Source organism: Selaginella moellendorffii, unplaced genomic scaffold (assembly GCF_000143415.4).
Source record: "Selaginella moellendorffii unplaced genomic scaffold, v1.0 SELMOscaffold_21, whole genome shotgun sequence".
Taxonomy (NCBI): domain Eukaryota; kingdom Viridiplantae; phylum Streptophyta; class Lycopodiopsida; order Selaginellales; family Selaginellaceae; genus Selaginella; species Selaginella moellendorffii.
In genome coordinates this window covers 61,219-195,845 of record NW_003314282.1, presented here as the reverse complement: position 1 = coordinate 195,845, position 134,627 = coordinate 61,219, and the positions used below count along the sequence as shown (strand labels likewise).

Sequence of the window (134,627 nt, the reverse complement as noted above, 5' to 3'; positions counted from 1 at the left end):
TAAACAATGTTGCTCCTCATGACGACACACTAGCAAAGTGGAAAATCATTGCTGCCTAACCTCGTTCCTAGCTTCATCAGCTGCTAGAACCTTTGCCAACATTCTAACCCAGTGCTGCCCACAAGTCGGACAACTCACACAAATTGATTGATCTCAAGCAATTCTCACTATGATGTGACTATAGTCATTGTTGCATTGCCAACCTTTGCTCCATGCACTCCAAGGCTGTTGGATGAAGCATCCTTCCAAGAACCTTCTCTTTATTACACTCCCTTCACTTCTACACACATGTTATTCCTGGAAATTGGCTGTTTGCCCTGCCCCTTTCTAGCAGAATATTCTCTTATTCCCCCACTATAACCAAAAAAAAGAAAGAAAAATTTCTAACTTTGACCAAGTCTTATTCTTGAGATGGCTCTAGCCCTTTGACAAGGTCATTGGGAGCAAGAGAGAACCAAGAGAGCCTCTCTGATCGCCATGAGCAGCTGGAATTTCTCTCTGGCATTCTAAAGATGAGACTTGCTGCACCTTTGTTCCCCTTGGAGAACTTGTGGAGAGAATGCAAGGATAGCATGAGCAAGAGGTAAAGTTTCCCCGAGCTGAGATTCTCATCCAAGAGTATCACATCATTCTCGCTTGCTGCTGTGAATCTCTTGGGTATCTCTTTGAAGACTGGACCCCCACAAGCCAGATCCCATCAGGCTCCGACGAAATGTGAGGCGCCCTAGGCTGCAAGCTTCTCAAACACTTTCACCTCCACAGTTGGAATCGCGATGGAATCCGGGATGCTCCTCATCCAGCGCTGCATCAGAGAGAGCGTTGCCGCCGCTGACATGCTGTTGCGAAGGTAGCTTGGTCTGGCATGAGGTTGCTTCAAATAAGAGCTGGAAGCTGTACCCTAGGAAAATGGACGGAAAAGAATTTAAAATTTAGGGTTCTTGAGACTACCCGAGACGAAGAACGCTGCCCAGTCCCTTACATCGTAAATCTCGAAACCATCGTCGGCCTCGATCATCTCCACAGCAGCCTTTTGGAGAGCGCTCGCAATATCCATCCCTTCCACCAGATTCCCATACATCTTCTCCATGAGCTCAAGGGTGGGCTTGTCTCTCACGTCCAACAGTGATATCACCACGGACGGAACTCCAGAGATGTGGAACGACCTCGGCAGCGCCAAGGTTCCCTCAGCAAACACTCTCCTGGAAGCGCTGAGAACCGCAGCTGATGCTCGAAACAGGCTTTCTCCTGCAAGCTCTACGACCTCGTCCCCTGTGAGCGTGAGAGATCTCAAGAAGCACTCCTCAAACTCGGAAGATCGAGCTGACTTTGCAAGGTCGTCCTCTGGCACTGCCAAGATCAGAGCTCCATCTGGGAAGTAAGTGGGGTGGACTATCCCGTGACTTGCGATGTGCTATCTTTTTTTTCTTTTACTTGCAAACTCTGAAGAGCTGCGAAACTTGTAGGATATCTCCGTTGTTCCTTTCGGTGCCATGATCGATGAAGACAATTACTACTTGATCCAGAAATATGCGGTAGCCACAGTTTCCTCTTGTGACAAGAGAAGACTAGCCCAGCAATCACAGCCTTCATCATACCTGGTCGTAGGAAACCCCACCAAAGATCTAATCTACGCAACAAAGGAAGGAGAGATGGTGGAGTCCTTGTTGAAGAAAGCCAACACAGGTAGTGTCGTCAACTTCCTGCGTGAAGCTGATGCAACGAAAGATTTCGTGCTGCGCCAGCTTCCCGAGAGTAACTGGATTAGAGTACCTCGCTTGGAACAAAAACAAGTTTCTTGGGTTGGATACTTTCTAGCTGCGACTCAAAAGGCTCGATGATGATCTTGTAGTAATCCCTGAGAGTACTGTCTGCGTCGTTAGCATCCAGTAGTTTCAGTAAATCCGATGGCGAGCAAGCTTGAAAGCCGCGTTGGTGTCTGTAGTTGATAAGATTCCCATTGTGTAGAAGATAGATAACCACGTTGTCGAAAGTTGATGTCGAAATCTTAGATACAATCAAGATGGCTGTTTCCTTTCCTATGATCTTGGAGACTTCTTCAATTTCTGACCAGGCTCTGTCGTCGTCCATGTCGAACTCCATCGAGTTCTCCCGATTCCCTTCTTTGCTGACTAGAAACAGCATGTCTCTTGCATAGCTCCTATCAGACCAGATCAGTGCTCGTTTGATCTCGTTGGCATCCAGTAGGAGCATCTGGAGTCCTTTAAAGTAGAGCTTGAGTGACTCTATATTGTTGATCCTCCCTATGCTCAAACAGCCGAAGTTTCCATCCATTCGCAGCAATTACCTGAACAAATAAATCTTATCGTCAGAAACAGAGAGAGACCACGAACCTGAGGAGCTCCTCGAATTTCTGGATGGAGTCTGTAGTAAAGCCCATCTTAAACAGCAGACAAGTATGGTTAACAAGAACTGAAGGGACTGTAACACTTGGAGAGATTGAGCGCTCAGCAAGTTGGATAGCTTGTCTCATGAATTCATTGACGAGCAATAGGGGTGGAGAGATCCTCAGTTTAATCGAATATGCATACGCAAGCTCCGCCATCTTCATCCAAAGTCTAGATTCGTATATTTGCAGGCCATGTAGTTCGACATCCCTATCCTCCCGTGTCAGATTTTGGAGCAAGTGGCCAATCTGTGATTCCTGTTCCTCAAGGTCTCCTTCTTTGTCAATTAATAACTTCAAAGTCTCTTTCAGCTCCATCGTTGCCTCATCATACAAAGTAGTTTCAGTAGCTGCGCCCATTTGTATACACCTATAGAGAAGATACAAGCACTTAAACAAAATTGCTAAGAGAAATGAAAACACATAACTACGACATCCATTCCTTCCCTTGTTCACGATTTTGCCAACCTCACAGTGTGCATTGTAATCTCCAGCCCATTGCATGAGCATTGCTCTCAGCGTGAATGCTTTTCCAGCTTCGCCATCCACCACCTGAATTCCATGCTCGAACAGCTCTTCAAGCTCATCCACGATGATGGATACTACTGCTGGAACAACCTCACTTGCTGTCTTCCCATCGAACTTCCTCAGTGGCACAAAAACAATTGGAAAAGGCCTGTGATTTGAAAACTTTCCAGCATTGAGGATCCGAAACTCTGGAGAAAGTAGATTCAAATTAGATCATAAAGCATACAAACAAAACTTCAATTTTACCTGATTTTGTTGTTTGTCTTTGAAATGTTGAAACCATCCCAATGGCATTGGAGAAGGAGGTTCCTGGGATCACGTTGAATTGCAGCTCGTTCAGCAATATCATCTTCGCCACATGAAGAGCATCGGAACTTGTAAGTTTTGGTAAGGTTTGCATCGCTCGATAAAGCCAGGGAAATTCACAGGGAAGTTGAGAGATGCCAGGGCTTAGCTTCCAAACACGCTCATCAGTTTATATGCCAAGTGTGGGAGTGTGGGAACTTGGCTGACGCCTTCCAGGTTTTTCAGAGGATGCCGAGTCACAGTTTGGTCTCGTGGACGGTTTTGGTACCTTGTTATGAGGAGAATCTATCAGGGCGAGCTGGCGGCGAAAGAAGCGTTTAAGCTCCTGAGCCGTCAAGGCGGCGGCTCTGGAAAAAGCTGTTCCTCCGACACAGATATATTCGTGGCAAACGCAGCGCTCGATATGTTTCTCAAGTGTGGAAACCTCGAAGACGTGTTTGAGAGGATCAGATGGGACAACTTAGAACTGCGAGCCAAAAACGCATGCAACTCCAGCGATGCTCTCCAAATGGACAGGCTTTCGTCGCGGTGACAAAAGCTGGAAACCGGGCTGAAGATAGATGGAAAGGTTGTCAAGAAGCCTGGAGAAGCATAAAAAACATTAGAATATTCTAAAATCAGCAAATAAGCGTGTGTTAACATATCGAACCATGATTGCAACATAGAGAGATCTTTATTTCTGAGTTTAATCTCAGCTCAAGATCATATCACAACGGCTTCGAGTGCTTTGATAAAAACTCTGTCAACCTCTTGGGGATGTGCCACGGCAGAGAACACAGTGTATGTTTCATTATAGTTAACACTTCCAGCAGACGACCACCTTGAGGGAAACCAGTCTGGCTTACCACCCTCTGGACCAATCCAGTGAAAACCCCATCTGATATCTTCCACATCATAACCAGCTGTATAAAGACTCATGTTCTCAGGCTTGAAGAACTTGCTCGCACTCTGCCATTTTGTGATCCCTTTTTGTGGCCCAACAGAAACTCGAAACACGTCAATGAAGAGCAGATCACTTTTCACTCTCCGAGTCGCAAAGTCAACGCAGCAGTGTTGCCAGCTGCTGGGGATATAAATTGTTGGCGAGTACGTTAGGACTGGTCCCAAATCCAAGCCGAAATAATGAAAAGCTTCAATCTTCTTCCCCTTCATCGGCCCCATGCCCCACTGTTTTGCGATGTGGATTACGATCCTTTCCACCATAAGTCCAACCAGCAACGGTGCAGGGTGTGCGGCCATGCATTCTTCAATGAGCTGCTCCACCACTTTCATCATCAAGGCATCTCCATCTGCATTATTCAAATGCATTCCAACGGCAGCCACAACCATTGCCTTGGCAAGATCAGAAACCAGCGCAAACTTGTCTCCATTTTGTACAATCCACCGAGGATCGAAACTATCAGAGTCGATCCTGCCTCTGCCAGCCATCAGATCCGATAGTGCAGCCACCGCTCTTCTCCTCCTGACACGTTTCAAGGCTGCTATCTCCGTCACCCACTGTTCCACAGTCCTTCGTTGTTGTTCAACCTCCTTGGTGGACAGAAACTTCTCCCTCGCCTCGCCCTCACGATCTGCAGAAGTCGCCGCTGTGACGTAGCAATCCACGAAAACACGCACCATGAGTGGCAAACCTCCCGTCAATGCCTGCATTTCACCAGGCTCGGACAGCAAGCCCTTCCAGGTAATGTACTGCTTCGTCTCCTCGGGCGTGAAGGCTGTGTACTTGCAGTGGTAATTTCTGTTGTGAGTGGTCTTGAAAACCCTGGCATAGGCCTCGTTCCGCCTTGCCGAGCCACCATGCAAGCAGGTTGAGCTTTGCTCGAGTGCTTTCAAAGCAAGCCACACGTCCATAAGGGAGCTGTTCGAGGCCCTGCTGTCCAAAACATCGTACTCGTCGACAACGAAGAACAGATCGTTGGTGCGTTTCAACCATGACACCACCTCCATCATCTCCTTCCAGTCCTCAATGCAGCACAGCCAGTTGCACGTTGGAGCATCATCCGCAAAGGCCACCAAGAGAGCCTCCCTGATCGCCGTCAGCAAGTCGGGATTGTTGTCTGGCATGCTAAAGATGCAAACCAGCCGCGACTTCCTTGCTGCTGTTCCATTCTCCTTTGAGAACGTGTGGAGACAATGCAAAGCTAGCATGAGCAAGAGGTAAGTTTTCCCCGAGCCGACATTCCCGTCCAAGTCTATCACATCGTCCTTGCTCGCCGCGAATCTGTCCAGGATCTCTTTGAAGACTGGGCGCCCCACAAGCCAGATGCCATCAGCCTCTGACGGAACGCACGGCACCCTGGGCTGCAAGCTCGGCCATGGCAGCTTGTCAAACACTTTCAACTCGGCGAAGTCCACGCTTGGAAGCGCTGCGATGGAATCCGCAATGCTCCGCACGCGCCGCAGCACTGCATCGGAGCGAGCGTTGCCAAACATGCCCGCCACTGTCATCTCGTTGCGAAGGCGGCATCGCGGTAACCGAGCCCTGGCACGAGGTTGCTTCAAATCCTTGACAGAGAACAAGAGCTGCGACTCCACTGCCTCCACCAGCTTGCGCTTCGCAGGAGTGGAGTAGTCTGGAAGCCGATCGATCCAATCGCGCAGCAGGGACTCGTCGCCCACCATCGAAAGCCCTAGAAAAGAGGTACCTTATTTAGGGCTCATTATATTTTCTTCAGTCTTATTCTTAACTTAAATGGATTTATTGTTGGAAGAACGTAGGGATCAGGAGAGTTGCGTATGTGGAACTTGCCAGGGACAATGCCGTGATGTATGAGATCATGTCAAACATCTTCGTGATTTCTTATTTTCCCAAGGTATCGCACTTGGAATTTGGAAAGCCTCTGAACCTTGTTTGAGCTCCACAGGTGTGGGAAGCTTGGTGTCATGGTAGTAAATGTAGTAGTGTTGAACTCATATTTCGGCTAAAGTTGGATGTTTTTGAGTTGTTTTTTTTCCTAGTAACTTATATTGCCACGTGTTATTCCACGTGCTCTAAAGATGGCACACTGGCTCAATGTATGGAGTAATGGATCACAAGAGCTGGATCATATGAAATAAGCTTGGCTAGGGTTCTTGGCTGTCCTGATATGATGTGAACTAGTGCTGAGGTTTTGACCGATGACACATTTGAATCAAATCAGTCTTGATCATGTGAGATTCATTTGTTTTGGACGCTTACAGACAGTTGACCTCCCAAAGTAGGAGCTCAACAACAATATCAACTGAGTGCTGTGGGATTAATTGCTTCACATGAATCGATTGAATTGATCCCACCAGCACATTGCTCAAACACAAGAAACTAAACCTGTAATTCCCAATGGAATTCCAATGTGGGAAACTTTGAGAAATTTTTTGGGAATTCTTGAAAATTGGGAATTCCCTAGAAACTTCAGGTGTGAGTGCATGGAATATGGAAAGAGAATACAAGAAAAAACCCTAGTTTATATACATGAGCGAGTGATCCGGATTAAAACCAATATGATGGCTACCAAAATCCCATATTAATATATAGCATTGTAGTTGTACATTTGAATATCACATCATCCCCTCCTCTCAGAATGATAGAAGACCATTAGGGTTCTCTTGTGGATGGGCTAAGATCTGGAGGAACATCAAGAAGAGGCATCGGTGGATCTGTAAGTGGTGTCAATTGTTCTTGATCCCTTTGTATGAAGCATTTTAGCTGTCGTACATGCACAGTTTTTGGAGGATCAGCTTGCTGGATGTCATGTCGAACTTCATAAACTTGCGGTCCAACTTGTGATATAGTATTTTCCACTGAGCAAGGAGCCCCTTAAATAAACTATGTACCATAATGTAAACGACTAATTTTTCCATTCTACTTCAGTCACCTAACCACACCTCCGACCACTTGGAGGAGTCTCACTTACAACCTCCATAAGTCCCATTCTAGACTGGGGGCTGGCTAGCCTCGAGAATGGCATCCTTGCCACTCAATCTGTGCACTTGGTCCAAATGCTCCACGTGTCTGATCCCATGACCGACACTCAAAGGTACCACCGACATAGCAGCCTGTTACACTAAAGCCATGCCTAATCACTTTTGCCGCACTGGTGGTCCAATACCACTTGCATCATTGTCCTGTCTCTCCAGGATTGGGCCAATTATCCATGAGTGGTCATCCCAGATCCACTCCTTAGCATCCTTAAGATGCCCACCGACAAGGGGAACATCTTTCCCCAACATCCCTCTTTCAGTCCCCACCAAGTCCCGTCCAACCCATGGCCGTGTTCACCAACACTGCCACTGGGTCAAGGCCCATAGGCCCGACCACTAAGTCCCAATGTCCTCTGGGACTTCCTCACCCTGTGACTGTATCCTTAGTCACTATGCCAGAGGTTTACTCCTCTTCCTTTCCACAGTCTGGGACTTTAGGGCAACATTTCAGAACACCATGGCCTTATGCAAGCCATCTGGGTACTCTTCCCGCCTTCCGCTTTTGGGTGCTTTAGCCATGGGCTTAGAGCGAGGTTCTGTTGAGCCACGCCAGGTATCCAAGTAGGTAGTGCCACCCACACTTGGACTAGGAGCATCGATCATTCGATCTCCCGGGGAAACTAGAGCCGACTCTTGAACACTTCACCAAGCTACCCCACTTGTCTGTCCGTATTCACTCTAGTCTTGGACTTTCCAGTAGTCATCCCATCACCCAACAGCTGGGTATGGCCTTCTTGGGCCACTTTTCTTGGCCAAACTGGCTCCACTGGGCTCCAACCCCCACACTCTCCCTATTATACTTTTGGAACCCCCCCCCCAGGGGACGATTGCTTTGGGCTTTCACCCAACTGCTTGTATTAGTATTCGGACTCGGACTTGGACTTGGACTCAGTCTCGGTCCCGGATTCGGACTCAGATTCAATCTCGGTCTCAGTTCCATCTCGGACTCCATCTCGAGTCCATCTCGGACTCCATCTTGGACTCCATTTTGGGTCCATCTCGGACTCCATCTTGGGTCCATCTCGGACTCCATCTCGCGTCTGTCTTGGACTCCACCTCAGACTTCATCTCAGGTTCATCTCAGACACTTCCACATGTCATGTGTTGGTCCTCTTGTGTCCCTTTTCTAGAGACTCACTTATTGCTTGCTTCGTTTTTGTTCCTTGAGCCCTTCATTGGGAGTTCCACTCCCGCTCTCGACCTTTCAAGTTCGAGCTTTTAGTCCAAACGTGTTACGCTCGTTTAGCTTTTGCTTTGGCCACTACCATGTGGCACCCTTTCAGCTCCACTTTGGGGCCTAGGGATTTGGTGTCTCACAGAAATATGGAGGGATCACTAACTTATTCGCATAAGGTCCTTCCAATATTCGTGCAACTCCTCATTTCCCATATGCATCTCGGTGTCCATACCTTCCATTACAACAACACCAACAGGACATTGTTGATGCCAAGGTCTTCATCCAAGAAATGGAGGTTGCCAATCCAGAAAACACTGATAATGCCAATAATTGTAACTAACTTCATCACATGCTAAACAGTGGACATCATGGCCACAACCATGTGATTATTCTAGTCCTTGAACTCGAGCAGCAGTAGCATCAACCTCTATTTGAACAAAACCATTTCCCACAAGAAGTAAAGTTAAAGAATGTGTAACAAATAGTGGAAGAGGTGACATTTTATAACGTTGTGCCAAGCAAAGGGCATTGTCAAGGGTGGCTAGAGCAAGTGCTAGCCACAAAATTCCTAACTTGATCTGCTCTAACATATTTGACTCTCCACGAAGCAAGAGACTTCGAAAACAAATACTAAATTGCATCACTGACTCGAATAGCCATTGATAAAGATGATGCAATTGTTGAAAGACATCATTATAATCGTCGGCATGTCCAAATGTGCATTTGAAGACGTCTGGGAGAATACTCCAATCCTCACGAGTGGATGTGTTCAAACCATTGTACCATTGTAGTGCCGTCCGTTGGAAACACGTGGGAAACTCATGCAAATGTTGAGCATTATCTGTAGCACACTTGAATTTGGAGCCGAACTCCAAGCCCATTGCACTACGAAATGAGGGTCCGGTACAATCCCACGAGCACCAGCTCCCCGTATCCAGCACCTGCACGCAAAATGGTGTCAGACGGAGTCTGGCACAATTTTGACATACAAGTGGCCTAACGCGAGGAGGAGGGTACCCCACCGACTAGAGCAGCGTGGAGCTTGAGCTTAGACCCAAGCCAGACACAAAATAAGGAGCAACACAGTCTAGCAGGAGCCAAATTAATGTCTCAGGTGGTCGAACATGCATTCCAACCACTATCCCGTAGATATGCCAAATGAGCGAATCGTGACACTTTCCATAATTAACATTTGGAACCGAAATGAGACTAACACAAAGGGCATGATAGTGAGGGTGTTTGGCAGACACGGTAAGTTATCAACTAGCGATATTAAGGGACTAGTCTCAATATGCGAGGGTTCTTGCCAAGCCAGTGCAAGATATAGTAAAAAAGAACTAAAAAGCCGGGCCAAGTATGCTTGGCCAAATAAACACTTAGGAATTCCGTCCTTATGCTCATCCGGCCAAGTACAGATGTTAGGTCCAGTTTACTAACACTTGGACAAGAGGGGCCAATAAAGGGAACCAGCAGTACTGACCTCCTGCCGTCATGGCAGTAAGGAAAGAGTGTCCGTAAGGACTGGCCGACAAGCATCTTTCAATACCTGAAGTCACATTCACGACACTCTCCCCCCCTTGGGGAAGATCGACGTCCTCGTCGATGCATACTCGAGTCTAGCAAACCGTCAAGGAAACAACTCTGAAAGTTAACGGAAAGCACACTATGTGGGAAACGCACCAACTTAAATAAGTTATGGAACGACCTCTCCTCTACGTCCAAAGACGTTACGACTCAAACACCCTCCGGCCGTCGCCGACAAGGAAATGACTAACGGAGTTAGCCACCCTTGCTTCTCCAAGCACCACTTGGCTTACAAAGGAATGATACATCCTTGCCTGCAGGGACATAGGGAGAAGGCCAGAGGCCCAACTTCCCCTAAGCAAGAAATCAACCTTGTCGGGAACTATTATAAACTGGCAGATTAAGTTGTTTACATGACCATGCCCCTTTTCAAAAATGAACCATCGAGAGAGGCGGGGACTTGTGATTAGTCTATAATAGTTTTCCCCATGGTTATGGATTGGACCCATGCACTGAAGTGCTAAAGTCAGCCTGCCAAAACTAACCCAAGTACTAACGAACGAGAGAAACGACACTTTGATTTATAGAAATAGATTACTTTATTGATTTGCAAGATTTATTACAAAGTTCACAAAAGCTATTTATTTTTTATTATTATTCTTATACTGCGTGACAAGCTCACGAGCATGGGTAAGATTACTAAGAGGCTCCAAAGTTGACTCACAAGTTGGGTAACCTTTCCACTTAACTAGATACTCTCGACGTTTGGCATGTTTAAGCTAGTGTGTATCCAAAATAGCCTCTACTTCATACTCAAGTTCACCATCCACAATGTCTGGTGGTGGACAAATCTCCCTTTGATGTGCAATATCCATAGTATAAGGAGTCAATAAATTGGCATGAAATACATTATGAACATTGGACATCTCCGCAGACCGATCCAACTGATAGAATACCTCACTAAGACATTTAAACACCCGATAGGGTCCAACATATCTCGGCAAAAGCTTCCGAGACAAAGAACTCTTAATGTTCAAGTTCCGGGAAGATAGCCACACCTGATCTCCCACTTGATAGGATACATCTCGACGATGCTGATCTTTATCATGTCGATACCTATCCTGAGCTTTGCCCATCGTCTTAGTAGCCCGAGACCAACCTTGGCGTAGCTGCTTCGCATAAGTCTCAACGGCTGGGACCAACACTTCGGTCATTGGTTTCGGTACAACAATCTGTTGAGGAACCCCACGAGCATTCCCTTGCAGCATCTCCTATGGAAAACAGCCTATAGCGATGTGAAATGTGTTGTTATAATAGATTTCTGCTGTATCCAAATGCTCAACCTAGTCGTGTTGGTCCGCCGCGACATAGTACCACAGATAATCCTCAACTTGAGCATTCACATGTTTGGTCTGCCCATCAGTTTGAGGATGATAAGCCATACTAAATTTTAACTTGGTACTAAACAGTTGGAATAGTGTGCCCCAAAACTTCCCCGTAAACCTCGAATCTCTATCCGAGATCATTTCTTCAGGAAGACCACGAACCCACACTACTTCATGGAAAAAGAGCTTTGCTGCTTGTTTTGCATTTACCGTTCCCACAGTTGGAATGAAGTGTGCAATCTTTGACAACCAATCCACAACCACCATCAAAGTATCATAACTCTTTGACTTTGGCAAGCAAGTGACGAAACTGTGAGACACAAAATCCCTAGGCCCCAATGTGGAGCCGGAAAGGGTGCCATGTGGTAGTGGCAGAAGCGAAAGCCAAACGAGCATAACACGTTTGGACTAAAAGCTCCGACTTGGAAGGTCGAGAGTGGGAGTGGAACTCCCAACAAAGTGCTCGAGGAGCGAGCACGAGGCAACCAATAAGCAAGGCTCCATAAAGGGACCAAAAAAGGACCAACACATGACACGTGGAAGAGTCCGAGATGGACCCGAAGTGGAGTCTGAGATGGAGTCCGAGATGGACCCGAGATGGACCCGAAGTGGAGTCTGAGATGGAGTCCGAGATGGAGTCCGAGAGGGAACCGAGACCGAGACCGAGTCCGAGTCCAAAACTGGGACCGAGACCGAGTCCGAGTCTGAATACTAATGCAGGCAGTTGGGTGAAAGCCCAAAGCGATCATCCCCCGGGGGGGGCTGCAGGGGGTTCCAAAAGTAAAGTAGGGAGAGTGTGGGGGTTGGAGCCCAATGGAGCCAGTTTGGCCAGGAAAGGCCAGTTTGGCCTAGGAAAAGTCAGTTTGGCCCAGGAAGGCTGTACCCAGTGTTGGGTGATGAGCTGCCCATTGGGAAGTCCAAAACTAGAGTGAACACAGACTGACAAGCGAGGTAGCTTGGTGAAGTGTTCAAGAGCCGGCTCTAGTTCCCCCAGGAGATCGAGTAGCCGATGCTCCCAGTCCAAGTGTGGGTGGCACTACCTACTTGGATACCAAACGTGGCTCAACGAAACCTCGCTCTAAGCCCATGGCTAGAGCACCCAAAGGTGGAAGGCGGGGAGAGTACCCAGGAGGCCCGCGTAGGGCCACGGTGTTCCAAAATGCTGTCCCAAAGTCCCAGGCTATGGAAAGGAAGAGCAGTGATCCTTTGGTGTGGTGATCAATGACACAGTCATGTGGTGAGGAAGTCCCAGAGGACAGTGGGACTTGGTGGTCGGGCCTATGGGCCTTGATCTAGTGGCAGTTTTGGTGAACACGGCCATGGACAGAAAAGGATCTTGGTGGGGACTGTTAAAGGGATATTGGGGAAGGCTGTTCCCCATGTCTGTGGGCATCTTAAGGATGCCAAGGAGTGGACATAGGATGGTCACTCATGGATGGATGGCCCAATCTTTGAGAGACGGGACTGCGATGTAGGTGGTGTTAGACCACCGGTATGACCAAGGTGAATGGGCATTGCCTTAGCGTAACAGGCCAGTATGTCGGTGGTACCTTGGGGTGTCAGTCATGGGATCGGACACATGGAGCACTTGGACCAAGTGCAAAGGTTGAGTGGCGGGGATGCCATTCTTGGGGCTAGCAAGCCCAAGTCCGAAATAGGACTTATGGAGGTTGTGAGTGAGACTCCTCCAAGTGGTCGGAGGTGTGGTTAAATGACTAAAGTAGAATGGAAAAATTAGTTGCTTACAGAAATCAAGTGTCACACTCTGAAATGGCCATGCTGGTGCGGGAATGCACTGCAACTTTCCAGCTTGCTTCTCAATTTTGCGCTTACATTGCTAGCATATAGGGCAGGAACGGACATATTCCGCTACATCACCTTCCATACCAAACCAGAAAAATCCCTTTTTCAATGAAGCCAGAGTTTTTCGCTGTCCACCATGTCCCGCTACTGGAACATCATGATGTTCCCGCAGAAACAACAGCTGCAGATCCTTAGAGGGAAGATACAATCTTTCTTGCTTATAGAATATAAGCCCATCCCGAACTGAGAAGTGAAGCTTCGCATTAGTGCGACTAGCAACTTTCTCTGCTTCGCTACCAGGGCTTTGCTTCAACAACCCCGCACAGCATAAGATTGCCTTCGCCAATGGATCACTTCCACATGAAGCCCGAACGTCCTCCAACCAGTCCAAACTGATTGCTGATATGGCCCGGAATTGAGCCTGACGACTCAATGCATTCGGAACAATATTGTCTTTACCAGGTTTATATATGATTTCAATATCATATCTAACAAGCTTGAGCTTGCTTCGGTGTAAGCTTAGGCTGCATAGCAAAGTAGCTCAGTGTGTTACTATCTGTATAAACCTTGGTATGTCCACCCAAGTAGTGTCTCCAATGTTCCAGGGCTGATACTATAGCAAACATCTCTTTCTCATGCGTTGGCCATTTTCGTTGAGTTTCATCCTATTTCTTGGAATAGAATGCAACGGGACAACCATGTCGCCTTAGCGTAACACCAACCGCTTTGTCACAATCTTGCTGTAACATGGCACCAATAGCATAGCCAGACGCATCACAATGCACTTCGAAGGGTTTATCAAGATCTGGGATCCTGAGAACAGGAACCATAGTCAAGATCTCCTTCAATCGTACAAAAGCACACTGACAAGCTGGTGTCCAATGGAACGGAATACTACTCTTTGTCAACTTAGTCAACTGAAGAGCAATTCTTGCAAAATTGCGGACAAACTTACGATAGTATCCCGCCAAACCGAGAAAGGAACGAACATCTGATATAGTGGTCGGGACTTCCTAGGACTTCACCGCTTCCACCTTCTTTGGATCAACCTCAATTACGCTAGCACCAACTATATGTCCGAGAAAGTTTACGCGCAATTGACCAAAAGCACATTTACTTTCCTTAGCATACAGTTTGTGTTTGCGCAACTTCTGAAACACCAGCTCTAAGTGTTTCAAATGACCCTCCAACGTTTCGCTGAAGACTAGAATATCGTCTATATATAGGACAACAAATGTGTCCAAATAATCTCTGAATATTCTATCCATGATAGTGCTGAACATTGCTGGAGCATTACATAACCCGAACGGCATGACAAGGAATTCATAAGATCCGTACCGAGTCTTAAAGGCTGTTTTTTCCACATCCTGATCCACCATCCACCTGTATCTGATGATACCCGGACAGCAAATCAAGTCGTGTAAAATACTTAGCCTTTAAGAGTTGGTTAAACAAGTCATCAATGTGGGGCAAAGGATAACTATTCTTGACCGTGATCTTGTTGAGTGATCGATAGTCGATACACATCCTCATGGTTCCATCCTTTTTCATAACAAAAAGGACCAGCGCTCCATAACGTGACTTGCTTGGTCGGATATGACCTTTGTCAAGAAGCTCCATGAGTTGCTTCTTGAGTTCAGCCATCTCCTTGATATTCAACCGATATGGAGCTTTTGTAGGTGGTTTAGAACCCGGTATAACCTCAATCCGATGATCAACCTCATGGCTAGGAGGTGGCCCTGATGGCAAATCCGTCGGGAAGATATCCTGATTCCTCGCCAATAACTCCAATATTTTCTTTGGTACAGGATCAACCCCGTCGCCAATTTGAACCAAGTCACCCATACCCTCAGCTTCCATCACTTGAACCCAAAAGGTTTGACATCCCTTCTTAGCTGCTTTTTGAGCGGCTCTCGCAGTCAGGAACTTAGCATCCCAATCCTTTGAGGAGCGCTTTTGCAACTAAAAGGACATATCAGGACATCCTTCTGACTTCAATGTGATATGACTTTGTCCAGCACCATAAATCCCTTTTATGTATTTGTTGAAGAAATCCATACCAAACACCATCTGAAAATCTTGTATTTTCAACACTACCAAGTCCACTCTTTCTTTCCACTTGGATATCTTTATTGGAACATCACTCACAAACTTTTTGGCTACTTGCCCACCTTCCGCAAACCGGAAGTGCATAGGTGACATTTGCTTAGCATTTAATCCTAACAACTTAACTAAGTCTTCGGATATCACACTGTGTGTAACTCTTGTATCAATCATCACTCGGATTCGGTGTCTACGGACAAAGCCTACCAAATACATCAATGGATTAGTGTTTGCATTGACTGCGAGAAAAGCTTGAGGAAAGCAATGAAAGTAACTCAGCTCCTCTTCCTCATAGTCTGCATTGACCAGCTCGTCAACGTCTTCAGCTTCACCACCACCGTCTTCCCTCATGACATTAACACGAGACCTTGTCTTATGCTTGTTAGGACATTCTGAGGACCTATGTCCTGACTCTCCACAATGGAAGCAATGACCTACACTACTTGTTCTGCTAGGAGCAGGTTTTGCAAGTTGCTGCTGCTTGTACCCACTAGGAGGAGGAGCAGAGGGCCTAGGACCAGAAGAAGATGCTTGTGGTCTCCAACCACCACCACCTTTGTTAATTGTTGCTTGTGAGCCTCCAGAGCGGAACCTACCTTCCACCCTCTGTTTCCGGTCACCTTGTTTATTCCCAGAATTCTTATTCTTATCCGAGTTACCAGCATACGGTTGCTGATATTGTTCCATAAGCGAGTGACTAAAGGCAACTTGCTGTGCTGCCTCCTTACACTCTAGATACGTCTTTAGCTTAAACTTCAAAATCTCATTGCAAGAAAGTGAACCTTCCAGGAAATAACTCCGAGCATCTTTGTCATTCATATTTGCAATCATAATGCGCTTCTGAGCAAACGCATTAACGTAATGCATGAGGTCCCCTCACTGCTTTAACCGCCGCAGCTCCGCGCAAAGTCTCAGACCAAGATCGTCCGGCAAGTATTCCTTACAGATACGAGACCGCATCTTAGTCCAACTTCTAGTTTGCCCTTTTTCAGCACACATTTGGTGCCACCAAGTTTTGGCATGATCAGTGAGAAAGGACTGCATGCACGCAACTTTCGTACGATCATTTACATCTGCCACTATGAAATAGTTTTCCATATCGTAGACCCAGTCTTCCAAAACTTGATAGTCCCGCATGCCTCTAAAGTTGGGTGGTTTCGGAGGCTTGAACTTTGAAACTCATGCAATCGGGGGTGGTTGCAGAACTTCATCGTCCTCAGAACTTGAAGAGGAGTCCGGTTGCTTAGGCTTAGCTGGTTTAGCTGCCTCAGCTTCTTTCTTCCTCTTTTTGTTCTCCTTCAATTTGCGAATCTCCTTTCGCAAATTCTAAATCTCGACTTCCTGAGCCGTACACTACAATGCCACAGCATCTAGCTCTTCCTCTTCTAACTTGGCCTCAGCCTCTTCCGCAACATCTCTACTAGGAGTTTCCTCCTCTCAATTTGCTCGTCTAGATGTTTCAGCGTCATCAGCACGGTTCCTTTTCACCATCCCGCTAGCTGCATGCATGCCTCTATCAGTAAATGAACATGCATACAACGTTCTTACCGAATGGTGCAATCCAACTAATCCTACACAGGTCGCTTTGGATCTACTAGAAAAGTCTCTGCGTATGCAACTTGAGTCAGAAAATCTGACAAAAGTTGGATAGGAATCGCTGAGACAATTTCTCTAATACCAAATGTAGCGCACCTGAATTTGAAGCCGAACTCCAAGCCCGTTGCGCTACAAAACGAGGGTCCAGTACAATCCCATGAGCACCAGCTCCCCATATCCAGCACCTACACACAAAATGGTGTCGGCACAATTTTGACATACTAGTGGCCTAAAACAAGGAGGAGGGTACCCCACCAACTAGAGCAGTGTGGAGCTTGGGCTTAGACCCAAGCCAGATGCAGAACAACGAGCAACACAACCCAGTGGGAGCCAAATTAATGTCTTAGGTGGTCGGACATGCATTCCAACCACTATCCTTACTATACTTTTGAAACCCCCCATAGCCCCCCCCCCCCCCCCCCCCCCTTGAGGAACACATGCTTTGGGCTTTCACCCCAAACCTCCCTTAGTATTAGGAGTTAGTATTTGGGACAAGCTCGAAACTTATTAAATATGGAATGTTTTTAGATTGTGAATTTGGACATGAAACGAACACCATTGTGTTCAGGCCGATATCTACATTCTGTAGATATGCCAAATGAGCAAATCTTGACACTTTCCATAATTAGCATTTGGAACCGAAATAAGACTAATATAAAGGGCATGATAGCAAGGGTGTTTGGCAGACACAGTAAGCTATCATCTAGCGATATTGAGGGACTAGTCTCAATACGCAAGTGTCTATTTGGCCAAGCATACTTGGCCCAGCTTTTTAGTTCTCTTTTGCTATATCTTGCACTGGCTTGGCAAGAACCCTTAGGAATTCCGTCCTTATGCTCATCCGGCCAAGTACAAATGCTAAGTCTAATTTACTAACACTTGGACAAAAGGGGCCAATAAAGGGAACCAACAGTACTGACCTCTTGCCATCATGGCAGTAAGGAGAGAGTGTCCGTAAGGACTGGCAGACAAGCATCTTTTAATACCCGAAGTCACATTTACAACATTATCCCAAAAATGATATGTGGCAATAACTGTGAAATGATTGAATCAATGGTACACATCATTCCCAAGATTCCCACAAAAGAACTTTAGCCAAATGTGAGGATTGGTAGCAAACACAAAAAGAGTTGTACCATGCGCTATGAATACTGCTATTAATTGAGTCGGATTGTTCAACTACAACTACATAGCATCAAAAAATTGCACAAATTGCTACTCTAGAGTTAAAAGAGGAGGAAACAAATAAATAATAAATAAAAAAGAAAGAAAAAAGTTGAGAAAAACAATAAGAAAAGGGAGATTTAGACAATGAAAAAGTTAAATCTAAACTAAAATCCCAAATTCTACAAGCCAGAAACACATGCAACTCCAACGATGCTCTCCGAATGGACAAGCCTTCGTGGCGGTGACAAAAGCTTGAAACCGGGCTGAAGATAGATGGAAAGGCTGTCAAGAAGTCTAGAGAAGCATAAAAAACATTAGAATATTCTAAAATCAGCAAATAAGCGTGTGTTAACATATTGAACCATGACTTCAATGTAGAGATGGACAAATCTTTATTCCTGAGTTTAATCTCAGCTCAAGATCATATCACAACAGCTTCTAGTGCTTTGATAAAAAATCCATCAACCTCTTGGGGATGTGCCACGGCAGAGAGCACAATGTATGTTTCGTTATAGTTAACACCACCAGCAGACGACCACCTTGAGGGAAACCAGTCTGGCTTACCACCCTCTGGACCAATCCAGTGAAAACCCCATCTGATATCTTCCACATCATAACCAGCTGTATAAAGACCCATGTTCTCAGGCTTGAAGAACTTGTCCACACTTTGCCATTTTGTGATCCTTTTTTGTGGCCCAACAGAAACTCGAAACACGTCAATGAAGAGCAGATCATTTTCCACTCTTCGAGTCACAAAGTCAACACAGCAGCGTTGCCAGCTGCTGGGGATAGAAGTTGTTGGCGAGTGCATTAGGACTGGTCCCAAATTCAAGCCAAAATAATGAAAAGCTTCAATCTTCTTTCCCTTCAATGGCCCCATGCCCCACTGTTTCGCGATGTGGATTACAATCCTTTCCACCATGAGTTCAACTGGCAACGGTGCAAGGTGTGCGGCCATGCATTCTTCAATGAGCTGCTCTGCCACTTTCATCATCAAGGCATCTCCATCTGCCTTATCCAAATGCATTCCAACGGCAGTCACAACCATTGCCTTGGTAAGATCAGAAACCAGCGCAAACTTGTCCCCATTTTGTACAATCCACCGAGGATCAAAACTATCAGAGTCGATCCTGCCTCTGCCAGCTATCAGATCCGATAGCGCAGCCACCGCTATTCTCCTCCTGACATGTTTCAAGGCCGCTATCTCCGTCACCCACTGTTCAACAGTCCTTCATTGCTGTTCAACCTCCTCGCCCTCACAATCTGCAGAAGTCGCCGCTGCGACATAGCAATCCACGAAAACACGCACCATGAGTGGCAAACCTCCCGTCAATGCCTGCATTTCACCAGGCTCGGATGGCAAGCCCTTCCAGGTGACGCACTGCTTCGTCTCCTCGGGCGTGAAGGCTGTGTACTTGCAGTGGTAGTTTCTGTTGTGAGTGGTCTTGAAAACCCTGGCATAGGCCTCGTTCCGCCTTGTCGAGCCACCATGCAAGCAGGTTGAGCTTTCCTCGAGGGCTTTCAAAGCAAGCCACATGTCCATAAGGGAGCTGTTCGAGGCCCTGCTGTCCAAAACATCGTACTCGTCGACAACGAAGAACAGATCGTTGGTGTGTTTCAACCATGACACCACCTCCATCATCTCCTTCCAGTCCTCAATGTAGCACAGCCAGTTGCACGTCGGAGCATCATCCGCAAAGGCCACCAAGAGAGCCTCCCTGATCGCCGTCAGCAAGTCGGGATTGTTGTCTGGCATGCTAAAGATGCAAACCAGCCGCGACTTCCTTGCTGCTGGTGAGAACGTGTGGAGACAATGCAAAGCTAGCATGAGCAAGAGGTAAGTTTTCCCCGAGCCGACATTCCCGTCCAAGTCTATCACATCGTCCTTGCTCGCCGCGAATCTGTCCAGGATCTCTTTGAAGACTGGGCGCCCCACAAGCCAGATGCCATCAGCCTCTGACGGAACGCACGGCACCCTGGGCTGCAAGCTCGGCCATGGCAGCTTGTCAAACACTTTCACCTCCGCGAAGTCCACGCTTGGAAGCGCTGCGATGGAATCCGCTCCGCACGCGCCGCAGCACTGCATCGGAGCGAGCGTTGCCGAACATGCCCGCCGCTGACATCTCGGCATGGCGGTAATCGAGCCCTGGCACGAGGTTGCCTCAAATCCTTGACAGAGAACAAGAGCTGCGACTCCACTGCCTCCACCAGCTTGCGCTTCGCAGGAGTGGAGTAGTCTGGACGCCGATCGATCCAATCGCGCAGCAGGGACTCGTCGCCCGCCATCAAAAGCCCTAGAAAGAGCGCACGATTGGCAAGTTTTAGGGTTTGTCGGGGCAAGAGAGGCGCGTCTTGTGCCACGGACCAAATGTGGATCAAGATGTGTCGATGGTTTCAATCACTTGCATTTCCTCCCATTCCACCAACTGTAAGTTAAACTGTTCTAATCTTTTCTTCCACCCACTCACCATTTCTTGCTTTCTATTCTCCTCGTGAGGAGCGGAAGTCTACACACAAGTGATGCGTGCCAACACGTCAAGGTTCGATCCAAAAATCTCGCGGCTCCTTGCACGGCTCAAAGATTGCTCCGCTGCCAAAAACTTGGAGCATGGAAGAACTGCTCACGCTGATGCCATCCAAACGGGTATGGAAACAAACATCTTTGTCGCCACCACTCTGGTAAACATGTACGCAAAATGTGGCAGCCTCGCGGACGCTCGCAAGATCTTCGACAAACTCCCGCACGACGATGTGGTCCCTTGGAACGCACTCGTGCTGGGCTATGCCGACAACGATCAAGGAGAGCTCGCGCTCGATCTCTTCTCCAGGATGAGGCCAGAAGGATGTTCTCCCAATTGTCTCTCTTATGTCGCTGCTCTAAAGGCTTGCAGTTGCTTGGCTTCCAGGGAGGAAGCAAGAGAAGCTCATGGTCCCAGTGGCAAGGTTTTGGTAAGGTTTGCATCGCTCGAGAAAGCCAGGGAAATTCACAGGGAAGTCGACAGTTTTGGTGGATGCCAGGACTTGGATATCAAGCTTCCAAACACGCTCATCAGTGTATATGCCAAGTGTGGGAGCCTGGTTGACGCCTTCCAGGTCTTCCAGAGGATGCCGAGCCACAGTTTGGTCTCCTGGACGGTTTTGATACTTGGTTATGCGGAGAATGGTCAGGGCGAAGTGGCTTTGAGCTTGTTTGCCACCATGAAATCCAAAGGCTGCGATCCGGACTGTCGAACTTTCGTTGCGGCTATCAGGGCGTGCACAAGTCTAGCAGCGAAAGAAGAGTTTAAGCTCCTGAGCCAAGAAAAGCTCGTCAAGGTGGCGGCTCTGGAAAAAGGAAGAGAGGTTTACGTACAGGCTGTGGAGAGTGGCTCCTCCGACAAAGATATATTCGTGGCAAACGCAGCGCTCGATATGTTTCTCAAGTGTGGAAGCCTCGAAGACGCTCGCCAGGTGTTTGAGAGGATCCAGCGCCCGGATGTTGTGTCGTGGACAACTTTGATCGCGGGATACTCCGAGAACCGCGAGCCAGAGCTGGCCCTCGAGCTGTTCCAACGCATGCAACTCCAGCGATGCTCTCCGAACGGACAGGCTCTCGTGGCGGTGGTAAAAGCTTGCATTGCTCTGGCTGCGATGGAAACCGGGCAGAAGATAGATGGAAAGGTTGTGAAGACGCAAAGCTTGGAGAAGGGAATGGCCATTCACGCGATGGCTGTGTCGCAGTTTTACTACGACGCGGATGTTTTCCTGGCGAGCTCGCTGGTGGAGATGTATGCAAGATGTGGGAGCTTGCTCGATGCTCGCAAAGTTTTCGACAGGATCGTCTCGCACGACTCGGTGTTGTGGACGGCTTTGGTGCTGGGCTATGCTGACAATGGAGAGGAAGAGATTGCTCTCGAGTTATTCCGGTGCATGAATTCTCGAAGGTGCACACCAGATTGTCGGACTTACGTTGCGGCGTTGAAGGCCTGTGCCGGGAAAGCAGCGAGAGAGGAAGGCACCGAGATATATGGCAAGCTTGTCAAGCGAAAATCGTTGGAAGTAGCAGCAGTTCTCCACGCTGAAGTTGCCGAGCGTGGTTTGGAAACGGACGTGTTCGTGGCGAGCTCTCTGGTGGATTTGTATGCGAAGTGTTGGAGCATGGTGGAAGCTCGCAGGGTTTTTGACAGAATACCAAGGCACCGTCGAGATGTAGTTCTCTGGACTGCTCTGACTCTCGGCCACGCAGAGAATGGAGAGGAAGGAGTAGCTCTGGACTTGGTTGGAGAGATGCAATCACAAGGATCTGTGCCGAACTGGTTGACGTTCGTCGCGGCTTTGAAGGCATGCACGGGCTTGGCCGGGAAAGAACGAGAACTTGGGAACCATGGCAAGAAGAAGTTTGCAGCTCTCGAGCGAGGAAGAGATGTTCACTCTCAGGCTGTTAAGTGCTGCTGCGACTCGAACGTTTTCGTGGCAAGCTCTTTGATCGACATGTACGCGCACTGTGGTAGCATGGAGGAGGCTCGGAGAGTCTTCCTGGGAGGAGCTGCGCCACAACACTTGGTCTCTTGGACGTCACTCGTGCTTGGCTACGCTCGAAACGGTGAAGAAGCTCTGGCACTGGAGGCTTTTACTGGTTTGCGACCACAAGGCTGTGTCCCGGACACTCGAGCGATCGTAGCAGCACTGAAAGCCTGCATTGGTCTGGCCGAGAAAGAAGATGGCATTCAAGTCGATCGAAATTTTGTCAAGTTAGCAGCTCTCGAGAAAGGAATGGCGGTACACTCGGAGGCAGCAGCAAAGTGTCCCGGTGACTTGAAAAACACCTTCGTCGCTAGCAGCTTGATCGACTTTTACGTCAAGTGTGGAAGCATGGGCGATGCTCGGCGAGTTTTCGACACTATGCCAGATCTGGGCCTGGTTTTGTGGAGCACGCTCATGCTGGGATACGCCGACGATGGAGAAGGCGACATAGCACTGGAGCTCTACAAACTGGTCGACAAGAATTACACCCCCGACGCTCAAACTCTGGCCGCTGCTCTCACCGCTTGTGCCAGGGTTGTGTCTCTCCAAGCTGGGAAAGAGATCCACTCGGAGATTTACAGGCGTGGCTTGGAGGGCGATGGAGTTCTCGCGACGTGCCTGGTGGACTTTTATGGCAAGTGTGGGAGAACCGAGGAAGCCCAGCTAGTGTTTGATTCTCGCCAAGGAAGCTGGGACGTGGTAACTTGGACGTCGCTGATAGCAGGATACAGTCGCGTGGGCGATACCAAGGTGGTGTTTGAGAGATTTGGAGCTATGGTCGATGAAGGCCTTGGACCAAATCACGTGACTTTCGTGAGCGTGCTTACGGTTTGTAGCCGAGCGGGGCTTGTCGAGAAAGGAAGGAGTGTCTTCGCAGCGATGGAGTCCAGGTATGGAGTGAAGCCCAGCGAGGAGCACTATGTTTGCATGGTGGATCTGCTGGGACGAGCGAGGATGCTTGAGGAAGCACTGGAGGTGGTGGAGTCGAGACCAAGGAGTGGCATGGCTTGGATGGTGCTGCTTGGGGCTTGTCACAAGTGGAGGGACGTGAAGCATGGGAGGATTGCGTTTGAGGCACTGGTGGTGTTGGATCCAGAGAACTCAGCGGCTTACGATCTTATGTCTAACATTTACATGAGTTTTGGCAAAAATTTCAAATTTCGTAAAAATTAAGATGACATTTTTGTTGTACCCACAAGGCAATGTATATATACCTATATATGATTCTTTCCTCCCTGCTCTCCGCTTTCATGGTATTGAAGCCCTCTTGATCCTAGGTTGCTAGCCATGAGGCCAATAATGAAGAGGAAAATAAACCTCTTAATTGCAATCCCTTTTATAATGTTTAGGATGATTGAAGTGTTGGATGCATTAGATATTTAAGGCGCTAGATCAAAGCAATGCTTGCTTGTGCAAAGGCATTGAGTAGCAGCAAACAAATAATAAAGCTAAAAGGAGATTGAGAAATTTCAACAACCCAGATAATAAATTGGGTACTAAAGAATATTACAAAACATTAGCAAGAATTTTTATATGGAAATTCAATAGTTAGGATGCAGTCAGGTCAAGGCCAAGACCATATAAGATTGAAGCCATAGAAAAACAAGAGTGTGCACAAGCAAAGTCAAGATATAGTGATGAGTTTTTCATATATTTTTCTCCCTATGTTCTTATGTAAGATTCATGGTGAACATTCGAGCCCTAAATCCCTTTGGGCCATAAAATATTCCCAGAATATCCTCTTGGTATACAAGCTTGCAATACAGGAACACTGCAACTTGCAAAGTTTAAGTGTGATACAAACCACAAAAATACTCCAAGAATATTCTATAGTTTGTGGGATTTAAGGCCATAATGCCTTTGGCCTAGGGTATGTTCTTTTATTCGTTTCATTAATATTGGAGCAACTGGGGATGGTGGGAGAGCAAAATATTGATCCTAATAAGGAGTACGGTGTTAACGATGATGAGGAAGAGACTCTTGATAATGTTATTGTGCAACAAAGACGCTAGATTTTTGAGATTCATAGCAACAAAAAGGAGGTTAAGAATTCTATTAATCTCATTAGGGATTTCTTGCTTCGCATAGACCCTCAAGGGTTGAATCAATCTCATGTTTGTGATTACCATTGGTACGTCATGCATGCCAAGGATTATGGTATCATGGAATGGAAGTCATCACCAAATGTTTGTGATAATCAAAAGTTGATTATTAGTTAGAATTGTGGGAAAGTTGTTGATTTCACAATCCTTGTGAAGATAAGGTGAAGATTAATTTTTTTGTAACAAAGCTTATAAACCATGCTTCTTCGTGGTGAAAGAACTACATCAAAGTTAATCCAAAGCTAACTTCTTGGACTAATTTGACAAGGGTTTTCCGTGCTTTATTTGTCAAGAAGTTTGAAGAGGTTGATCTCGTGAATCAATTGTTAGAGATCCAACAAAGGACTTTGTTTTTGGATGCGTATGCCCGCAAGTTTCGTGATATTTGCTTTAGTCTCATAGGCACTTATAATAAACTACTAAAGGTGCAATGTTTTATCAAAGGTTTGAGCTTAGTAGATATGTAATAAAAGGTCAAGAAGGATTTTCCAACAACGTTCATATCACTAAGGCTCAGATCTTTTAACCCAAACTGTCAATCAATTTGGTCAACTATAGTCAATAGGATGGTCTATAGGGTAGTCAATGTGATAACCAACCCACCAATACTTCATCTTCGGGGAAGAAATAGCCATTGTTTCGTCGTGGCTTGAAGAGTGGAGATGGTAATGAGGCCAAAAGATATCATTTGGACCAACAAAAGAAGGACAAGGTAGAGGGTAATTGTTTTCATTATCATAAGACTAGATATTAAGGCAAAGATTATCTTGAAGGGGTTAATGAATTCTAAATATGAATGTGGTGGGATCCATCATAGATAAAACTCAAGTATTTGTTATAGTGGATTTTTCACTCCTAGCCTCTTATAGTTGAGACAGATGCAAATAATATTGTTATTAGAGCCATCTTGCTTCAAGTTGAGCATCCTCTTGTGTATATGAGCCATAAGTTTGATGCCACACAACGGAATTAGCCTATTCATGACAAAGAGTTGTATACTATGATTGCTACTGTGAAGGAATGGTGACATTATCTATATGAATTGGACTTCTATATGGATTCAAACTATCAGTTTCTTTAGTATTTCAGTCAACAAAAGGATCTTTGAGGCCACCTTACTTGTTGGCAAGAGTTTCTATAGGAAATGTCTGTTAAGATCCAATACAAGCATAGAAGTGACAATAAGATAGTTGATGCATTATCCACGATGATCAATTCTATCTTATTCGTAAAGCTATCCAATGATCTCTTGAATGAGCTTAAGGAGTTTGTTGACTTCGACTCCTTTATCAATGATATTTGTGCGAAGGTTTTATTGAGGGATGCTTCTACAAATTTGAAGGGTGACAAGTTTGCGTCATTCGAGATACAAGATAGAATCCTAGTGAAGAAGGGACATGTGGTGGTTTCCTTATATTGACAAATTCATCAAATGGATTTTAGTTAAGTGTTATGATGTGCCAAGTGTTGGGCATCCAAGAGTACTGAGAATGTATATGTTAGTGAAGAGGTATTTCTTTTGGCCTAGGATGAAATCAGATGTTGAGAAGTACATATATAGTTGTTTGACTTGCCAAGTGGTCAAAGTTGATCATTAGAAGCTTGTTGGCCTCTATCATCCTTTACATGTACCCAAGCATAAATAAGATAGCATCTCAATGGATTTTATTACTAGTTTGCCCAAAACTTTTTAAAGAAATGATGCTATTTGGGTTGTTGTGGATCGTTTGATGAAGATGGCTCACTTCTTCTTTGTGGAGACAATGATAAAAGCTTATGAACTTGCTTAGTTTTTTGTAGACTAGTTATTTAATCTCTATGGTTTGTTGGATGATATTGTGAATGATCGGGATCCTAAGTTTATATCCAAGTTTTGGTAAACAATCTTTGAGAAGCTAGAGACTAAGTTGAGCATAGTAGTGGTGAGCATCCACAATCAAATGGGCAAATAGAGCACATGAATTAGCTATTAAAAGATATATTGAGGTCTTTTATGGGAAACTTATCTCGATAGGGAGTATAAGAGAAATACTTGCCTTTGCTTCAATTTGCTCACAATAGCACTCATCGATTGGCTATTGGCATGTCTCCCTTTATGGCAATGTATGGCTATGAGCCTAAGTCTCCCGTGAGTTTGAGTTTAGCTTTGGTTCGGGTACCGCATGCTTATGATTTCCTGGAGTATATGCAAGATAAGTTTGAGTTGGCAAAGTTGAATATGAGACAAGCTCAAGATCAAGACAAAAGATTGGCTGATGAGCATCATCATCATCAAGAGTACAAAGTTGGTGAGAAAATTTTCCTTAAGTTGTCGGATGCATAATGGTCTCTGAAAGGAAGTTGTAGTGCTAAGTTGTCTCCATTGTTTTATGGGTCTTGAACAATTTTATAGTGTGTGAGGGATCTTACATACACTTTAGATTTGCCAACTAGTTTGAAGATTCATCCAATATTCCATGTGAGCAAGCTCAAAACATGTTTACACTCTGGTGATGTCGTGGATTAGTCCATCATTCAGGTTCTAGAGATTCATGCTAAGAAGGCTGGTTCGGCCAATATTCTTGCTCAAAGATTGGTGAAAACACACTGAAAAACAACTAAGGAGTTGTTAGTTCAGTAGAATGGTTATTCTATAGATGAGGCTATATGGGAAACTGAGAATGATGTGAAGAGAGTGTTTCTAAGTTTTAGTTATAACTTTGATGACAGTCCTAGGGAAGGGAGAATTGAGTTCTATAGCCATATTGCTATATGATTTGAGCCATTTGTTTATTCTCATTCTCTTATTTCCATAACCATGTTGTCATGAGAGAAAGTTGTATTGCTTTTTTTTCTTCATGGCCATTTATTATGATGTTAGTATTGTCGTTTGCACATCTTTTCTCCATGGTTATATTGCTTTGCCTTTCATGTGAGGCTTGTTTAGCTTCTCAAAGCTATTGTTCATAGCTGGGTCATGAGGGAGGGGTGAATGACATAAATCACAGGAATATTCCAAGAATATTTTACAACCTGTGGGATTTAAGGCCATAATGCCTTAAGGATTGGGAGGTTGGCCTAGAGTTCACTCTCTTGTTCATTTCAAAGTGAATCTTTAGCCTTTTACTCAAGCACTGCACATTTGCACATTTGCCAAGAATTCCTAAAGAATGCCTTTGGATTTGTCTCTAGGAGAGAGATGTCTACTAGAGCCTCCAAGGTACAAGAGTCTCCCTAGGCAGTATGTCAGAAAAGTCTCTTGTGATCAAAAGCTAAACTTTTTGCACTAAATAAAAGTCTTCGGAAAATCTAAGGCTCACAAAAGGATTAATTAAATTAAAAGAGAATTTAGAATTGACTTTCAAATCACCACATAGAATAGTATCAGGACAAACAACACATGCCATTTTTTGGTTATATGGCAGTATGGGACTCTGTCTCTGGGTGCACCACCACCTTATAGTCAAAATGCACCTCAAGCATTTGAACCTAATGAATGCTGAGCAATATCTTGAGAATAGGGTTAGATGTTAACTTGTTTGTTAACTTAGCTAGAGAGGGCTGATGTCTTGGTCAAGGACTCCAAAACTCAACAACCAGAGCTGCACAATATGGGTGTGTGCTTCAAAATGCTATAGGATAATCCCACTCTTCAGCAAGCATCATTTCTTGCAGTCTCTCACATCATTTGTCAAGCATGCATGGACTATGGAGAGCCAGATTGATCAAGTTATCCTTCAGGTGCACAATGCAAGCATCCATTCCTTGGAGAAAATTCCCAAACATTCAAGCTTGCCAAGTTTGGAGTATTGGCAACAACCCCAAAAACCACATCCAAGATCTTGAGATTAGAGCTGCATAGTATCACAAACCTTTTTGAAGTGTATGACTATTAGTGCTACTAGCACTGCAGAGCATGCACTACAATGCACATTTGATAGAACTTCATAGCAAGCTAAATGAATAAGACTTCAAATATGATAAAACTGTAGTTTTACTATATCTGGCTTTAGATATATTTTATTATTTAGTTTATAGTAAAGTGTTCTTGTATAGTTTTTAATAAAAATAATACTCTAGGTTTTCAAGAAAAACTATATATGATTTTTATTGTGGTGTGAGTGCATGGAATATGGAAAAGGAATACAGAAAATGTGCATATCAATTAGCCCAAAAATATTAGCTTATATACAAGAGCAAGTGGTCCAGATTGAAACCAATCTAACAACTACTAAAATCCCACTACGCTAATATTAGTATATAAGATCGTAGCCGCACACTTGGACCCCACATCATCGGAATAATGAAAGACCATTAGGGTTCTCTTATAGATGGGCCGGGATTTGGTAGAATATTGTAAGTGACTAAATTTTCCATTTTATTTTAATCACTTAACCACACCTCCGACACAACCTTCATGAGTCCTATTCCAAATTTAGGGCTTGCTAGCTTCAGGAATGGCATCCTTGCCACTCAAGCTTTGCATTTGGTCTAAATGCTCCATGTGTCTAATCCCATGATCAACACCTAAAGGTACTACCGACATATCAGCTTGTTATACTAAAATCATGCTCATTCACCTTTGCCATACAATGGTCCAACACCACTGGCATCACAGTATTGTCTCTCAAAGACTGGGCCATCCATCCATGAGTGGTCATCCCAAATCCACTCCTTAGCACCCTTAGGATGCTTGTAAATATAAAGCACAACCTTCCCCAATATCCCTTTTATAGTCCCCACCAAGTCCCTTTTCTGTCTATGGCTATGTTTGCCAACACTGCCACTGGGACAAGGCTCACAGGCCCGACCACTAAGTCCCACTGTCTTTTGGGACTTCCTCACCACATGACTGTATCCTTGGTCACTACACTAGAGGATTATTCCTCTCCCTTTCCATAGTCTGGGACTTTAGGACAACATTTTGGAACACCATGTGCTATGCAAGTATCAAGGGTACTCTCCCCACCTTCTACCTTTGGGTGCTCTAGCCATGGGCTTAAAGTGAAGTTTCGTTCAGCCATGCTAAGTATCCAAGTAGGTAGTGCCACCCATGCTTGGACTAGGAGTATCGACCATTCGATCTCCCGAGGGAACTAGAGCCGGCTCTTAAACACTTCACCAAGCTACCCCACTTGTCAGTCTATATTCACTCTAGCCTTGGACTTCCTAGTGGTTATTTCATCACCCAACACATGGGTATAACCTGTATTAGTATTCGGTCTTGATCTCGGACTCGGACTCGGTCTCGGTCTCGGACTCGGTCTCGATCTTGGTCTCGGTTCCATCTTGGGTCTATCTCAGACTCCATCTCAAGTCCATCTTAAACTCTATCTCAGACACTTCCACATGTCATGTGTTGGCTCTTGTGTCCCTCTTTTAGAGACTCACTTATAGCTCGTTTTGTGCTTGTTCCTTGAGCATTTTGTTGGGAGTTCCACTCTTGCTCTCAACTTTTCGAGTCAAAACTTTTAGTCCAAATGTATTACACTCATTTGGATTTTGCCTCAACCACTACCACGTGGCACCCTTTTGGCTCCCCTTTGGGGCCTAAGGATTTTGTGTCTCACAAATATCATGAGGAGGCATCAGTAGATCTATAGGTGGTATTAATTGTTCATGATCCCTTTATGCGAAGTGTTCCAACCATTGCACATGCATAATTTCTGGAGGATCATCTTACTGGATGTCATGCTAAACCTCATAAACTTGTGGTCCAACTTGCCACAACACTCGATACGATCCTTTCCACTAAGCAAGGAGCCCTTTAGATAAACCATGTATCGTAAGATGGGGAAAACAGATTAACACCAAATCATCCACTTTGTACTCTATAGGTGGACAATGATGGGAGTTGTAGGTCCATTGTTATCCCACTTGTACACTATCTAAGACTCTGCTTGGATAAGTGGAAGAATTCTTGTCAAATACTGATCCTACGATCTAGCATTAGCAGCTCGTGGCAATCGTGAAGGTAAACCTAGCTCCATTGGTAATATTGGATCATGACCATATAGAAGTTTATATGGTGAAACACCAATAGAACTCTGCACCCCTGTGACATATGCATATTGAAAAGATGGCAAATAACCATCCCAATCTGAATGTTGAAAGTTCATGTAATTCGCGATTATCCCTTTGAATGTCCGAACAAGCCATTCCACCAAACCGTTTGATTGTGGATGATAAGAACTCGTGAAAGTGTGGCGTATCCCCAATCAAGACGTCAAAACATGAAATGCCTCAACCATATCTGAAAGAATCCGCTCCAGACAAGAATGCTAGAACACCACTCAATTGAAGAGGAAGTATCCAACAATAGTTGCAAAGGTGCTAGCAAGAGCACCAACTTCCACCCAATGAGTCAAGTAGTCAGAAGCAATAATAACATATTCATTGCTAATAGTCGATCGTGGAAAAGGTCCCATAAGATCAAATGCCAACAACTCAAATGGATGGGAAATTACAATTGACTCCAATTGACTTTTTGCAGCACGAAGGGGAGTATTACGAACTTGGCACCAAAGGCAACTACGCATATACAAGATAACATCACACCGCATCTCTGGCCAATAGAAATACCTACATAATTTCTTAGTTATATGACAATGTCCCATATGCCCATATAAAACAGAAGAATCATAGTAAGCATAAAGAAACTATAGAATAAAGATTGAAGACACCATTAGCCATAAATGATTATCAAGATCTATCCCCATAAAATAAAGAAAGTTGTCTTCAAGGCGATATTGAAAATATAAATGCCGGGATAACAAGTCATTAGCAAGTGATGCATGATTCTTAAACCATTTTTAAAGCCTTCAAATCCATGGCTCAATCTTTTAAACCTCACAAACCTTATTAAGAGAAAGTAGATCTTGCTTTGCATCTTGTGAACACTGAATATTAAGTATAACAACCACCGATGGCACAAAATCCTTGTCTAGAAAATTCACAAATACCGAAATAAAAGGCTTATCTAAAATATGATAAAAGAGTGAAGAAGGAAGAAGAGCTTGAGAAAGGGCATCAGCATTAGCTATAAAACTCCTTGAGCAATAAACAATATCAAAATCATATATCTAAAGCTTTAAAGCCCATCAAGCAGTATGATTAACTAAATTCTTGCGCTTCAATAATGAAGTAATGGCAGTATGATCACCTTCTAGTAACATCTAAGAATTATATAGATATGTATGAAGTTTCTCAAAACCCCAAACTGCTACTAAACACTCCTTCTTTATTATGGAGTAATTCACTTCCACTTGTTATAATGTATAGCTGATATATGCAATGGGATGGTGTTGACCAAACACACTTGGGCTCTTTTGCATCAACATATCTCCGAGACCAACATCAAAAGCATCCACGTGCAAAATGGAAGATCAAGTGTAGTCAAGATATGCCAAAACCGGAGGAGTCATCAATAGCTCTTTGAGATCCATAAACGCTTTTTCACAGTCTATAGACCAAATGAAAAATGACATTGATGACTTTAACAATGCTTGCAATGGTGCAATGCAATAAAAAAAATGACCCACAAAATGACTGAGATATTATAAATTGCCTAGGAAGCGTTGCATATCATTCACACACTTTGGAGTAGGGAACTTTAGAATAGCCACAAGTTTTTCATGATCAACTTACAAACCCTCACGAAAAATATAGTACCCAAGATAAGTCATGTCTTTAGACCCAAACACGCACTTCGACTGCTTTAGCTTTAAACCAACATCTTGTAGCTGATCCAACACTTTATGAACATTAGAGATGTATTCCTCCCACGTCCCCTCTGAGTGGATCAAGATATCATCAATGAAGTCAACAATCACCTCCGGCATATCATAAAGAACCTTGTCCATCATCTACTAGAAAGTCATTGGAGCATTGTTCAAACTAAACAACATCACCAAGTACTCGTACAAACCAAACGGTATATGAAAAAAAGTCTTAGGAATATCTTCTTTGGCCATCGATACTTGCCAGTACCTAAAAACAAGATCTAACTCGGTAAACCATCGATTTCTCCCTAGACGATCCAAAAGATCAGCAATGTGAGGAAGAGGGTACATATCAAGGATCGTCAATTCATTTAATGGATGATAGTTGATGCAGAAATAAATACTTCCATCAGGCTTTATCACAATATGAGGTTCACATGCCCAAGGACTCCATGACTTTCAAATAACACCCTTTTTCTAACATATCTTTGACGTTTGCATGTAAAATTTTGATCTCTTTGGGTGACTGATGATGAATAGAAACTTTGATTGAATAAACATCCCCGGTGGGAATCAGATAATGTGTGGCAATATTAGCCCTAAACGATAGGTCAAATTCAAAGAGATCAGCATACTCCTTCATAAGCTGGTCAACTACTACAACACAAAGACTATCGGAAGGATTGGAAAAGAGAAGAGCGGAATAAGACGAAAACATAGGAGGAAGTAATGGGAAGTAATGGAAGCAAAGGTAAAAACAAAGGGATGAGGAAGTACAAAAATGAGAGGAATTGATGAAATATAATGAAGTATGAGATAAAGGGGAGAAACTGCAAAGTCACATTTGGCATACTTATGTTGCAACCAATCCATACCAAGGATGAGGTTAAAAGCTTGACTTGGCACCATATGCAATGACTGCAACCCAAGCTCGAGATTGCCCACATGCATAACTAGATCTACCTCATTCTATATACATACATATGTACGGCCGTTGCTATAAAGAATGAAAATTGGCTCTATTGCAAGATGCAAATGTAAACAGCAATGTGTGGTAACAGGTCCAGCATAAAAGATAAACTTGAACCTATATCAACCAATACAGAGAGAATAATAAAAGACCTCTTGTTATAAAAACAAGTTTAAAAAGTAAATACTAGATGAATTGGTGCTGAGTGAACCCCTTGATGATACTGTTGAAAGAAAGATGGAAGGGTCATTAACTTATTTGGGCAAGATCCCTTTGTTACTCACATGACTCATGCTTTCTTAGATGCATCTCGATGTCCAGACCTTCCACTACAGCAATACTAATAGGACATTGTTGACGCCAAGGTCTCCATCTAAGAAATGGAGGCCGCCAATCTGGAAAACACCAACAACGCTGATATGTATGACCAACTTCATCACATGCCCAATAGCAAACATCATGGCCACAACCATGTCTTCACCCTTGTCCTTGAATTCAAGCAGTAGCAACATCAATCTTCATTGGAGTAAGACCCATCTCTTACAGGAAGTGGAGCTAAAGGACATGTAGCGAAAAGTGGTATAATATTGTGCCAAGCGAAAGGCATTATCAAAGGTGGCTGGAGCAAGTGCATACACAAGTTTTACAAGATCTTGATGAAGTGTTGGCCATAACATTCCCAACTTGAAACACTCCAACATATTTAGCTCCACACAAAGTAAAAGGTTTCGGGAACAAATGCTAAATTGCATCACTGACTCTGATAACCCTTGACGAAAATGATACAATTGTTGAAACGTATCATTACAATCATCAGCATGTCCAAATGCATGTTTGAAAACGTCCGAGAAAATACTCTAATCCCCATGAGTGGCTGTACTCAAACCATTGTACTATTGTAGTGCCATCCCTTGGAAATACATGGGAAACTCATGCAAACATTGAGCATCATCCCAAGAATAATATGTGGCAATCACCATGAAGTGATCAAATCAATAGTACACATCATCCCTAAAATTCCCACAAAAGAACTCCGGCTGAATGCGAGGACTAGCACCAAGAGCAAAAAGAGCTGTACTATATGCTATGAATGCCGCCATCAACTGAGTTTGGTTATTCAATTGCAATCACATAGCATCAAGCAATTGCACCAATTGTTGCTCTAGAGTCTGAAGAGGAGATTATTGCTCTGCCATAAAAATGAATAAATGAAAAGGAAAGAGAAAAAGAAGAGAAATGAAAAAAGCTAGAAGGAAAATGAGATCTAAACAATACAAAAGCTAAATTTAAACCAAAATCCTGAAAGGAAAGAACAAAAAAAAGGAAATGGAAAAAACTAAATCTAGGCAATGCAAAAGCTAAATTTAAATAAAAATCCTAAATCTAAGCACTCCTCAGGGATAATCAAAAGTGCCCCTCACCTCCACCAATGTGAGTGTATGGAATATGGAAAGGGAATATAGAAAATATGCATATCAATTAGCCCAAAAACCTTAGCTTATATATATGAGTGAGTGGTCTAGATTAAAACCAATTTAACAACTACCAAAATCCCACTACGCTAATATTAGTACGGCATCATAGCTGTATACTTAGACTTATAGTAGCAAATTTATATAAATACTGTCTACAAAAAGATATATATACTACATCTTTTCAATGTGATGCTGACTATGGGAGAATACAATCTCAACAATAACCACATCAAGTAAAAAGAAAAACCTTACCTTTGAGTGATGTTTTTAGCACAATCTGCAATGGCACAGCCACACCAACCATGGCTAGAGCCAATAGCAAGGGGCCAATGGCAATGGCAGCAGCCATGGCCACAACCAGCTGCAGCACCATAACTATGGCCAATGAAAAATAGACAACTTTCCACTATTAAAATTGCAAAGTAGACGCAGCAGTGTTGCCAGCTTTTGGGGATATAAGTTCTTGGGGAGTACATCAAAACTGGTCCCAAAGTCAAGTCAAAATAGTGAAAAACTTCAATCTTTTCTCCCTAAAATGGAACCATGCCTGACCATCACAAGTCCAACCTGTTAGAACTAAGCTGAACATGCACACAACCAGGGCAGGTAGCTCAGTGGTAGAGCACCTGGCACCGGTGTAGGAGGTCCTGGGTTCAATCCCCGGCCTGTCCAGATCCATTTTCCAACATGGTATCGGAGCTATGGTTGGATGGCCTGTGGTAGGCATGGACTGGCAGGTAGGGATGTGTGGCGTGTTCAGCTTAGGGGGGAGTGTTAGAACTAAGCTGAACATGCACACAACCAGGGCAGGTAGCTCAGTGGTAGAGCACCTGGCACCGGTGTAGGAGGTCCTGGGTTCAATCCCCGGCCTGTCCAGATCCATTTTCCAACACAACCAACAAAGGAGAGGCCATGTATCCTTGAATATCAAGGCATCTCCATCTTCCTTCTGCCAATGGAAATCAGCAGCGGCCAATAACACTCTCCTTTGGAAGATCAGACACCAACTAGTGCAAACTTGCATCTGGTCTATACCATACATCAAGGATGAATCTGTCAGGAATATCAAGGCATCTCCATCTTCCTTCTGCCAATGGAAATCAGCAGCGGCCAATAACACTCTCCTTTGGAAGATCAGACACCAACTAGTGCAAACTTGCATCTGGTCTATACCATACATCAAGGATGAATCTGTCAGGGTCAAGCTAGCTTTGCCAGAGCACCCACAGCTCTCCTCTTCCAGTGAGGTGCCAAATCAGTTATCAGCCACTCGACCAAAGTCCTTTGCTGGTGATCAACTTCTTTGCTGGACAGAAACTTCTTCCTCACCTTGTTATCATGATCCACTGAGACATAGCAATCCACAAAAACACCCATGAATGGCAAACCTTCTGTCAATGCTTGCATTTCATCTTGCTTGCATGGCAAAGCCCTGCCATGATGTACTACTTGATCTCCTTGAGTGAAAGCTGTGTACTTGCAAATCAAGTCCTTACGAAACCTGGCATAAGGTCCATCCTGCTTTGCCAATCGACTATGCAAGCAAGCTGACATTCAACCTCAAATGAATTCAAGCCACAAGTCCATGAGGGAACTATTCAAGGTCCTACTGTCCAAAATTGTTGTGAGGGAATATTGCACACTCAATATCCCATGAAAATCAATTTGTGACTAAAAAATACCAAAAGAAAATCTGTATATACCATGTAGGAAAGGGGGATAGTTGAACTTACCTTAATTGGTTTATATCACTAGCAGATATTCTACCATATAGTCAATTGTGTAGTGAACTCTTCCAAGAATGTGGAAGCATGAAGTCAATGGGAGAACTAGAATTTCAGATCTAAAGACCCAATAAACCCCTCACTCAGACTTACACACAATTCTTTGTCTCCCCACAATAAAATTCAAGAAACCCTATTCATTGAAAATTGTTCTCAGCCACTCTGTTCCTAACCCTCAAGATTCATTTGGGTTTACAATTATATTCCATCCACTTTGATCCAGCACTAGAACTGAGGCTAGAAGATGTTGTGTTGTACAGATTCCTATGCTGCACCTAGGAACAAGCTGTGAGAGAAACAAACAAAAATTATTTAATGACACCCTCTTGGTAATGGTTAATTGTGAGTTACAAGCAAAGTTCTCCAAAATACTTTAAATAAAGTTCACAAAAAACTTTTACTAACATTGCTCATTAATATCACTTTAAAAATGCTTTTAAATACCTTTAAACATTATTAATCACTTCAAGAAAGGGGTGAAGCCTAATTAACCCTTCCTCTTTATATTTTCTCCAAACTAAATCTCTTAAAACTGAATTGCAAATCTTTATTCGTGTTTTAGGAATAACCTTGATGAATCTGCCCTAAATATAACTCTTCAACAACTGGTAGATCATGAAGAGCAGGTCATTAGGAGCGAGAGAGAACCAAGAGAGCCTCCCTAATTGCCATGAGCAAGCCAGAATTGCTCTCTGGCATTCTAAAGATGAGACTTGCTGCACCTTTGTTCGCCTTGGAGATGCAAGGATAGCATGAGCAAAGCCGAGATTCTCATATCGTTCTTGTTAGCTACTGTGAATCTCTCTCCGATGAAACGTGAGGCACCCTAGGCTGCAAGCTCGGCCATAGCTTCTCATTGGTATCGCAATGGAATCCGAAATGCTCTCCAGCGCTGCATCAGAGAGAGTGTTGCCGCCACTGACATGCTGTTGCAAAGGTGGCCCGGCACGAGGTTGCTTCAAACAAGAGCTGCGTGCGAATCCAAGGTCTTGCGTGGAACCAATAGCTCTGTACCCTTAGAAAAATGGACGAAAAGAATTTAAAATTTAGGGATCTTGAGAGTCGTGAAGGGACTACCCGAGATGAAGAACGCCGCCCAGTGCCTCACATTGTAAATCTCCTCGATCATCTCCACAGAAGCCTTTTGGAGAGCACTCCCAATGTCCATTCCTTCTTCCACCAGATTACCATACATCTTCTCCATGAGCACCTGAGTGGACTCGTCATTCACCCTCCAAAGTGATATCACCACGGACGGAACTCCGGAGATGTGGAACGATCTCGGCAGCGCCAGGATTCCCTCGGCAAACACTCTCCCGATTCCTGAGTTGCAGGCGCTGAGAATCGCGGCTGATGCTCGAAACGGACCCTGTCCTGCAAGCTCTACGACTTCATCCCCTGTGAGCCTGTCCGAAACCGACGCTGTTGTGAGAGCTCTCACGAGGCATTCCTCAAACTCGGAAGATCGAGCTGACTTTGCAAGGTCGTCTCGATGCTCTTCCGGCACTGCGAAAACCAGAGCTCCATCTGGAAAGTCCGCGGTAACTGTACCGTGGCTTGCGATGTGAATCCAGTCACTTTCAGGAAGCTGCTGCAGCACAAGATCTTTCGTTGCATCAGCTTCGCACAGCAAGTTGACGACGCTCTCTGCGTTGGCCCTCTTCAGAAACGACTCCACCATCTCTGCTTCTTTCGTTGCATAATCCAGATCTTTGCTGGGATTGCCAACCACCAGAGATGACGAAGTTTGTGATTTCTGCTTCTGCTGCCGTAGGGCCCGTCTTCTCTTGTCACAATGGTTCAAGAGCCTCAACGAGGAAACTGTGGCTACAGCATATCTCTGGATCAAGTAGTTGTTGTCTTCATCGATCAAGGCACCGAAAGGAACGAAGGAGATATCCTACAAGTTTCGCAGCTCTTCAGAGTTTGCAAGTAAAAGAAAAAAAAGATAGATTACCTCGCTTGGAACAAAAACAAGTTTCTTGGGTTGGATACTTTCTAGCTGCAACTCAAAAGGCTCGATGATGATCTTGTAGTAATCCCTGAGAATACTGTCTACGTCGTTACTGTCTCTGTCGTTACTGTCTACGTCGTTACTGTCTCTGTCGTTACTGTCTACGTCGTTACTGTCTCTGTCGTTACTGTCTACGTCGTTAGGATTCAGTAGTTTCAGCAAATCCGATGGCGAGCAAGCTTGAAAGCCGCGTTGGTGTCTGTAGTTGATAAGCTCCCCATTGTGTAGAAGATAGATAACCACGTTGTCGAAAGTTGATATCGAAATCTTAGATACAATCAAGATGGCTGTTTCCTTTCCCATGATCTTGGAGACTTCTTCAATTTCTGACCAGGCTCTGTCGTCGTCCATGTCGAACTCCATCGAGTTCTCACGATCCCCTTCTTTGCTGACTAGAAACAGCATGTCTCTTGCATGGCTCCTATCAGACCAGATCAGTGCTTGCTTGATGTCGTTGGCTTCCAGTAGGAACATCTGGAGTCCTTTAAAGTAGAGCATGAGTGACTCTATATTGTTGATCCTCCCTATGCTCAAACAGCCGAAGATTCCATCCATTTTTAGCCAATACCTGAACAAATAAATCTTAGAGCTTCCTTCTCTTTAGAAACAGAGAGATGCCACGAACCTGAGGAGCTCTTTGATTTTCTGGATGGAGTCTGTAGTAAAGCCCATCTTAAACAGCAGACAAGCATGGTTAACAAGAACTGAAGGGACTGTAACACTTGGAGAGATTGAGCGCTCAGCAAGTTGGATAGCTTGTCTCATGAACTCATTGACGAGCAATAGGGGTGGAGAGATCCTCAGTTTAATCGAATATGCATGCGCAAGCTCCGCCATCTTCATCCAAAGTCTAGATTCATATATTTGCAGGCCATGTAGTTCGACATCCCTATTCTCCCGTGTCAGAGTTTGGAGCAAGTGGCCAATCTGTGATTCCTGTTCCTCAAGGTCTCCTTCTTCGTCAAGCTTAATTAATAACTTCAAAATCTCTTTCAGCTCCATCGTTGCCTCATCATACAAAGTAATTCCAGTAGCTGCGCCCATTTGTAAGTTCTCGTTGCACGCCTTGAGAAGGACAACAGCGTCTCCAAAGCTCATCTGTAAGCGATTCCTGCCAAAGAAAGAGGGGGTGTCTCTGTTACAGATATACGTGACCAGTGCTGCAGGGTATGGTGTTTGTAAGGGTTCCAAAAGTTGGCATGACCTCTGAAAATGCAGAGCGGCACCAGAAACATCTCCCCATTCGCGCTTGAGACGTCCTTCCATGAGTTCTACAACACCTTGTCCAAACACCACCAAGTTTGAGAAGCTTCTGTCTGTAACCTTCCGGAGTTCCTGGACGATCCCATTTGCCATTTCGAACAATTGCTGCGATATAAGAGCGTCAAACTGCCGGGCCATGGCGTCCAGGATGAGCTCCTCGTTACTGGCTTGAAGAGCATAGCGTTTCGCCCTCTCCAGATATTCTCGGCTTGTTTTCTGGTCAGTGCATGCGTTGCCTAGTTCAGTTGCAGCAAAGTAACGCAGCATTCCTGTTTCTGCTTGTTCCAGGGACCTTTCCAGAAATCCATACTGTGCTTTGGAAAACTTGCCGTCCAATACTCCTCCTCTTCCAATGTAGTAATCTGTCCAAGCTCCGTAAGTTTCACCGTCTCTAGAGTGTTTCTCGACACATACCATCAGCCGAGAGAGCATAGCCTGAGTGTCTCCTTTGGTTTCACGGCCAAGGTAGTCGTTTATGAACACTTGGGCCCAGTGAATGCTGTCCAAGTCACCCATCTTCAAGGCAATCTGATGGCCAAGCACGAGCGGATCAATGCCAGTGACTGAGACCTCGTCATATCTGTCATACATAACTTCTATGCCTTCTTCGATGTGGGACCTTGCATCTTCCGCGTCGACCCGGCCCTCTTGGAGCTCTGCTATCTCGCACCTGGCTTCCCTGTACAAGTCGTAGGCAGCAAAGCAGACGTTCAGTGGTGTAGCAGTCGCAAGTGCTGCCAGATCTGGAGATGGCAACGTGAGTATGAAGAACTTGGTGAACCTGTCATATCGGACATGGTTCAGGAGGAACAACGTAGAGCAGCAGGACGACGCCAACTTTTCCGCAAGCTTGTCCTTGAGATTCACCATAAAGTTTGCTAGTGTTCTTCTAGCCTCGGCATACACAGAGACCACCTCTTTCCAATCGCCACCTTCCTTCTGCTTGATCTTCGCTTTTATCATGCTAGCCAGAGCTGACGAGATTACCGATCCAGTGAACACCTGATCGAGAGCGATCTTTGCTTCCTGAAGCTCACCAAGCTGTGACAGAGTCTTCATCATCCAGTACGAAGCTATGGCCCTGTACTCTACATCCAGAGCTTCTGCTGTGGATTTGGCAACTTGGAAGCATTTTAGAGCGCCTTCTCCATCATCCTGATGAATGATTGATCCAAGGCCCATGGCAGCATGATACCTCAGCAAATCTGACCTTGCGGAATCAAGGCAAGAGGTGAACAGTGCCTTTTCCTGATGGCGTGTTGCCACATGAAACGCTGCCAGTGCCTGTGGATCCTCTTCTTGCTGGCTGTTTGCAAAGCACTCCAGCAGAAACACCGAGAGACTATCCGGCTCCAAATCTTCGCTTGAGAAGTGATTGATGACGCCTTGGAGAAGCTTGGTACTCCACAGAAATCCATCGGCATCGCCCTGCTTCAAACAGATGAAATGGCAGTCAGCAAAGATCTTGACAGCGGGCTTGAGATTTTGCTTTTTTTCGGACAACTCTTGCAACAAAAGAACAGCTTGCTTCAGGCAAGACGAACAAGAACTCTCCCCCATTTCTTTCTAACACAACTCCAAATTCCACTGTTAAATAAAAGTTTACTTTGACTTAGCTGCAACAAAGGTCATTATGTGACTAACCCTCCGTATTAGGGTTGAAGTACATTCGCTATTTTGCATGGAGGAGCTCCGGGAGTTGTGCCAATCCGGCAAGGATGTGAAGCTGGGCGACGCGGAGGCATGGGAGGATCCATCACAACTCGCAATGGCCAAGCAAATACTAGAAGAACACTTCTATGTTCAAAATCTCCAGGATCCATCCCTCTTCGTCGTGCCCAAGACCACGATTTCTGCTGGATCCCCTTCCTCTATCCTCTTCCCTGCTTCCATTCCCCAAATCGAGTACACGGCACCGACACAATCCTCGGGCAATCGTAATGCCGGGCATCCAAACTACCGCCTCGTCTATGGCGATGGACCGTCGTGGCACCCGTGCCATTGCATCCAGCTGGCCCCCCAACCCCACCCACGCATCCAGATCCCGGCCGCGATCCATCACAAACTCCGCGAACAGCGCGTGGCAATCAAACTGGTGATCGCGCCCAGCGTCCGGATCACCCCTGCCAATGTGGACGTGGAGCTCCGCATCAAGACCCTATCGGTGAGCGTCATGGACGCGCTCAAGAACGAGACGGCGCTGGGCTTCTACCCCTGCCGGATTAGATTCTCGATCGAGCCACTGCTGGGCGATCCCAGCGCCGTCGCGATCCCGCTCTACACGCCCAGGACCGAAGGCGGTGGTGGATCTAGCAGCGGGGCTAGCACGAGGACAGGGAGCAGTGGTAAGAAGATCGGCGTCCAGATTGGATTTGGGCCCCTGTCGATCAGTGGCGAGAGGAGCTGGGGGGTGGGATTCGAAGAATCGACGGAGAGGGAGACGATCAGTGCTGGGGATTGGGAGGGCGTGGAGGATGAAATGGGGTCCGGGAACACGGCGGTGTTTGAGTGGAGGCTTTTGCGATGGAGCCACAATGGGGTGAGGTACAATGCTGACAATCCACACTCTGGATTGAGCTTGTCTACCAAGTCTCTTAAGGTTCGCTCCTCCATAGCTAGCAATCTCTCTCTCTCTCTCTCTCTCTCTCTCTCTTGGATGGATCGAATGAATTTGACTTTTTATTGTTTCCAGACCCCATTTCCAGGAGGAATCACAGGAATCAAAGTGGAAAGCTTTCCAGGCGTCATGTGGCATCTCCACCCAAGCATGAGATCCAAATTTCCGCTCCATTTCAGGTTCCAGTTGGAGGTGGAAATGCATCTGCTGTGGTTCGTGGGAAAGAATCGACTGTTCCGAGTGGCCGAGTGGGGAAGAGAGGCGTTCCAGTTTTGTCACGAGTTTGAAGTCACAGATGGTGTAAACTCCATTGTCACCTGAAAATGGCATATACTGGAATGTCATTGCTTATAAATTTTAAGGCTGTGAAATTTCTTTCTATGTACTACAACCACAGGAGAGTTCCTTTACTTGAACAATGAATATGCAATACCTCCTAAGTTCCTACCATCAGGCATTAGAGTATCTGACTGTTAGATAAATTTAAAACAGTTGACAAAAGTAAGGTTTGAGGGCTATGCTATATATGAATATAATCCACTTGCATCCATTAGTCTTCAAGATGGGAACCTTACAGACATATACATAATATCCTATTTGAATTGCTTCTTGTATTTCCAAGAAGAAAAAATCATGGTCATACTCCTTATGTAAATTATCCACAGTCCTTGCCTTAAAATTCGGCCTTACAGTCCTTGATCAAGTCCTTGATCTTGAAGACTATTTGAGTTATATTTTTCTAATTTTGAGAGTTTTCCATAGTTCAGCTTCCAGAAACATGGAAATGGTATATATATACCTTAGAAAATTTAAGGCTATTCTACACAATCTTTGAATGAGCCCTTTCCTGACTTTCGCTTGAATGATACTGAACACATAGTAGCTCCGGACTTCCTGGCATAGGATACCTTAGCATTAAAATATTACGACCTGTTTAAATAGATAAATAAGAATAAGTCAAAATTACTCCCTAATCTCTATTGTGTCATTTTTAAATCTGAGTTTTAATTTCCTAATGTTAACAATTTCCATTGTTCAGCTGCATATGAGTATACAATCTTTGAATGAGCCCTTTCTTGACTAAGTCTTACAGTCCTTGACTTCCATGAGTCAACAAAAACAAAAGGGATTCTTAGCTCCAGACTTCATGCCACTAGGATACCTCAGCATTACTTGGCTAGATAGATAAATAAGAATAAGTCAAAATCATACTCCCCAGAGTCCTTGATCTCAAAGACTATTGGATCATTTTTAAATCTGAGTTTTATTTTTCTAATGTTAACAATTTCCATAGTTCAGCTTCATGGGAGTATAAAAATTCTACACAATCTTTAAATGAGCCCTTTCTTGACTAAGTCTTACAGTCTTTGACTTCCATGAGTCAGCACAAACACAAGGGAGTTTCTTAGCATGCTTGAACGATGTTGAACACTCAGTAGCTTTAGACTTCCTGCCACTAGGATACCTCAGTATTACGACCTGGCTAGATAGATAAATAAGAATAAGCTGAAATAGTTGACAAAAACAAAAGATGCTATATTGCTTAAATATTATATATGAAGATAATTCAAATTGTATTCTTGCATCCATCAGTCTCATGCTTCAAAATGGGCACCCTAAGAATATCAGAACACCTATATGACCCTTGAACTCATGCTTCTAAACCTATAGCCTTGCAAAACTATGTAAATAATATATGAATGAATGATAGATAGAATATGCATGCATATCATCATTGGCGATATGATGGATATCAACATAGTCAAATATTTGAAATTGTCAGTCTGGTGTTAAGACTTGGTGTTAAATTGACAAAGATTAAGATGCCTAGACTATTCCTTCTAATGTGAGTTCTTTGGGTAATTTAAGCTTTTACCCTTAGCATCTAATAATTCTTCCCCTCTAATAAACCTTTATCCCAAGGTAGTGATCACCTTTTGATCCATTATCCACAACTGTATATATCAAAGAGTCATTACTTTTCATTTCGAGATAGTATATCTTTCAACTGGCTTATATAAAATATTGAATGATTTTTCACTCTAACTTGGCCTTTAGACGATCATGATAGTGGAATATAACTTAATTAATCAACACAATACACATAGCCATTATAATAAAGAATCCCATCCATTAATGAGAAAAATGTTTCCATCTAATTTATGAAAAAACCACTTTAACATTCTAAATTTGAGCATGTTTAATTAATTGTCCACACTTGCTGACCACTTTACTCAAATGATGATAAAACCATGTTTGTAACTCTGTCATATAACAAATATAAAATAAAGCATTTGCCACCACATTTAATTTCCTTGAACAATATTTAGTGGGAAACTCTTTAAATTTTATGAGTTTTACTATCTGCTTAGTGTTCTTCTCCTTTTATATGGTTTATCTTTCTAGCAAAATTTACGTGACAACAGTTTTGTGAGGTTTATATAGCAACAGTTTTGTAGGATTTTAGGGGGAAACAATTATATGTACAACACTTATAAATATGTTGATATAAGATGCATTTTTACATATATCATAAATAAATACATAAGAGGTTTATGATTGTGAACACAATAAAGATAGTGCTTCCATATCTACAAACTCTTGTTTATATATGGAATATTATTACTTTGTAGAATTCAAAATTTAATTCATACTTAGCTGAGTAAATCCATATTCAAGTAACTCCTTGACTTATTGTTGAATTTTTTGCTCCTCCTTATAGCTTAATTGAAATGGAAGTCAATAGATTGGCCTCGTCCCTAACTCCAATATAATCTTATATTTTACACCTCATAATAGAAGTAATCTATGAGAAAATTCAGATGGAAAAAAATAAAAAAAACTCTTTAAATACATTTTATGCTACTGTCTCTCCCACACATATGCCTTGGTCCTTGAAGCCAGGAATAAATAGCAAATAATTCAAATGTAAATAATTTATTATGACAAGTTTACTTTAAAGATGTAATGAAAAGCATAACATCTGAAGGCTAAACCCCTTTTCAAACCACACATCCTTAATACCACTGTATTCTAATAAAATGTGCTTAATGCTCCACTTTATTTTTAAATCCATCTTTCCTAACTATAACATCCCAAGAATGAAATCTATATAATGAATTTCTGCGAGATAAAAAGTTTTCATAAGTGTGATCTTGCCAATCAACACTTTTAACCTCTCCATATAAGCATTGAAATGTTATAGAGGGGTAATTACACTTTCCACTATATACTGAAAAACTCCTTATATAACTAAGTTATGTTCTTCAACAAATTTTACTGAAACAAAGTTGTCATCACTTCTATTGGCTAGTAAAGTTTACATTAGATAACCACAGAACACACCTTCTAGCATCAAAGTTAATACACAATTATCCTCAATTTCCATCTTATTCTACACATAACTAAGTTAACAAATAATGATTAAAAACATCTTCTTCCAATCAAAATAGTTTTCTTAATTATCTTTATAATGTAAATTTTGCAACTTCTTAGTATCTATTAAAAAATTGACCATTTTTCTTGTTCTGCTACTTATTCTTCAATTGTTGACAATTAGTCTTCTAGTGTCTAAACTTGTTGCAATGATGATAATTTTGCTTATAATTCTTCACAAAGAATTTTATTTCTTTTATTGAAAAACTCTTTCAATTCTTGTAAATTTGTGCTTGTTACTTTTAAGTCAACAAATTGCATCAAATAACTCCTCAAACTTTTCTTAGGTTAGGAATGACAGAAGTGTTGTTTCATGCTTTTATTATGAAGGCCATTAATAAAGTAAGACTTTTTCTAATTTGAATTATTCATTGGAACACAACTAATTAAGCTAGTAAGCTTCTTAATATAATCCTTGAGTGTTATTTTCCCTTGCTAAAAATGTCAAAGTTCCATGCAAACATTTTCCATATTATAGTGAGGGGTAAGATATAAATAAGAAGTAGACTTAAATTCATTACAGTAGATATTGATAGTTTGCTATCTACAATACAAAACTTTTTAAGCCAATTCCACTATCAAAGACATATATTAAGTAAAATCATTGGAATAATAACTAAAGCTTTTGCATATGGAGTTTCTTTGGCAATTAAGAAATTCTTCACATTGTCTAACTAAGCCACATATTCACACCACTAGCATCAGAAAAATTTGGAATCTTAATTCAATCTACCAAAGAAGACCATCACAACGAACTCCTTTAATACCAATGTTAAGACCTAGTTCTAAATAATAAAATTAAGAGGCTTAGCCTTGTTTTCAAGTTCCTTACCACTTGTTATAAATATGATTATGCGTATTGAAATTATTTGTTAGCAAATCTTTACTGCCACAACTGTAAAATGTCATTGTTGTTGGTTCCCTTAGTTAATTCATTTTGTTTAAATGAGTATCTACACTTGGTTGGATTTATAATTGAGCATACTTAGCCTAGTTTATTTCTCTTTTGCTTTATCTTGTATTGGTTTGATAAAAACCCTTGCATACTGGGCATTATTCCCTCAATACTATTATATGATAGCTTAATATGTCTAGTAAACAACATTTAACCCATATTGACCACATAGTCAAAGTTGGCACTTAACATAAAAAACATTACAAGACCTTGTAAATAATATATGAATGAATAAATGAATGAAACAGTCACTCCAAGAAGAAAAATCTTCAATGAAGGTAAAGGCTTTGTGATTTTATACTCAACAAAGTCTTTGATCTCAAAGACTCCTGAAGATATCCATTCTGAGCATAGCCTCCTAACATGGTGCTCCAAGAAATTTAAATCTCTGTCACTAAACATGTTCTTAGCCACCAATTTAGTTGAATAGAAATTAATGGCTCTACAGAAATGCCATAACTATAAACCAAGTGTGACTTGAGTCTTGCCCTCCATGCTGCACTTCCTTGGATTCTCATCTCATCAAACAGAGTTTTCAAGAAAAAAAAAGAGAAGAAAATAGCTCACCTCACCTGGAACAAAGACAAGTTTCTTTGAATACTTTCTAGCTGTGACTCAAAAGGCTCAACGATGATCTTGTAGTAATCCCCAAGATCGCTGTCTGTGTCGTTAGCATCCAGTAGTTTCAGCAAATCCGTTGGCGAGCAAACTTGAAAGCCGTGTTGGTGTTTGTATTTGATAAGCTCCCCGTTGTATAGAAGATAGATAACCACCTCATCAAAAGTTGATATCGAAATCATAGATACAATCAAGATGGCTGTTTCTTTCCCATGAGCTTGGAGATTTCTTCAATTTCTGACTCGTCGTCCATGTCAAACTCCATCGAGTTCTCACGATCCCCTTCTTTGCAGACTAGAAATAGCATGTCTCTTGCATGGCTCCTATCAGACCTGATCAGTGCTCACTTGATCTCGTTGGCTTCCAGTAGGATCATCTGCAGTCCCTTGAAGTAGGCCTTGAGTGACTCTATTATAGATCCTCCCTGTGCTCAAACAGCCCAAGTTTCCATCCATTGACAGCCAATACCTAGATTGCTACATTGGAAGAGGAGGAGTAGTGGACGGCCAGTCTTTTGAAGCACAGCATGGATTCCTGGAGAGCTCCCTGGAACAAGCAAAAACAGGAATGCTACGTTACTTTGCTGCGAGTGAACTTGGCAACGCGTGACAAGAAAAAAAGCCGAGAATATTTGGAGAGGGCGAAACGCTATGCTCCTCAAGTCAGTAACGAGGAGCTCATCACCGACGTCATCACCTGGCAGTTTGACGCTCTCATATCGCAGGATTTGTTCCAAGAGGCAAATGAGATCCTCCAGGAACTTCGAAAGGTTACAAGCAGCTTCTCCAACTTGGTGGTGTTTGGACAAGGTGTTGTAGCACTCCTAGAAGGATATCTCAAACCTAAACCGGTTCGTGATCTCTCTCTGTTTCTGAGGAAGCTCTTAGATTTATTATCTAAGCTCTACTGTTTTCACCGTCTCTGGAGTACTTCTCGACTGATCCACTCGTCCTCGGCCATCAGATTGCCTAGAAGATTGGTGACTTGGACAACATTCACTGGGCCCAAGTGTTTATAGACGATTGAGATCTTTGTCGTACGTAACTTCGATGCCTTCTTCAATATGGGACCTTGCATCTTCCGCGTCGACCCGGCCTTCTTGGAGCATTGTTATCTCGCACCTGGCTTCCCTGTACAAGTCGTAGGCAGCAAAGCAGACGTTCAATGGTGTAGCAGTGGAGATGAAGAACAACATGAGTATGAAGAACTCGGTGAACCTGTCATATCGGATATGGTTGAGGAACAACGTAGAGCAGCAGGACGATGCCAATTCTTCCGCAAGCTTGTCACTGAGATTCACCATGAAGTTTGCCAGTGATTCTTCTAGCCTCGGGATACACGGAGACCACCTCTTTCCAATCGCCACCTTCCTTCTGCTTGATCTTCGCTTTTATCATGCTAGCCAGAGCTGACGAGATTACCGATCCAGTGAACACCTGATCGAGAGCGATCTTTGCTTCCTGAAGCTCACCGAGCTGTGACAGAGTCTTCATCATCCAATACGAAGCTATGGCCTTGTACTCTACATCAAGAGCTTCTGCTTGTGGGCTTGGCAACTTGGAAGCATTTTAGAGCGCCTTCTCCATCATCCCGCTGAATGATCGATCCAAGGTTCATGGCAGCATGATACCTCAGCAAATCTGATCTTGCGGAATCGAGCCAAGAGGTGAACAGTGCTTTTTCCTGATGGCGTGTTGCCACCTGAAACGCTGCGAGTGCCTGTGGATCCTCTTCTTGTTGCTGTTGGCTGTTTGCAAAGCACTCCAGCAGAAACACTGAGAGGGTATCCGGCTCCAAATCTTCGCTTGAGAAGTGATTGATGACGCCTTGGAGAAGCTTGGTACTCCACAGAAATCCATCGGCATCGCCCTGCTTCAAACAGATGAAATGGCAGTCAGCAAAGCTCTTGACAGTAGGCTTGAGATCTTGCTTGTTCTTGGACAACTCTTCCAGCAAAAGAACAGCTCGTTTCAGGCAAGACGAACAAGAACTCTCCTCCGTTTCTCCCAAGCTTGGCTTATTCAATTGTATAAACTGTTAAATGAAAAATCCTTCCACAAAGTTCACTACGTGAAAGAAAACGATGTGAAATAAAAAAAGATGTTGGAAGCTTATCTACAATGGCCATTTTCTGTCCACTTGCTGAAGAAAAGAAGTTCGAGAACGGCAGAGAAACTTCACCAAAATAACGCTTGGAGCGTGCGACTTCATTCACACTGTTGATACTAGAGTTGTGAAGGGACTCCCCGAGACGAAGAAAGCTGCCCAATGCCTCACGTCGTAAAGCTTTTGGCAGCCATCGTCAGCCTCGATCATCTCCACAGCAGCCTTTTGGAGAGCACTCCCAATGTCCATCCCTTCTTCCACCAGATTACCATACATCTTCTCCATGAGCACCTGAGTGGACTCGTCCTTCACGTTCCAAAGTGATATCACCACGGACGGAACTCCGGAGATGTGGAACGATCTCGGCAGCGCCAGGATTCCCTCGGCAAACACTCTTCCGATTCCTGAGTTGCAGGCGCTGAGAACCGCGGCTGATGCTCGAAACGGACCCTGTCCTGCAAGCTCTACGACTTCATCCCCTGTGAGCCTGTCCGAAACCGACGCTGTTGTGAGAGCTCTCACGAGGCACTCCTCAAACTCGGAAGATCGAGCTGACTTTGCAAGGTCGTCTCGATGCTCTTCCGGCACTGCCAAAACCAGAGCTCCATCTGGAAAGTCCGCGGTAACTGTACCGTGGCTTGCGATGTGAATCCAATCACTTTCAGGAAGCTGCTGCAGCACAAGATCTTTCGTTGCATCAGCTTCGCACAGCAAGTTGACGACGCTCCCTGTGTTGGCTCTCTTCAGAAACGACTCCACCATCTCTGCTTCTTTCGTTGCATAATACAGATCTTTGCTGGGATTGCCAACCACCAGAGATGACGAAGTTTGTGATTTCTGCTTCTGCTGCCGTAGGGCCCGTCTTCTCTTGTCACAATGGTTCAAGAGCCTCAACGAGGAAACTGTGGCTACAGCATATCTCTGGATCAAGTAGTTGTCGTCTTCATCGATCATGGCGCCGAAAGGAACAAGGGAAACATCCTGCATTGATCATATGAATTTGAGATCCATACAAGTGAAAAGAAGAAAGTTTACCTCGGTTGGAACAAATATGAGCCTCTTGGGCTGAATGCTTTCCAGTCGAGACTCGAGAGGCTTGACGATAATGTCGTAGTAGTCCCTGAGAGCGCTGTCTGCGTCGTTGTCCTTCATGAGCTCCAGCAAATCTGATGGCGAGCAGACTTGGAAACCATACCGTTTTCTGAAATCGACGAGCTCTCCATCATGCAACAGATACGTAGCCACCGAGCTAAACGCTGCTGTTGAAAGGTGTGATATGACTACAATGGCTGTGTCCTTTCCCATGAGTTTGGAGATTTCTTCAACTTCTAACCAGGCTCTGTCGTCGTCCATGTCAAACTCTGTCGAGTTTTCGCGATCTCCTTCCCGGGTGACCAGAAACAACATGTCTCTTGCATGGCTCCTCTCAGACCAAATCATTGCTCGCTTGAATTCGTTTGCTTCGAAAAGGACCATCTGCACTCCTTTGAAGTAGACTTTGATCGATTCTATATTAGTGATCCTTCCCGTGCTGACATACCCGAAGTTTTCATCCACTCGCAGCCAATGCCTACGAATGCAACATTTAGAAAGAGAGGAAAGACACAAAATATGAACAATACCAACCTGAGTGCTTGCTCCAACTTTTGGACAGCATCTCTGGTGAAGCCCATCTTCCACAGCAGAAAACCATGGGAGCAAAGAACCGGAGGAACAGCAGTACCTCGCAGAAACGTGGCCTCTGCAAGCTGAGTTGCTTGTGTCATGAATTCGTTTACGAGTGAAATAGGCGACGCGATTTGATCGTCCTCTTGAGACAATCTCTCGTAGTATGCATGTGCCAGGTGAGCCATCTTCATCCAAACTCTAGCTTCAAAAACCTCCAGTCTACCATGTAGTTCGACCTCCCTATGATCACGTTTCAGAGCTTGGAGCAAGTGCGCGATCCGTGATTCCTGTTGTTCGAGATCTCCTTCCTCTTCAAGCTTATCCAGCTCTTTTAACGACTCTAGAATCTCGTCGAACTCCAACTGTGCCTCATCGTAGAGCTCAATTCCCAAATGAGGAATTCCTGTAGGAAAGAATGGTAAGAAAGCAGAAGAAGAAAAGAAAAAAAAACACGCATACCTTTCGACGAGTTTTTCACAAAATTTTCGATCGCGGTGGTAGCGCTGCTGAAGCTGCGTTGCAAACATGCCCTGCCAAAGTAAGACACTGTGCGTTTGTTCTCGCCGCACATATACGTGACCAGTGCCGCCGGGTATAGAGTTTGTAGAGGTTCCAAAAGGTGGACAGCTCGTTGGAAATGTAGGAAGCTGCCGGAATGATCTCCCCAAGCAACCTTGAGATGCCCTTCCATGAGCGCCACAACACCTTGACCAAAGACCACGCTGGAGAAATGGCTGCTGTTGATCATCTTCTCAAGCTCCTGGCAAAGCTCACTTGCATTTTGGAACATCTGGCGCTCTATGAGAAGAACGAACAGCTCGAGCATGACGTCGATTATGAGCTCTTCGTTGCCGGTTTGGAGAGCGCAGTGTTTTGCGCTCTCCAGGTACTCCTGCCTTGATTTCTTGTCACTGCATGCATGGCCTAGCGTATACGCAGCAAAGTAACGCAGCATTCCTGTCTTTGCCTGTTCCAGGGACTTCTCCAGAAGTTCATACTGTGTTCTGGAAAATCTGCCATCGATTGTTCCCTTTCTTCCAACGTAGTAATATGCCCAAGCCTTGTTGTCTTCGTTCTCGTATTTCTCGAAACATGCTATCAGTCGAGAAACCATAGCTTGAGTGTCTGCTGTGATCTCGCGGTTGATATAGTTGTCCAGAAACACTCCGGCCCAGTAAATGCTGTCTAAGTCATCCATCTTCAACGCGATTTCATGGCCAAGTACGAGAGAGTCGAGACCAGTGTCATATCCTTCTTCGATATGGGCCCTTGCATCTTTGGCGTCGTTCCAGTTTTCTTGGAGCTTTAGTATCTCCAGTCTCGCTTCTCTGTAGAAATCATATGCAGCGAAGCATACATTCAATGGTGTAGGGAGTGCCTCTGGATCTGGCCGAGATGGCAGCATCAACATGGAGAACTTGGTAAAGTTGTCATAGCGAATAAACTCGAGGAGGAACAAGGTAGAGCAGCAGGACGACTCCAACTTTTCCGCAAGCTTATCGTTGAGATTCACCATGAAGTTTGCCAGTGTTCTTCTAGCCTCAGCATACACGGAGACCACCTCTTTCCCAGCTTGGCCTTCCTTCTGCTTGATCTTCGCTTTTACCATGGTAACCAGAGCTGACGAGATTACCGATCCAGTGAACACCTGATCTAGAGCAATATTCGCTTCTTGAAGCTGTGCCAGAGTCTTCATCATCCAGTACGAAGCTATGGCCCTGTACTCTACATCCAGACCTTCTGCTATGGACTTGGCAACTTGGAAGCATTTTAGAGCGCCTTCTCCACCATCCTGCTGAATGATCAATCCAAGGCCCATGGCAGCATGATACCTCAGAAAATCTGATCTTGCGGAATCGAGGCAGGAGTCGAACAGAGCTTTGTCTCGATGGAGTGTTGCCACATGAAACGCTGACAGTGCCTGTGGATCTTCTTCTTCCTGCTGCTGGTCGTTTGCAAAGCACTCCAGCAGAAATACCGAGAGGCTCTCGGGCTCCAAATCCTTTTCTGAAAAGTGACCGATGACGCCTTGGAGGAGCTTGGTACTCCACAGAAATCCATCGGCATCTCCCTGTTTCAAACAGATGAAATGGCAGTCAACAAAGCTCTTGACAGCAGCCTTGAGATCTTGCTTGCTCTCAAACAACTCTTTCAGCACAAGAACAGCTCGTTTCAAGCAAGACGAACAACAAGTCCCCTCCATTTCTTGCTCGAATCTTGCAGCCGTATCTATTTGACCCGCAAGTAGCACTTTAAACTATTCATCACATGCATCGTGCTCAATGCAAGCTTACCCTTTGACTCGGGCGAGAAAGGCTGGAAAAACTTTAGCAATGCTTCTACAAAGAAAAACAAACGTTGATTGTGAAATGGAAAGATGAAGGAATGAAACCACTTGCCTGGAAGCTTTAGCACAGAACAATGGAAAGGAAGAATTTCCACAGGCTATCGGCCGAGAAAAATGATCCATCAGAATGTCAATGCCTGAAGAAAATACGATCTACATGAACAAATTGAAGATCAGTACCAGTGAAACTTAACATGATCACGTCCAAGATCGCATTAAAGCTGAAGAAGCTTTCACAATGCTTCTGAACGAAAAAAAAGAGTTGATCGTGAAATGAGAAGATGGCCAAAGGGCAGAACGATTTTGAAAGGAAGAATTTCCACAGGCTACCGGGGAGAACGATCCATCAGAATGCCTGAAAAAAATTATAAGATTTTTGATCTGCATTTCAACAAAATCCTCCAAAATGCTGCTTACATCCAAGATCGCGAGTCGAAGAGCGCCATTTCACCCCATGGATGGAGGAAACGAAAATAAAAGCTCTTTCTGCAAGAAGAACCCTAAACCCTAAACCTCACGTTTATTTTCCCTGCATTTTCATCTTTGCGTTAAGGGGATGTAGCTCAGATGGTAGAGCGCTCGCTTAGCATGCGAGAGGCACCGGGATCGATACCCGGCATCTCCAAATTCTCTTGAAGAGCATCCATTTTGACGACTTGCGTTGACTATACTTGACCAGGTCCACTAGAGGAGCTATGGAATGTGGAAGAGCCCTAACTTATGATCAAGAGCTTGTCGCGCTTGAATTTGGGATTGGGCGGGCAATGCCGGCGCTCCAGCTGTGAATCCAGGCACGGCGCCCCAGCGGACAAGGTGAGAGTCACAATCTTGGCGCGATTGAGAGCCGCTAGCAGCGCCCGGGATCTAGACAGGGGAAGACTCGCGCACGCCGACGCCATCGCCAGCGGCATCGATTCCAATGCCTTCGTCGCCAGCAGCCTCATCAACATGTACGCCAAATGCGGATGCCTGGCGGAAGCCCGGAAGATTTTCGAGAGGATGGACAAGCGCGATGTGGTGTCTTGGAACACATTGCTCATGGGGTATGCGGAGAATGGCCGTGGCGACTTGGCGCTGGAGATTTTCTCGCAGATGGAAGCGCAGGGCATCGAATCGAACAGGCTGAGCTTCCTTGGCGCTTTCAAGGCTTGCATTGCTGTGGCCGGGAAAGAAGTGGGGATTCTCGTGGATGGAAAGGTCGTGAAGGTCGAATCGCTGGGCATGGGCATGGGTATACACGCGAAAAGCTTGAGAAGCTTGAGAAGAAGAGGACGCTATCAGCAGGAAGACGAAGATATCAAGCTTCCAAACACAGTGATCGACATGTACTCCAAGTGTGGGAGCTTGAGAGATGCTTTCATGATTTTCGAGAGGATGCCATGGCACAGCGTCATCTCTTGGACAGTGCTGATGCTCGGCTTTGTGGAGAATGGGGAGGAAGAGCTGGCGTTGGAGCTCTTTGACAAGATGACAGAGATGGAACTTTTAGAGCCGGACGATCGAACTTTCGTTGCTGCTATCAAGGCCTGTGCTGCTCAAGCCGAGAAAGAAGCTGGAGTGGAGATCAGTGCCAAGCGAATCAAGCTAAAGTTTCTGGAGAAAGGGATGGAGATCCACGCTCGAGCTCGAGCTCAAGGCCACTACGACACGGACGTGTTCGTAGGAAACGGTCTTGTGGATCTATATGCCAAGTGTGGAAGCATGCTCGACTCTCGCCGGGTTTTTGAGAAGATGGTGACGCGCGATGCCATCTCCTGGACCTCGCTGATGCTCGGCTACGATGACAACGAAGAACCAAAGTTGGCGCTGGAGCTCTTCGAAGCCATGGACTGTCCACCGACGGCTCTCTCGTTCGTGGCGGCGTTCAAGGCTTGCTCGAGCCTGGCAGAGCCGGAAGCTGGAGTTTCACTGGATGAGAAGCTCGTGGTGAAGCTGGAGATCCTCGACAAAGGCATGGCTCTTCACTCCCGAGCCGAGAGAGCCGGCTTCGACCGTGAGATCCTGGTGGTGAACACGCTGGTAAACATGTACGCGAGCTGTGGAAGCATGGCCGACGCTCGCCGGGCTTTCGACAGATCCTTGCAGCGCGATCTAGTTCTCTGGACGTCACTCATGGTGGGATACGTTCAAAACAGCCAAGGATCACAGGCACTGGAGATTTTCACGCGCATGAAGCAGGAAGTTCGTGGTTTCTCCGCGGATCCTCGGACTTACTGCGCTGCTCTCAAGGCCTGCGGCTCCTCCGCGGGGATCGGACTCGCCACTGCCATCCACGCCGACCTCTGCCGCTACTGGAGCTTCATCGAGCACGATCCAGTTCTCGCAACCACCCTGCTGGATTCCTACTGCAAATGCGGCAGCGTGCTCGACTCCCAACTCGTTTTCGATCTTCTTTCAGTGGCTGACTCGGTTGCCTGGACTGCTCTCGTCGCAGGATATGGCCGCAGGGGAGACACAGCCAGAGTTTTCGCGCTGGTGGACGCTATGATCGAGCAAGGCGTGGAGCTCAACAAGGTAACCTTTCGTTGCGTTCTCACGGCTTGCAGCCATGCAGGGCTCGTCGCTCGAGGGAAGCGCTACTTTGCGAGGATGACGAGCGAGTTTGGGATATCTCCCGGGATCGAGCACTACGTTTGCATGATCGATCTCTTGAGCCGGGCCAACGAGCTGGAAGCCGCGGTGGAGATGGTGCACAGGATGCCATTCAAGCCCAATGCGATGGCGTGGATGGTGCTCTTGGCCGGGTGCCAGAAGTGGAAGAACGTAGAGATCGGGAGAGTTGCGTATGAATCGCTGGTGGAGCTCGACAGGAACAACGCTGCGGTGTATGAGATCATGTCAAACATCTTTCGAAGCACATCAAAAAATTCTCTGGTGAATTGACGTAACCGGCTCTAGTTGACCTGTTTGACAAGAGTTGAACGGGTTTGACCGGCCCCGGCCTTGGTGAGACGTTTTATTTGCGGGGATCGAGGAAGAAGATTTTACCGCTAGTTCTAAGGATAAGAATTTACGTACAGTGGAAGTTCCAGATCGTGATTTGCTCGGAATCGTCGAGATTGTCTGGCCCGTTGTCTGGGAATTCGTCGTTGCCAGTGCCGGGCCATTCTGGCCGGAAGTCGAGATGATCGTCGTCCCAAGCCACGCTCGCCAGCCAATCCGATCCGGAAGAGCTCCCCTCGAACGATTCATCCACCACCTCGAAGTGCTCCAGGAACTTGGATCCTGGCGGCGGCGCCGGGGCTGCTGGCGGAGGCCCATGATCGTTGTTGCCAGAGCTGGGAAGCTGGAGGAGACTCTGATGGTGCTTGAAGCTCTCGGTTTGATCGAGGCGAGGAGCTGGAGGGAGCTGGATGGATCCGGAGAGCTGCTGGTAGCCATGGCGGAAATTGGCAGTACTAGTCGAGAAGCTCGCGGACGAGGATGATGCGCGGACCACTTGCGCGGAGCTCAGGCTCTCCACCACTCTGGCGTACATCTCCGTCACGCGATTGGATCGCTGCTGGAGCGAGAAATTCACGGACGAGGCCATGGATGATCGCGAGGCGAGGAAGAGAAGATCCAGTGGCGACGACGGGGACGACGCCGGGGAGAAGGAATTGATCGATTGCCGCTGAAGCTGGAGCTGCTGGTGGTGGCGGTGATGATCCAGGCGATGCTCCAGCTTGAATCTTTTGGCTGGATTGGCTGCCGATTGATCCATGGACGTCGACGATGGATGATCGGTCGTCTTGTTCTTGCTATCGGGGAGATTGAGATGGGCTTCCGGGCCGTAGAGCCGCTTGGCAGCCTCATCGTAGGCTCGCGCCGCCTCGTCCGCTGTGGCAAACGATCCAAGCCATAGCCGCGATCGCTTCTTGGGCTCGCGAATCTCCGCGACCCATTTCCCCCACGTCCTCTGCCTCACACCCCGATACGTGCACGACGCATTCTCCGGCCCGCCCTTGCCCCTCATCGATCCCTTCTTGCTGATGATCGCGGCGCTCGATCGATCATCTATCACTCAATCGATCTCCACCAATTCGCCGCCCCTTGTCTCGCGATCGGGGGCAGTGGCGACGCGCTCGCGATCGAGACAGGATCAAGAATCATAGGGAGAATGTGTCGCTGCAGAGAAAGCACCAAGAACAATGGCCCCCTCTGGGCGACTCCAGAAGAAAAAGGGAGAATCCATGTTTCTGACGTGGCACTTTGCGCGAATGGCACGCTGGAAAGTCTCTCTACGTGTCATTCCTTATGGCCTGACACGTCAGAGAATAAGCGCGGCATCTTCCACTTGTCCGCTGATGTGGAGCTAATCATCAGTGCCCGCTTTTTACCCCGCCAGGAGTCACGTTTTTACCCAACGTGTTCACGAGCGCATCAATCATCACATGCATGAATTTCTTCTCTCGAGCCGTATCGCATACATGGTAAATAAACAGTAGATACGCCTGTCAGACCATGGAATGGAATGGTAATTTGGCAACGTAGCGTAGAAGCCCGTCACTGGCCTTCACGGGGGCGGCATCGAAGCACGGGCATGCCCGTCAGTGAAGTTTTATACGATCTTCCCATGGTAACTAAAAGAAAAGGGCCACACGGGAAACGCCGTGACACCGTTGGGAAATCTTCCATGCCAATCTGTAAAGAACAATCGCATTACTACCAAAAATTCTTACTGTACAAATGCGTGAAAAACTCCTTTGTATGAATTTTTTTTTCCTTCATTGACGCCTCATTGGCATCTCTTCGCCGGGCGCCTCCACGTCTTGCTTAGAGCTCGTCGGAGAAGAATATATATGAGAGGGAAGGTTGGTATAAACACCTGCGATAAGAGAGACATGAGATAATTGGCTATGGAAACCATGGAGAAATCTATCATACCCATCGAGTTGTCCTTGCCATAGTCTTTCGTTACGTGCAGCAAATAGGTGCCTGACAGTATGGTGATGAAACCAGAAATCTCGGAGACAATATTTCGAGGGCTCTGTGTATCCCAGTCCTGGAATAGGAATAGCAGCTTGTGATAAAGGAAAACATCGAGTGAACTTCTCACCTTGAACATAATCACGCTAGCAACAATCGTGAACGTCGTGAACATTACATAGTAGATTGGTGACACAACCGCTGTGTTGAATGTGTCAAGAGCCTGGACGAAGCTTTTAGATCTGGATTGCAAGCAATGCAAGAAAAGAATAAAATGCCTTGCCTTGTTGAGGTAGTTCATCTGAGTGACCACACAGGTGACAAGAACCATTCCAAACACCCACGTTTGCGAGTAAATAAGCTGATTAGAGCCCTGGAATGTAAGCTTGATGGCGATTCCCAGAGCTTTTGCACTCATGACCTGGTGTGAGAGCAAGCTCGTAAGTCTAAACCAAAAGCAGAAAGGAAAGAAGAACGCGAACTTACGGAAAGAGATCCCATCAAGGAGCAGATGCCAACGTAGACCATAACTTGAGTTTGGCCGATTCGAGGCACAAAGTGAAACGTGAGCACGAGAACCACAGAAACGACTGCCAGTGCATAAAGCAAAAAAGCTGGGAAGCAAACGAGCTGGTTAGTTATTTCCACCTAAAAGGAAAAAAGAAAAGAGAAAAAGAAAAGAAGAGAACTTAAATCTACCTGGTTCTGTAGCAAGTCGCCAAACTTCGTCCACTGAATTCATGATACGTTCTTCGGGAGCATTTAAGACAATTCCCACGGATCCAACCACACAGAGAAGACATCCTAGAATTCCCAGTCCAGCAAGCTTCTCCTTGAGCATGATATCCGCTAGAATCGCACTGCATATCACAACCCAGCGAGTTATAAATCCAAAAACTAGTAGCGATCGTATCGAGCAGCATACACACCTGACAATGATGCTGAGTGCTCCCAAAGGAGTGACGAGAACCGCTGGTGCGAAAGCATAGGCAGCAAAGTTTGCAATCTCGCCAACGATCACTGCGAAAAAGAAATTCACGCATAGGTTAGTAGAGACGCTTAGAGTTTTGTTTCTCACGTACTCGTGATCATGCCAGACCACCATAGCGGCTCCAATAAATAAGAATAGCCTCCCACTCCTGCAAGATATGGTTTTAGATCGAATGTAAATTCAATCCATGATCGAAGAAAACTAAAGATAAAACCAAGGAGGTACCTGCTCGTACTCCTGAGGCGCCCGCTTTCTTCAATCCCTTCTTCTTCATGATAAAGCTGGAGCCAATAAACACACTAGACGAAAGGGCTAGAATGAGCCCTACGTGATTGGTCTCTCTCCTCACCGGCTCTTCCACAACATTACCAAATTCCAATCCCGCCATAGCTGACCGACGATCGCTTGCTCGCTACATCCTGATCGATTCACCAGCGTCTGGATCTCGGTGGATAGATCCAATCCATGGCGTCCTAAAACCCTTCCCTGCTCGAATGCTGACCGATTCTCCCTTTCCTTGCCTCGAATCTATCGCGCCAGGATGGATTGGAGCTCCGCGCACGCAGCGATCATGGATTCACGCCTCGTCCCATAGCCGCCCTGTGAGAAAGTTTTGAGTTCTCTACGATCGTACCTAGCTGTCCAGAAAATAAAAAACGACTATTAAAATTTTCGAGGAATATGCTTGCATGCCGCTCCAAAAATTCCCTGCGGCCAAGATTTTGCCACGTGGAGTTAAGCTGGCGGGAAATAAATTTGAAACATTAGGGCTCTTGGGACATAAATCTTAGGGCACATGGAAGTGAATGGTTTGGCTGAAATGCTCGGCGACAGCAACGCGATTCGGGGCGGAATTTTGGATCCAGCGATACGATGTGAGTGAAATCTGTGCTCTGCGCTCTTGATCTGTCGCTTTTCTGTCCAGTGGTACGCTCTCTCGAGGCTGAGATCGTTCCTCAAGTACTCCGGCAATGAGGCCGCTAGGGATGGGGATAATCACGCATTGCAGAACGCACCTGGGATTCCGGAGCTGCTGGTCGCATCTAAGGCGTGCAGCTGCTCCAGAGATCTCGAGATCGCCAGGAAAATCCACACACAGGCGTGTGATGGATCGAACATCTACTTGGCGACCAGCCTGGTGGATATGTTCGCCAAATGCAGGAGCATGATCGATGCCTGTGCCGTCTTCGACCGGATGCCTTGTCAGAACGTCGTCTCGTGGACAGCGCTAGTTCTTGGGTATGTGGAAATTGGGAAGAATGCTGTGGCTTTGGAGGTTTTCACGAGAATTGCTGCTCCAGATGCTTTGAGCTTTGTTGCGGCGCTGGTTGCTTGCGCGAACTTGGCTACGGCTGCTTCGGACGACGGTCACCAGCTCAACCAAGACAAGCTCCAGTTCTTGGAAACGGGAATGGCACTTCACTCCCGTGCTCTCCAAGCTGGTTACGACGAATCCATTGTTTCGCTGGCGAATACACTCATCAGCATGTATGCCAAGTGTGGAAGCTTGGTCGACGCAAGGATGGTTTTTGATCGGGCTCCGCAGCACACTGTGGTGTCTTGGAACGCATTGATAGCTGGATATGTTGAGAACGGAGAGGAGGAACTGGGATTGGAACTATTCTGGTGGATGGTCCAGCAGCACCAGCATTGTCTACCGGACTCTCGGACACTTGTTGCTGCTCTTACAGCTTGCACCAGCTTGGTTTCAAAAGAAGACGGTGTTAAAGTCGATGGGAAGTTGGTCAAGCTCAAGGGAATGGAGCAAGCTATGGCGATCCACTCTCAGGCTGTACGAGCTGGACAGGACAAACAAGTTTATGTTGCGAGCAGTATTATCAACCTCTACGCGAAGTGTGGGAGCATGGTAGACGCGATCTTGGCTTTCTACAGGATGGAAACTCGGGATGTAGTGTCCTGGACATCACTGATACTGGGATACGGGGAAAGCGGGGAAGGCGAACTCGGTCTAGAACTCTTTCGGCAGATGCAAGCTCAAGGGTGTTATCCCGACGCTCGGACTTACGTTTCTGTGCTGAGAGCATGCGGGGATTGTGCGGACCGAGACGAGAATGTGACACAGGTTGATGGAAAGCTGGTGAAGGTCACGAGCTTGGAAAAGGCATTTCCTCTTCACTGCCAAGCTGCCAGGGACGGCTTCCTGGACAACGTATTCGTGGCGACTAGTCTGGTGGACGTCTATGCAAAGTGTGGAAGCCTTCTGGACGCTCGCATGGTGTTTGACAGGATGCAGTATCACAGTCCTGTGTCCTGGAATGCATTGATCCTGGGCTACGCCGAGAATGGTGATGCCGAGGTGGCCCTCGACATATTCTCGAGAATGAGAGCTCAAGACGGCTGCGAGGCAAGCGACTCCCGAGCTTTCGTAGCGGCTTTGATAGCATGTGGGAGTCTGGTGGCACTTGAGCTTGGGAAAGTAGTTCATGGCGAAGTCCTTCGGCTTGGACTCGAGACAGACACTTACGTTGCCAATTGCTTGGTGGATTTCTACTCGAGGTGCGCTAGCATGGCCAGTGCTCATCGAGTGTTCGAGTCCATCAGTAGCAGCAGCAGGAACTTGGTGACTTGGAGTGCGTTGATGTGTGGCTACAGTCGTCGCGGTAAGACCGACATGGTATTTTCACTGTTTGAAATGCTCAAGAACGAAGGACACCGCGCAGATGGTATCACCTTCCTCGCACTTCTCACTGCTTGCAGTCACGCTGGTCTTGTAGAACGAGGAAAGAGGTACTTCCAGGAGATCCTCTCTTCACAGGAGACCAAGCCTTTAGCTCAGCACTACGACTGCATGGTCGATCTTCTAGGCCGGGCAAATTATCTTGACGAAGCAGTACTGCTGGTGAAGTCCATGCCTTATAAGCCGAACGTGGTAACTTGGAACGCTGTCCTGGGAGCCTGTCGGAAGTGGAAAAATGTGGAGCTTGGGAGGCTGGCATTCAATACACTGGTGGAGCTCAACGAGAAGCAAGCGTCCACTTATCTCACCATGGCAAGCATCTACGGAAGCGTTGGTATGTGGGAAGAGCAAGCCAAAATCTTGTCCATGAAGCGGCTCGCGAGGCCTTGGAAGGAGCCTGGTGTGAGCTGCTGGACGGATCATCATGGTGTGGTACACAGGTTCAGAGCTGGAGATTGCTCGCACGCTCAAAGTGAAGCTGTTGGAATCAAGCTCAAGCAACTACTGGTTCGAATGAAGGAAGGAGGCTATGTTGCCCAGCTAAGCAGTATTTCCTGTAACGTCTCGGACTGTCAGAAAGAGGAGGCTTTGTGCGAGCACAGCGAGAGGCTAGCCATTGCTTGTGCACTCATCAATACCGCTCCAGGTGCAGTCATTCGGATCGTAAAGAACTTGAGAGTTTGTGACGACTGCCACCAAGCGACTGCTGTTATCTCGGCGATCGAGCGGAGACGTATCATCTGCAGGGACTCGAGTCGCTTCCACGTCTTTGAAGGTGGGAAGTGCAGTTGTGGGGACTTTTGGTGATCCTTGTTATCTACGTCCGTGGAGTAATACGAGGAGGTGGCGATCAAAGCCATCGCTTTCCAAGGTATTTTGTGACGTCTCTGGCTTTTAGTTTCTCACTTTTGGATCCATGGCAGGCATTGAAATTGAGGTTTGCAAGACCAAGTACATGGTAAAGCTAGAAAGTTTCCCAGGGAAAACTAAGGGGAACAATTTCCTTCTTCATGAAGAGTCCGCAAGTTCTCGTAAGTTTTTTTTGGTTGCATGGCTCCTTGGTAATAATGTGTCGATTGGAGGCTTCAGTTGCGAGGATTTTTTGCTGTGGAAGATGGATTTCAAGGCGTAAGCTGTTTGTATCTTTTATTTTCTAATTTTTGTTCACAGTTTATCGCTCAGCTTTCCAAAAAGTTGTTAAGTTCAATCCAGAGCGTAGCTTATGGTTCTTTGCAGGTGATGGCGTTCGTCCACTCCACTAGCTGCAAATGCTACGCATGATGGAAGCATTACCGGAGATAAGGTACACGGACGATCTTCCATAGTACGTAAGCTCTCCCGCACCGTGGCTGCTCTCGAGGTAGGCCTTGAGCGAAAAAGGATATGGTGTCTCCAGGGACTCCAAGAGATTGATTGCTCTCTCGAAATGCAGGGATGTCTTTCTGGGGAATTCTCCCCAGGCTATCCTGAGAGACCCTTCCATGTACTCTGCCGCGGCCTGTCCGAGTTTTTGGTACGCAAAAGCGCGGCTTATTTTTTTCATCTCTGTTTGGATTTCGTGCGCCTTTTGGAACATCTGGTTCTCTCGGAGTGAATTGAACTGCTCCATCATCGCGTTTATTATAAGCTCCTCCTTTCCGGTTTGGAGGGCACACTTCTTGGATCTCTCCAGGTACTCGTGAATGGTCCTTGCTTCGTATGACGCATTGGCCAGTGCATATGCCACAAAGTAGCTTAACAGGGGTGTTGTTGCTCTTTCCAGGGACTCCTTCAGGAACTCGTACTGCTCATCCGAGACTTTACCGTCCGTTGATCCCACTCTTCCCACGTAGTATTTCGTCCACGCCTCTTGGTCCTCATCGTCTCTGGAGTGCTTCCGGAAGCACGCAACCATGCGAGAGATCATTCCTGGCGTGTCACCTTTCGTTTCTCGGCCGATATACTCGTCGAGGAACGTCCCGGCCGCCCAGAGACTGTCCATATCATCCATCTTCACAGCGATCTGGTGAGCGAGCACTAGAGAGTCAATGGCGGTGACAGAAACATGGGCGGCGTCCTGGTACATGACCTCGATTCCTTCTTCAACGTAGGACCTGGCATCTTCAGCATCGCTCCAGCCTTCTTGGAGCTTGACTATCTCCAGTCTTGCTTCTCGGTACAGATCATAAGCAACCAAGCAGGCCTTGAGTGGTATACCAGGTACTTTCTCTTCTTTTGGCAGCATGAGCATGTAAAACTGTGCGAACCTCCGATATCTAGTGTAGTTCAAGATACACCGTTGGGAGCAGCACCTCGATCCTAGCTTCTCGTCAAGCTTAAGTTTGACATTCACCATCAGCTTTACAAGCTTTCTTCTAGCAGCCGCGTATGCAGCGACAACTTCCTCTCGAGGTTCGCCTTCTTTATGCTTGATTATTGCGTTGACCATGTCAAGCAGAGCTGCTGAGAGCACAGATTCTTCGGTAGACACTTCCAGGCAGAGAGTTTGAGCGTCTTCTATCTCGCCAAGCTGCACCAAAGTCTTCGCGATCTGGTATGAAGCAAAAGCCTTGTATTCTATGTATGCCGGCTCCAGGCTTTCGGCAATGAACTTACTAACTTGGAACCATTTCAGAGCGTCGCGGCAGTCTTCACCATTTCGCTCTTGCTGTTGAATCACCGATCCGAGTCCCATCCCAGCATGGTACCTTAGTAGATCGGAAGTCGCAATGTCGAGGCAAGAGATGAACCAAGTGGCACTAAGATGACGACTTGCCACATGAAACTCTGCCAGTGCTCGTGGAGACTCCGACTCCTGGTGCTGCTTACCTTCATCTTTGTCAGCAGTGCTTTCAAAGCATTCCAGCAGAAACGCATACAGATTATCCGGCTCCAACTCTTTCTCCGTGAAATGGTTGATGATGCCTTGGAGGAGTCTGATACTCCATTGAAGTCCATCAACATCTCTCTCCCGCAGACAGATCCAATGGCATTCCGCAAAGCTCTTTGCGGCAGGCTTGAGATCCTGCTTGCTCTCGAACAATTCGTCCAGCAAACGGACAGCGCCTGCCAAGTAAGAGGCCGAACACTTCTCCATTTCTTTCAAATGCTTACAGCTGTTCTGCAGGAAAAGGAGTTCCTGGACTTTGAAGCGATATGATGGTCAAATAGCAAGAGCACCGACAACTTCACGATCTCCGGTGCGCGTTTCAAGCCCACAATATATTTCAAGACGAAACAAAAGTCTTCCCTGGAACATGGAGCTTCTAAGCAAGTGAGGAATTTGCTTTTCTCCTCAAAATGGTTTGACATGACTGCAGGACTTCTCGTTCGCCGCGGCTTTGTGAGTGCACTGAGCTTTGAGATCACGCTGGATGGCAAGGAGTGGCATCAGGCTCCATGATAAGCTAAGTGCGGAAGTAGAAGAAATAGGCAACAGCCTGGATAAGCTTCGAAAAGAAGAGGATCCTGAGGAACAGGAATCACAAATTTGTCAGCTGCTGCAGACTTTGGCCCTGGACAGAGATCATGAGCTACCTGCTTTGCAAATTTTTCGATCTGAAGTGTGGATGAAGATGGCTGACTTATCGTGGGCATACTATGACAGATTGCCATCGGGAGATCCCCCCCTTCTGCTGGTGAACGAATTTATGGCAGAGTCGATTCGACTAGCAGAGTGTACTTACCTTCGACGTACCATCGTCCCTCTACGTCTTTGGCACCATGGTTATCTGCTGTGGAAGATGGGCTTCGACGTTGAATCCGTCCGAAAGTACGAAGAGATGATCAGGTTGGTCACTTTTGTATCGTTTTTCTTCCCTGTTTTGATCATTGTTTTGGGTCAGGTGTTGGCTGCGAGTGAATTCAAACTTTGGCTACTTGAGCACAGGAAGGATCACAAACTTAGAGTCCATCAAGTACAACTTCGATCAGGTCCAGAGTTCCCTATGCGCTTTGAGCGATTTCAAGCGGGCATTGCTCTGGTTTGAGAGGGGTCATGCAAGGGACATGCTGTTCTTGGCCACGACCGAAGGTGACCACGAGAAGCTCGACGAGTTCGACATGGACGACGAGAAAGCATGGGGGCAAGTCGAAGTCATTTCCAAAGACGTCGGAATTGACACAGTCATCTTGGTCATATCTCACATCGGTGGATTATCTGTAAGCGACGGCAGGGTGATATCCTACGGAGTGGCTTCCTACCTGTTGCACAATGGCGAGCTCGTCGGGCATAACCGAGAATGGGACTTCAAGGCTTGTTCACCGTCGGCGTTATTGGAGCTCCTGCAAGCTAACAATGCAGACAAGGCTCTCAGGGATTACTACCATATTATTGTCAAGCCTTTTGAGTCACAACTGGAAAGCATTCAACCGAAGACACTGGTTATAGTTCCAAATGAGGTGAGCACTAGTTTCTTGTTCTTTTGCTTGCAAACTGTGAAAACCCGCGATTACAGGATGTTTCCTTTGTGCCATTTGGTGCCATGATCGATGAGGACGACAAATACTTGATCGAGAGGTATGCTCTAGCGACTGTTTCCTCGTTAAGACTCTTGAAGCATTGCGACAAGAGAAGACAGGTCCTGCAGCAGCAGCAGCAGCAACGGCAATCTCGTTCGCTGATCGTAGGGAACCCCACCAGAGATCTATACTATGCCACCGAGGAGGCAGAGATGGTGGGATCCCTTCTAAAGAGTGCCAACGCGCACAGTGTCGTCAACTTGGTCCGAGAAGATGATGCAACAAAGGAATTTGTGCTGCGGCAGCTTCCCGAGAGTGACTGGATTCACATCGCGAGCCACGGCACAGTTAGCACGGACTTTCCAGATGGAGCTCTGATTTTGGCAGTGCCAGAAGAGCATCAAGACGACCTTGCAAAGTCAGCTCGCCTCGACAGATCTGTGGAGTTTGAGGAGTGCCTCACGAGAGCTCTCACAACAGTGTCGAACTCGCACAGGCTTACAGGGGACGAAGTCGTAGAGCTTGCAGGTGAAAGTCCGTTCCGAGCATCAGCGGCGGTTCTCAGTGCCTGCAGCTCAGGAGTTGGGAGAGTGTTTGCCGAAGGAATCCTGGCGCTGCCAAGGTCGTTTCACATATCTGGAGTTCCGTCCGTGGTGATATCACTCTGGAACGTGAAAGACAAGTCCACTCAGGTGCTCATGAAGAAGATATACTGGAATCTGGTCCAAGGAATGGATATTGCGAGTGCTCTCAGGGAGGCTGTCGTGGAGATGATCGAGGCCAACGATGGTAGCCAGAAGCTTTACGACGTGAGCCACTGGGCAGCTTTCATCGTCTCGGGGAGTCCCTTCACGACACTACCAGGAGTTACAAGGTCGCCAGCAGCGTGTTCCTGGAACACGTGATTGGAGTGGCTCGATACGGCATTCTCTTCACCATGGCTATTGCACATCGATCATGCAGTGAGTGGTAATGCTCTCGATCGATCGGAGCAAGCTAGAACTGAGAGGGAAGTTATATCGTCCTCCGTCTCCCATCAAGCTCATCACGATTGGAGTCTCCTTTTTGAAGCCAAGAGCGCAGGAGATTCTTGGTAGTTATGGAGTCGAAAAGTTGGCCAGAGCAAGCATAATATCAAATAATTAGCATGGGAGATTACTTTTCCATCACTATCTCCCAAGTGTTTCTCTTGATAACTGCAACCTTTAACTCCGCCATGCTCTGTTCTCAAAAGAAGAAGATACCAACACCAAGTACCAGAATTTTGCCATCCAGTGGCAAAAGTCAGTCTATTCATGTGTGGTTGCTCCGCTTTGTGCCAAAACCCCCGACTTGCGCACGCTCTTATCATAGAAACTTCACAAAGGGCCCATTACTTTGACTTTCAAGCCTCCATGAAGCCATTTTTTGTCATGAATGGACAAATAGAGTTCTCCGATATAACAATGACATCAATTGTGATCATAGGAAAGTCACATAGAGTACCTATTTAATGGTATCATCAAGAAGATCATCGTGCCAATGCCCCAGCACATGCTGGATGTCTCTTTTATCCTTGGTAGTCCCTAACTGCAATACAGAAACATATCTAAGTATGAATAAAAACAATCCAAACGAATGTTTCCGCGTTGCGAGACCATGCCTGCATAATGGACATGCAGAAAAGCTTCCTCGCCCAAAGATTAAGTGAAGTGACTTTCTCTCCCTCTGTCCTCGTGGTGCCTATAAACAGTTAATGAATGAACGGACCTTTTAGCCCAAATACTTGCTCTAAAGCCACATTTTTCAACAAGCAATCAGCCTTATTAATGGCATGCATAAAAAGGAATTTGAGCGATCTGGTTGTTGCAGGCTTTCGCGCCTCGAGGTGGTCCAATGTTTATTCGGTGGCGCGTGCGCGAGCTCTAAGGATGCAGGAACTGAGGCACAATTCTTGTCACTGTTTAGACGGGGAGAAGATTACAAAGTTCAGTTAATTTCGCTCTGGGCACTGGCTTGCAAATCTAGCTTTAATTGCGAAGAGGCAGTGTCTACTTATCTATCTGAATAGAAAAATAGGTTCTCATGCACAGAATGGTAGCTAGGTAAAATGTCTCTGAATGGGGATCGTTCCACAAGACGCGAAGCAGGAGGAGTTGCGTGAAGCACTGCGCGGAGAAATTTCTTTATCTTGCTATCACATAAGCCATTTTAAGGCTCAACATAGAAAAAGCAGACGTGAAAGCAATAGGCAGAAGAAAAAGGCATTGATTATATATTGTTCAGGAAGAAAAAAGACTAAAAATCACTATCTACCCGCTCCTCTACATTAATTTGATCATCCTTCATGATTCCTCCTTCCGTTTGAAGAAATGAACATCAAGCTTAGCATGCATGCCATAGACATCCAGATTCAAGTGCCTCATATGGTTCAGCTGTGAAGGCGCACCACCTCTACTTTGACCAACTTCAGGCACAGGAGCAAGCGACGGTACACCAGGAGTAGTAGCAAAGACTTCCTCAACACTGAGTCATGGTCTTGAGAATCTGGATCACCTTGTCATTTGTTTTGCCAAGCAGCGCATCATCAAAGCCAACAACATGCAACGGGGTGTCGAAGTTGAACTCAATGTACAACACACAAACACAAAGTCCAAGAATAGCTACAGCTGCTGCAGCATCAAAAATTCTTACATGGTATCAGGTTGAAAACGATCCAATGGCCAATCCCAACTGGTGCAGACGACCACTGGGAGATGAGGAGGAAACGACACAAGCACTCGCAACACTTGCGAGAGCACACCGGATCCAGGAGCGCAAGAGGCAGGATGAGATGCAGCATTGCCCCGCTACTCTAGGACCTGCCCCTAGGAAAGACCAGTTTTCACCACCACCTCGTTACTAAATTTCTTCTAGATTCTAACAATGGCTGGGTCTTCCTCTAATACCCCACCTCCTGCAAATCTAGGCTCATCTCCTGAAAACTGAGACGGTTGGGAGAAGATGCTTAACAAACTCACGGGAACAAACTTCGCGACATGGTGAGCCAAAGTCCAACTCATTCTCCTTGCTAAGGACTGCTGGGGTATCGTGGATGGAACAGAGGTATCGTGATATCCTAAACCTATGGACCTCGCACTTCAACTTACATGAGAGAGTGGCAATCGCAGCAAACTGGGATGCTCGTCTCGCTGTTTTCTCGGCCAAGGCTGAGAATGCTAAAGTGACCCTTACCCAGAAATTTCTGAACATGCGCATGGACATAAAAGACTCTGTCACGACCTACATCAGCAAGCTTTGAGGTCTCATGGCTAGTATCTGTCTCGAGTCCAAGCCGAAGGACTTCACCATGAACTCTTTTACCAAGCTCAAGTGCCACCAGACTCCCACATGCTATTAAAGCCGCTACAAAAGCTCGGGAGTTGCTTGCCTTGCAGCCCTCTTGAGCTCTCATTCTCAAGAATATGTCGACGGTCACCAGACTAGTCGGCACGAATATGTTGCCCAGGAAGCCATCCCTGGCAGCTTGACAGTGAAGAGCAAATGCCTTTCCAATCTCGTGACCTTCACCAGCTCAACCTGTGTCACATTCTAATCTCGATCCGCACACATGCTCTCAGCACAGCAACGTAAGTCCGTTGGGGCAACTTCCTTGAGCTTGCATTTGCCAGAACTTCAGAAGAGTTCTAGACCTAGTTCGCCTTCCCCGCTTTCTCCGTATCCCAGTATCAGTGGTGTCTAGGACACTACATCCCAAGTTTCCATCCTGTAGAAAGCCAAGCTCGCGTCTACCATGCTCCCACACTTCGCGTAGAGGTTGATAATACTGCTCTCGACATAAACTTGTTTGTCCTGTCCAGTTTGTGAAGCCTGAGAGTGGATCCCCATAGCTTCTTTAGCTTCACAACTTTCCATCGACTTTTAAGCCCTATTCTATTGAAACCACCAGTGTCTGAGAGTCTGGTAGACACTGCTGGTGCTGCTGGATCATCCATCAGAATACCAGTTCCTCCTCTCTGTTATCTGTTGGAACTAAACTGATACACCACACAACTTAGAGCACTTGGCACGCCAATGAAACAATGGATTTGTCGTAACCAGCTTGTAGAGCTCAGGAGTGAAGTGCCATTCCCATTTCCAAAAACGGTAACAGCCATAGCCAAGTTCATGCAAGCAACAAGTGCCGCAACAAAGCTCAAAGCATCTGGAGCAGCAATCCTCATGAAAACCTCTGAAGCTATATCATTCTTTCCAATTTCAACATACCCAAGAACTAGCACAGTTTGTTGTGACAAGCCATCCTGTTGAGGCATTGATCATGCTCCTGTATTTGATGAACATATCCACCAAGCTGATCACCAAGTAGATGTTTGATCCATCCCATATACCTATCAGGGTTGTGAATAGCAAACTTGAACAAAGTCAAATGTGTTTGAATGCCTTGCATACCACAAAAAAAACACCAATCTCAAACCACAATCTAGTCACACACGTTTCTCTTCTTCCTCATTGTGACACTCCTTTGTCACGGGCAGAACTCTTTCTGATCAACATAGTCCTACACCCAATCTTTCTGTGTTCACAATGCTAAATGCTCATGTATGGAAATAAATTTTTAGACTTTTAGGTTATCTTGTACATTTCTTTAGTTAAGACAGTTGAGAGCTTCATTATTGGACATACAATGTCTTTCATCCGAAATTTGGCGGAAAAGTTTGTTCATAGGCTGAAGCAGGATATAACTTGCAACTTCCACCTGCTAGAGGAAATGATCAATTCCAGGTTCTCACGGTCAGAAGACGAGTTCTGCTCACCTTTCGTGGAGTAGATTTACGTAGAGGTGTTTTGAAAGGCTTGGAGTTCTTCCCTGGAAGAGCACAGTAATCAGCTATGTGAGCAGTTGTGCGACGATGTGATATCTAGACATGGCATGCGAATCTCGGACAACTTTATTGTTAACAAGGTACCCTAGTCGTTTTGCAGCATTCCAACCAACATTCCTTTGCATGAACTGCTCACGGGTGAAAGGTATATGTACATTTCGATCCAGTTCAACTATGGCCAAGTGGACACTGTGATCATCTAGAGGGATATGAAAGGTAGACTTGGGGTGCAGTTCACTGGAAACGTAGACAAGCACAAGCACTCTGAAGAGCGGTTATGGCATTTAACGCCCTTATGGAGTGGGTGCCCAATGTAGTGGCTCTTGTGCAGTCTCAGCACAGTTAACTTCATAGTGTGTCGATTACATCGTTATATAGCTTGTATTGAATGCCAGCCTCCCAAACTCCACATTTTCCCACTTTTGACAGGCTCCCAGGCCTGTGTTCCAAGTTAATGCCACGTCAGTGATCCTGACTGATCTCTACCATCCACTTATCTCACCATGGCAAGTATAATACGGAAGAGTCGGTATATGGGAAGAGCAAGCCAAAATCTTGTCCATGAAGCAGCTTGTGAGCCTTGGAAGGAGCCTGGTGGAGCTGCTGGACAGATCATCATGGTGTGGTACACAGGTTCAGAACAGTAGATTGGTCACATGCGCAACACGAAGCTGTGGGAATCAAGCAACTACTGGCACAAATGAAGGAGGCTAGATTGCTCAGCTAAGTAGTACTTCTTGCAACATCCCAAACTGGTAGAAAGAGGAGGCTTTGTGCGAGCACAGAGAGAGGCTAGCCATACTTGTGCACTCATCAATACCGCTCCAGGTGCAGTCATTCAGATTGTAAAGAACTTGAGAGTTTGTGATGATACCACCAAGCAACTGCTGTTATCTTAGTGATCGAGCAGAGACATATCATTTGCAGGGACTCTGAGTCACTTCCACGTCTTTGAAGGTGGGAAGTGCAGTTTGTGGAGCAAAAACTCCAACACCACCAGGTATAGAGAACCACTACCTAGGGATTAGAGCTTTTTTGCTCCTCATCTTTGTCAGTCACCATTCAATTTTGAAAGTTTTGAATGGTTGTGTCTCCTAACTGGACAAATGTCTTAAAAGAATCACTCCACTCAATTCTTACCCATTGCTTCTCTTGTATTTTCTCATATTGATTGCCCAAAAGGTCACAACCCTAGGATTGTTATTAATATATTTTTAGACGATCAAAGTCATTGAAATTGACCAAGTACATGGTAGTTTCCGAGCAGAAGAATTTCTGTAGAGAGGAGGATTTTCTTCACTTACCATCTCTGGCAGGGGACCGACCACTATATCCATTCCAGGCCGCTTCTCGTAAGTTCTTTTTTGTTGCATGTCTCGCGAGGAATTCGGGGGTTTTGGTTGTTTGCTGTTCAAGGCGTAAGATGTCCTCAGGTCTGTATCTTTTCTTTTCTAATTTTTTGTTGACCACTAACACAATTTATCGCTCAGATATTGGATTGATGGTCGGAGCTTTCTAAAAAGTTGGTAACTTCCATCCAGAATGTTCTTTGCAGGTTAATTATTTGTGATGGTGTTTGTCCACCACTAGCTGCAAATCCTACGCATGATGGCCGGAGATAAGGTACACAGACAATCTTCCATAGTGCATAAGCTCTCCTGCGCCATGGCGAAAAAGGATAAGGTGTCTCAAGAGATGGATTGCTCTCTCGAAATGCAGGTTGTCTTGCTGGGAAATTCTCCCCACCTGAGAGACCCTTCCATGTACTCGGCCGCGGCCTGTCTGAGTTTTTGGTGCACTAAAGGCTTATGTTTTTCACCTCTAGAACTTCTTGGATCTCTCCAGGTACTCACGAATGGTCTTTGCTTCGTAGACGCATACCGCAAAGTAGCTTAACAGAGGCGTTGTTGCTCTCTCAGGGGAACTCAGCTCATCCGAGACTTTACCGTCCGTTGATCCCACCCTTCCCACGTAGTATTTCGTCCACGCCTCTTGGTCCTTAGCGTCTCTGGAGTGCTTCCGGAAGCACGCAACCATGCGAGAGTTCATTCCTGGCGTGTTACCTTCGTTTCTCGGCCGATATACTCGTCGAGGAACGTCCCGGCCGCCCAGAGACTGTCCATATAATCCATCTTCACAGCGATCTGGATTCTGGTGAGCGTGGGTGGCGTTCTCTTCAGCATGGGACCTTGCAGCATGGAGCTTTACTAATCTCCAGTCTTCCTTCTCGGTACAGATCATAAGCAACCAAGCGGCCTTGAGTATACCAGGTTCTTTTGGCAATGTGAGCATGCATATAAAACCGTGCGAACCTGGTGTAGTTCAAGATGCACCGTTGGGAGCAACACCTCGATCCTAGCTTCTCGTCAAGCTTAAGTTTGACATTCACCATCAGCTTTACAAGCTTTCTTCTAGCAGCCGCGTATGCAGCGACAATTTCCTCTCGAGGTTCGCCTTCTTTATGCTTGATTATTGCGCTGACCATTCAAGCAGTGCTGCTGAGAGCACAGATCCTGCGGCAGACGCTTCCAGTCTTCTGTCTCGCCAAGCTGCACCAAAGTCTTCGCGATCTGGTATGAAGCAAAAGCCTTGTATTCTATGGATGCCGGCTCCAGGCTTTCGGCAATGAACTTACCAACTTGGAACCACTTCAGAGCGTCGCAGCAGTCTCCACCATCTCGCTCTTGCTGTTTCATCACCGATCCGAGTCCCATCCCAGCATGGTATACCTTAGTAGATCTGAGCGAGGCAGGAGATGAACCAAGTGGCACTAAGATGACGACTTGCCACATGAAACTCTTCCAGTGCTCGTGGAGACTCCGACTCCTGGTGCTGCTTAGCTTCATCTTTGTCAGCAGTATTCCAGCAGAAAGGCAAACAGATTATCCGGCTCCAACTCTTTCTCCGTGAAATGGTTGATGATGCCTTGGAGGAATCTGATACTCCATTGAAGTCCATCCACATCTCTCTCCCGCAGACAGATCCAGTGGCATTCCGCAAATCTCCTCGCGGCAGGCTTGAGATCCTGCTTGCTCTTGAACAATGCGTCCAGCAAACGGACAGCGCCTGCCAAGTAAGAGGCCGAAGACTTCCCATTTCCTTCAAATGCTTACAGCAGGTCTGCAGGAAAAGGAGTTCCTGGACTTACGATGGTCAAATAGCAAGAGCACCGACAACTTCACGATCTCCGGTGCGTACACATATATTTCAAGACGAAACAAAAGTCTTCCTGGAACATGGAGCTTCTAAGCAAGTGAGAAATTTGCTTTTCTCCTCAAAATGGTTTGACATGACCGATTCGGTGAAGGACTCTTCGTTTGCCGCGTCTTTGTGAGTGCACTGAGCTTTGAGATCACGCTGGATGGCAAGGAGTGACACCAAGCTAAGTGCGGAAGTAGAAGAAATAGGCAACAGCCTGGATAAGCTTCGAAAAGAAGAGGATCCTGAGGAACAGGAATCACAAATTTGTCAGCTGCTGCAGACTTTGGCTCTGAGCTACCTGCTTTGCAAACTTTCGATCGGCAGTGTGGGATGAAGATGGCTGACTTATCGTGGGCATATTATGACATATTATTGCCATCGGGAGAGCCACCCTTCTTCTGATGAACGAATTTATGGCAGAGTCGATTCAACTAGCAGAGTGTACTTACCCTCGACGTACCAACCTGGCTTCGTTCGGCCACACATTTGACACCATGGTTATTTTCTGTGGAAGATGGGCTTCGAAGTTGACTCCGTCCGAAAGTACGAAGAGATGCTCAGGTTGATGACTTCTGTTTTGGTTTTTTTCCCTGTTTTGATCACTTTTTGTGCTCAGGTGTTGCTTGCGGGTAAATTCAAACTTTGGCTACTTGAGCACAGGATCACGAACTTAAAAACCATGAAGTACAACTTTGATCAGAGTTCCCTATGCGCTTTGAACGAGTTCAAGCGGGCAAGTTTTTGGTTTGAGAGGGTCATGCAAGGGACGTGCTGTTCTTGGCCACAACCGAAGGTGACCGCGAGAAGCATGACGAGTTCGACATGAACGACGAGAAAGCATGGGGGCAAGTCCAAGTCATTTTCAAAGACGTTGGAATCGACAGAGACATTTTGGTCATATCTCACCTCTACCTGTTGCACAATAGAGAGCTCGTCGGGCATAACCGAGAATGCGACTTCAACGCTTGTTCACCGTCAGCATTACTGGAGCTCCTGGATGCTAACAATGCAGGCAAGGCTCTCAGGGATTACTACCATGTTATCGTCAAGCCTTTTGAGTCACAGCTTGATATCACCCTGGGACGTGAAAGACAAGTCCACTCAGGTGCTCATGGAGAAATTATACAGAAATCTGGTCCAAGGAATGGACATAGCGAGAGCTCTCAGGGAGGCTGTTGTGGAGATGATCGAGGCCAACGATGGTAAGCCGGATTTACGACGTGAGACACTGGGCAGCTTTCATGGTCTCTGGCCAGGAGTTATAAGGTCACCAGCAGCGTGTTCCAGGTGATTGGAGTGGCTCGATATGGCATTCTCTTCATCATGGCTATTGCACATCGATCATGCAGTGTGCTCTCGATCGATTGGAGCAAGCTAGAACTGAGAGAAAAGTTATATCATCCTCCGTCTCCCATCAAGCTCATCACGGTTGGAGTCTCCTTGTCGCAGCCAAGAGTGCAGAAGATTCTTGGTGGCTATGGAGTCGAAAAGCTGGCAAAGCAGAGAGTTGCAAATGAAAGACAGCAAGCATAATAATATAGTACAAACATGGGAGATTACTTTTCCATCACTATCTCCCAAGTGTTTCCAGATAACAGCCACCTTTAACTCCTTCTGGCTATTATTATACGCTTCTATGATAAGAGCGTTCGCAGGTCGGGGGTTTTGGCCGAGCGGAGCAACCACACACGACTTTTGCCATTGGACGGCAAAATTCTGGTACTTAGTATCAGGATCTTCGTTAGGGAACTTCACAAAGGGCCCATTACTTTGACTGTCAAGCCTCCATCCATCCTTGTAGAAGCCATCTTTTTTCTTGAACGGACCAAGTAGAGTTCTCTGATAGAATAACAATGGCAACAATGTAATATAGGAAATCCTTATATACCTGTGGAAGATTGGTGTCATCTAGAATATCATCGTGCCAATAATCCAGCACATGCTGGATGTCCTTCTTGTCCTTTGTAGTCCCTTCTGTAATAGACCCTCCTGCAATACAGAAACATATCTATGCATGAATAAAAACAATCCAAACGATCTCATGGTGTTGCGAGACCATGTATAAATGAATGAATGAAACGGACCTTTTAGCCCCATCTAGATGCACAAACGAAATTATGAGCTTATTCAGCAAGTTCAAAAGCTATCACTCACTAGCGCCTTCATCTTGCAGCTTTGCACTGTCAATAGAGACAGTAGATTGTGCCATAGTATCAGAAAGAAGAAGAAGGAAGGGATGCACAACAACAATGAGACTCTTGAATATTTATATACGTGAAAAATTGTTTTTTTTCCTCCTATGTTGATGTTAACAAGTTGCAATTCCTACAGTGTATACTGTAGCAATTGGCGGTCCAGGGACAACACAACAAATGTTTAATGGTCAACATTGCAACTAGTGGAAGAGCAGAACTAGACCTATTCCTTACTCTCCTTTAATGCTTGTGGGGCAAGTTCCACCTAGCATAGGATCAAGCTAGAAGAGAGCAAGAAAGCTTGTCAAGATTGAAACTTTAGGGTTCATGATGTCATCGCAGTTATCATGTATAGGGGATCTCGGGTGAGTTGGTGGGGTGTGGTTTCTTTCCCTTGAGCAATGTAAGTATTGAAATATGATCATGGAGCTGCCTATTCTTTGGTGGAGACGGGAGGTTCTATTGATCATCTTTGATTGTTGTGGAGGCTGTTTGAGTTGGATTTTCATTTGAAGCTATGGTAGCTTCATGGGTCAATGTGGTGTTATCTTGTTTTAAATTGTGGTGGCTTTGTGGATGATGTGGTGTTGTCTTGTTTTAAGCTGTGGTAGCTTGATTCAGTCAGATGGAATGCTCACTTACTATATATGGAAAGATTGGTTAATGTACAATAGTTAGAGTTACTAACACCCCATCACTCTTGCATTGAAATGTAGGCTTCTTGAACAGTTTGATGGAGGCAAATAGTGGCAAGGAAATGATTTTTGCTCATGATCATGAGCAGGATCTGATTAGTGATGTATTGTGACTTGAGGATGGTGAAGCTCTTGCTGGATATAGCTAGGAAGGTGATAGGATTAGGGAAATGCTCTTGGATTTGATGTATAATCCTCAGTTTGCCATACTTAGTGAAGTGGCACATACTACCAGGCTGGGATGTCCATGAAGTACCCCATCTACAAACTCGGGGAGGACTTCAATGTTTACTTAGAACTCTTTGAATGTGCTGCTCAGAACAATAAGGTAAAAGGAGAGGAAAAAACTAAATGCTTTGTGCATATCCCTAGATGGGGAAGCACAACGTTAATTTGTTTTCTAGAGGAGCGAGGATCATATGGAAACTTGGGAAGAGATGGTGAGTTGATATGGCAGCTATTCTATCCCACTGACAGGGCATTGAAGATTGTATAGTGCAGGAAGTACAAACTTGATGAACCCGTGCAAGTCGACTAGGTGACTCTGTTGCATGCAACTTGCATTTTAAACCAAGACCCAGATGAAGCTAATTCCATGGCATGACAAATTTTCTACAATGGATTGTCAGTGGCAGTGAAGGCATGGGTTGTAGTATATAAGGACAAGCCATTGCAAATGCTCTTTCAAGAGGCATAAGAGGGGATTACCGAAGCTAAGGCTACTGGCAAGCTAGTCAAGGTCTTATATGCATTGAAATCAGATGAGGATGAAGAAGAGTCTATGTGAAAATCAAGTGTGGTAAATTCTCTCCAAAATAAAGTCTTAGAGTTAAGGGAAGAGAGTGTTTTCTGGAGGTGACAATGATGATGACAACTGCTACAATTATGGGAAGTGGCCACAAGATGCTTTTTTTGCACCAGGAACTCTACAAGCTTTTTGTTCAAGTAATGGAATCTAGGAAGAAGATGAAATTAAAATTTCTTTACTATCAAAGGTGATGATGCTTTTGTCTATCACAGAGAAATAGAGGTATGTTTTGTTTGATGTGTGATAAACAATGACTTTCACACCTCCCAAGTAAGGAATATGAAAGAACTGAGATTAGCTAAGGAAGATCTGAGAGATGTTGTTCACTACTACAAGAATTTTGAGTGGGATGTGACATGTATGGAAGATATGGGAATAAGCAAACCATAGAGTTTTTACTGCTACATTATCAATGACTAGACAGTGAAGAAGATTTTTTAACATGTAGTTACCATATGCTAAAATATTTTTGGTATAAGTCTTAAACAAACTTCTTTAATTTACTTGTAATCAGGATTTAGTGTTTAGAGGTAATTTTCTTGTTTAAAGTTCATATTTATGTTTTTTTAATCTTTGAAAATTGGATAATATGATACTTGTTTTATCACTTCTCTTACTACTTAGATCTTTGTCTTGAAACTGGAAGATAAAATTCTAAAAGAAAAAAGAAGAAAAAATGGATTTATATTGAACACTCTAAATATAAAACTTTTAAAACAGTATTTTTATATGATCTTATTTGGGTATGGGTCTTTATTAATCTTAAAATGCCCATGGATGTGCATGGTATGTGTTGAGATCAAATCTTATGAATAAAGGATTGAGGTACGAATCTTATTGTAGACAATAATGGTAAAATACACTTTAGTAAATATAAAAATATGATAAATACATATCTATAAACACTACATATTATCACTAAAACATATCAATCAACCTTTTCTGGATCTAGAACTATAATATCATCAACCCTTTCTTTGCTATGATACCAACAACTACCATGGAGATAAGGAAACATATCATAAACATGAAGAAAGATGGGCTCTAGGATTTATAGATTTCATTAAAAGCTTAAGACATAGGGAAGAGCCTTGACTATTGTACTATAGAATTAAACTCATAAGAAATGACAGGATTGAATAAATGCCAAAATTAAGCTCTCTTCAATATTATATGTTGCAAATCAAGAATTTGAAAATTTCTAAATTTGCAATATCATCATGATCAAGTTTGGAATTGGGAAACATTAGGTTTTTGAAAACATTTCTTTAATTCATTTTATTAATTTTTTAATGTGAGGGCCAAGTGTACGGCTACGATGCCGTATACTAATATTAGCGTAGTGGGATTTTGGTAGCCGTCGGATTGGTTTCAATTTGGACCACTCGCTCCTGTATATAAGCTAAGGTATTTGGGCTAATTGATATGCATTTCTGTATTCCCTTTCCATATTCCATGCACTCATATTGGTGGAGGTGAAGGGCATCTTTGATTGTCCTTGGGGAGTGCTTGGATTTGGGATTTTGGTTTGGATCTAGCTTTTGCATCGTCTAGATCCCATTTTTTTTCTTTTGTTCTTTCCTTTCAAGATTTTGGTTTAGATCTAGCTTTTTGCATTGTCTAGATCTACCATTTCCTTCTAGCTTTTTATCTTCTTTTGCTCTTTTTCCATTCGTCTTCATGGCAGATTAGCAATCTTCTCCTTTGACTCTGGAGCAGCAGTTGGTACAATTGCTTGATGCTATGCGCTTGCAATTGAACAACCAAACTTAGTTGATGGTGGCGTTCACGGCACGTGGTACAACTCCTCCTACTCTTGGTGCCAATCCTCGCGTTCAACCAGAGTTCTTTCGCAGGAATCCTGGGGATGATGTGTACCATTGGTTCGATCACTTTACGGTGATTGCCACATATCATTTTTGGGATGATGCTCGGCGTTTGCGTGAGTTTCCCACGTGTCTTCAAGGGACGGCGTTGTAGTGGTACAATGGTTTGAGCGCAACCACTCATGGGGATTGGAGTGTTCTCCCGGACATCTTCAAACGTGCCTTCGGACATGCTGACGACTGTGACGATGCCTTCTAACAATTGCATCGTCTTCGCCAAGGGCCATCCGAGTCGGTGATGCAATTTGGTATTCGTTTCCGAAGTCTTTTGCTTCATGCAAAGCCAAATATGTCGGAGCGGATCAAGCTAGGAATGTTGTGGCTAGCACTTCGTCAAGATATTGTTGGACTTGTGCATGCATTTGTTCCCACCACTCTTGACGATGCTCTTCACTTGGCACAACGTTATGAGACGTTGCCTCTTCCACTTCTTGCTGCACGTCTTTCAGCTCCACTTCCTGTGGGTGATGGTTCTGTTCCAATGGAGGTTGATGCTGCTGCTGCTCGAGTCCAAGGCCAAGGGTGAGGATGTGGTCGTGGCCGTGATGTTCACTGCTAGGCATGTGATGAAGTTGGTCATATTTATCAGCGTTGTCGGCATTTTCCAGATTGGCAACCTCCATTTCCTGGGTGGAGACCTTGGCATCAGCAACGTCCCGTTGGTGCTGCTGCAGTGGAAGGTTTGGACACCGAGATGCATCCAAGAAACGAGGAGTCATGTGAGTAACGGAGGGACCTTGCGCGAATAAGTCAGTGACCCCTCCATCTTTCTTTTAGGAGTATCATCAAGGGGTTCACTCAGCACCAGTTCATCCAGTGTTTACTTTCCAAGCTCGTCTTTATAACAAGAGGTCTCCTATTATTCTCTCCATGTTGGTTGATATAGGTTCGAGTTTATCTTCTATTGCTCGACTTGTTGCCATACGTTGTTGTCTACACTTGCGTCGTGCGGCGGAACTAGTTTTCATTCTTTATGACAATGGCCGTACACATGCATATGCACGGGATGAGGCAGACCTAGTTGTGCGTATAGGCGATCTCGAGCTTGAGTTGCAGTCATTGCGGGTGGTGCTAAGTCAAGCTTTTGACCTCATTTTTGGTATGGATTGGTTGTAGCGCAATCATGCCAAGTGTGACTTTGAGGCTTCTCCCCCTTGTCTCATACTTCCTTATGTTTCATCCATTCCTCTCACTTCCGTACCTCTTCATCCCTCTACTTCTACCTTTGCTTCCATTACTTTTGTTCCTCCACTATTTCTTCCTGTGTTTCCATCTTGTTCTGCTCTTCCCTTTTCCGATCCCTCTGACGATCTTTGTGTTGCAGCAGTTGACCAGCTCATGAAGGAGTATTCTGATCTCTTTAAATTTGACCTATCGTCTGGAGCTAAGATTGCCACATGTCATCCAATTCCAACTGGGGATGCTTGTCCAATCAAGGTTTCTGTTCGTCATCGGTCACCAAAGGAGATCAAGATTTTACATGCAAATGTCAAAAAAGATGTTGGAGAAAAGTGTTATTTGGAAGTCGTGGAGTCCTTGGGCATGTGAACCTCATCTTGTGACGAAGCCTGATGGGAGTATTCGTTTCTGCATCAACTATTGTTTGTTAAACGACGTAACGATCCCGGATGTGTACCTTCTTCCTCACACTACTGATCTCTTAGATCGTCTGGGGCGAAGTCGTTGGTTCACCAAGCTAGATCTTGCTTCTGGGTACTGGCAAGTACCGATGGCTGAAGAAGATATTCCTAAGACTGCTTTTCGTACACCATTTGGTTTGTATGAGTTCTTGGTGATGCCATTTTGTTTGAACAATGCTCCAGTAACTTTTCAACGGATGATAGACGAGGTTCTTTGCGATATGCCGGAGGTGATTGTTGACTTCATTGATGATGTCTTGATCCACTTGGAGGGGACGTGGGAGGAGCACATTTGTGATGTTTGTAAAGTGTTGGATCGGCTATGCGATGTTGGTTTAAAGCTGAAGCAGTTGAAGTGCGTGTTTGGATCCAAGGACACAACTTATCTTGGGTATCGTATTTCTCATGAGGGTTTGCAAGTTGATCCTGATATACTTGTGGCTGTTTTAAAGTTCCCTACTCCGAAGTGTGTAAATGATGTGCAGTGCTTCTTGGGCAAGGTGCAGGATCATCTTTTTGATCGCACTGCACCGTTGCAAGCGTTGCTGAAGTCATCAACGTCATCTTTCATCTGGTCTCTGGATTTTGAGCCGGCGTTTGAGGATCTCAAAGAGTTATTGACAACTCCTCCGGTTTTGGCATATCCTGACTACACTCGACCTTTTATTTTGGGCATTGATGCTTTTGACATTGGTCTTGGAGGTGTGTTAATGCAAGAGAGCTCGAGTGTGCCTGGTCAGCGCCATCCCATTGCATATATAAGCCATACATTACAACCAGCGGAGATGAACTACTCCACGACAAAGAAGGAGTGTTTAGCAGCAGTCTAAGGTTTCGAGAAACTTCATGCATATTTACATGGTTCTCGGACGTTACTTGAAGGTGACCATGCTGCTGTTACTTCGTTATTGAAGCGGAAGAACCTAGTTGGTCATACTGCTCGGTGGGCTTTGAAGCTTCAAATATATGATTTTGATGTTGTTCATCGCTTAGGGAGTTCTGATGCCCTTTCTCGAGCTCCTCTTCCTTTTCCATTCTCTTCTCATGTTTCTGATGAGCTTGTCGTTCCAGCATCTGTGGATTTTCTAGACGAGGATTCTATGCCGTTGGCGGTTGCTGTACTTGACGTTTAGTGTCCACAAGGTGTAGAGCAAGATCTACCTTCGCTTGATGAGGTTCGCAAGGCTCAAAAGGTTGAGCTATGGATTCGAAGGCTTCGAGATGGGTTTGAGAATCCTGCATCACTTGCTGATGACTTGCCTTTCCGGCATTTACATTCTCAATATCATCTTGAAAATGGCCTTCTTTATTTTGTGGAGATAGATCCTGATGATCATTTACGGCTGGTGGTGCCTTCTATCTTTATTCTGCGGTTTCTCCATGCCTACCATGATTCTCCTGTTCTAGGTGGGCATATGGGACATCGTCGTGTAATTGAGAAGCTGCACAAGTCTTTCTATTGGCCGGAGATGCGACGTGATATTATCCAGTATGTGCGTAGTTGCGTTTGGTGCCAAGCTCGTAATACTCCCCCTTGGGCTGCAGAAGGATGGTTGGAGTCAATTGCAGTTTCCCGTCCATTTAAGTTGGTGGCGTTTGATCTTATAGGACCTTTTCCACGGTCGACTATTGGCAATGAGTATGTTATTATTGCTTCTGACTATTTGACTCGTTGGGTGGAACTTGGTGCTCTTGTTAGTGCCTCTGCAACTGCTGTTGGATACTTCCTCCTCAATCGAGTGGTGTTCCAGCATTCTTGTCTAGAGCGGATTCTTTCGGATAATGGTCCTGCATTTATGGCTAAGGCATTTCATGTTTTGACGTCTCGGTTGGGGATTCGCCACACTTTCACGAGTGCTTATCATCCACAATCAGACGGTCTGGTGGAACAGCTCGTTCGGACGTTCAAGGGGATGATTGCGAAGTATGTGAACTTTAAGCATTTGGATTGAAATGGTTATTTGCCGTCTCTTCGGTATGTATATGTCATTAGGGTGCAGAGTTTTGTTGGTGCTTCACCATATAAATTCCTATATGGTCATGATCCAATATTACCAACGGAGTTGGGTTTACCTTCGTGATTGCCACGAGCTGCAGATGCTAGGTTATGAGATCAATATTTGACGAGCATTCTTCCACTTGTCTGAGCGGAGTCTGCCGAACACTTAAGCCGCGTACAAGTGGGACAACAACGGCGCTACAACTCCCATCATCGTCCACCTGCGGAGTACAAAGTGGATGATTTGGTGTTAGTCCGTTTTCTCCATGTTACGGTACGTGGTTTATCTAAGGGGCTCCTTGCACAGTGGAAAGGACCGTATCGGTGTAAGGAACCAACTCGCCGAGGTGTCGTAGGCTAAAGGAACCCCGAAAGCATGACCAAAATGACAAAGAGTTCATCGGATGGGACCAAGTCGAAGATCGAGTCCAAGACCGACTCTAGGACCGAGTTCGAGATAGAGTCCGGAATCGAGTCTGAGACCGACTCGGGGACCGAGTTCGAGTCCGAGTTCGAGACCGAGTTTGAGACAGAGTCCGAGATCCGAAATCGGGTCCGAGACCGAGTCCGAGGTCGAGTCCGAGGTCGGGTTCGAGATCGGGTCCAAGATCGAGTCCGTGATCGAGTCCGAACCCGAATCCGAAGTCGGATCCGAAATCGGGTCCGAGATCGAGCCAGAGACTAAGTCCAAATACTAATACGGGTCAAGGGGTGAAAGCCCAAAGCGTGCGTCTCCCAGGGGGGGGGGGCTGCAGGGGGTTCCAAAAGTATAGTAGGGATAGTGAGGTCCAGGAACCAGTTTTGAAGGGAACTCTCCAGTTGGGCTTCCAAACCGACTTGAGGTTGGGACTGGGACCGAGGGGGCCTTGGGTGGGAGTGAGCATGGACTTGGCTGGTGCCGGAGGGGCCATCCAAGGAAGTGCTCAAGAGCAGCTCCCACTCCCGAAAGGGAAACCGATTGCGGTGCTCCCGGCTCATGTGGAGTGGTGCCCCACTTGAGTACCATGCGGCTCATTGGTCCTCGCCCTTCCTAGGGGCTTGGGCCTTCCTTCGGGATGGAAGTGGGGGGCGAGAGGTACCCATACCGGGCCGTTAGGCCACGGTGTTTCGCCCCGGCGTCCCGAAGCAAGTGTTGCACTCAAGACTGGGGATTTAGAGGGTCCCATGATCAAGTCTTGTGGTACCAGGGGATGTTAGGAACCTGGAAGCTTGGTGTGCTTGGCTGCTTGTGCTTGCGGGGAGTGTAGCCGAACCTAAGTCCAGTCTAACCCGGGGAGGGGGATTGGGAGTGATTTGGGAATCCGTGGAAGGATGGCTAACACTCCGTTGCTCGTGCAGTGAGTAGCTGAAACCAAGTAGGAGCTGGTACCATAGGCGAGAACCTTGGCAAGGGAACTTAGCAAAAGCCAAGGCAGTGTTGGACGGATAGACGAGGTAAGCTAGCAAATTGGAAAGGAAAAATTTGTGGCTTACAATCGGCTGTTGCGGCAAGTTGGACCATAAGTTTATGAGGTTCGGTATGACATCCAACAGGCTGATCCTCCAGAGATTGTGCATATGCAGCGGTTGAAACGCTTCATACAAAGGGATCAGGAACAGTTAATACCATCTACAGATCCGCCGATGCCTCCTCCTAATGTTCCTTTAGATCCCGGCCCGTCTACAAAAGAACCCTGATGGTCTTCCATTATTCCGAGAGGAGGGGATGATATGAGGGTCAAGTGTACAGCTACGATGCTGTATACTAATATTAGCATAGTGGGATTTTGGTAGCTGTTGGATTGGTTTCAATCCGAACTACTCGCTCTTGTATATAAGCTATGGTTTTTGGGCTAATTGATATGCACATTTCTGTATTCCCTTTCCATATTCTATGCACTCACAAAATTAGTTTTTCAACTTATAATTAATATATTCAAATTGCATAAATTTATTTTATTATATTTTTTATACTTATTTGATCAATTTTTATAATTAATAGATTGCTTAAAATTGTTTGTAGTAATCTTTAACATAAGTAATCACCTTCTCTTCTCATATAATAGTGAATTATCAATACAATTTATTATGCATTAACATTAAATATACTATATATAGATATAATATAGCACATTATTTGAATGCCAATATCCTTGTATATGCTTTAATATAATTAATAATAGTTTGTACAAATTTTAAATTATGGTTTTAAAACTATAACAGAACTATGTTGAATCTAATCATTGTCCTATAGCTAGTTATATATAGATCCATTTTCTTAAAAAAAGGTGTCAATGGTTTTGCAAATAAAAATTCTTGTTTTCAATTTTCCAATTATATGATGGACTTTTGAAACACACTTTAGAATGCAGGAAGTGCTGCCTGACCAAGAATAATAAATCAGCAGCAGATTAAAAAGAAATCGCCACCATGGCTGCCTCGAAGGCATAAAAAGATTTGCGTATATACGGAGGATATGAATCTCGATTGACTGACTAGAGTTGACTAAACATGCAGGCCTTGTAACGCAGCAAAATGCCCCCAAAACAAACATTCAGTGTGATCCCACCCATCATATCCAAAGGATTTGGCAAGATCCTCGTCCAGATTGATACCAAACGCCCTCTTGTCCTCCACATCATACCGAAACAGTCCATCATCCCCACTTAATTCTTCTTCTTCTTCTTCTTCTTCTCGTTCTACTTTTCTCGATCCAGATCGTAGTGTGCGGTGGTTTCCCTTGGCTAGAAGCAAATTCCCACACCCGGCACAAGCAGTCACATCATAGGCATCATCCAACACAAGCTCCCATTTCCCACTCATCTCCTCCAGCTGATAGAGTCCATCACCCACAAGAAGCATGATTCTTTTTCCAACACACGCAAGGGCCCGAAAGTCATAGAATGAATAATCCATCTCGATCTCCCTCTCACCGCGATAATCGGACTCCTTTCTCTTTGGAAGTGGAACCTCCTTCCAAGCATTGGCCTCCACGTCCAGGCTCATCAACCGGGCGTCATTGTTGCCGATTTTTTCCACAAAGTATATCACCCCGTTCTTCTGTGCCTTGAGCTGTGGTATTGGTTTCGCCAAAACGGGTCTCCTCCTCCAAGATCCCCGGGACTTCAACATGGTGTCTACTCCAGTGCTGGTACTGGTACTCCACTCGTTGGAGGTGGCATCGAAAATCTCCACCAAGTAGCCCCCTCTGTCTTTGATTCGTTCATAGTCTCCAAGGGGCTTTGTGATCCTTGGGCTGATAATGACGATCTTGAGGAGCTCGTTGGTACTTTCGTCCACGAGCATGGAGATGATCGAGGCCCTGCAAGGTTTGCTGGGCGACCTGGGAATGCTCCGATTCCATCCGGTCGCTGGATTCCATACCACGAGATCGAGCTTGCTGCTGGTTCCCATGCACACGAGCCCCTGCGAGTAATCCACCACATACCTCCGCGTCAGAAAATTCGCGGGCAGTTTGAACCTGTGCCAGGATCCCAGCCGGGGAAAGCACGCCCACACGGCCCTTCCCTCCCCTACCACCAAAAACCAGCGCTCGCGCTTCATCTTGGGGACGATCGCGTCGCGCCAGGATTTGGAGACCGCCACGCACTGGAAGAGATCCCACACAGGCAGCCGATCTGCCACCGGGCCCAGCGCCTCGGCGCCAGCCGTGCCACGCATTGATCGAGGACACTGGAGCTCGCGAGCGCTGTTGGCGATGGTCCCTTTTGCTGTGAGGGATCGATGCCACCGGAAGCCCCGATCACGATTTGCTACAGGCAGCAGTCTCAAGATGGATCGGGAGGGGATTTATGGCGGAGTATCGCGCTGCCGCCAGGCGATGGCATCCAGGATCTAGCAGCGGCATGTAGCGAGGCGAGTTTTGGAATCGGGGGTGAGAGGGTCATGGATCCGAGCTACAGAAAGGCGCTCAAGCTGGAGCCTGGCGATTTCACAACCAGCTTCGATCTCTCCGGGTATGGAATTCTAGACGAGATCAAAACGCTGCTCTTTCCGACCAAGCAGACAGTGATTGCCAAGCTCTACAAGCTCAACGTCTATGCACAGGGAGATTTCTTCAAGCCTCACGTAGACACTCCCCAAAGTGGAAACATGCTAGCTTCGCTCGTCGTCTCGCTGCCCTGCGCTCACTCTGGCGGAGATTTGGTGGTCCGGCATGGCAAGAAATTCCATAGCTTTAGCTTTGGAGGAGAGAATGGCAATGGCCGGATAGGCTGGGCGGCTTTCTTCTCGGACTGTGAGCACGAGGTGATGGAGGTAACGTCGGGGCATCGATTGACACTCACTTACAACCTGTTTGTCGAGAACTCTACCACTCCAAAGACGGATTTTTCAGGCACGCAGCTCTACAAGCTCTTTGTCGAGGCAAAGGAGTCCGGACAGAAGATGACACTGGGATTTCCTTGCAAGCATCTCTACGCCCAAGGGAATGGCCTCAAAGGTGACGATGCTTTTGTCTATCACACAGCAGTGGCAGCTGGGTTAAACGCCTCGGTGTGCTCGGTGTGGTCGAGAGAAGATGGCTTTCGCGCCTCGAGGAGGAACCCCGACTTCGATCATCCAAAGTTCATTGGTGACGAAGACGTGCTTGGAAGATTTCTAGTGTCCGGGTATGCTTTCTACAGGGAGGAAGTTGAAATAGCTGAGATTGGCAAGTTGCTACACGAGGAAATGGAGGAAGATGTGGGCGATGTTGTGTGGTGCCGCGAGAATTTCGAGTGGAATGTCGGTGGCGCGTGCGCGAGCTATGGGAATGAACCAGGCACTGAGTCGTTTTACTGTGCAGCCGCGATTCTGGTCAGTGTAGACGACAGAGAAGATGAACCAAACGAAGATGACGCAGACGAAAACGAAGATGATCCAAATACAAACAATGATACAATGGAAGATGATGCAAACGAAGACCCAAACTGACGATCATGCTTGATTCAAGTTCCAATTCTTTTTGTGAATCTTTGCAATTGCTCGACTTGATCTTAGCGCCAAAACTGCTTTAAATGTAATCGACGGTCCAAATGGGCACTGGATCAACGGCCACGATCAAGCTTACATGAGAAGATTTGACATTAAGGGTTTAGGGTTTCTTGGCGCCATGGTTGATAAGTGGATGCTCGCGGCCGCTGCGAGGAAGATCTCCAGTCCCTTTTGCTGCGGTGGATCGCTGGCGCCAGAATTTCCGGTTAGAATCTGTTACAGGCAGCAAGATTCGTGGCAGAGCATCGCATTGCCCGACGGGATCCAGGCCCTAGCGGCGGCGTGTAGCGAGGCGAGTTTTGGAATCGGTGGCGAGAGGGTCATGGATCCGAGCTACAGGAAGGCGCTCAAGCTGGAGCCCGGTGATTTTACGACCAACTTCGATCTCTCCGGGTATGGAATTCTAGACGAGATCAAAACGCTGCTCTTCCCGAGCAATCAAAGAGTGATTCCCAAGCTCTACAAGCTCAACGTCTACGCGCAGGGAGATTTCTTCAAGGCTCACGTAGACACTCCCCAGGCTGGAAACATGCTAGCTTCGCTCGTCGTCTCGCTGCCTTGCGCTCACTCCGGCGGAGACTTGGTGGTCCGGCATGGCAAGAAATCGCAGAGCTTTAGCTTTGGAGGAGAGAACAGCGATGACCGGATAGGCTGGGCGGCTTTCTTCTCGGATTGCGAGCACGAGGTGCTCGAGGTAACGTCGGGGCATCGATTGACGCTCACTTACAACCTCTTTGTGGAGGAATCCAGCACAGTGGCTGGAAAGACGGACTTTTCACGGTCGGAGCTCTACAAGCTCTTTGTGGAGGCGAAGGCATCCGGGAAGAACATGACACTGGGATTTCCTTGCGAGCATCTCTACGCTCAGGGCAGTGAAGTGAGCATTCCAGAGGCTCTCAAGGGCAGCGACGCGTTTGTCTATCACGCGGCAGTGGCGGCTGGATTGGAAGCTCGGGTGTGCTCGGTGTGGTCGAGGGAAAAGTTTGGGGACAATCGCTTCATTGGGCATGAGAGCATGCTTGGGAAGTTTGTTGTTTCGGACGACTGCTACGAATCACAGGACAAAGAATCGTTTGATCTCAGTGAGTTCCTCGACAGACGTTTGGTGGAAGAATGGAAGATCGTGTGGTGCCGTGGAAGCTTTGATTGGAATCTCGGTGGCGCGTGTGCGAGCTATGGGAATGAGCCCAGCACCGAGAGCTTCTACTGCGCTGCTGCCATCCTTGTCACGATTCGCGGAGGAAGTCAGGAAGAAAGCGATGAAAGCGAAGAAAAAGAAAGCGATGAAGAAGAAGAAGATGAAGATCGCGAAGAAGATGAAAGCGAAGAAGAATAAATTGTGTTAAACGCGTTTAAATTTAACCAATCGCATTTACACTTACCATAAAACGCTTCGCTAAAACCCTATCCCTAGAATCCGAGATGCTCGACATCAATCTTGTGCGGCAGGAGAAGGGCGGCGATCCGGAGCGCGTCCGCGAGTCTCAGCGCCGCCGCTACGCATCCGTGGAGCTGGTCGATGAGGTGATCCAGATCGACAAGGAATGGCGCAAGCGTAAGTGATTTCTCGGCTCTCTTTTCTTGTTTTCAGCGTGTTTTCGGTGAATTTGTCTAGTCCAACACGAGGTGGAGGGCCTGCGAAGGGAGGGAAATCGTCTCAGCAAAGAGATTGGGCTCAAGTTTCGGGTAAAATCGTCTCTCCCTCTTTATTTTTTCTTCTCCTTTGTAGTGAGTGGGGACTTAAAGTTGCTTACGGTGTAGAACAAAGAAGATCCTTCGGAGCTCAAGCAGAAGAAGCTCGACCTGGACAACAGCCTCGTGTCGAAGGAGAAAGAGGTCGAGTCTGTCAAGTCTACTCTGGACGGGAAGCTCAAGCTCATTGGAAATCTCGTGCATGACTCCGTCCCCGTGGACAATGACGAGGTGATGTTTCCAGGGTTTTTGCTTCTTCTTTCCTTGTGCTCAAGTTTTGGCTTTTGCAGGAAAAAAATGCGGTCATTCGTACCTGGGGAGAATTGCGACAGGAGAAAAATCTGAAGAACCATGTTGACTTGGTGGAATGCCTGGGTTTCGCTGACATTAAAAAAGGTTTGCATAGGACGTCTCGTTCTTCCCACTTATATTTTTTTCCATCCGTGGTTTCAGGAACGGATGTTGCTGGTGGAAGGGGCTACTATCTGAAAGGGCATGGTGTCTTGCTAAACCAGGCTTTGATCAACTTTGGCCTCGCGTTTCTTACCAAGCGTGGATATAGCCCTCTTCAACCTCCGTATTTCATGAAGAAGGATGTCATGAAGGAGTGTGCACAACTTGCACAGTTTGATGAGGAGCTTTACAAGGTAAAAAAGCTCAAAGCGCTGCTATTTTCTTTGACATATTGTCGTGACAGGTTGGAGAAGGGGAAGGAGATGACAAGCTCGCGGAAAAGGACGAGAAGTACTTGATCGCTACTTCGGAGCAGCCTCTTTGTTCGTACCATCGTGGAGACTGGATGGATCCGAAATCCTTGCCTATCAGGTAGCTACCTGTTTTAGCAAACTGCAGCATATAAGAGCTTTGCGTGATGTAGGTACGCTGGGCTGTCTACTTGCTTCCGCAAAGAAGCTGGCTCGCACGGGAGAGACACCCTTGGAATTTTCCGGGTGCATCAGTTCGATAAGATTGAGCAGTTTTGCATCACAAGCCCTCTCGGTGACGAGTCCTGGAAGATGCACGAGGAGATGCTAAAGAACTCGGAAGATTTCTATCAGGAGGTTGTACACTGATTGTTTTGCTGGTTTTTATTCACTTATCCTTGTTCTTCTGTTTGCAGCTCGGCATTCCATACCAAGTAGTTGTCATCGTGTCTGGAGCGCTGAATGATGCCGCTGCCAAGAAGTACGACCTCGAAGCGTGGTTTCCAGCATCGAAGGCCTATCGAGAGCTCGTCTCTTGCTCAAACTGCACTGACTATCAAGCGAGAAATCTTGACATAAGATATGGCCAGACAACGGTGCGTAACATTCTTAGTTTCTTCTATGTTGCTTAGCTTTTTTTCTCTCTCTCTTTCCAGGCCAACGAGCAACCAAAGCATTTTGTGCACCTGCTGAACTCCACACTGACCGCAACGCAGCGAACCTTGTGCTGCATTCTGGAGAACTACCAGACCGAGGATGGGCTCCGAGTTCCCAAAGCCTTGCAGCCATACATGGCTGGGTTGGAGTTCATCCCTTTCTCAGTCAAGGCTCCAGCTCCGGCTCCGGTCCCAAAGAAGAAGGCTGTGGGAGCGGCTACCGGTAAAACGCCTAACTAACCACTAGAGTACGTACGCAACTCGGACATTGATAATGGGCAAACTGTGCAAGGATTGAAGCTTGCAAGAGCCGTGGGTTTTTTCATGAAGTGGATACCGAGGTGAAGCTAGTCAAGCGGCAGATTGATCCTCGTATCAGCTTCACGACCCCAAAGAAGGTACTTAAGACTTTCTTCTCACCTTTTTCTTCATGTGGTAACGCTTGTTGATTCTTCCAGATGAGCTACTGGAGCTCCAAAACCATACCGAGAATTCCTAGTGCCAATTGCTTGGCAGTATTTTGAGTTGCCGAGATAGCAAAATTGTTTTTGTTATTCATGAATCACAGATACTACTATTCTAGGATCACTACGTTGTCTAGAAGTGGTTCTCGGATCGTTTGACCCTGTAAAAGCTTGCGTTGCCTTTGGTGTCTTTGAGCCCATGCTACAAGATAGAGCCCAGCAAACACAAGGAGGATTCCACCCATACTGTAAGAGCAAACAAATTCATTGGACTATGCGTTTTGGAGTTTTGATCATCACCTGAGAGGATCTAGTGCCTGTCCACCGAAGAAAACGTAGAAAAGTGTGACTAGAACAGTCTCCAGTGGCTGATAAGCAGCGACGAGCACGGGTCCTCCTTTATGAACTCCCCAAGATTGGACTCCGGATACAAATCCAGATCCAATCAATCCCTGAAAGAAAATAAGTTTGAAAGATCATAGTGATCGTAGAGCTTACTGCATATAAAACACTGAGGATCACTCGAGGATGGCTTGTCGTCCAGAAGCTCCAGATCTTCGAGGCCTGGCCAAAGCTGGCCGAGATGATTCCCAACTGGAGCGTGCTGAACAAACACGAGAATGCTCCAATCGAGAATGGAGCGGCGTATTTCTTGAGGAGGAGAGATTGGAGAACGAGGAAGAGCGCGAAGGAGAGGAAGGCCAGGAGGAGGCAGCCAATGCCAAGCTCCCATCCACTTGTTTGGAGCTCAAGATCACCTCTTCTTCGAAGAAATTGGTGGCGAAGTATTTCTCTGACTGTGGGATGGTGTGAAGAGAGCAGCACTGCTCCAACGAGTCCCAGGAGTGTTCCCAAGATTTTGGCCACTCCATCCAGTTTTTTCACGTCCAGTTCTTCGACCCTTCAATCATTTGCAGCGGACAATATGTGTGTGTGTGTGTGTGCATGAGAGAGAGAGAGAGCTACCTTAAGATTGTTGCGAGCACGAATGTAAGAACTGGGATTAAATTCCGAAGTGCTGAAGCGATGACAGTGTTTGTGTACTGGAGTCCAATTAAATAACACATTTGATTGATCGTCACCCTGTGGAAAAATCAAGATCTTCGTTTGGGTTTTTTTTTGAAAGGGACAAAAGAGGGAAGAACAAACGTACCCAAGCAAAGCGAGGCCAAAGAAGAGAAGAACGAACTTAAAGTTTAGCGCTGGCCTTTGCTTCTTCTCCACAAAGTAAGCAATGGGAAGGAGGAGAATGGAAGCCAGGAAATTGCGATACAACGTAAAGACGAGATGGTCGACTCCATCGACGAGCGCTATCCTCGCCAGAATCTCAAAACCCGCGAAGCAAATCTGTGTCACGACCAGAGATGCGTGCACTGCCAACATTTTTTCTTCTTTGGAAGACTCGATTGATTTGTCGACCCATGATTCTTTGTTTTTGTATGCGATGGAGATTTGGTCCGAATTGGAGAACCAGGTAATTCTACTTGAAACTTCGCAAGATTCTCCATTGGAGTCATGGTCAACTACTTGAAACTTCGCAAGATCCTACGTTAGTCAACTGCAAATTAAAGTCGTCTTTAAAGTTGAAAGTTCCATGGCTCAACTAGTTTGACCATTTCGATCTTTCCACAAATCTTTTTTTGTCTACACATCAATGAACATTGATGTATTATTCAAGCACAAATACTGCAATACATCCTATCAAACCTCATGGAGTTTCTCTTCTTTCTTTGCAGGAGCAAAGTTTATGGAGCGATCTTGTGTACCTGGACCTGGAGGCTGATCGAAATCAGGGGCACTTCGGACCGCCCTTGGAGTTTTTGAGATTGTTGTAGCAGGGGCACGTTTCCTTGTTCCCGTAAGTTCCCGGAGGAACGCAGTTGCACTTGCCACAGCAAATGTTGCAGTATTTGATGCATCTGTCGTGCGCATCAGCTTTGGAGCACCTGTAATCGCAGGCAGAACCGCAGTCTGCAAAGATCGACCAAACAATCATTTAGATTCTCTCCTGAAAGAAGAAAGAGTCCACTTACTGATATTCTGGAGCCTCCTCGCGGTGGTGAGAGCCTATCAAAACCATCAAGCACAACAAAATCAGCACGGAGGAGAACGAGCACAGAAGATGACACTCACAACGCTCGGATGGTTTTCACCAACATCGCCTCCCTACACGAAAGTCCATAAAGCATTTTGAGCCTGAAAATCGAGGGAAAGAAATTCGTACCTGGCAATGCTGCTGCATCATCAAGACCAATACCAGGAGGACCACCAGCGCGGATTTGTGGACCATCGCGTATCCACTACGGAGGAAGAAAGGAAACAAAAGTGCCCCCCGCGATCGAGCCCCCTCAAAATATATACACAGCCGAGCTTTGAAGCAGTGAACCTGAACAAAACGATACAGCTGTGAAGAAGCGGTGAAAAAAGTTTGGATGTTTGTACGTGTTGTGGAAGCACCGGGTTGGCCGCTGCTACCTACAAAAGCAAAGGAAAGGTGAAAATCACACAGCGATATATCTCCTCGGGCGTACACTACTCACCACCTTTGTGCTGCCGAGTGAAAATCCTGTGCCCGATCGGGCCGAGTGCTAGAACAATGATTCTTCGCGTTCTGTAGCTGGCTGGCAGTGTGCTGGATGTCATTAGCTGATTGATTGAGTTGACAGGAGGATCCCGGTTGAAGCTGCCTTTGCTTCTTTTGTACCAAACTCTTCACGTTCCGTCAAAGTGGCTCCTGCTTTTGAGGTAATGCTCTTGTCACTTTGTCCGGCTCACAGTGGTTGCGTGAGTCAGATAAGATCCAAGCTCTGGCTGGCTCCAGGCCAGGTCTGGAACTTTCTCTGATCCCCTCGGTGATTCTCGGGTCAGGACTGCTTTAAAAGCCTGCTGCACACACAAGTCGCCCTGAAGAAAGAAAAGAAAGAAGATGAGTTCCTACAAGATAGCAATCCTTCTGATGGTGCTGCTGATAGTACCTGACAGCCGAGAAGAAACGCTTGAGGTATGTTGCTCCCTCTTGTTTCATATCAGCTTACAGTCCAGGACACGCCACAGTCTGGAAGACACCTCCTACAAAGCATCAGTAAGAAAATGATTGATTTGTACGTAGAAGTATGAACCTGATCGGTTGTTTTGCTCTGCGTCTCCAGACTGTCCTTCGGCTTGTGACTACCGTTGCTCCAAAGCCTCTTTGCACAACCGCTGCATAAAGTTCTGCAACATCTGCTGCCGGAAGTGCAATTGCGTTCCGCCAGGCACAGCTGGTAACAAGGAGAAATGCCCCTGCTACAACAACATAAAGAACTCAAAAGGGGGACCAAAATGCCCGTGAGTTAGTGTAAGAAACTTCTATCACTGCTTCAAGTGCCGGGAGTCCATTGAAGGGAAGGAAAACGGACGAGGCTCATACCTTGCATAACTGGCCTCTTACTACAAAAAGAAAAATCCGCCGCCTTGTACTTCATTTTAGAACGTAATCAAGGTCCGCTCCAATCTCTGCTATTCTAGAGACTTTCGACTTCTTAGCGGTGCCAGCAACACTCTGGATGTCCAGGTCCTTGGCCACGGACTTCACAAGACCACTGTGCACAAGGGATCCTATTGTTTGAAGCGCGAGGAAGTTAATATCGTCATCTTCTTGCGGCCCAGTCATCTGTGTCGTTTCTGTCAGGATTCCAGAGACTTAAAACAAAAGCAACTACCTCCATTGCGGCAGAAAGAACCTGAAGCTGAGCGTTTTCGTCGTTTGCACCAATTACTCGAACGGCATAGCTGCAGCCAGCGCCAATTAGTATTGACGAAATCAAATTTGCCAAAAGCATACTTCAACAGTAGATGCGCGTATCCACTGCGGATGTTCTTGACAGGTGACGTACTAAACTGCGAGAATATGTCAATAATCTGTTGATTGCAACACAAAAATTACACACGTCAGTAGCAGAACGTCAAAACAGATAAAAGAAACTCACTTCACTTCTGGAATCGAGGAGCCAATTCTGGAAGCACTCGTGTCGAAAGCAATTTACCATAGCCCGAGCACTGAGAAAGACGTTTGCATTTGGAGCCGGAGACTGAATGGCAGACTTCACCAGATTTAAAAGAACATCTGGCGAATCAATACATATGTTAAACTAGTCCACGAGCTTTTGACCATACCTTTTTGCCGAGAGAAATAATTTGCAGCTTGCGGGTCAAGGACAAGTATCCTTAGAAAGTCCAGCACTGCACAAATTTGAGTTCGCGATAAAGAAAAAAAAAAAAAAAAAAAACAAAAACCGTGTTACCTGGGAAAAGATTTGCAACTGGCCACGTAAATAGCTTCCTGGTCAAAATCTCGAAGTCTGCATCGGCAAATACGGACTGATGCGAGGTGCTTTTTAAAGCTTGTAACATTCCCTGTATTCTTTCCATTTCTTCTAACGACAGAGCCACAGAACCAGTGTTGAATTCCGTAAGTTTTTTAAAAATTCCATCGGTTTGCGTTCTCGTATCAAAAAGTGTTATTCCCGTCTGCATTGTGAATAAGGTCAGTCATTTCCTTATATCCTTTCTGTTATCTATTACCTTTGGAATGTGCTTCAGATTGTAAGTTGACGCTGTCTTAGAAGCTGCAAAAGAAACCGTAAAAACCAATAGCGAGAGTATAACAACACCCTCCACATACCAGGGCGTGATGTTTGCCGTGGCACATAAGCATTTCCTGATTAAAATGCTTCGAATCAACAAGCAATTGAATATAGCGATTATTTACCTCCAGTGTAAGGATCGTAAAAGCAGTCATCTAATTGCATGAAACTGTTTGCTTGCTGTCCTGTGTTTCTCAAGATAAAATCAACGATTTGTTGTCGGTATCCCATGGGAAGGTTTTCATTCAAAAGCCATCTATCTGCCGTATCATATGGATTGTCTGCACAAACCTTTTTTTTAAAATGCAACAAAAGAAGTATTTAAATTACCTCCTCTATTGTATGGTAGCTTGCGAGTCGGCTCCCCGTCCTCAATATTAACATCAAAAACTTTAAAAACCAGTCAAAGTTACGCTCCAAAAGCAAACAAAATCTGCAAATTTACCGTAGTCATACGTAACGCCGTTTAGTGTCTTTGCACCGAGTGCATCTTCTGGACCTTCAACAACTTCTCCCACCTGCGAAGAGTATTCAGGAAGCACAAGAAAAGCCCGTGCCTAATACCTTGTCCCAGTTATATTCTTTCATGTTCCACGAATACGCAACAGCGGTATCCCCTTCACGGACGATTTTGCTTTGGCCGTCGGAACGTCCTGTTTCAAAGATCATGTTTATTAACGCTCTAGGAATAGACGTGGTGCCAGAACCTGGGGTTTGAAGTGCTTCCAGGCCGGGCAATTCCGAAACTTTGACACCTCCGACCGTCTTCCTGCAAAGATACAACAATATGTAAGGAAACCTCAAAGAATAGCGCAAACGCTGACTTTTGCAATTTTCGAGCAGAAACTGAGGCTTCAAAGGCTGCAACTTCTTCTGATGATGCATAACGACTGGAATCTACCGTCCATACTCTCGCAACCCCGTCAGAACAAGCAGTCACGAGATCACCATTGGGTAAAAATTGCAAATCCCAAACACATCCAGGATGTTCCAGGCTCTGAATGCAAACGCCACCTAAAGGATGCATCATGTCAACAATGCACATAATTCAAAGCACAAAATCAAAATCACCTCTCCAAATTTTGCAATATCCATCATCACTGCCAGAGGCCACATCGCCTGATAAATGACCCGCGACGCTATACACAATAGCCGTGTGACCAACCATTTCGAGAAGCTGTTCTCCAGCGTATGACCAAAGCTTGACAGTGCTGTAAGAAAGGAGTAAGCTCAAAACAGCACTTCATAAAACATCAATGGAGTTTACCAATCGTGAGAGGCTGAAAGAAATCCCAGGTTCGGCATTAGTGCCAGCCCTCTGACGGTATCTGTAGTAAGAACACTTGAGAAGGTGCAGCAAAATGCAGTTAACACTACAAACCAGTATGAGCATCCAGAGACTTCGTGAACATAGAGCCTTTCCAATACTTGATAGTTGTATCGGTCGATCCTGCTCAAGTCATGAGAAGAATTAAATTCTGGTGAAGTTTGGTACCTGTCACAAGGACGTCTTCTGGAAGAATGACAGCAGCCTGGACTGGTGCTCTATGACCTTTGAGAACTTCTGAGGCACCCCCTTTCTTCCATCTTCTCACAGTGCTGCAAAAAAGAAAACAAAAATGAGAATAGAGGATCACAATGCAGGACAAATTCTAAGAAAAAACCTGTCCACAGAAGTAGAAAAAATCTCTCCCCCATTGCCAATCACCACACTGGTCACCTGTAAGTCGTGGCCTCGCAACACAGAGACTGGCTCTGTGGAATCCATTTTCCAGACGATCACATTCGTGTCCATCCCACCGGAGACGAGTCCGCCGGCCGGCATCTCGTCCGAGGGTGGAATCCACGCAACGCAGCCGACGAAGCTGGAATGGCCTCTCAGAGTCGTCGCCAGATCGAAGCGCTGATCCTTCTCGTTCCACACGCGCACTGTGCCGTCCCTCGACGCCGTAGCGATAGTCGATTCACCGACGATGCACAAGCCGCGCACCTGGAAACGAGAGATTCTTGCTCCCTGAGAAGAAATCGAGAGAAATCTTACATCGTCCTCGTGTCCGATCAGCTGGCAACGCAGCTTGTATTCGCGCTTGTCTTCCGCCATTGGGAAAGAGCTCAAGAACCCTTGCCCTAGAGTAGCCACGTAGGATTATGTTGCCAATGGAATTATGCCACGTATACCAAACCACGTCACACGTCACCTACAATTTTTGCTTGGGTTGATAAACCCTAGGCGAGCGAGAGAAGAATGGAGATGGGACGACGATCTTCTCGCAGCGCGCTTCTCCTGATTCTACTTGTTCTTGGAATCGCTGGAGCGGCGCAAGGTCTTTACGATGCATCCTCGGACGTTGTCATTGTCAATCCATCGAATTTCAAGTCCAAGGTATGAACACCTGCATTGTCCATTCTCTAGGCGTCATATAGACGAGGATTCTTCTTCCTAGGTGCTCGACGCTAAAGGAATCGTAATTGTCGAGTTCTTCGCGAACTGGTGTGGTCACTGTAAAGCTCTAGCTCCAGCATGGGACAAAGCAGCCACAGCGTTAAAAGGGATTGTTACCATCGCAGCTGTTGATGCTGATACGCACAAATCTCTGGCAGCGGTACGTGTGGTTTTCTATAAGAATTATCAACTCCTCCATCATGTCGATTCATTCCAGGAATATGGACTCCAAGGATTTCCTACGATCAAAGTTTTTGGAGTAGGGAAATCCCCTATCGATTATCAGGGTCCACGGGAGGCAAAGGGAATTGTCGAATTCGCGCTTCAACAGGTTAGAGATATTTCCTTTCGTGTTTTCTTTTTTCTCAACTGGTTAAGCAGGCCAAGACTCTTGCACTTGATAGACTCAAGTCCAAAAAGAAGAGCCAAGACAAGGAGAAGAAGAACCCAGATAAGGAGAAGGCGTCGATTGAGCTTACGCCAACGAACTTTGACGAGCAAGTGCTAAAGAGCAACGATATCTGGCTCGTTGAGTTTTTCGCGCCTTGGTACTCCTTATTGCTATTAATTCTGGATGAAAGTTTTAACTTTTTTACCATAGGTGTGGTCATTGTAAGAAACTTGCGCCAGAATGGAAGAATGCTGCCAAGAGGCTGAAAGGCAAAGTTAAGCTTGGACAGGTGGATGGCGACGCGCACAAGGTTCGTCTTGCATACAAAATGACAAGAGGGCTGTCCATGACCTGTTTTCTTTCTTTAAACAGGATCTTATGAGCAAGTACAGTGTCACAGGATTTCCAACTATTCTGGTTTTTGGAGCAGATAAGCAGAACCCGACGGTTTACCAAGGTGCGAGAGACGCATCAGCGATTGAGTCTCATGCTCTTCAGCTGCTGGAAAGTAGCGCTGTTCCGCCAGAAGTTACTGAGCTGACTGGACCGGTACGAAACTTATTGTTACCATGCATTCCTCGTCTTTGATTCACATTCTTGTGCAGGAAATCATGGAAAGTCACTGCTCTTCGGCAGCAATTTGTTTTGTGACGTTTCTTCCAGATATTCTGGACTCAAAGGCTGACGGCCGTAACCAATACTTGGACATCCTGAAGAACCTTGCCACGAAGTTTGGGAAAGACCCCTATGGGTACGTAACTAGCTCTCTTCCGAACTTTGGATCTACAGCGGCGATATTGCAGGTACTTGTGGGCCGAGGCTGGCAAGCAACCATCCCTCGAAAAAGCTGTTCAAGTTGGTGGATATGGCTACCCGGCATTAGTCGCTCTCAACGTGAAAAAGGCGGTGTTTCTCCCGTTAAGAAGTGCTTTTGAACCAAGCTCCGTGCTGTAAGTCTTTAATGGCACTTGAGTCGCCAAGGACTGATATCGTTGTTCTTGCCGATTGCAGGGACTTCGTGAAAGATGCAGGACAAGGTGGGAAAGGAAACCTTCCGCTTGGCACCGGCTACGAGATCGTCAAAACCGATCCTTGGGATGGTAAAGATGGGGAAGCTATTCCAGAAGAGGAATTCTCTCTCGAGGAACTAATGGCTGCTGATGAGAATGCTGATGCGCAGAGTGAACTCTAAGAGGCACTGCCATCGCGTTGTAAAAGTTTTCTCTGATGGAATGGGAGGCTTCGGGCCCCCCGAATCAAACGACATATCGTTCGTAGCTTCTTACTTCTTTATTGTGGCTTTCGCTTTAGCAGATTCCTTCTGCAAGTTGCATCAGGGAAGACAGCGATTTGTAAGTAGCAGCTAGTCCCTTATTTACTTTCCACTTTTCATTCTTGCTAACGTTACTAGTGCGTTGTTTCAGGAACAGAGCTTGGAAGCTGGTATCAAAAACATGGCATTAATTGTTGAAGGACTGGTCGGCTCGTCGGATTGTGGAGCACGAGCTGGAAAGCCGATTCTCGTGGAACCAGCAGCGCATCAAGATCAAGTAAAGAGGTAGGGACCTTTGTCAATTCAAATGACCGAGCATGGACCACATGCCAGAGCTTTCTACCATGTCATTCCAGGAGCTAATGGCTATAAGATACTCCTGAAAATTCCTACCGTCTTGGCACAACGTCAATCCTCCTCGAACTTTGAATCTAGCGTATGGATCTTCTTCTGCTTCGATTTTTCTGTTTCTCTGCTGTCGCTAAGATATATGCTCTTCGCCTTTGTTGTTGTAACAGATCATGAGCGAGGAAACCCGTCCTTTGATCAGTGGCAAGCGAGAACGTTACGAAGATGAGGAGCTCGTACTCACGCCTTTTACTGCTTTTGCTAGAAAGGTCCACCGATCCGATCCATCTCTTCGATCATGCTAACTTCTTTGGCCTTGTTCTCATCTTGAAGGTTGGTGCCGAGTTCATTGGAACGTTCATTCTCATCTTCACCGCCGCGGCAACTCCTATAGTGAACAAGCAGCTCGGTGGTCTTTCGGTCTTTGCACTGTCTGCTACTCCCGCCCTGGCCGTGACGACCATCATCTTCTCAACCGGCCATATTTGTGGAGCGCATCTAAATCCATCCGTCACTATAAGTTTCGCCGCTCTCGGACAGTTTCCTTGGATCCAGGTTGGTCAGATCGAGCTCGTAACTTGAAGCTGTCGTGATGGCTTTCCTTTCGCGAGTGTACAGGTTCCCGTCTATATTGTCGCGCAGCTCCTGGCATCTGTTCTGGCCTCTTTCATTCTCAAAGGGGTCTACTATCCAGATATCGCCGCAGGAGTGACGGTTCCCATTGGATCGGACCTCCAAGCTTTCGTCCTGGAGCTCGTGATATCCTTCATCCTCATGTTTGTCAACACAGCACTCGCCACCGATAGATCTGCGGTACTCCTTCCCGAGCTCTTCACTTTGGTGGTTTGATCTCACATCTTTTCTGCCAGGTTGGAGACATGGCAGCCGTCGCAGTGGGCGCTACAGTGTTTGTCAACAACTTGGCCGCAAGGTACTTGTGTGTGCCTTCTAAACCTTTGATCTTTTCTTTGTTTCACTCAGCCAAGCAACTGGAGCATCGATGAATCCAGCCAGAACTATCGGCCCTGCCATCGCCGCCAATTGCTACAAGAGCCTCTGGGTCTACATAGTCGCACCGACGCTTGGTTGTCTTCTCGGTGCCGCCGGCTACACGATCGTGAGAACCACCGGCGCGAGCAAGCCCAAGAAATGGGGAAGAAACGAGCTGCTCCAGTGAGTAAGTGAATATTCCGGGTTTGAATAAGAATATCCTACCTCAAGTCGCGAAAAAGCTAAGCATTTCGTTCTCCATGACGTGAACGTTGCCGGTGATGACGAGACAATGCAAAGGCGCGCCAAACTCCGTTGCTTCCAATTGTTTGAGCGTTCCAGCCACTATCTTCTGTGACTTTGTTCCTAGGCGTGCCAATCCTACTGCCAGAGTCTCGTCACTGTAAGCTGGAAGAAGTAAAAAAGTTAGATCTTTGATTGATTGATCCAAAGTTTTCCAAACCTTTCTCTTTGCGTTGCTCCTCCACTTCCAGCAATTGCTCCACTGCTGTGTTGATGCTCATGTATCTCGGCGGCTCGTACGTGTTCTTCAAGCCTCTAAGCAAAGTTTCAAGCGTAAGAGGTTTCACGAGTAAAAAAAACTTGGAGCTTACCTGCACAAGGCCTCCACGGAAGGCTCCTTGACACGAATATCTAGTGAAGAACAGTGAGAAACTCGAGAGAACGATCGGTGTTAGAACAGTAGCTTACGTACCGAGGAGGCACAAAGTGTGCAAACCAAGCGTCCGGTTTGCTTTGATCTTGTCGTAGAAACTATCCGGTTTCCAAGTCTCCGTGAAGAATGGAATGGAAATGGTCTCCCCGAATCGATAGAGCTGCAAGCCACACACACCGATCGCGTTCATGACCGATGCGTTGTGGATGACTTCCACTTCGACGCCGGATCTCCTTGCACGGACCACCAGGTCGGAGTGAGTGGTGGCACTGTAGCGAAGAGCTTAGCGAAATAGAAACGAGCAAAGATATTCCATACCCGAATGGATCTCCAACCACAAGGAAAGCCACTTTCTCGGATCGCGCAGCCTCGACAATCTCCTCGGCAGCCTGTTCTACCATCTCCCTATCGGCGAGTATGATCTCTCGTCCATAGAAATCTTCCTGTGAGAGCTAGCAGATAAGAGAGAATCGAGGATCGAGGAGGATATTACCAGTCTAGAAATCGCGGACTCCACAGGGCCTAGATCGAGCAAGGATGTGTACGCCTCCAAGTAGACGCGATCGGCGCCACGCACGGCGTCCATCCCCCGGATCGTGATGTCGCGCTCGTCGCCCAGGCCCAATCCCACCATAGACAGCACCATCGCTAGGCGCTAGGGTTGAGGGTTCTAACGGAGAAATAAAATGCGCCTTCTCTAGGGTTCTAGCGCCGGAGTGGGAGGAATGGCGCTCTCGCGCGCGTGATTTCGCTGCGCAGAATGCACGGTCACAGACTCCAGGTTCGCAGCTCCTGTCCCTCTCTCTCGATTTTCTTCCTCTGCTTTGGATTGGTTCTAGATTGCCGTGATTCTTAGCTGGATTGACCATAGAAATTCTTACTACGTGTTCTTCCATAGGAGGTCAATGTCAAGCAAGGCTGGAGGATGGAAACGAGACAATCTGCGAGTGAGATTTCCTTCCGCTCGATCCATCGAAGAGACCGGCCTTGACTCGTCCAGGTACCGTGAAGACCCTTCCCTCTTCTCGCCGCATTTGGCTCACCAGGGGCAGTCCATTCTAGCTCCTGATGGGAGCATGTCGATCGATCGCTGGGGAGGAGAAAGCAAGCAAGAGGAAGAAGAGAAAGGCACCGATGCTTCTTCTTCCACAATTGCTCCTGACCAGCGTCGAAAGAAACTGGGAGCTAGAAGCTTCAGGTCTCCGAGCTTTCGGCTCCAGGAAGGGGAGAAAGACGACGTTGCCGAGCATGCCAAGGCCAAGAGGTTTAGAGTAAGGAAGGGATGGAAGCTGGCAGAGGCAGTAAGAAGGCATAGCCAGGCTTGCGAGATGGACTCCATGTCAAGCTTGGGTCACGAAAATCTGGAGGAAGTTCTTCCTGCCGCTACTTCTTCTCCCAGAGCTAAAGTGGGAAAGGACGTGGGTGTACAGGTTGACTTAACAGTGGACGAATTCATGGGTGACAACGCTTCGTCGACGCTAGTGCCCGTGCTTGCCAAGTCCGAGAGTGATTCCACGTCTCTTGCCAGCCCAAGTGTAGATGAAAACAGTCCGACGTTTCCCAGCTCCAAAGCGGTCACCGATACCGAGAACGCAGGAGGAGTGCTAGATTCTTCGACTCCAGGGGAGTCGCTACTGGCTCGCAATAGGTGGCGGAGGCTCAGACATACTGTGGCCTTTGCCACTCACATGGCACACGTAAAGAATTCTCCGAACGATCTTCTGGAGGAGAAGAGGGTGGAGGAGCTGAATGAAGGAGGGGCAGGAGGCGTTGGCGCGGCTGCGTTTGAAGGATCGAAAACGGGGCCGCAACATCGTTTGAAAGGGAGGAAAGGAATGGAAGGGCTCGTTGTGCGACAGGACAAGTCACTCATCGGTTTCGTCCAGGACTTTTACGTTGCTTGCTTGAAGGTACCGCAATAGTCTTCTTTGTACTTAAGTGTCGTGTTTACCTTCTGTTTTTCGTGCAGATGTCTATCGGGTATTTTCTCGTTGGAGTTTTTCTTGCTCCAATGGCATTGTCATTATTATTCATGCCTTTGTTCCTGCTAAACATTGACGGGCTTACTTACGATGAAGCTATGGCGGAGCAGGGACTTATCGGCCCTCTCGCGTCAGCGAAAGAAACATGCTTAGCTGTTTTAAACGTCTTCCTTTATGCGTAAGATCTTCCCCGCTCCCTATATTTTATGTGCTGATTTTTGGATTGCTTCTCCCAGGTTGTCTTTGTCAACAACCTTTGGCGGATCTCCTGTCATAGCGGTCTCACCGTATTCTCTGCTGATAGCAAACGTTAACACCCTTATGGCACAATTTTTGTTCGTCTTTCTCAGTGGAGCTGGTGAGCAGGGACTTGTCTTTCAAGAAGCAAAACAGCTAACACTCTTGTCAACCCAGTGTTTGCCCGAATGTCGCAGCCATCGCATCCCATCCGGTGTTCAAAGAAAGCGATAATAAAGAAGGATGACTACATCCCGAGCTTGGGAGATGGCGAAAAGTTCAGGTAAGTTCTCGTTTAACAACCGTGTCAGCTCTCACTTTCCCATGCAGGGTCCTCAGCATTCGACTAGTGTTGACAGGGCCACCGCCGTGCGAGCTTGTTGACGCTAAAATATGTCTCACTTTCAGGATATTTGTCACTCTCCCGTCTGGTTCCGTGTTTTGCTCGACTCAAGATCTGGACGTAGTACGACCCGAGGCAAACGAACTCTCGCTTTTGTTTCAACGATACTCAATCTTCTTATGTGACAGGTTTCATACTTGAGATATGGACTCATGGTGCGGCACATCATAGACAAGAAAAGTCCTGTCTATGGACACACGAACGAATCCTTGGTCGATGGCGACGCTTCGTTTTCCTTGACTGTCATGGGCCTGGAGCGAGCATCAATGCAGCCTATATTCCATCTAGAGGTGATTCAAGTTCCTCAATTCATGGCGGGCGGAATTCAAGAGTGGTGTACTACTTAACTGCAGGATTACTTCGTCCACGACGGCGACGTTGTCTGGGATGCCGACTACGTAGATTTCATCCAGATCAACGACAAAGGATTGAGAGTACTGGATCACTCCAAGATCGACCTCCTCAAGACTTTCAAGGCAAGCAGCTCTCCTTTAGATTTCTATACTCGCGTGCTCACCTCGTCTCTATCCAGGCCGCAGGAACAGTCTCGCAAGCCGTGGCTCGAATGAAACGAGCGGTTGACAAGCGCGAAAGCGAGAAACAAGAAGAAGAAATCCCCGAGACAGTCAGTCCGCTGAGAAGCTGGGCCTCGGGGATTCGCAACAGGAAGCTCTGGAAATGTATGTCCTCCTCCTTTACTCGCGCCGAGACCTTCCGGTAGCGAGATCAAAGCTTGCGATCCAGAGACCATAGATCAAAGACGTGACAACACAAAGATCTACAGTCACAAAGGTCAAAGCTTATATGTTAATAAATATAAGCGGTGTTATATATTTATAGATCATATGGAACGATCTCTAAGATCTTGCGAAGATCACTTCTCTTTCTCGTCTTTCTCGTCCTTCTCGTCCACAGTGGCGCCCAAGTGCCGGAACTTGGCGGCGTGCTTCATCTGCGCCAAGAGATTGTCCAGCGCCTCCCCGCAAACGTTGCTCGCGCGCCCATCGTACGGACTTCCCGCCAAGACCTTCATCTTGGTCGGGAAGAAATCCCGGAGCTTGTGGAGCATCTCCGTGGCCTTGAGGAAGAGCGCCGGCTCGATCTTGTCCCCGTCCATGCTCCGCCGCGCCAGGTCGCAAATCGGCGCGAACTCCTCGTCCAGGATCTTGGTTATCTTGCGATTCAGCAGCGTCTTCATCTGGAGCTCGCGATCCACCGGGCAGCAGCACAGGATGGTGTTGAGCGCCTCCTTCTTCTCGTCGACGTCTTCCCACTCCTCTTCGACCTTTAGATAGGCGGCGATGAGCATCGCGCGGAGATACGACTCCCAGGAATCGAGATCGTCCAGCGCTACCTCCGTCGGCTTCTTCCCCAGATTCTTGCGCTTGGCCGGGTAGCCGTGGCTTTGCCGCTGCTTGCGCCGCTTCTTCTCGAGCCGCTTCTTCTCATCCTCGTCCGGATACAACTTCATCACATACCGCGTTGCTGTGGATGCCGCCGCCATAGCCGCGCCGCGATCGTGAGAGAGAGATCCAAGAGAAAGGTCGAAGCGAGAAATCTAGAAACCCTGGCGCCTATCTATCCAACGCTGCTGGATTGCTCGATCTCTCGTTCTTCCTAGGCGACGCCTTTATATTCTCGCGGCGAATATGCCCGCCTTAAAAAAAGCATCAAAAATCTATGCTCCCACTTCTCTTTGACGATGCCGATTAGCGTAGGCAGCACGGCTTAGACGGACGTTTATACGAGCAGCTAATCTAGTCAACGTATCTTTGACCAAACTATGTGAGTTCGTGTGTTTTTTTCCCTCGCATTGTGTGCTTTGTGTGTGCTTGTTCTTCCTCGCGATCGCTTGCCCTAAAGTCTCGCCCTTTCTCTGCAGGGTAGCTCCTCTCTCTCGCAATCTCTCCCCGATCTCTCTTCTCCGGCGCTCGATCGATCGATTTCCTGGGACTTCCTTCGCGGCGCGATGCGGTGGCTCCGATTCTACGTGGACGAGGAGGAGAAGCAGCGGCTCCGGGTGGAGGCGCGCAAGAAGAAGCGGCGTAGCGGCAGCAAGAAGAAGGCCAAGCCCCGGGAATCGGCGGTGATGGAGTCGCTGGGTATCCCTCTGGCGACCCGGGATTCCTGGAGCTGCTACGTCCGCCAGATGGTAATCGCGGCCTACCTCCGCGCCAAGGCGGCGCTCGAGCCCGGCGACGATGGCGAGCACGAGAGCGAGGACGACGATGCTCCGCCGCGGCCCATGGAGATCATTCCCATGCTCTGCCCGCCGGCCAAGCGCCCCTTGCTGGATGACGCGCAGTTCAAGAAGCTCACGGCGCGGACGCTGCTCGGCGACGAGGGGCTGGGGCCGATCGTGGATTTGCAGCGGCGGTCCGAGGATGGCGCCGTGATCGAGCCGGAGCTGGTGGTCCGGACGGCCGCCATGCTCAAGAAGCTGCGCAAGTTCTTCCCGGATTCTCGCGACAAGGTCAAGGACACGCCCTACGACGACGATGATTTCGCGATGTACAATGTGTCGAGGGCGCTCGAGGACGTGACCAACGATTTCGTGGAGGCGGCCAAGCTCGGGTACGTGGGCGCCAAGCTCGTCTACGAGCTGGATTAGGGTTCTTCTTTCCTGGGAGCTAGCGCTGCGCAGCGCGGATCCTTTCTTTCTCGCTTTCTTGTGCGACTCTACTTACGATGGATCGTTTAATCTAATGCAACGGACCGAGAGCCCTAAACCTCTAACTATAAATAGTTAACAGTAGTAATTTTTTAAATATTATTTTATTTATTGCTTTCCTAAAAGATATTTTAACTCTTAATATTTAAAGAAGAAAAAGTGCTATGCATAAAGGAGAAGTTAATATTAAATTATATTAAATTTTTAACAACTCTCTGTTAACTTCAACTATTACCTAAATAAACAAAACTGCTTTTAAACTTTCTTTTATTTGTTTATAATAATTATTTTTTATTCATATAAAATCATGTTTATAGTCTAATTTAGTCACAATTTTATATTTTTATTAAACATTAAACCAGAAAATATTGGAATTTTAATACAATGGTTTCCTTATCATATTTGGTGAAAACAATGAAATTTTTATTAGTATTAAACAATGAACTGTATGTTTATAAATTTTGCTTAAAATAAACAATGAATTAAAATAGAAAAGGCCCATAAGTAACAGTATATTCTTTAAAACTGTCTTAATTAAGTATCATTGAGTTTAAATAATATTAAACATCCTAGAAAGTTTAAATTCAGAAATTTATATTTGGTATTTAGTTCCAACTTTACTAGTTGGCCATATCACACCATTAGTTTAATCTAGGTAAGCTAGACACTAAGGAAGTATGGTAAATTGTAAGCAATTAAAGAGAACAATTTGAAAAAAAATTCTATTATTATTTAAATATAAAAAATAAAGGAATAATAAATAAAAGTGCACAATCTTTCCCTCTTTAACAATATTATCTATAATTATATTTATAATTATTTAGCACATTAAATAATATATACTATAGTATTCTTAATTTTTTTTTAAAAATAAAATATAAAACCCCAAAGAAAACCAAGTGTTTTTATTAATTAAGCATAATAAAATTTTTGAATAAATATTTTAAATTTTAAATATTTATTAATTAGAAATTCTGATCATATGCCTTTTTAGGCAAAGACCATTCATAATACTTTGTTGTGTAAGTTCGAAAAATACCATATCCAAAAATATAATATTCTATATCATTGGCTTCTTCATAATCACTATTACTATCTTGAACATAAGCAGAAAAATCTCTTGATTTTCCTATAAAAGGCCCATCATTTACTTTAAATTGACACCAAAATTGAGTTCTACCAAACCAACGTGTTCCAAATTTAAATGAAAATTTATTTCTATCTTTAAGAGTAAATGGACCTATTTGATCATCCTTTGATTCACATGATGCATCAATAGATGCACCTATTCTATTAATAACATGAAGTTCTATTGAAGAACATAAGAAATTTGATGAATATAAAATGACATAAAACATAAATAATTTCAATTTTATATACATCATAAAACAAAAAAAAGTATATGAATTATACTTAAATTTAAATTATATTTATATTAGTTTTATTTATTATTTATTAATTTATTTTTGTCATATATAACATATATAACAGTTATGAGGTCCAAGTGTATAGCTATAATGACTTATATTAGCATAATAGGATTTTTGTAGCTGTCAAATTGTCTAGCACACGTGGTTTTGACCCTTTATCCTATGGTGATTTACCATAAGATAACACTACAAAGCGAAACCTAAACCCTCCATGTGCCACATGTTAAATGCCACGTGTCCATAGAATAGTGGTGTGGTACTCGAGGTTCAGGGCCTTGGGCCACTGAACGAAAGAACGGTGCTAAACTCCCAAGCATGGAGCCAAGGAGTGACGGAATCGGACCACGGAACAACTCCCGAATATACAATTTAAGGAGTGAAGGGACAGGAGCCCAAAGCAACTTGAAGTAGTCCTAGAGCAACCAACATCCCAATGCTAGGACTAGCACGCAAAATGGAGCCAAACTGAGTTTGGCATTATTTTGGCATACCAGTGGCCTAACGCAAGGAGATGGGTACTCCACTAACTAGCATGGTGTGGAACTTGGGCCTAAACCGAAGCCGTACGCAGAACAAAGACAGGCATGCAAGCAGGAAATGACCAATGGAGTTAGCCACCCTTGTTACTTTGGGTGTCACCCAGTTTACAAAAGTGTGATGCAACCTTACCTGCATGGATATAGAGAGAGAAACCAGAGGCCCCAACCCTCATGAGCAAAGAAATCAAACCTGTTGGTAAGGTTTAGATAGACTACTGTAAATAGGCAGTTAGAGTTGTTTACATGGTCACGCCCTTTCAATGGAATAAGGAACATCGACAGAAAGGCGGGTGATGTGACCAGTCGACAATAGTTACCCCATGACTAAAGATTTCACCATGCACATGAAGTGCCAAAACCAAAGACACTTATACTGGCCCAAACTCAAAGATTAATAGAGGAACAATATCAAAGTTATAAACAATAATATCTTAGAGTTTTAATTACTCGTGAATAAATCTTAGATTAGAACACAAAAGTATTCTAAGTAAGTTATTATCTGATAAACTAGTATGATAGTGTAGGAACCACCAAGATCATCATTTTTGGAAACATAGGATTGACCATCCAACAAAATTCAATAGCAAGTATATCATTAAGGAAATTCAATGATGAAACGTAACTACTGAAGATGGCAGATAGTAAGCCAAACAACTTACAAAAGATAACTCAAAGAATATAAAGTATCATTGATTCGCAAGCAAAATGCTCGCAAATGTATCACCCAAAGGAAATAACATCCCAATCTATCAAAAACAACTGTAACGATAGTTAATAAAATAGAATGAATGTTGTAAGGCAAACAAACACACATCTATGCCAAATATCGCACTAGCCACTCTGAATAAATCCCAATCAACAATACCAAGGAACCAGAGTTGTTTAAGCAATTGTCAGCAACATCCTATCGATATCTCAAACCCAAGAGACCAATCCAGAGCAAACCACAAAGAACATGTGATATTGTGAAAAGCTATAAGCCATCAAAGAGAATAACTAACTATTATTAAAATACATCAATCATCCCACCAATAAAGAAATGCATAATCATTGTCGAAAAAAGAATCTACCATCCCAAAGAATGGCAAATCATTCTATACCAACAATAATTAAGCAAAACCTTTGATAAGGATAATAAACTATCTTAGATGATAGTCAATCATCACCAATGATCACCAGACATAAATACTAACTTCAACATCGAAGCTAATGAGCCAAAAATGTCTCCCCCAAAAATTTTTAACAAATGGATCACAAGCACGAAATCTCAAGGAACCAAAAGCTTGAAGAAGTCTATAACCAAATCTTGCCTAATAATGTTCACAAGTCTTGCATGAACTAGATTCAATGATAAAGAATAAATCATGGTATAACCCACAATACCCTCTTCAACACATCTATAAGTTAAACTTTATAATGCAAAGTTAATGAAGAGCATATCTGCATCAATCCAAAACCTAAACATAATAAAGTTATACTCAATAAATGATCATCAAACCGATCCTCCATGAATCCATCTATAACAAGATGTAACTCACTTCATAACAAGTATAAAAAGAATCATCAATGATTAATATATCCCAACTGAAATCCAACAAGGATTCAATCACTTCAATACCAATCACTAACGCTTCTTCTCATAGAAGTAGCATTGTCCACGACTAAATCACTTTTCAAGGAAAAGCTCAAAGCTCAACCCCTACTAAACAATCTTATCTAGAATATAACTAACTCAAGTTTGCCATTTAGTTCATTTAAACGTCAATATAGTTACTAACTAGCAAATATACAAATGCTAATAACACAAAATTACGACCAAATCATCAACACTATCTTCATCAAGACTAATGAAACTCAATATCAATTTTACGGAGAGATATTTCATTTCACTCAAATCTCAACATCAATAATGTTAATGATAAAGCATCACTTCAATGCCATCAACACTAGAACAAAACTAAAAGAAAGCAAAAGTGTATCACCACTCAAAGCTTTCAAGCAACTAAGCTAATCAAAGTTGAAGATACCTTACTTGGTATCCGAGACTAGTTCTTTAACAATACTTAGCCATAGATAACACTTCATCAAGGAGTGAATCACCACATCTAATACTTAATGAAATCCAACACTACAAACTAAATGCAACCAAATGATATCGACAAAGGTAGAGTTGATATGCCAACATGGAAAACCCATGTAAGCCTAATGACACAAGCCTCTGCAACACCATCCGGTAAAGCAAGCCCATCATCGCTAAATCATCATCGAGCGAAGCAAGTATCAGAGGTCCTCGATAAAGTTTATAAGCAACCATTAGTCGCAAAGTAACAAACAATCACTCTTCAACTTGCCTTTACAAGACTTAAATACTAAACTTATGTCATCAGGTCATATACTTGTCCTATATGAATGTAATACCCTAGACGAGATAAAGGTTCATAGACAAGCACAAACTAAATGACCACTCGAATCCAACTCAACTGCAATAAACTTACTAATGCATTTAGCCAACAATTCTGAGCATGCCTTGAAAAGACTAACTATGCATAATCAACACTCAATTGAAACCAAAGTGAGGACTATAAGATAGACTCATATCAGTACACAACCTCCTCATCGACAAAGTTATAATATGGGTACCAACATCTTAACTTTAAACAACTAAGTTGGACATCACCATCTTCAGTCAAGGCGCAGGGCCACCAAGACCAAGTTAAGATCAGTGAGAGCTCACTACTCTCATGGAGTTTAAAGAAATGCAAGGTGCAACCTACCACCAAGCAAAACGCTATAGAAGCAAAGCACAAGGGTCACCCTTCTTAGAAAAGCGCAACAGCCACTTTTCTACACCAACTCCAGACTCTATCCAACTCAATTGCTTTAGCCCCAAACATCAGCATCCCTTTCGGGTTGCATCATACAAATTATCTACTAAGGTCTAATCCAACTAAAGTCAACTCCAACCCCTTCACTAGTTTGTATTGGCTTTTCCATCTTAGAGAAATAATGACTCTTAGTCTAGGAATACAAACTTTCAAGACTCAACCAACTTCCTTTTACCTACAACTTCATATAAATTCACCTCAACACAAATTCTCATGATCTAACAATTGCTTAACCATTGAACATCTTTACCCATTTTTCTAATATCCAACACCAACATCCGCCAAAAATGCAAAATGAACATCTAAGGCTTGATCACGAAGACCATATCTTCGGATATCCACACTGCACTAACACTCTTCTTCAATCACCTTCAAGATCTAATGTGAAGCTAAAACACTAACAAGAAAAATGACATGAAAAATCAAGTTCCAAGGAAAATTCCTCATCATTCAAAATAACAATATCATCTCCACTAACACAAGTGCTAGCAATGTCAATGCCTCAATTACACACCTTCTCCATCTAACACTAAGTGCTAATGGATCAACTGATAAACTATAGCAAATGAATGTTATAACCCTTTCTAACACTTTATGGGCAAACCCTCAAGGAAACAACGTACTAACTTAAACTTTAGCATAATGGACCATCATCGAGAATCTAGTCAAAGCTATTATAATGCTACTTCGTGCAAGTAGACTAACTTCACCATCAACCACTTTGGGGTTGATTATCATTTAACCAAACAACTTCGGAAACACATTGCTCATTATCACATGAATATGATATAAAATCATAATGACTTGGTTATCAATTGAGCAACACCATAGGCAACACCCATGTCATTACTTCAAAGGTTTATGTGAACATCAAGTGCCAACTCGATTCGACAAAATGCAACATAAATGCCACACCCTATCGATAGAGATTTACAACACCCAACACCACTAACTTTTGTTCATAACACAGATAAGCTCATACCACTCTTTTTTTGACCAAACTCAAAACTTATCCAACACCAAGCAACTCAAGGAGCAATAGTAAAGTTCCCCAGAAAAAAATTGAGCATTGCAACCCAAGTCTTCAATAACAAGCCTAGATAAAATGGTTTAGCGCTTCATTGCTATCCATCCTATAACTCACCACTTGTAAGACCACCATAATTAACATGCATCAAGGTAGGGACTCTTGATTGCATACCGTGAATACGAGCAATGAATCACACTTTATTGCAAATCATCTCTCCAAGAAGAGAAAATGATTTACGTGTTTGATTCTTTGTCCTTGACAACTCTCTTTTCGGTTTCATCTTTAACTAAACCTCAAGCTTTCTTTTGCATTGCTTTTAGTCCAATCCAAAAAAAGTTTATGAAAGAGCACGACAATGACTACTTGAATCAATAGACTCATCCTTACAGTTTTGATTGATTCACTTGTAATCATGCCTAGGAAGGATCCACTAGTGCCGTGCTAAAAAAACTATGGACCAGCCTATTTGCCACTCATAGCAAACTTACAGAAGGTTTACTTTCACCATGGTACATGGAACAACTTATGGAACCATCAATAAGTTAACATTAATCTTGCCAACTCAAAGTTGCTAATGTGTCTCATTCACGAGCCCAAGCACAAATTCGTGTAAACGGAACATCTCAATCCCTTTTAAAAGCCCAAGAGCAAGCTCACATTATTACAGTACAAAAAAGTAACGAAATCCATACCTAAGGAACAATTGCGAAGCCTTTGCAGCCAAACGTGTACCCACTCGGATCATCATTTTCATCTCTGTGTATGCAATGAGACTAGTTGCCCAATCTTATTGGATAGTACTCACTGAAACTCATCTTCTGATACCAAATGTAGGACACGTGGTTTTGACCCTTTATCCTATGGTGATTTACCATAGGATAACACCACGAAGCAAAACCTAAACCCTCCATATGCCACGTGTCACATGCCACGTGTCCATAGGACAGTGGTGTGGTACCCAAGGTTCAAGGCCTTGGGCCACTGAACGAAGGAACGGTGCCAAACTCCCAAACATGGAGCCAAGGAGTGACGAAACTACACCACAGAGCAACTTTCGAGCATACAACCCAAAAAGCAAAGGGACAGGAGCCCAAAGCAGCTTGGAGCAATCCTAAAGCAACCACCATCCCAATGCTAAGACCAACACGCAAAACGAAGCCAAACGGAGTTTGACGCTATTTTGGCATACCAGTGGCCTAACATAAGGACATGGGTACTCCATCAGCTAGCATGGAATGGAACTTAAGCTTAGACCCATGCTGGACACAGAACAAAGACAGGCACACAAGCAAGAACTAAATGTAAGGGACTAAATTTTCCATTCTACTTTAGTCACTTAACCACACCTCTGACCACTTGGAGGAGTCTCATTCACAACCTCCATAAGTCCAATCCAGGACTTGGGACTTGCTAGCCCCGAGAATGGCATCCATGCCACTCAACATTTGCACTTGGTCCAAGTGCTCCACGTGTCCGATCCCATGACCGACACTCAAAGGTACCACCGACATAGCAGCCCGTTACGCTAAGGCCATGCCCATCACCTTTGCCACACTGGTAGTCCAATACCACTTGCATCACCGTCTTGGCTCTCCAAGACTAGGCAAACCATCCGTGAGTGGTCATCTCAGATCCACTCCTTAGCATCCTTAGGATGCCCACCGACAAGGGGAATAGCCTTCCCCAATATCCCTCTGTCAGTCCCCACTAAGTCCCTTTTTGCCCCTGGCCGTGTTTGCCAACACTGCCACTGGATCGAGACCCACAGGCCCGACCACTAAGTCCCACGGTCCTCTGGGACTTCCTCACCACACGACTGTGTCCTTGGTCACTGCCCCAGAGGACTGCTCCTCTTCCTTTCCACAGTCTGGGCCTTTGGGACAATATTTCGGAACACCGTGGCCTTACGCGAGCCACCTGGGTACTCTCCTCGCCTTCTGCTCTTGGGTGCTCTAGCCATGGGCTTAGAGCGGGTTCCGTTGAGCCACACCAGGTATCCAAGTAGGTAGTGCCACCCACACTTGGACTGGGAGCATCGGCCAGTCGATCTCCCGGGGGAACTAGAGCCGGCTCTTGAACACTTCACCAAGCTACCCCGCTTGTCGGTCTGTGTTCACTCTAGTCTTGGACTTCCCAGTGGGCAGCTCATCACCCAACACTGGGTCCGGCCTTCCTGGGCCAAACTGGCCTTTCCTGGCCAAACTGGCTCCACTGCAGTCCTCCCCCTACTATACTTTTGGAGCTCACCAAACCCCCCAGGGTCTGGGAGACGAACGCTTTGGGCTTTCACCCTCTCAGGCTCTGGACTCGGACTCGGACTCGGACTCGGACTCGGACTCGGACTCGGACTCGGATTCGGACTCGGACTCGGGCTTGGGCTCGGTCTCGGCCTCGGCCTCGGTCTCGGTCTCGGTCCCGATCTCGGTCTCGATCTCGGTCTCGGTCTCGGTCCCGGTCTCGGTCTCGACTTCGGACTCCATCTCGGACTCCATCTCGGACTCCATCTCGGGTCCATCTCGGGTCCATCTCGGACTCCATCTCGGACTCCATCTCGGGCTCCATTTCGGGTCCATCTCGGGTCCACCTCGGACTCCATCTCGGACTCCATCTCGGACTCCATCTCGGGTCCATCTCGGACTCCACTTCGGACTCCAACTCGGGTCCATCTCGGGTCCACCTCGGACTCCACTTCGGACTCCATCTCGGACTCCACTTCGGACTCCAACTCGGGTCCATCTCGGACTCCACTTCGGACTCCAACTCGGGTCCATCTCGGACTCCACTTCGGACTCCAACTCGGGTCCATCTCGGACTCCACTTCGGACTCCAACTCGGGTCCATCTCGGACTCCACTTCGGACTCCAACTCGGGTCCATCTCGGACTCCACTTCGGACTCCAACTCGAGTCCATCTCGGACACTCCCACGTGTCATGTGCTGGTCCTTTTGGGTCCCTTTTTGGAGCCTCGCCTTTTGCTCGCTTCGTGCTCGTTCCTCGAGCACTTCGTTGGGAGTTCCACTCCCACTCTTGACTTTTCAAGTCGGAGCTTTTGGTCCAAACGTGTTACGCTCGTTTGGCTCTCGCTTCGGCCACTACCATGTGGCGCCCTTCCGGCTCCACTTTGGGGCCTAGGGATTTTGTGTCTCACACTAAACTGTGCCTCAGGTTGGTCAGCTATGCTCGACCTACCCACTATCCTTAGTATACATTTGGAACCCCCCACATCCCTCCCCCCGCTTCCTTGAAGAACACACGCTTTAGGCTTTCACCCCAAGCCTCCCTTAGTATCAAGAGTTAGTCTTTGGGACAAACTTAAAATTTACTAAATATGAATGGTGCTAGATTGCAAATTTAGACACGAGACGAACACCATTGTGTTCAAGACAATCTCTACATTATGTAAATATGCCAAATTTAATGAGCAAATCTAGACACTTTCCATAAATAGTATTTGAGATCGAAATGAGACTAACATAAAGGGCATGATAGTGAGGGTGTTTGGTAAACATGGTAAGCTATCATGTATCTTGATTCTTGTCAAGCCAGTGCAAGACAAAGCAAAAGAGAACTAATAAGCTAGGCCAAGTATGTTTGGCTAAATAGACACTTAGGATTTCCTTCCTTATACTCATCTGGCCAAGTACAGATGCAAAGTCTAGTTTACTAAGACTTAAATTAGAGGGACTAATAAAGGGTCCAGCAATACCCACCTCCTACCATCGTGGCAGTAAGGAAAGAGTGTTCATAAGGACTAGTTGACAAATAACTTTCGATACCCAAAATCACATTTGCGACAAATTGGTTCCAATCCAAACCATTCACTTCTGTATATAAGCTAAGATTTTTGGACTAATTGATATACATATTTTTTGTATTCTCTTTCCATATTTCATGCACTCACATTGGTGGAGATAAGAGCAACTATAACACACTATTTCTCTCTCTTTAAGCCAATTGGAAAAAGGGCAATTGTTTAATGAAAGAGCCTTTAGTAGCTATTTTGTCCCTATTTATCCTCTAAGGTTTTAATTGATTTATTGCTTATTAACTGTAGCGCACGTGGTTTTGACCCTTTATCCTATGGTGATTTACCATAGGATAACACCACGAAGCGGAACTTAAACCCTCTTTGTGCCACGTGACAGATGCCACGTGTCACATGCCACGTGTCCATGCCACGTGTCCATAGGAACCTGAGGTTCAGGGCCTTGGGCCACTGAACGAAGGAACAGTGCCAAACTCCCAAGCTTGAAGCCGAGGAGTGACGGAACCGAACCACGGAGCAACTCCCGAGCATGAAGCCCAAGGAGCGAAGGGACAGGAGCCCGGAGCGACTTGGAACAGTCCTAGAGTAACCAGCATCCCAATGCTAGGACCAGCACGCAAAACGGAGCCAAACGGAGTCTGGCGCTATTTCGGCATACCGGTGGCCTAACGTGAGGATATGGGTACTCCACCAACTAGCATGGAATGGAACTTGGGCTTAGACCCAAGCCAGACGCAGAACAAGGACAGGCACGTAAGCGGGAGCTAGACTATGCCTCAGGTTGGTCGGCTATGCCCGACCTACCCACTATCCCTACTATACATTTGGAACCCCCCACAGCCCCCCCCCCCCCTTGAGGAACACACGCTTTGGGCTTTCACCCCAAGCCTCCCTTAGTATCAGGAGTTAGTCTTTGGGACAAGCTCGAAACTTACTAAATATGGAATGTCCCTAGATTGCGAATTTGGGCACGGGACGAACACCATTGTGTTCAGAACAATCTCTACATTCCGCAGATATGCCAAATGAGCAAATCTGGACACTTTCCATAAATAGCATTTAGGACCGAAATGAGACTAACACAAAGGGCATGATAGCGAGGGTGTTTGGCAGACACGGTAAGCTATCATCTAGCAATATTGAGGGACCAAACTCAATATCGCGGGGGTTCTTGATACTAGCAAGTGCAAGCCAATGACTCAAGTTTCTCAAACCAGGCCGAGTATGCTCAGCAAGAAACACATAGGGTTCCTACCTTATGTTTATCTAATCTAAGTTCATGGTCATTGACCAGTTTCTCAACTAGCTCAAGTGGGAAACTGATAACAGGTCCAGCAATACCGACCTCCTGCCATCGTGGCAGTAAGGTAAGAGTGTCCGTAAGGACTGGTCGACAAGTAACTTTCGATACCCGAAGTCACATGCGCGACACTCTCCCCCCCTAGGGAAGATCGACGTCCTCGTTGATGCACACTCGAGTCTAGAATACCACCAAGGAAACAACTCCGGAAAAAAGTTCACGGTACTCACACTATGTGAGAAATGCACCAACTTAAATGAGTTAGGGGGCAACCTCTTTGTCTAACGCAGATGCGCTACCAGCTCAGACACCTTCCGGCCGTCGCCGACAAGGAAATGACCAACGGAGTCAGCCACCCCTGCTGCTCTGGGAGTCACCCAGCTTACAAAAGTGTGATATGCCCTGCCCGCAGGAACATAGAGAGAGAAGCCAGAGGCCCCAACCCTCCTGAGCAAAGAAACCAAACCCGTCGATAAGGTTTAGATAGACTACTGTAAATAGGCAGTTAGAGTTGTTTACACGGTCACGCCCTTTTGAATGGAATAAGGAACATCAACAGAGAGGTGGGTTATGTGACCAGTCGACAGTAGCTACCCCATGACTAGAGATTTCAACATGCACACGAAGTGCCGAAGCCAGTCTGCCTATACTGGCCCAAGTTCAAAGATCAATAGATCAATAGATGGATAATATCAAAGTCATAGACAATGATATCTTAGAGACTGTATTATCAGTGAGTAAATCTTATAGTAGAACACAATAGTATTCCAAGCAAGTTATCATCTGATAAACCAGTATAATAGTACAGGAACCACCAAGATCATCATAATTTGGCAAACACAAGAATAACCATCCAACAAAATTCAATAGCAAGTGTATCATCAAGAAAACTCAATGACCAAACTTAACTATCAAAGATTGCAGATAGAATGCTAAACAACTTACTAAAGAAAACTTAAAGAACACAAAGTATCATTGACTAACAAGCAAAATGCTCGCGAATGTATCACCCGGAGGAAATAACATTCCAATCTATCAGAACAAACTTGAGCAACAATCAACAAAAGAGAATGAATGCGGTAAGACCAACAAACACTCATTCCTGCCAACTATCACAAAAGCTAATCCAAATAGATCCCAGCCAACAATACCAAGGAACTCAAGTTGCCTAAGCAAGTGTCAGCAACATCCTACTGATATCTCAAACCCAAGAGACCAATCCAGAGCAAATCACAAAGAACATGTGATATTGCGAAAAGCCATAAGCTATCAAAGAAAACAACTAACTATCATGAAAGATCATCAATCATCCCATCAATGCAGTAATGCATAATCATTGTCAAAGAAGGAATCCACCATCCCGAAGAACGGCAAATCATTCGATATCAACAATAATCAAGCAAAACTCTTGACAAGGATAATCAACTATCTTAGATGATAGTCAATCATCACCAATGATTGCTAGATGCAAATACTAACGTCAACATCGAAGCGAATGAGCCAAAATGCCTTCCCCCAACAACTCCTAAGCAAATGGTACAATGAGCATGAAAACTCAAAGAACCAAAAGTTCGAAGAAGTTTATAGCTAAGCCTTGTTTAACAATGATCACAAGTCTCGCATGAACTAACTTCAATGCTAAAGAAGAAATTATGGTACAACCCACAATATCCTCCTCAACACATCCATAAGCTAAACTTCATAATGCCAAAACTAATGAAGAGCATTTCTGCATCAATCCAAAAGCTAAGTATAACGAAGTTATGCTCAACAAGTGATCATCTAATCAATCCTCCATGATTCCTTCCATAGCAAGACGTAACTCACGTCATAACAAGCACAAGAAGAATCATCAATGATTGATATATCTCAATTCAAATCCAATAAAGATTCAAACATTCCAATATCAATCACTAACTCTTCCGCTTGTAGAGTTAGCATAGTCCATGACTAAGTCATTTTTCAAGGAAAAGTCAAAGCTCAACCTCTACTAAACAATCTCGTCTAAAACACAATTAACTCAAACTTGCCACTCAGTTCATTTGAACGTGACATCAATCTTGTGGAGAGAGATCTCATTTCACTAAAATCTCAACATCAACAATGTCAATGACAAGGCATCACTTCAATGCCATAAACACTAGAACAAAGCTAGAAGAAAGCACGAGTGTATCACCACTCAAAGCTTTCTAGCAACTAAACTAACCAAGGTCGAAGATACTTTAGTTAGTATCCGAGACCAATCCTTTAGCAAAACTCCAACCCCTTCACTAGTTTGTACTGGCTTACGAAAACGGAATGGTTTTCGAACAAAGTGATAACAGATCAGCCATTGGAAAAGTCTAAGAAAATTTGTGAAAAATTTTCCATCCTAGAGAAAGAATGATTCTTAGTCTAGGAATGCAAACTTTCAAGACTCAACCAACTTCCTCCTACTTAACAACTTCACATAGGCTCACCTCAACACAAATTCTCATGACCCATAGTATGCTTAAGCCTCGAACATCTTTCTACCCATACTTCTGACATCCAACACCGACATCCACAAAATGCAAAATGAACATCTAAAGCTTGATCACAAAGACCACATCTTTGGATATCCACATTGCACTAACACTCTTCTTCAATCACCTTCAAGATCCAATGTGAAGCCAAAACACTAACAAGAAAAATGACATGGAAAATCAAGCTCAAGGAAAATTCCTCATCACTCGAAATAATAATGCCATTCCCACTAACACAAGTGTTAGCGATGTCAATGCCTCAACTACACACCTTCTCCATCCAATAATCTACTCCAAGTGCTAATGGAAAAACCGACAAGGCATAGCAAGTGAATGCTATAACCCTTTCCAACACCTTATGGGCTAACTCTCAAAGGAACAACATACCAATTTAAGCTTAGCATAATGGACCATTATTGAGAATTCCGTCAAAGCTACTACAATGCTACTACTTGCAAGTAGACTAGCTTCACCATCAACCACTTTGGGGTTGATTATCATTTAACCAAGCAACTTCGTAAACACATTGCTCATTATCATATGGATATGATATGGAAATCACAATGACTTAATCATCAATTGAGCAACACCACGAGCAATGCCAATGTCATTACTTCAAAAGTTTATGTGAGTATCAAGTGCCAACTCAATTCGACAAAATGCAACATAAATGCCACACTCCACCGATAGAGATTTACAACACCAACATCACTAACTTTTGTTCATAACACGGACAAACTCATGCCACTCTCTTTTTGACTAAACTCAACACTAATCCAACACCAAGCTACTCAAGGAGCAATAGCAAGGTTCCTCGGAAAAGAATTGAGCATTGCAGCCCTAGTCTTCTATAGCAAGCCTAGACAAAATGGTATAACATTTCACCGCTATCCATCCCACAACTCACCATTTGTAAGATCTTCATCTCCAACATGCATCAAGGTAGGGACTCTTGATTGCATGATGTGAACACGAGCAATGAGTCACACCTCGTTGCAAATCATCTCTCCAAAAAGAGAAGATGATTTACGTGTTCGTCCCCGATGACTCTCTTTTCGGTCTCATCTTTGACTAAACCTCAAGCTTGCGTTCGCACTGCCTTCAATTCAATCCAAGAAAAGTTTATGAGAGAGCACGGCAATGACTACTTAAATCAATAGACTAATCCCTATAGTCTTGATTGATCCACTTATAATCATGCCTAGGTAGGATCCACTAGTGCCGTGCTAAATAGCTACAGACCAGCCTATTTGCCACTCATAGCAAACTCATGGAAGGTTTGCTTTTACCCATGGTACAAGGAACAACTCATGGAACCATTGGAACAACCCATGGAACGACCGATAAGCTAACATTAATCCTGCCAACTCAAAGTGTATCCTCGAGTTGCTAATGTGCCTCACTCACGAGCCCAATCTCAAACTCGTGCGAATGGAACAACTCAATCCCTCTTGTGAGCCCAAGCTCAAGCTCACGTCATAAAGTACAATAAGGTAACCAAGATCCATACCCGAGAAACGATTGCAAAGCCTTTTGCACCAAACATGTACCCACTCAGATCATCGTTTTCATCTCTGCGTATGCAACGAGACTAGTTGCCCAATCTCATTGTATAGTACTCGCTGAGGCTCAACCTCTGATACCAAATGTAGCGCACGTGGTTTTGACCCTTTATCCTATGGTGATTTACCATAGGATAACACCACGAAGCGGAACCTAAACCCTCTTTGTGCCACGTGACAGATGCCACGTGTCACATGCCACGTGTCCATGCCACGTGTCCATAGGAACCTGAGGTTCAGGGCCTTGGGCCACTGAACGAAGGAACAGTGCCAAACTCCCAAGCTTAAAGCCGAGGAGTGACGGAACCGAACCACGGAGCAACTCCCGAGCATGAAGCCCAAGGAGCGAAGGGACAGGAGCCCAGAGCGACTTGGAACAGTCCTAGAGTAACCAGCATCCCAATGCTAGGACCAGCACGCAAAACGGAGCCAAATGGAGTCTGGCGCTATTTCGGCATACCGGTGGCCTAACGTGAGGATATGGGTACTCCACCAACTAGCATGGAATGGAACTTGGGATTAGACCCAAGCCGGACGCAGAACAAGGACAGGCACGCAAGCGGGAGCTAGACTATGCCTCAGGTTGGTCAGCCATGCCCGACCTACCCACTATCCCTACTATACATTTGGAACCCCCCACAGCCCCCCCCCCCCCCCTTGAGGAACACACGCTTTGGGCTTTCACCCCAAGCCTCCCTTAGTATCAGGAGTTAGTCTCTGGGACAAACTCGAAACTTACTAAATATGGAATGTCCCTAGATTGCGAATTTGGGCACGGGACGAACACCATTGTGTTCAGGACAATCTCTACATTCCGCAGATATGCCAAATGAGCAAATCTGGACACTTTCCATAAATAGCATTTAGGACCGAAATGAGACTAACACAAAAGGCATGATAGCGAGGGTGTTTAGCAGACACGGTAAGCTATCATCTAGCAATATTGAGGGACCAAACTCAATATCGCGGGGGTTCTTGATACTAGCAAGTGCAAGCCAATGACTCAAGTTTCTCAAACCAGGCCGAGTATGCTCAGCAAGAAACACATAGGGTTCCTACCTTATGTTTATCTAATCTAAGTTCATGGTCATTGACCAGTTTCTCAACTAGCTCAAGTGGGAAACTGATAACAGGTCCAGCAATACCGACCTCCTGCCATCGTGGCAGTAAGGTAAGAGTGTCCGTAAGGACTGGTCGACAGGTAACTTTCGATACCCGAAGTCACATGCGCAACATTAACTAACAACCTTTAGTAAGCTTAGAGGAACCAACACTTCCATTTCTACATTGAATCTACCAATCCTTCCATTGTGTAAACTAGCTATTCCATATGAGGCAATTAATTATCCACCTATACCATAGTCCTACAATGGATACTTTTGTCCGTGGATGCTCCACCAATCAAAAGGAAGGACTTACCTTGCTCAAGGATATATTATATTTTTAAGTAACCACTAATCAATAGGAATCATGCCATTTGCTCTGATACCACATATAACATATCCTATCTTTTTCCCCTTAAACCAACTGAAAAAGGAGTAATTATTTGGCCTTTAGTGGCTATTTTATCCCCATTTATCCCCCAAAATCGTATGGATCCATAATGATAGTATATCCAAATCTCATCCCATAATCACATGCACTACAATAACTTTAATTGTCCCTGAGGAGTGCTAGGATTTAATATTTTTGGTTTAGATCTAGCTTTTACATTGTCTAAATCTTCTTTTTCTTCTAACTTTTTCTCAACTTCTTTTTATTCATCTTCATAGTAGAGTAGCAGCCTCCTCCTCCTTTGATTCTAGAGTAGTAATTGGTGCAATTGCTCGATGCTATATGGTTGTAACTAAACAATCAGACTCAGTTAATGGCAACATTTACAGCATATGGTACATCTCATTCTACTCTTGCTACCAATCCTTGCATCCAACCAGAATTCTTCCATGGGAATCTTGGGATAATATGTACTATTGATTTGATCACTTCACGGTAATTGCCATATATCATTCTTAGGATGATGCTTGAGGTTTACATGAGTTTCCCATGTGTCTCCAAGGGATGGCACTGCATTCATATAATGGTTTGAGCACAACCACTCGTAAAAATTAAAATATTCTCTCAGACATCTTTAAACATGCATTTGGACATACAAACAATTGTGGAAGGACCTTGCACGAATAAGTCAATGACCCCTCTATCTTTCTTTCGGGAGTATCATCAAGGGGCTCACTCAACATCAATTCATTCAATGATTACTTTCCAAGCTCATTTTTATAACAAAAAATCTTCTATTATTTTCTCTGTGTTGGTTGATATAAGTTTGAGTTTACCTTCTATTGCTTGACATTGCCATCTACATTTGTGTCGTGCAATAAAGCCAATTTTCATTCTTTATGGTAACATGTGCATGGGATGAGGCAAACCTAATTGTGTATGTAGGTGATTTTAAGCTTGAGTTACAAACATTGTGGGTGATGCTAAGTTAAGCTTTTGACCTCATCCTTGATATAAATTGGTTGTGGCACAATCATGCCAAATGTGACTTTGAGGCTTCTCCCCCTTATGTCATATTTCTTTATATTTCTTCTATTCCTCTCATTTTTGTACTTCTTCATCCTTCTACTTCTATCACTTTTGTCTCCCTATTACTTTATCTTATATTTCCATTTATTCCTCTCTTCCCATTTCCAATCCCTCTGACAGTCTTTGTATTGCATCAGTTGATTGGCTCATGAAGGAGTATGCCAATCTCTTTGAATTTGATTTGTCGTTTGGGGCCAAGATTGTAACACGTCATCCTATTCTAACTAGGGATGTTCGTCCAATCAAGGTTTTAATTCATCATTAGTCACTCAAAAAAATCAAGATTTTACATGCAAACGTCAAGGAAATGTTGGAAAATGATGTTATCCAAAAGTTGTGGAGTCCTTGGGCATATAAACCCCATTTTGTGACAAAGCCTGATCAGAGTATTTATTTTTGCATCAACTATTGTTTATTAAACAAAGTGATTATCCCGAATGTGTACCCTCTTCCTCACACTACTGATCTCTTGGATTGTCTAGAGAAAAATTGTTAGTTCACCAAGTTAAATCTTGCTTTTAAGTACTAGCAAGTACCGATAGTTGAAGAAAATATTCCTAAGACTACTTTTTGTACACTATTTGGTTTGTACTAATTCTTGGTGATATTGTATGGTTTGAACAATGCTTTAACAACTTTCCAGCAGATGATGGTGTAGCATACATGGTTTTTACCCTTTATATTATGATGATTTATCATAAGATAACACCATCAAGCAAAACCTAAACCCTCCATATGCCACATTTTATATGCCATGTGTCACATGCCACGTGTTTATAGGACAATGGTGCAGAACCCGAGGTTCAGGGCCTTGGGCCACTGAACAAAGGAACGGTGCAAAACTCCCAAGCATGGAGCCAAGGAGCATTAGCACTAAAGCACAGAACGACTCCTGAGCATATAACCCAAGGAGTGAAGGGATAGGAGCCTAGAGCAACTTGGAACAATCCTAGAGCAACCAACATCTCAATGCCAGGATCAGCATGCAAAACGGAGCCAAACAGAGTCTAGTGCTATTTCGGCATACCGGTGGCTTAACATAAGGACATAGGTACTCCACTAGCTAGCATGGAATGGAACTTGGGCTTAGATTTAAGCTAGATGCCAAACAAAGACGAGCATACAAGTGGGAGCTAAACTATGCCTTAGGTTGGTCAGCCATGCCCAACCTACCCACTATCCCTACTATACATTTAGAACCCCCCATAGCCCCCCCCCCCTTGAGGAACACACGCTTTGGGCTTTCACCCCAAGCCTCCCTTAATATCAGAAGTTAGTCTCTAGGACAAGCTTGAAACTTACTAAATATGGAATGTCTTTAGATTGCAAATTTGGATACGAGATGAACACCATTGTGTTTAAAACGATCTCTACATTCCATAAATATGCCAAATGAGCAAATTTAGACACTTTCTATAAATAGCATTTGGGACTGAAATGAAACTAACACAAAGGGCATGATAGCGAGGGTGTTTGGTAGACATGGTAAGCTATCATTTAGCGAATATTGAGGGACCAATCTCAATATCGTGGGGGTTCTTGTCACTAGCAAATGCAAGACACAACAAGACGGGAACTCCTTACTGGGCTAAGTATGCTTAGCTAATAACACATAAGAATTCCGTCCTTATGCTCGTCCGGTCTAAATACACTCGAAATGCCCAATTAACTCCACTAGCACAAGAGGGACTAATAAAGGGTCCAGCAATACCGACCTTCTGCCGTCGTGGTAGTAAGGAAAGAGTGTTCGTAAAGACTGACCGACAGGTAATTTCGATACTTGAAGTCACATTCACGACAGATGGATAAGGTTCTTTACGATATGCTAGAGATGACTGTTGACTTCATTGATGATATTTTCATTCATTTGGAGGGGACATGGGAGGAATATGTCTGTGGATCAACTACGAGAAGTTGGTTTAAAGCTGAAATGATCGAAATGCATATTTGGGTCCAAAAATATGACTTATCTTGGATACTTTATTTCTTGTGAAGGTTTCCAAGTTGATCTTGACAAACTTCTAACTGTTCTAAAGTCTCCTACTCCGAAGTGTGAAAATGATGTACAGGGCTTCCTAGGCAAGATGCAGTATCTCAGTCATTTTGTTGATTATTTTTTTGATCACACTGCACCGTTGCGAGTGTTGTTGAAGTTGTCAACATCATCTTTCATCTAATCTGTGGATTGTGAGTGGGCGTTTGTAGATCTCAAAAGGCTATTGACGACTCCTCTGATTTTGGTATATCCTGATTATATTCAACTTTTCATTTTGCGTGTGGATACTTCTGATATCGGTCTTAGATGTTGATGCAAGAGAGCCCGAGTATGCTTAATCAATGCCATCCTATTACATATATTAACTGTACATTACAACTAGTGGAGGTGAACTACTCCACAACAAAGAAAGAATGTTTAATAGCAGTTGGGGTTTTGAGAAACTTCATGCAAATCTACATGGTTCTCGGATGTTACTAAAAGGTGATCATGCTACAATTATTTCATTATTGAAGCGGAAGAATTTAGTTAGCCATACTACTTGGTGAGCTTTGAAGCTTCAAATATATAATTTTGATATTGTTCATCGCCTGGAGAGTTTTATAGCTGATGTTGATGCCCTTTCTCAAACTTCTCTTCCTTCTTCACTCTCTTCTTATGTTTTTTACGAGTTTGTTATTCCAGCATATGTGGATTTTTTGGACAAAAATTCCATACCATCAACAGTTGTTGTCCTTGACATTTAGTGTCCATAAGGTGCAAAACAAAATTTACCTTCTCTTTATAAAGTTCATGATGCTCAAAAGATTGAGCCATGGATTTGATAGCTTCACAATGGGTTTGAAAATTCTACATCACTTGCTAATGGCTTACCATTTTGATATTTACATTCTCAATATCACTTTGAGGATGGTCTTTTTTTTGTGGGGATGAATCCTGATGATTATTTACAGTTGGTGGTGTCTTCAATCTTTATTCCATATTTTCTCTATGCCTACCATAATTCTCCTATTTTATGTGGGTATTTAAAACATCGTCTTGTGATTGAGAAACTGTATAGATCTTTCTATTTGCTGGAAATGCAATATGACGTTATCTGATATATGTGTAGTTGCATTTGGTGCCAAGCTCGTAATACTCTCCCTCATGTTGCAGAAGGATGGTTAGAGTCAATTGCAATTTCCCATTCATTTGAGTTGATGGTGTTTGATTTAATAAGACTTTTTCCACGATCAATCACTAGTAACGAGTATGTTATTATTGCTTCTGATTACTTGACTCCTTGAGTAGAAATTGGTGCTCTTGCTAGCGAATTTGCAACTACTGTTAGGTACTTCCTCCTCAATCGAGTGGTATTCCAACATTTTTGTTTGGAGTGGATTCTTTCAGATAATCATCTTGCATTTATAATTAAGGCATTTCATGTTTTGATATCTTGGTTGAGGATATGCCACACTTTCATGAGTATTTATCATTCATAGTCAGATAGTTGAGTGGAATGGCTCGTTTAAACCTTCAAAGGGATGATTGTGACGTACATGAACTTTCAACATTTGGATTGGATGGTTATTTACCATCTCTTTGATATGTATATATCACAGGGGTGCAAAGTTTTATTAGTGCTTCATGTAAGAGATTAAATTTTCCATTCTACTTTAGTCACTTAACCACACCTCCGACCACTTGGAGGAGTCTCAATCACAACCTCCATAAGTCCAATTCAGGACTTGGGACTTGCTAGCCCCTAGAATGGCATCCATGCCACTCAACATTTGCACTTGGTCCAAGTGCTCCACGTGTCAGATCCCACGACCGACACTCAAAGGTACCACCGACATGGCAGCCTGTTACGCTAAGGCTATGCCCAATCACCTTTGCCACACTGGTAGTCCAATACCACTTGCATCACAGTCTTGGCTCTCCAAGACTAGGCAAACCATCCGTGAGTGGTCATCTCAGATCCACTCCTTAGCATCCTTAGGATGCCCACCAACAAGGGGAATAGCCTTCCCCAATATCCCTCTGTCAGTCCCCACTAAGTCCCTTTCTACCCCTGGCCGTGTTTGCCGACACTGCCACTGGATCGAGGCCCACAGGCCCGACCACTAAGTCCCATGGTCCTCTGGGACTTCCTCACCACACGACTGTGTCCTTGTTCACTACCCCAGAGGACTGCTCCTCTTCCTTTCCACAGTCTGGGCCTTTGGGACAACATTTCGAAACACCGTGGCCTTACGCGAGCCACCTGGGTACTCTCCCCGCCTTCCGCCTTTAGGTGCTCTAGCCATGGGCTTAGAGCGAGGTTCCGTTGAGCCACGACAGGTATCCAAGTAGGTAGTGCCACCCACACTTGGACTAGGAGCATCGGCCAGTCGATCTCTCGGAGGAACTAGAGCCAGCTCTTGAACACTTCACGAAGCTACCCCACTTGTCGGTCCGTGTTCACTCTAGTCTTGGACTTCCCAGTGGGCAGCTCATCACCCAACACTGGGTCCGGCCTTCCTGGGCCAAACTGGCCTTTCCTGGCCAAACTGGCTCCACTGCAGTCCTCCCCCTACTATACTTTTGGAGCTCACCAAACCCCCCAGGGTCTGGGAGACGAACGCTTTGGGCTTTCACCCTCTCAGACTCGAACTCGGACTTGGACTTGGACTCGGACTCGGACTCGGACTCGGACTCGGACTCGGACTCGGACTCGGTCTCGGTCTCGGCCTCGGCCTCGGTCTTGGTCTCAGTCCCGATCTCGGTCTCGGTCTCGGTCCCGGTCCCGGTCTCAGTCTCGACTTCGGACTCCATCTCGGGTCCATCTCAGACTCCATCTCGGACTCCATCTCGAGTCCATCTCGGGTCCATCTCGGACTCCATCTCGGGTCCATCTTGGGTCCATCTCGGACTCCATCTCGGGTCCATCTCGAACTCCACCTCGGGTCCATCTTGGACTCCATCTCGGTCCATCTCGGACTCCATCTCGGACTCCATATCGGACTCCATCTCAGACTCCATCTCGGACTCCATATCGGACTCCACTTCAGGTCCATCTCGGACTCCATCTCGGACATTTCCACGTGTCATGTGTTGGTCCTTTTTGGGTCCCTTTTTGGAGCCTTGCTTATTGCTCGCGTCGTGCTTCGGCCACTACCACGTGGCACCCTTTCCGGCTCCACTTTGGGGCCTAGGGATTTTGTGTCTCACAACTCCACCACCCATAGACGAAGTTTGATGTCCTCATCGAACGATAAACTATTTTATAAAGTAACACCTGCATGTGTTACCATTTCCATCCTTGGCACCTAGCCAATATTTGTCAATAATTTGACATTGAAAGCTCACCATGCCTTTTCCATATTCGTCAATGGTTTGACACTAAAGGCTCACTATGCCTTGCCCATCCTCTAAGGAGGGTAGTCTCTCCAACTTAGAGACTGATTGGACCACGTGTAGTGGTTCTTTCCTTTTATTGGTTTAGTTCTCGCTAAACCTCTTAGAGACCCCTTCTCTAAGTCAATCCCACTACTCCTTCTCGAATAGTCTCAATTTCCATCTATCGAACGTTTGCACCTTGGAACTTTTACTCTTTTGACTTTTGGAAGTCAATTTCCTAGGTGTCTCCAACACCTTGCATTGCACAGATTGTGCAACTCCACTTCCCCATCCTAGGAAGTTCATTATTTGAGGGCACCATCATCCTCTCTTCTATTTCGTGCCCCCTTAGGCACTAAGTTCCATTTATCATACTTTGTGCTAGGGCTGTCCATGGCCCTATCATTTGGCTACCTTACCACTCCCTTCTTTGGAGCTTCCACTTTCGCCAAATCGGAGCAATTCGGAATCCATCCTTGGAAACACACTTCCTTTCCCGCAATTTGTTAGCGTCCAACACATTAGTGTTCCTCGCCTAACTTTGTCACTTGGATTCCTTCCAAGGGATTCCACGGCCCTATTTTGGCCACTCATCGTTTGCTCCTATCCGTTGATTGTTGCACCAAACAACACCAAATCTTTACCCCCCTTCTTGAGGTAATCTTCTGCTGTGGGCTCTATCCACGGCCCAACTTTGTGACCCTCCCATGGGTCTCTTTAGAGACTACTTTCCTTGGACACACTACACCATCGCAATGACATAGCTCATTTCCCTAAGGTGCTTTTCCCACTTGGTCACCTTGACCAAGCCACACCATCATCAATAGTTCAAATCAACACTTTGAACTAGGAACCTTATTCCTTAGCCTAAACAAGGACCTTGTCCTTATTTAGCCACAAGATCACCTAGTGATCTCACCTCGGCACCTTAACAGGTTTGCCAATAGGTACTAGGTCTTCCAGACCTTTAACTTGTTAACTACGACCCCGGGGGCATCCCCCACACTTGGCGGTGCGCCCAAGCCAGCCCTTCCAGCCAAGGGTCCATAGCAACTGAGACTGGGTGTCCCCATCTCATTCACCACGTCCTTGGTGCCACTTGCACCAAAGTGTTCAAGTTAGATATGTTGAGCCACACTAAGCAATCTAACTGTGCATCACGACTCCGGGGCATCCCCCGCTTGGCGGTGTGCCCAAGCCAATATCCTTATTGAGAGTCCATGACCACCGAAATATGAGTGTCCTCATATTCCAAACCTTCACCATGCCCTAATGATTTGGGACTCAAACCCAAGCACTAGAGGGTCGGGACTTGAACCCAACCTCCGTATATGCATCTACGGACAGCATCACCTAAGATGCCTAGCGTGACTCCCCACGCCGGTGCACCAACTTATACTCAAAGCGCGCTATAGATCACAGCTTAGGAACCTAGTTCCTCCCCACTGCCAAGTCCTCTCACTTGACAAGCCTGTGATCATGCATGGACTCCTCCATGCTTGGCCCCATAGCCCACCCTTTTTGAAGTTATTACCTTCAACTAGGGTATTTGTTCCCCTGACTTGCCAATCTCGCTTTGGCAAGTCCTCCGACCACTGTAACATGGTTCCTGCACAAGCGTGAAAGCCCTTGGTCATCGACTTTCGTTCAAAGCCCTCTCTTTGAACACTCAGGAACTACTTCCCTAACCTTGATAGCCTTGCCTCATGGCAAGCTTCAAGACCACGCTTCTGCTGCGCCACTCTGATTTCGCGCGTTCCTTGAACCACTTACGCTTGGCCTTTCTAGATACTAAGTTACCTAGAATCCTCTTTGGGAACCTTGAAGGAACTTTGTCCCTTAGCTTGCTAAGGCCTCCCTTTTTGCAAGCTTTCCAATTACTATATAGTTTAATATGGACAATTCCATATTTTAGACTCTCCATGGCATCACGGTTGTTAGCAGCAACACCCTCGAGCCCCCACTTGATTTTCCACTCCCAGCTGGCATAACCAACCTTGGTTATGCCCTTCGATTCCTATGGTTCGGTTCTATCCCCTTACTTCTTGCTTTTGGCTTCACACCTTTCCTTCGGTCATTCCCCTCCAGACCAGGAAGATAGCTTTACACTTTCTATCATGCCTTAGCAAGTATTCTTAGGGATGAACCTACCCAATAGCCTAGGGAGTGGTTCCTCAATCCAGGTATGCTCACCCTATAATCCCACACACCGGGATTACGTTGTTGCTTACGGGCCTTTGCATGCCCATTGCTAGCCTTGCCAAAATTCCATTTTTGGCTTTGTCCAATTCGAGTAGACAGTCTTTTTCTGTCTCCGCCACCTTGGACATTTGGATAACACCTACTATCCATCATTTGCTAGGGACTTAGTCCCTTGGGCCTTATCTACTACCCTCGCGACATCAAACACCACCTTCTGGTGTTCTAGAGTGTTTGGGTGTCCCAATAACGGCTTCCTTAACAATGAGTATTTCCTTTTATGACATTGACTTACTATATCGCAACATAAGCAACTTATCCCCCGTAAGGGTATATTCACTTCCCTATGCCATTAAGAAGGCTTGGGTAACTACCTTCTACCCGTTTAACCAATTATTTTGCACCTCTTGCTTAGTTGCCTCGTAGTTGTCAAGTCCTACAACTCATTGCTGGTGCTTCCACACCTCCATCATTATCTGGGTCACCACACTCTAACTACATGCTCTGCAGCTTAGGCTATGCCATTCCCATTTCTATTGGGATTCCTTTGGCAAGGGGTTCTCTTGAACTCACCAACATAGCCTCAAGGTATCACACCTTGGCACATTTGGTGTCTCCACACCATCAGCTTCATGAGCCTACCTCTATGACACTTCTTCTTTGTGTTTAAGTCTTTGTCAAGACCAATACCACTCTTTCTCATGCCAACCATCCGTTAGCACTACACTATAGAGGTCACACACAACTTTGTGTCAAAGTTGTTTTCTTTTTGGGAACACCTTTCCCACGACTTTAGCATGGCACATTTTGCCATCGATGAAGTACCCTCTGTTCTCATCCTTGGATCCTATGATCCCCCCCCCCCATCCTTCGTGGGGTACAACACACTTCAGTCCAAATGCTTCCATCAGTCCTTTTAGGACCATCCCTTGACTCTACTTGAGTCATCCAACAGTTTTGGACTTGGTTAATCCACAAACCTGTAAGGTCCTACTTGTGAGGCACTAGCTCACTGGAATACACTTATTGCATTCCTGTCCTACTCAAAAGGACTATTTTCACAAGTGTTACTCTGACACTTGATTTTGTTCTCTGGGGCAACCTTTGCCCTTTA

The 134,627-nt window shown here is 45.4% G+C and overlaps 18 protein-coding genes, 1 long non-coding RNA gene and 3 other non-coding genes across 30 annotated transcripts; 15 read left to right on the top strand and 7 right to left on the bottom strand.

Moving 5' to 3' along the window:
* Positions 1–20,284: 20,284 nt before the first annotated feature.
* Positions 20,285–23,685, top strand: LOC112347435 (pentatricopeptide repeat-containing protein At2g03380, mitochondrial-like). 2 transcript variants are annotated; one of them, XM_024678289.1, is made up of 2 exons: positions 20,285–20,594; positions 20,656–23,685. In XM_024678289.1, exon 2 carries the CDS (start codon positions 20,780–20,782, stop codon positions 23,624–23,626), a length of 2,847 nt encoding a protein of 948 aa, XP_024534057.1. In that variant the 5' UTR covers positions 20,285–20,594; positions 20,656–20,779; the 3' UTR covers positions 23,627–23,685. The 2 variants fall into 2 exon arrangements, with proteins under 2 accessions (XP_024534057.1, XP_024534058.1); XM_024678290.1 differs by lacking the exon at positions 20,285–20,594 and having other exon boundaries at positions 20,799–20,899; positions 20,953–23,685.
* An 11,615-nt stretch (positions 23,686–35,300) lies between these two features.
* TRNAR-CCG lies at positions 35,301–35,372 on the top strand. The gene has a single exon. It is a non-coding gene; the product is annotated as a tRNA-Arg (tRNA).
* Positions 35,373–35,504: 132 nt separating this feature from the next.
* On the top strand, positions 35,505–35,576 carry TRNAR-CCG. The gene has a single exon. It is a non-coding gene; the product is annotated as a tRNA-Arg (tRNA).
* Positions 35,577–41,434: 5,858 nt separating this feature from the next.
* LOC9637766 lies at positions 41,435–42,757 on the top strand. The gene is made up of 2 exons (XM_024678223.1): positions 41,435–42,360; positions 42,454–42,757. The coding sequence occupies exons 1-2, from the start codon at positions 41,443–41,445 to the stop codon at positions 42,697–42,699; spliced, it is 1,164 nt and encodes a 387-aa protein (XP_024533991.1). The 5' UTR covers positions 41,435–41,442; the 3' UTR covers positions 42,700–42,757.
* A 6,737-nt stretch (positions 42,758–49,494) lies between these two features.
* Positions 49,495–53,953, bottom strand: LOC9637765. Its single transcript, XM_024678377.1, has 6 exons — positions 53,925–53,953; positions 53,455–53,485; positions 51,620–53,231; positions 51,119–51,563; positions 50,528–51,062; positions 49,495–50,473 (listed from the first exon to the last, which is right to left on the bottom strand). Exons 1-6 carry the CDS (start codon positions 53,951–53,953, stop codon positions 49,598–49,600), a joined length of 3,528 nt encoding a protein of 1,175 aa, XP_024534145.1. The 3' UTR covers positions 49,495–49,597.
* A 106-nt stretch (positions 53,954–54,059) lies between these two features.
* TRNAA-AGC lies at positions 54,060–54,132 on the top strand. The gene has a single exon. It is a non-coding gene; the product is annotated as a tRNA-Ala (tRNA).
* Positions 54,133–54,545: 413 nt separating this feature from the next.
* LOC112347456 (pentatricopeptide repeat-containing protein DOT4, chloroplastic-like) lies at positions 54,546–56,390 on the top strand. The gene has a single exon (XM_024678376.1). The coding sequence runs from the start codon at positions 54,546–54,548 to the stop codon at positions 56,388–56,390; it is 1,845 nt and encodes a 614-aa protein (XP_024534144.1).
* Positions 56,391–58,118: 1,728 nt separating this feature from the next.
* Positions 58,119–60,050, bottom strand: LOC9637763 (probable magnesium transporter NIPA4). 2 transcript variants are annotated; one of them, XM_024678157.1, is made up of 9 exons: positions 59,632–60,050; positions 59,498–59,554; positions 59,345–59,435; positions 59,115–59,275; positions 58,902–59,029; positions 58,699–58,836; positions 58,546–58,638; positions 58,374–58,491; positions 58,119–58,314 (listed from the first exon to the last, which is right to left on the bottom strand). In XM_024678157.1, exons 1-9 carry the CDS (start codon positions 59,792–59,794, stop codon positions 58,214–58,216), a joined length of 1,050 nt encoding a protein of 349 aa, XP_024533925.1. In that variant the 5' UTR covers positions 59,795–60,050; the 3' UTR covers positions 58,119–58,213. The 2 variants fall into 2 exon arrangements, with proteins under 2 accessions (XP_024533925.1, XP_002973088.1); XM_002973042.2 differs by having other exon boundaries at positions 58,374–58,638.
* A 162-nt stretch (positions 60,051–60,212) lies between these two features.
* Positions 60,213–63,248, top strand: LOC112347455 (pentatricopeptide repeat-containing protein At3g12770-like). The gene is made up of 4 exons (XM_024678375.1): positions 60,213–60,281; positions 60,332–62,975; positions 63,028–63,135; positions 63,194–63,248. Exons 1-2 carry the CDS (start codon positions 60,213–60,215, stop codon positions 62,909–62,911), a joined length of 2,649 nt encoding a protein of 882 aa, XP_024534143.1. The 3' UTR covers positions 62,912–62,975; positions 63,028–63,135; positions 63,194–63,248.
* A 1,836-nt stretch (positions 63,249–65,084) lies between these two features.
* LOC9637762 lies at positions 65,085–75,928 on the top strand. Of its 2 annotated transcripts, XM_024678156.1 has the most exons (5): positions 65,085–65,156; positions 65,211–65,357; positions 65,404–65,873; positions 65,929–66,484; positions 66,541–67,713. In XM_024678156.1, the coding sequence occupies exons 3-5, from the start codon at positions 65,458–65,460 to the stop codon at positions 67,447–67,449; spliced, it is 1,881 nt and encodes a 626-aa protein (XP_024533924.1). In that variant the 5' UTR covers positions 65,085–65,156; positions 65,211–65,357; positions 65,404–65,457; the 3' UTR covers positions 67,450–67,713. The 2 variants fall into 2 exon arrangements, with proteins under 2 accessions (XP_024533924.1, XP_002973293.1); XM_002973247.2 differs by lacking the exon at positions 65,085–65,156 and adding an exon at positions 75,895–75,928 and having other exon boundaries at positions 65,335–65,873; positions 66,541–67,445.
* Positions 75,929–75,970: 42 nt separating this feature from the next.
* On the bottom strand, positions 75,971–76,763 carry LOC9637760. The gene is made up of 3 exons (XM_024678158.1): positions 76,692–76,763; positions 76,496–76,596; positions 75,971–76,446 (listed from the first exon to the last, which is right to left on the bottom strand). Exons 1-3 carry the CDS (start codon positions 76,702–76,704, stop codon positions 76,000–76,002), a joined length of 561 nt encoding a protein of 186 aa, XP_024533926.1. The 5' UTR covers positions 76,705–76,763; the 3' UTR covers positions 75,971–75,999.
* Positions 76,764–87,553: 10,790 nt separating this feature from the next.
* Positions 87,554–88,744, top strand: LOC112347453. The gene has a single exon (XM_024678373.1). The coding sequence runs from the start codon at positions 87,554–87,556 to the stop codon at positions 88,742–88,744; it is 1,191 nt and encodes a 396-aa protein (XP_024534141.1).
* A 178-nt stretch (positions 88,745–88,922) lies between these two features.
* LOC9641358 lies at positions 88,923–90,140 on the top strand. Its single transcript, XM_024678372.1, has one exon. It carries the CDS (start codon positions 88,923–88,925, stop codon positions 90,138–90,140), a length of 1,218 nt encoding a protein of 405 aa, XP_024534140.1.
* Positions 90,141–90,209: 69 nt separating this feature from the next.
* Positions 90,210–92,444, top strand: LOC9637759 (serine--tRNA ligase). The gene is made up of 11 exons (XM_024678144.1): positions 90,210–90,359; positions 90,420–90,490; positions 90,566–90,727; positions 90,787–90,892; positions 90,950–91,143; positions 91,194–91,321; positions 91,374–91,557; positions 91,617–91,796; positions 91,857–92,079; positions 92,157–92,254; positions 92,315–92,444. Exons 1-11 carry the CDS (start codon positions 90,227–90,229, stop codon positions 92,378–92,380), a joined length of 1,545 nt encoding a protein of 514 aa, XP_024533912.1. The 5' UTR covers positions 90,210–90,226; the 3' UTR covers positions 92,381–92,444.
* Positions 92,445–92,616: 172 nt separating this feature from the next.
* On the bottom strand, positions 92,617–93,703 carry LOC9637758 (protein WALLS ARE THIN 1). The gene is made up of 4 exons (XM_002973037.3): positions 93,474–93,703; positions 93,287–93,403; positions 92,900–93,221; positions 92,617–92,772 (listed from the first exon to the last, which is right to left on the bottom strand). The coding sequence occupies exons 1-4, from the start codon at positions 93,701–93,703 to the stop codon at positions 92,617–92,619; spliced, it is 825 nt and encodes a 274-aa protein (XP_002973083.2).
* A 193-nt stretch (positions 93,704–93,896) lies between these two features.
* On the bottom strand, positions 93,897–94,991 carry LOC9641357 (peamaclein). 3 transcript variants are annotated; one of them, XM_024678147.1, is made up of 6 exons: positions 94,861–94,938; positions 94,763–94,795; positions 94,545–94,706; positions 94,454–94,486; positions 94,354–94,387; positions 93,897–94,291 (listed from the first exon to the last, which is right to left on the bottom strand). In XM_024678147.1, the coding sequence occupies exons 3-6, from the start codon at positions 94,608–94,610 to the stop codon at positions 94,110–94,112; spliced, it is 315 nt and encodes a 104-aa protein (XP_024533915.1). In that variant the 5' UTR covers positions 94,611–94,706; positions 94,763–94,795; positions 94,861–94,938; the 3' UTR covers positions 93,897–94,109. The 3 variants fall into 3 exon arrangements, with proteins under 3 accessions (XP_024533915.1, XP_024533913.1, XP_024533914.1); XM_024678145.1 differs by having other exon boundaries at positions 94,545–94,795; positions 94,861–94,991; XM_024678146.1 differs by having other exon boundaries at positions 94,545–94,795; positions 94,864–94,991.
* A 231-nt stretch (positions 94,992–95,222) lies between these two features.
* LOC9637757 lies at positions 95,223–95,523 on the top strand. The gene is made up of 3 exons (XR_002992746.1): positions 95,223–95,321; positions 95,375–95,402; positions 95,470–95,523. It is a non-coding gene; the product is annotated as an uncharacterized LOC9637757 (long non-coding RNA).
* A 152-nt stretch (positions 95,524–95,675) lies between these two features.
* Positions 95,676–99,062, bottom strand: LOC9641356 (phospholipase A-2-activating protein). The gene is made up of 20 exons (XM_024678143.1): positions 98,987–99,062; positions 98,610–98,935; positions 98,441–98,544; positions 98,327–98,395; positions 98,213–98,273; positions 98,017–98,156; positions 97,770–97,959; positions 97,653–97,714; positions 97,510–97,598; positions 97,391–97,463; positions 97,276–97,335; positions 97,071–97,226; positions 96,984–97,019; positions 96,884–96,927; positions 96,604–96,829; positions 96,476–96,541; positions 96,289–96,425; positions 96,144–96,220; positions 96,022–96,091; positions 95,676–95,972 (listed from the first exon to the last, which is right to left on the bottom strand). The coding sequence occupies exons 1-20, from the start codon at positions 99,044–99,046 to the stop codon at positions 95,781–95,783; spliced, it is 2,238 nt and encodes a 745-aa protein (XP_024533911.1). The 5' UTR covers positions 99,047–99,062; the 3' UTR covers positions 95,676–95,780.
* A 90-nt stretch (positions 99,063–99,152) lies between these two features.
* Positions 99,153–101,059, top strand: LOC9641355 (protein disulfide isomerase-like 2-3). The gene is made up of 9 exons (XM_002973242.2): positions 99,153–99,328; positions 99,390–99,548; positions 99,606–99,719; positions 99,770–99,936; positions 99,990–100,089; positions 100,152–100,328; positions 100,385–100,530; positions 100,583–100,729; positions 100,791–101,059. The coding sequence occupies exons 1-9, from the start codon at positions 99,191–99,193 to the stop codon at positions 100,969–100,971; spliced, it is 1,329 nt and encodes a 442-aa protein (XP_002973288.1). The 5' UTR covers positions 99,153–99,190; the 3' UTR covers positions 100,972–101,059.
* Positions 101,060–101,226: 167 nt separating this feature from the next.
* Positions 101,227–102,842, top strand: LOC9637754 (probable aquaporin NIP5-1). 4 transcript variants are annotated; one of them, XM_024678096.1, is made up of 7 exons: positions 101,227–101,337; positions 101,409–101,488; positions 101,571–101,669; positions 101,734–101,955; positions 102,019–102,213; positions 102,270–102,331; positions 102,382–102,842. In XM_024678096.1, exons 3-7 carry the CDS (start codon positions 101,574–101,576, stop codon positions 102,575–102,577), a joined length of 771 nt encoding a protein of 256 aa, XP_024533864.1. In that variant the 5' UTR covers positions 101,227–101,337; positions 101,409–101,488; positions 101,571–101,573; the 3' UTR covers positions 102,578–102,842. The 4 variants fall into 4 exon arrangements, with proteins under 4 accessions (XP_024533864.1, XP_024533863.1, XP_002973287.1 ...); XM_024678095.1 differs by having other exon boundaries at positions 101,571–101,955; XM_024678094.1 differs by having other exon boundaries at positions 101,236–101,488.
* LOC9641354 (probable diphthine methyl ester synthase) lies at positions 102,341–103,728 on the bottom strand. The gene is made up of 7 exons (XM_002973034.2): positions 103,560–103,728; positions 103,385–103,509; positions 103,106–103,335; positions 103,005–103,044; positions 102,854–102,948; positions 102,616–102,798; positions 102,341–102,565 (listed from the first exon to the last, which is right to left on the bottom strand). The coding sequence occupies exons 1-6, from the start codon at positions 103,710–103,712 to the stop codon at positions 102,617–102,619; spliced, it is 825 nt and encodes a 274-aa protein (XP_002973080.1). The 5' UTR covers positions 103,713–103,728; the 3' UTR covers positions 102,341–102,565; position 102,616.
* A 15-nt stretch (positions 103,729–103,743) lies between these two features.
* On the top strand, positions 103,744–106,565 carry LOC9637753. Its single transcript, XM_024678093.1, has 9 exons — positions 103,744–103,847; positions 103,965–104,976; positions 105,036–105,226; positions 105,285–105,406; positions 105,463–105,568; positions 105,616–105,763; positions 105,817–105,978; positions 106,042–106,164; positions 106,221–106,565. Exons 2-9 carry the CDS (start codon positions 103,972–103,974, stop codon positions 106,407–106,409), a joined length of 2,046 nt encoding a protein of 681 aa, XP_024533861.1. The 5' UTR covers positions 103,744–103,847; positions 103,965–103,971; the 3' UTR covers positions 106,410–106,565.
* The last annotated feature ends 28,062 nt before the right edge of the window (positions 106,566–134,627 follow it).

Excerpts from the sequence above, each read along its gene's own strand:
- LOC112347456 (XM_024678376.1), top strand. The coding sequence starts at position 54,546 with ATGGGGTATGCGGAGAATGGCCGTGGCGACTTGGCGCTGGAGATTTTC.
- LOC9637762 (XM_002973247.2), top strand. The coding sequence starts at position 65,458 with ATGGCAAGGAGTGGCATCAGGCTCCATGATAAGCTAAGTGCGGAAGTA. Across the intron at positions 65,874-65,928 it reads AAGTACGAAGAGATGATCAG|GTGTTGGCTGCGAGTGAATT; the intron begins GTTGGTCACTTT and ends GTTTTGGGTCAG. Across the intron at positions 66,485-66,540 it reads TGGTTATAGTTCCAAATGAG|GATGTTTCCTTTGTGCCATT; the intron begins GTGAGCACTAGT and ends CCGCGATTACAG.
- LOC9641357 (XM_024678145.1), bottom strand. The coding sequence starts at position 94,963 with ATGACATCCAGCACACTGCCAGCCAGCTACAGAACGCGAAGAATCATT. Across the intron at positions 94,487-94,544 it reads TGATGCAGCAGCATTGCCAG|GGAGGCGATGTTGGTGAAAA; the intron begins GTACGAATTTCT and ends ACTTTCGTGTAG. Across the intron at positions 94,292-94,353 it reads GAGGAGGCTCCAGAATATCA|ACTGCGGTTCTGCCTGCGAT; the intron begins GTAAGTGGACTC and ends CGATCTTTGCAG.
- LOC9641358 (XM_024678372.1), top strand. The coding sequence starts at position 88,923 with ATGGTTGATAAGTGGATGCTCGCGGCCGCTGCGAGGAAGATCTCCAGT.
- LOC9637765 (XM_024678377.1), bottom strand. The coding sequence starts at position 53,953 with ATGGCGCTCTTCGACTCGCGATCTTGGAT. Across the intron at positions 53,486-53,924 it reads TTCGACTCGCGATCTTGGAT|TTTTTCCAGCCTTTCTCGCC; the intron begins GTAAGCAGCATT and ends GCATTGCTAAAG. Across the intron at positions 50,474-50,527 it reads TCATATTTGTTCCAACCGAG|GATGTTTCCCTTGTTCCTTT; the intron begins GTAAACTTTCTT and ends TGATCAATGCAG.
- LOC112347455 (XM_024678375.1), top strand. The coding sequence starts at position 60,213 with ATGGTTTGGCTGAAATGCTCGGCGACAGCAACGCGATTCGGGGCGGAA. Across the intron at positions 60,282-60,331 it reads TTTGGATCCAGCGATACGAT|TGGTACGCTCTCTCGAGGCT; the intron begins GTGAGTGAAATC and ends TTTTCTGTCCAG.
- LOC9641355 (XM_002973242.2), top strand. The coding sequence starts at position 99,191 with ATGGAGATGGGACGACGATCTTCTCGCAGCGCGCTTCTCCTGATTCTA. Across the intron at positions 99,549-99,605 it reads CGCACAAATCTCTGGCAGCG|GAATATGGACTCCAAGGATT; the intron begins GTACGTGTGGTT and ends GATTCATTCCAG. Across the intron at positions 100,090-100,151 it reads TGGATGGCGACGCGCACAAG|GATCTTATGAGCAAGTACAG; the intron begins GTTCGTCTTGCA and ends TTCTTTAAACAG.
- LOC9637759 (XM_024678144.1), top strand. The coding sequence starts at position 90,227 with ATGCTCGACATCAATCTTGTGCGGCAGGAGAAGGGCGGCGATCCGGAG. Across the intron at positions 90,491-90,565 it reads AGATTGGGCTCAAGTTTCGG|AACAAAGAAGATCCTTCGGA; the intron begins GTAAAATCGTCT and ends CTTACGGTGTAG. Across the intron at positions 92,080-92,156 it reads GGCTGTGGGAGCGGCTACCG|CTTGCAAGAGCCGTGGGTTT; the intron begins GTAAAACGCCTA and ends CAAGGATTGAAG.
- LOC9637760 (XM_024678158.1), bottom strand. Across the intron at positions 76,447-76,495 it reads ATGACACCAATCTTCCACAG|AGAACTCTACTTGGTCCGTT; the intron begins GTATATAAGGAT and ends TTATTCTATCAG.
- LOC9637753 (XM_024678093.1), top strand. The coding sequence starts at position 103,972 with ATGTCAAGCAAGGCTGGAGGATGGAAACGAGACAATCTGCGAGTGAGA. Across the intron at positions 105,407-105,462 it reads CGTCTTTCTCAGTGGAGCTG|TGTTTGCCCGAATGTCGCAG; the intron begins GTGAGCAGGGAC and ends TTGTCAACCCAG. Across the intron at positions 105,764-105,816 it reads TGGACGTAGTACGACCCGAG|GTTTCATACTTGAGATATGG; the intron begins GCAAACGAACTC and ends CTTATGTGACAG.
- LOC9637766 (XM_024678223.1), top strand. The coding sequence starts at position 41,443 with ATGGAGGAGCTCCGGGAGTTGTGCCAATCCGGCAAGGATGTGAAGCTG. Across the intron at positions 42,361-42,453 it reads TGTCTACCAAGTCTCTTAAG|ACCCCATTTCCAGGAGGAAT; the intron begins GTTCGCTCCTCC and ends TATTGTTTCCAG.
- LOC9637758 (XM_002973037.3), bottom strand. The coding sequence starts at position 93,703 with ATGTTGGCAGTGCACGCATCTCTGGTCGTGACACAGATTTGCTTCGCG. Across the intron at positions 93,404-93,473 it reads TTTGGCCTCGCTTTGCTTGG|GGTGACGATCAATCAAATGT; the intron begins GTACGTTTGTTC and ends ATTTTTCCACAG. Across the intron at positions 93,222-93,286 it reads GTGCTCGCAACAATCTTAAG|GGTCGAAGAACTGGACGTGA; the intron begins GTAGCTCTCTCT and ends AAATGATTGAAG.
- LOC9637754 (XM_024678094.1), top strand. The coding sequence starts at position 101,360 with ATGACCGAGCATGGACCACATGCCAGAGCTTTCTACCATGTCATTCCA. Across the intron at positions 101,489-101,570 it reads CCTCGAACTTTGAATCTAGC|ATCATGAGCGAGGAAACCCG; the intron begins GTATGGATCTTC and ends TTGTTGTAACAG. Across the intron at positions 102,332-102,381 it reads GTCAACAACTTGGCCGCAAG|CCAAGCAACTGGAGCATCGA; the intron begins GTACTTGTGTGT and ends TGTTTCACTCAG.
- LOC112347435 (XM_024678289.1), top strand. The coding sequence starts at position 20,780 with ATGAGGCCAGAAGGATGTTCTCCCAATTGTCTCTCTTATGTCGCTGCT.
- LOC9641356 (XM_024678143.1), bottom strand. The coding sequence starts at position 99,046 with ATGGCGGAAGACAAGCGCGAATACAAGCTGCGTTGCCAGCTGATCGGA. Across the intron at positions 98,545-98,609 it reads TTTTCTACTTCTGTGGACAG|CACTGTGAGAAGATGGAAGA; the intron begins GTTTTTTCTTAG and ends TCTTTTTTGCAG. Across the intron at positions 97,020-97,070 it reads TTACGATCCTTACACTGGAG|GAAATGCTTATGTGCCACGG; the intron begins GTAAATAATCGC and ends CATTTTAATCAG.
- LOC9637763 (XM_002973042.2), bottom strand. The coding sequence starts at position 59,794 with ATGGCGGGATTGGAATTTGGTAATGTTGTGGAAGAGCCGGTGAGGAGA. Across the intron at positions 59,276-59,344 it reads GCACTCAGCATCATTGTCAG|TGCGATTCTAGCGGATATCA; the intron begins GTGTGTATGCTG and ends TGTGATATGCAG. Across the intron at positions 59,030-59,114 it reads GCGACTTGCTACAGAACCAG|CTTTTTTGCTTTATGCACTG; the intron begins GTAGATTTAAGT and ends TTTGCTTCCCAG.
- LOC112347453 (XM_024678373.1), top strand. The coding sequence starts at position 87,554 with ATGCCACCGGAAGCCCCGATCACGATTTGCTACAGGCAGCAGTCTCAA.
- LOC9641354 (XM_002973034.2), bottom strand. The coding sequence starts at position 103,712 with ATGGTGCTGTCTATGGTGGGATTGGGCCTGGGCGACGAGCGCGACATC. Across the intron at positions 103,510-103,559 it reads AGTCCGCGATTTCTAGACTG|GAAGATTTCTATGGACGAGA; the intron begins GTAATATCCTCC and ends TAGCTCTCACAG. Across the intron at positions 102,799-102,853 it reads GGAGCAACGCAAAGAGAAAG|CTTACAGTGACGAGACTCTG; the intron begins GTTTGGAAAACT and ends TACTTCTTCCAG.